Source organism: Vulpes vulpes, chromosome 12 (assembly GCF_048418805.1).
Source record: "Vulpes vulpes isolate BD-2025 chromosome 12, VulVul3, whole genome shotgun sequence".
Classification (NCBI taxonomy): domain Eukaryota; kingdom Metazoa; phylum Chordata; class Mammalia; order Carnivora; family Canidae; genus Vulpes; species Vulpes vulpes.
In genome coordinates, this window is record NC_132791.1 from 19,322,520 (window position 1) to 19,466,698 (window position 144,179).

At 43.8% G+C, this 144,179-nt stretch overlaps 1 protein-coding gene and 1 long non-coding RNA gene across 5 annotated transcripts in view; one reads left to right on the forward strand and one right to left on the reverse strand.

Annotated features, from left to right (window-relative positions):
• FOXE1 (forkhead box E1) overlaps positions 1-624 on the reverse strand; it is a 2,739-nt gene extending 2,115 nt beyond the window's left edge. The window contains exon 1 of the mRNA XM_072731980.1: positions 1-624. This exon is cut by the window's left edge and continues 2,115 nt beyond it. Coding sequence (XP_072588081.1) covers positions 1-624 — 624 coding nt within the window.
• A 47,032-nt stretch (positions 625-47,656) lies between these two features.
• Positions 47,657-116,836, forward strand: LOC112930864 (uncharacterized). 4 transcript variants are annotated; one of them, XR_011995486.1, is made up of 8 exons: positions 47,679-47,732; positions 82,082-82,239; positions 89,364-89,513; positions 90,399-90,542; positions 99,753-101,673; positions 105,858-105,951; positions 112,260-112,352; positions 115,015-115,315. It is a non-coding gene; the product is annotated as an uncharacterized lncRNA (long non-coding RNA). The 4 variants fall into 4 exon arrangements; XR_011995488.1 differs by lacking the exons at positions 89,364-89,513; positions 90,399-90,542; positions 99,753-101,673 and having other exon boundaries at positions 47,657-47,732; positions 82,133-82,239; positions 115,015-115,309; XR_011995487.1 differs by lacking the exons at positions 89,364-89,513; positions 90,399-90,542; positions 99,753-101,673; positions 115,015-115,315 and adding an exon at positions 116,722-116,836 and having other exon boundaries at positions 47,664-47,732.
• Positions 116,837-144,179: the final 27,343 nt, after the last annotated feature.

Below are 144,179 nucleotides of genomic sequence, written 5' to 3' on the forward strand. Positions count from 1 at the left end.
GACCGCGGGCGGCGCGGCGAGCGGCGGCGGGGCATAGCCCGCGTAGACGGCGCCCGGGTACGGCGGGCGCGCGGCGGGCACGGCGCCCGGGAAGATGGCGGCGGCGGCGGCCGCGGCGGCGGCGGCGGCGGCGGCGGCCGCGTCGTGCATGTAGGCCGGGTAGGTGGAGAGGTCCGAGCGCTTGAAGCGCTTGCGGCGGCGCAGGAAGCTGCCGCTCTCGAACATGTCCTCGGCGTTGGGGTCGAGCGCCCAGTAGTTGCCCTTGCCCGGGCGGCCGGCCTCGCGCGGGATCTTGAGGAAGCAGTCGTTGAGCGTCAGGTTGTGGCGGATGCTGTTCTGCCACTTCTTGGGGTTGTCGCGGTAGAAGGGGAAGCGCTCGGTGATGAACTTGTAGATGCCGCCCAGCGTGAGGCGGCGCTCCGGCGCGTGCGCGATGGCCATGGCGATGAGCGCGATGTAGCTGTAGGGCGGCTTCCCGCGCTGCAGGGGGCGCTTGCGCCGACGCCCGCCCGCGCCGCGCCCCGCGGCCTCCGCCGGGACCCCGCTCGCGGGCTCGCCGCGCTCCTCCTTCACGGCCGCCAGCGCCTCGGTCTGCGGCGGCGGCGGCCGGCTCTCGGCCGTCATGGCGCGGCCGTCCCGCGCGCCCCGGGGCGTCCCCGCCGCCCGCGGCTGTCGAGGGGCAGGGGCGGGGGCGGGTCTGCGCGCCGGGCCCTCCGCGGGGGGCTCCTCGCGGCGCGGCGTCCCCAGCAGGGCTGCGCCGGGCTCGGCGCCCTCGGCCTCCGGCCTGCGGAGGGGCGCGGGAGTGTCCCGCCCACCGACGGCTCCGCTCGCGTTCCGGAGCGCGGGGCGGGCGCCGGCAGCAGCGGGGGCCGGGCCCTGTGCGCGCTGCTGCCGGACGGTGCGCGGCCCGGCGGCGGGCCCGGGGCGGGGGCGCCTGCAGCCGGCCTGCGCTTCCCGCCGACCGAGGCCGACCGTCGAGGTCGCGCGCGCAGAGGAGGTGCGGGCGCGGGGCCCGAGGCCGGGGCCCTCAGGGCAGGAGGCGCACCCCGCGGGGGCTGCCTAGGCTGCGGCGCTGCGGCCCCGCGGCCCGGCCTGCGGAGCGCGAGCGGCGAGGGGCACGAGCGGGCGGCCGGCGGGTAGGCGGCCACTGTTCTCTCCCTCCGCGTTGGCCTCCGGCCGCCGAAACCGCGGGCGAGGCGCTCCCCTGCACACACCCGGGCCGGCTCCTCCCTCCGCCGGCTTCTCCTCCTTAAAGGCGCCAGGAAGCGTGGGGCGGCGCCCGGCCCCCTCCCCGCCCCCCGACCGCCCGCCCCCTGGGCCCGGCGCACCTCTGCAGGTGGGAGCCGCGGTGCAGGCGAGGCGGGAGCCCCGCAACGTCAGGGCGGGGAGGGCTCTGAGAGCTCTCCGGGCGGCGTCCCCTGCGCGCCGACGGGGACACTGAGGCCGGGGCAGGCCAGGGGCTGTCCCGCTGTCCCGGGAGACGCAGCGCTTCCGGACTTCACCAGCCTCTGCCGAGGGCTGGGACCCGCAGGTGAAAAGGACGGGCTCGCTTCGCTTCTTCTTCTTTTTCTCTTTTCTTTTTTTTTTTTGGTCGGGGGAGGGTGCGACAGGAGCGAGCGAGGGGGCGCCTGGTTCTTGTGGGGCAGACGACGGGGACGGGGAGAACACCGCGCAGCTGGCTGCTACTTCAGCGATGATCTGCCTGGCGCCTTGCCCGCGCAGCCCCTCATCTTGCGGGGGATGCCTAGGCCCGGTAGGGGAGGTGGAGGAGGCTTGCCCTGGCCTCGCCGCGCCTCTGCCGCTCAACGGGGCCTCACACCTGCGCCTCTGTTAGGACTGCGCTTCGCCCGCTCCCGGCGGGAGGCAGCCACCTTCTCTCTATGGGTCCCAGGTTCCTCGACTGCGCGGAGGGTTTGCGCCTTCCGCACCCAATATTTAGGGAAAACTACACCCCCCGCCCGCGTCCCCTGTCTTCGGGTGACCCAGGATCCCTCTACGTGGCGGAAGGCAGCGCGCAGCTTAAAGAGGATGAAGGCTAGGCTTCTGTCCTCGGGTGGTGACCGCCTCCTACAGTTCGCCCAGGCCACAGAGGGCTCCACGTGCCTCCCGGAGCCCCCAGGGGGCAGCCAAGCAGCCCCTTCCCGCAGAGGCTGCGGCCCAGGTGTGGGTGCTCCAGGTTGCCGGGCAGAGGGGACCCTCTTGCTGAGTTCGTTTCCAGCCATCCCATCCCGCAGGGCGGGACCCCTGGCCTCACCCGAGGCTCCCTGCGGCGGCCGCCCCGCTAGCCTGGGTTCCCTTTGTGGTCTTGCGTGGGAAGACCTTGGGCGGGTCCTTTTCTTCGAGGCACGGCCTCAGTTTTCTCCTCTGTGAATTGGGGGCAGGTGGGCGGACCTCGGAGGCCCTTTCTGTCCTTAGGAATCCGGGCCTTGGTCCCGACTCCAGGGGTTCCAGCTGCGGGGCAGCTTCCCGCCGGCTGCGGGTGTAGGGCGAGGCGGAGCGAGTCTCCAGGGCGCGGGCGGCAGGGCCTTCGGGGGTTTTAGTTGCGTCCTTCGTGGCGGCGGGCTCGCTGCAGGTTCAGCCCGGCCGAGCACTGGGGCAGCTGCCTGCGGAGGAAAGAGGCAGAGATCCTCGCTCCGCCGACCCGAGTGTGGAAGCAGTTGCACGGTTTGCATGAAGACTTCCCTCCGAGGATGGGTGCTCCAACGATTGGAGAGGGGCTTTTTCACTCGTTCAGCAAAACTCCGTTTTCGCCTTCCAAAGTAAAGACGATGCGGAAATCCGGATTTCACCCTGTTACATTTTTGCAACAGGAAAAAAGAATGTTAAAAATTTTTTTGTTGTTGTTGTTTTAGCCAGATTACATCATAGCAATCTTTCAGCACTGGATTTTGTGGTTCTCTGTATTTCCAAAGTTCTAAGATTCAGATTTTCAAATTTTTTATTTTGGATCACTATCCTAACGTGTTTCCACAAATCAAATAATCTGTAATTCTAAGAGTCTATGACCAGAAGTCTAAATTCTTTGAGTGTGATTATATTCCTATAAGCTTCTGGTCAAAATGTAAAAGCGAATTCCTCATATTTTGAGATGCTGGGACTAAGATTATATTCCTGAAAATATGATGCCACTACTGGGAACTGCAGCTTCTTTAGTTTTTAGATATTTTCATAGCTCAGAGGTATATATTACTTAATTTGAATTTCTATCTAGGAATGTCTGATTAGAAGATTTGGGTCCCATAAATCCACACCTCTCTTCTTCCTTAATTCCAGAATGTTAGTGCTGGATCCAAAGTACAAAATATTGTCAGTACTGAATCCACTATTCTGTAACTCAAAGATGTTAATTCTGATAATTCTTGTAATATTCCTGATTGTATGCTTTAATGATAGGTCCCTTGACTTTATGATTCTTTACTTTTAAAAGCTCCAGTGACTATGATTAGAAGCCTCACGTCTCAGGATTTCTTGTTCCTCAATATTTTGTGTCTGTGAACCCATTATTCTAGAATTCTGATTCCTTTTTCTAAGACTTTGCTGCTACAGAGCTACTCCTGTACATCAGAGCAAGTGTTAGTATCCTGAGGTCAAGATTTTCATGAACAAAGGATCCTAAAGATCCTATTCCGTAGATGTTTTATTCTAATAATACATTTTAAAATTCTGTACTTTGAAGATTCTATAAATCCGTGATGCAAAATTTGAATTAAATGATTTGATGAATGAAGGGGACAGTTTACCATTTGTTTGGATCAAAACTATGCAAACAGACCCCCTCCATGCAAGGGCATTTCTTTGCTTGTCTCTGGTCAAGTCCTCCCTCTTCTCTGGTGCAGTGTCCGTTAACATTTGTAGGGGTAGCACATGCCACTGAGAACCATTTGAAAGCCACAGAGTGGATTCCAGCCCTTTGGAGATTATTTCCTAGTTTAGCAGGGTGCGTTGGTGTTGATGTGGGCGGGTGCTGGGTGATTTCCATCTCCTCTGCACCTGCTTTCAGCCCTGAGCCTATGCTCAGCATACACCTTTGGAAAAACCTCAAAGGCTATTTTATGTTCAATTTTTAGGCGCAGTGGAGGAATGCTGCTCATCTGCAGAAGAGCTTGCAACTTCTCCCTACAACTACTTTCCTTAGTTTTGAAGTGCCCTCAGTTTTCAAGCGCCCTTAGAGAGTCCGTAAATATAAAGGAGGGGATCCATGGAGTTACGGGAAATTCCTTCATATCCCTTGACACAGATGCCCCTCATGCAGATGCAAAGGTAACTAGCTCCTCTCCCTAAAGGACATCTTGGAAATATAAGCTGGAAGGAAACTAGGCCCAGATTGTCAAAGGGATGCTTGAAGTCTTTCAGAGGAGGCTGCATGCTGAAAGGGAAACTGGGGTCTAGGGTGCCTTACCTCCAGCACCCACAGCTTCTCTATCTTTCCCTGGGCTCTCAGAGCCCAGTCATATTTCCTGGCCTAGGTTACTGTCCTTATCAAGTGACAAAGGAAACTTCAGGCCCCGATGCTTGCAGATCAGATCCAAGAATCTTGGGACAGCGGGAACACAATGACCTCTGTTTGGTTTACTCTGGGACAGTCAGGGTCAGCAGGCTGTCCAGTGTCTTCAGAGAGCATCAGACATGACACTGCCACCAAAGGGGTCCCGTGTCACAGGGAGCCCGGCAGAGGATAGCTGCAGGATAGCTGCAGGGGTGCGGAGTGAGAGCTCTGATTTATAGCTAGCTCATTATTGGCCCAGTGGCATTGAGCCCTCTGCTTCCCTTTTAAACCGCCACTTCACAGACAGGTAGCGACACTACCTGTCGCTCCTCTTCCAGAGAGTCGAAAGAATGGAATAGGACACATCTCTGACCCGTGATTGTTTTCTCCGCTTTTCAATTGTTTTCAAGGCGAAACTTGGACGTAGGGGGAAAAAGAGAGAGAGAGCGAGAGCGAGCTGCTGGGGGAAAGTCAAGTCGTTCTCACTCTTGGGTGGAGATAAGACGCACTCCCGGAAGAAGTAGCTGTTAATTAAAGTAAATTGTTTTCTGCAGCTTAGCCCAGGGATTTTAGACTCCGAGGCCCGTCGGGTGTGGCCTCTTTTCCGCGAGTGGCGCGGCTGGGGGACCCCCGGAGCTCGGTGCCGGCCGCGCGGCTTTGAGCTCTTTAGCCACCGGTTCGCTTGAACGCGCGAACGCAGGATTACGGCCACTCGGAGACGGATCGGGGGGACTGGGCCCAGAGGGGTGCCGCGTGCGTCCTGCCGCCGGCTGGGCTAGCCCGCCTCCAGCCTCCTCGCTCGCCCCGGGAAGCGCCTCCGCTCCCAGCCGCTGCCCCGGAATCTCCCCCCAGCCCTGCCCGCGAGTCCCCGGGGCGCGAGCTCCGCAGCCGCCGCGGTGCAGCGAGAAGGGCCGGGCGGCTCCGCGGACTTGCCGGCCCGCGCCCCGCGGGTCTGGGACAGAGCCGCGCCCCCGCCCTGGCCCCCGCCCTGGCCCCCGCCCCAGGTCAGCTCCTGCACCTGTTCTCGGGCGCTCGGCGAGCGTTCCCGGCCCGGGACCGAGGAGCGCGGCGTGCGGTCCCGGTCGGCTCACGGCCAGCGGGGCCGGGCTGGCGAGAGCTTGGCGGTGGCCTCTCCTGCGAGAGCCGAATCCCCGAATCCCCGTTCGGAGGTGGCGCCAGGGGCGAGACCCCGGGTCTTCCCAGGGTGGCGTGGGCGCACGGCGCTTAGATTCCGGCACACCGGGGATCGTCGGGGCCCCGGGTTCTTACGCTTTCCGTGCTCCGTGCGCTGCTTTGGGACCCGGAGAAGCCTGCTATGGGCACGGAAACTTACGGATGTTTATGTCGGAGATGGAGTTTCTGGTTTGCAAGACAATCTCAAAAGGGCTGATGATTACTCCCCTTTCCCCTCCAAGGGGAAATGCACTAGACAGCGTTCTAGTTCAGCCACCTGGGGCACACGGGAAGAGACAGGGACCTGCTCCCCCTCTCCAGGCCAGGCGAGGCCTAGGAAAGAGATGGAGATCCTTGAGGACTCCTGCAGTCCGGCCCTGGAGCCCATCAGGGTGACTTGCCCTAAACTCCATCCAGGTCCAGGGTGTGGGCTGAGTGTGGGGCTGGGGGTGATTAGAGCCGGGCCTCCTGCCTCAGGCAAGTGTCCTCAGGAACCCAGCACGGCTGGCTGGCTGACTGGTTGACTGGTTGCTCAGGGCTCAGAGCCCAGGGCCCAGGGTGGGAGGCAGGCCCTGGAAAACACTTGCACCATGGGGGGCATGGGTAGGCAGCCCAGCTCTCCTCTGGCCTCTTTCCTTAGGGCATTTTTAGGCCTCTGTGTATCTACCGGCCTGGGAGTGTGTGTCTCTCTGTGTCACTGGCTGTCTTTCTGCCTCTGTGTGTGAGTAGGCCTCCAGCTCTCTGTCTTCTCTTTCTGGGTACATCCATTAAGTCACTCCCAAAGAGAGTTGGCTGGTGGGAAGTGAGGGGGCTTGTACACTTCAGCTAGGGCCAGGCTGCCCACACCCATGTCTTCCCTCCCCAGGATGGTGTGGGCCATGGCAAGAAGGGGTGGAGAGATGTGCAGCCAGGAATATGCTGCACCTGGTGGGAGTCCTGGCCACATGCCTCTCAGAGCCTTCTGCTCCCTCCCTTCTGTTGAGCCTGAGGAGAGGGAACACAGGGTTACCTGTTGCCAGCCATCCCAACAAGTCTAAGACTCCAAACAGTCCTCAGCAGGGCACTCCTGCTGTCCATCTGCATAAACCAGGCCACTTGGCTGCTTAAAGATCCCCAGTGGCTCCCCTTCATTCAAGGCAAGATCAAGTGCCCCTTTCCTGGCCCTCCCTGCACAATGCAGTCCCTTCCCACCCCTCCTCTCTCCCTTGGTCTTCACTGCTCCCAGCTTCACAGTACTTCCACCAAGTGGTACCCTCAGCCTGTGGAAGCCAAATGCCCCCCCCCCCCAACCCCACCTCAGCTCAAATGTCTCCTCTTCTGGGAAGTCCTCCCTTATCTGACTGAGTAAGTAAAACACTCCCTCTCTGAGCCTGCCCCAGCATGTTTGGATTTGGGCACTTGTCATATGTTTTGTGGTGTAATGATTTGGTTATATGACTGTCTCTGTTCTTCTCTGAGAGCTCCTTAGTGGCAGGAACTGGGATTTCATCCACCTGGGCACCCAGGTCACCGGCACAGGGCCTGGCATAGGGCACGATGGGGCCCTGCTATGAGAGCCAGTTACTTAAAATCACCCAGTCCAGGGTCAAAAGTCCTATTTCTGCCTCTTCTTAGCTGTGTGACTTTGGGCCACTTACCCATTCTCAGCCTTAACTTTTCGATCTATAGAATGGGGATGATACTGATGTTATAAGAGTTGTGAAGTTTACTAATATTGCAATACTCTTCTATGTGCAGATACTGTTTTAAGCCCTTTATGTACTTTAAATAAATGAATGTATTGGGACACTAGCAAGTCTCAGACCTGTCACTAACTGGGCTTTGGGGGCAGAGCACTGGATCGCTAAGGAATGACTGGCTATAGAATGAGAGGTCTTGAGGGTGATAAGCAGGACATGAAGGAAGGTGAAATTTAGGACCTTGGGTTTGCATGCAGCCTTGGTTTCTGGCCAGACAAATCTGGCCCAACCTTTTGGTGGGAGGGTTGGGGAAGGGCTTCAGCACTGGGCTGGGTATGTTCAAAGGCATATTGTTTAGTCCTGAAGCTGTCCATGTGCTCCACCCATAGGGTAGGATTCCAGGGGCCTCGGGGCTGGTTAGGGGACCTGGGTTTGCCCTTTTGATGTGTGTTTGGACATATTCCAAGGGTAGGAAAGAGGTGAGAGACTGATGCTGGCATCCTTTGGGGGGGTCTCACCTTCTGTGGGTGATGTGTATGGCTTTCTGTCTTCCCTGAGCTCTGGCCAGGCCAAACTAGCCCCAGCTGGTGTGGCCAAATGGACAGCTAGAAGTTGGCTCTGCATCAGTGGAATAACACAGTAGTGAAGCCTCTCACAGACTTCTATTTCTTCCTTTTTCAACGTTCTAACTTCCTCATAGATGCCTACTATTTCCTGTTTGTTGCTTGTGGAATTGCCGCTGATTGTTGAGGCAGCTTTCTGGACAGGGATGATTGGCATTGGCTTTACCCAATGATTAAGATGGTCCACATTCAGGTAAGCAGCTCCACCTCCTTTTCCAGGCTCACTTTGCTGACAACCTCCTAGTACTCCTCCCTTGGGAACTGGGTTTCTGTCATTTATGGTATTGAAATAACCTAAACAGACGTAACATCAATGGAAGACTTTCACCAAGAAAAGAGCATGTCCTTCATATCACACTCTAGTTCTGTTCGGCATTTTGCCCATGATTTAGAAGACATAGGAGGCAAGCTGATTGAGCTTGTGGCTGACCACGCTGAGGTGCTGATGCTGGTAGCTGATAGATGCAAGACTCAGAATAATCACCAAGTTGGGAGACTGAGCCAAAACCAACAAAGGAGATACTTTAAAAACTGTTATGAAAACATTGTAACATTACAGGAGACAACAGGAATAAAAAGTCACCCACATGCCAGTTATCGCTCATTCACCTGCTAGGTTTTCCTATGTCTGGGTTTTTTTGTTTTTTGTTTTTTTTTAAGATTTATTTATTTATTTATTTATTTATTTATTTATTTATTTATTTATGATAGACATAGAGAGAGAGAGAGAGGCAGAGACACAGGAGGAGGGAGAAGCAGGCTCCATGCTGGGAGCCCGACGTGGGACTCGATCCCAGGACTCCAGGATCACGCCCTGGGCCAAAGGCAGGCGCTAAACCGCTGAGCTACCCAGGGATCCCTGTTCTGGGTTTTTATGTCCTTTGTGTTCTTACACATGTATGTATGTTTACATAGGTGTAATCATGGTGTATGTACAATTTTGTATTATTTTGTAACACATTTGTATTATTTTGTAAACATAACTACATGTTGCTCCTTACTTTCTATTTTTCATCTATCATTATGAGTGAAATGGTCTAGTGTTGATTTAACCCTGTCACATTCACTGGGCAATCAGGTAGTTCTCAATATCTTTGATATAGGTGATATGACTATGAATTTGTTTGTGTAAAGAACTTTTTATTTCTTTTGAAATATCCTTAAAACAAATTCATATGAATGAGATTTATGGGGACAGGAACATTTTTATGGCTTTTAATATTGCTACCAAATTGTCTCCAAGATATCTTGCACCTTACCACAATTAAGATAATTAACATATCCATCACTCCTAAAAGTTTCCTTGGGCTGCTTATCTGCTCTATCCTGCCACTATCCATAGGCCATCACTGATCTACTTATGGCACTATATTTTGCATTTAATAGAATTTTATATAAATTGTATAACACATTGTATTCTTTTTGTCCAGCTGCTTTTGCTCAGCATAATTACTTTGATTCTTGGCCAGGTTGTGATGTCAACAGTCAATTCTCTTTTTAAAAATTTCTTTGCGGGGTGCCTGGATGGCTCAGTCAGTTAAGCATCTGTTTTCTGCTCAGGTCATGATCCTAGGGTCCTGGGATTGAGCTCCACATCGGGCTTCCTGCTCAGTGAGGACTCTGCTTCACCCTCTCCCTCCTCCTCCACTCTTCTTTTTCTTTTTTTTCCCCTCCACTCTTACACACTCTCTCTCTCACTCACTTTCTCTCTCAAATAAATAAATAAATAAATAAATAAATAAATAAATAAATAGAATCTTTAAAAAATAATTTTTTTGATAAGATAGTGTTCTATTATATGGATATACTACAGTTTGTTTATTCACTTGTTGATGGACATTTGTATTGTTTCCATTTTTGGCTATTACAAACAAAACTTATGAATAGTTGTGTAGAAGTCTTTGTGTGGACATATGTTTTTATTTCTCTTGAGTAAATTTCTAAGAGAGGAATGCCGAGGTCAGATAGTAGGTGTATATTTAGATTTTTAAGAAATTGCCAAACTTTTCTCACAAAGTGGCTGTATTTCATTCATTTCTACTAGCAGTGTCTGAGAGTTTTAGTTGTTCTACCTCCTTACCAATACTCAATATGTTCAGTCTTTTAAAATTTCACCATTTTTAAGGGTGCCTGGCTGGCTCAGTGAGTGGAGCATGTGACTCTCGATCTTGGGGTTGTGAGTTTCAGCCCTGCATTGGATGTAGAGATTACTTAAAAATAAAATCTTTTAAAAAAATTTACGCTTATTAGTGAGTAGGTACTGGTATCACATTGTAGCTTTACTTTGTGTTTCCCCCATGACCAATAATAATAATATATTATTTATTGCTATGTAACAAATTACCCCCCAAATCAGCAGCTTAAAACACCAAACATTTATTATTTCACAGTTTCTATGGGTCAGGAATTTGGGTGTGCCTAGCAGAACTGACCCACCTGAGCTTCAGATTGCTTTGGAGCAATGCTGCTTGGTTATAGGAAAATTGGAGAAAAGAGGTAAAAGAACAAAGGGTTGGAAAAGTGGACAGAAGAAAAATGAATTGATTGGAAAGAATTATTGTTCAGAACAAGGTAGTGGTTCTTAAACTGATTGTCAGACTGTAGTTCTCCTACAGGTTGGAGGAGTTCGTTCTGATTATTCTGGGAAATGGAACATTTGTTGAATTAAGGTACCTATATCAGGCTTTGAAGAGGAGCTATATATTAGTTCACTTAATCATTCCTCAGAACAGTCCCATTTACATATTTAGAAATTGAGATCTGAGGAGATGCCTGGATGGTTTAATCGGTTAAGCATCTGCCTTCAGCTCAGGTTGTGATCTCAGGGTCCTGGGTTTGAGCCCTGCATGGGGCACCTCCTCCCGCTTTCCCCCCTCCTCATGCTCTCTCTCTCTTAAATAAATCAATAAAACCTTAAAAAAAAAAAAAAGAAAGAAAGAAATTGAGATCTCAGAAGTTAAGCAAAACTTGGCCAAGACTATATACCTGAGATGGGTTTGAGTTCCCTCTGTTTCTTGCCAGAGCCCGTGGCCTTTCATCACAGTTCCCTAGTATATTTATAGTGTGTTAATACACTTCCAACTCTGCCTCTCAGTGTCTTTTGCCTTCAGGGTCAATAAGATTTATCTGAGCAAGTTCTAATGGTCAGTAAGAAGTGTGGCTCCTTTCATCACTCAGGTCTCTAGTTGTGGTAGCCTAGGTGTTCCCTGTAGTTTGAGCTGTACTGCAAAACCTCCCATCTTCCCTAAGTCTAACAGGCTGGAGTAGCCTCTGTAAGTTTGACCTCACTCAGTAAGAGGGCTGTAGGTCTTTGCTCTGGCTACCTCCATGAATGATTTTTGTCCCATAATGGAAGCCCCAGGTGGCCCAGCCTGAGTATCCTCTGCCCAGTCAGCAGCCCCTGATATAACCTGTAGATACCATAAATCTTGAACGTGATGCCACTTCAAGTTTTAGCTCCAAGTAGTGGGTTTGAGAATGTCCAATCTTCTCTCCAGCCTTAGTTTCTTCAGCTATCAAATTGAAGAGGAGGATCTGGTTGGCAACCTTAGAACCCTATGGAAGAGAACATTGCAAAGTCTGCTCCAGTCACTAAAAGCACCAGGCATTTTCTATTGATGAAGTCATTCATAGGTCTTGGATTAAGACTGTGTCACAAATAAAATGCAAATCTATCTACAGATATTACTGAAGTTTTGGTCATTTTTTTGGGACATAGAATTCCTCAATGCTTACATAAAAGTATATCTGCCTTCCATGTATGTGTGCATGTTTTGAGAACTGTGGAATTTATACTTGTTAAGAAAAGGACTCTCACACTCAAAATGAATGAGAAGCACTAAGAGATTCCCTATCATCTCTCTAGCCAGATGGAGTAATACTAAACATACTTAACAACCATGATGTTTTTCAATCAGTATAAAGTTACAAGATAAGTAAATTGTAGAGCTCTGCTGTGGGACATAGTATCTACATTTAACAATGTAGTGTTATGCACTTAAAAATTTGTTAAGAGGGTAGATCTCATGTTAAATGTTCTTACACACACACATACACAGGAGTACAATAATTCTTTTGGAGGAAATGGATATATATGTTACTTTGGGGTGATAGTATCATCAGTATATCCATATAACCAAACTCACCAAAAAGTGTGCATTAAATATCTGCTATTCTTGTATATCTATTATATGTCAATAAAGCTGTTTTTTTTTAACCCAAACCAATAAGTCAGGGGTATTGATCAATCAGAACGTTGGCACTAGGGCGGGGGCCAATCAGAATGGATGCACAGCAGGCAGCATGGGTAGGGGTGGGGATAGTTGTTTGGGCTGTCGCTGCTTATCCATGGGGCATCTCAGTATTTCGGTATCTCAGTATTCAGAGATTGCATGTAGGTTTTCTACCTGCTGTATGGAAGTGGCATCTGATGCCTGGGCACCAGCTTGGACTCTTGCATCCCTCCACAGCCCACTTTCCATGGCCACGAGCCCACCTGGTAGCCGTGAACTGCACCCATCTGCCCCAAATTTGACTTTGAAATGCTGGGCAGTTTTCCACCCAGGTGGTAAATTTGTGACTCTCCAAAACTGGTTTTGGTTGAATGCATTCATCTCCTCTTTGCTACCTGTGTAGAAGTGAGCTGTGTGAAGGGAAGAAGGTAGAATTTGGAATCAAGAGTTGGTTCTGGGTTCCTATTTCAGCTCTGGTGCTTTTATGCATATGCCTCCTAGGGAGGAAATCCTCCTGGACCTCAGTTTTGTAGTCAGTTAATGGGATGGTGACATGTGTCCTGTTTCCCTCCTAGGGCTGAGCTGAGGTTTAAATGACAGGAAGGAGGGGAAGTGCTTTGCAAACTGTAAAGCACTGTGCACACATGAGCAAGTCTCTGTTCCATAGGCTGGAGGATCTGACTGTTGAGAATGTTGCTGGTCTGCTTCTGATCAAGTCAGGAGTTACAGATCTGAAGGTTCCTTGACTATCCTCAAATGTGATCATAATATAGCTTCAGCTTTTTATGGAGGGGGGAGGGTGGGCTGCAGAAAGTGTGATTTTTTTTTCCCCTTTAATTCTGCAAAACTAGAGTTGACATTGACATGGGCTGCTAGACAGTACCTAATTCATCCCCTTCATAAATGAGGTCGCTGAGGTCCAGAGAGGGCCAGTGAGTGGCCCAAAGCCACACAGTGATTAGTGGTGGAACCAGAACCTTGTCTGATGCTCAGCTCTTTGCATCACAACATATGATGTGTCATGGCAAACCACTCATTCACATTTTCATTCATTCATTAAACAGCATTACTGCATACCTACTGAATGCAGGCTCTGCGCTGACTGTTTTGGGGGTAGACAACTCAGGTGCAATTCTGCTCTCAAGTTGCTCATGACACTGGCAGAGAATACTCTTTCAGATTCCTGAGAGGGGACTAGATAAAGCGTTTTCCCCATTGTTCTGGCAACCTCTTCCGGGGGCAGGGGTAGTTTTGAGAACAGTCAAACAGCATGGTGAGGAAGCTCAGCAATGCCGACCTAACACCAGTCCACAACCAAGCATCCTCATCTGCTTGTCTTATTCATCCCCCCCCACTCCCGGCACCCCCCCCCGCCCCCCCAGCCCTTCCCCCACCGCCCCCCGCCCCCTCCCCGCCCTGGGAAGCTCACATTGCAGATGCAGATGTGTTGAGGCTCCTAGAAGGGAAGGGATATGACATCACAGAACTGGGAGGTGCTAGTGCCACTTTGTTTTTGTTTTGTTTTTAAATTTTTATTTATTTATGATAGTCACAAACAGAGAGAGAGAGAGGCAGAGACACAGGCAGAAGGAGAAGCAGGCTCCATGCACCGGGAGCCCGACGTGGGATTCGATCCCGGGTCTCCAGGATCGCGCCCTGGGCCAAAGGCAGGCGCCAAACCGCTGCGCCACCCAGGGATCCCGCTAGTGCCACTTTGAAAACAAAGTGTGACTCCAGGGCCTTGTGGATCTTGTGCACTGGGCTCCATTTAGGTAGAAAGAGCATGGTTTGGGTGCTGAAGAGACCTGGGTTCAAATCCCAGCTCTGCCATTTCCCAGCTGTGTGAGTTTGGGCAAGTTACTATTTTGAGAACTGTAGCCTGTTGTGCAAAATAGAGATAACAGGGTGGTACTTACAGGGCTCCTGTGAAGGTGAAATCAGTGCCTGGGAGTGGAGCTCCTAGCTAATGCCCAGCATGCAGTGGGCACCTGGTATGTGTTTCTCTGCTGCCCCTCCTGAGGACGGCTTGTCAGTAACTGAAGTCCCAGGTACCCCTGGCTCTCTGTACCTGAGTCCGGTGCTTCCATAAGAAAGGCCTGGAGGAGGTGCCTGAGTTGAATTATACTAAGAGCCGTTGGCAAAGGTGAGGTTTGCTGAAGGCTGAGGCCTGAAAGTTGGGGCTCTTTCTCCCCCCAGTTGCTCTCTTGGGCTCTCTCTGTCTGTCTCTCACAGGTGGGGATTCCTCAAAGCTTCCTTAGGCCCCATTTGGATGCCCAGAGCTGCTGCCATGCCTGACTGCACGGGGTGTCAGTTTTGCCTTGTTGCTGCTGCATTCCGGCTTCATATGTCAGCACCTCATGAAAATCTTCCAGGTCTCGGCTTTGAATAGCCCCTTGGCTGCCTGCGAGTGAAGAGGCTGCCTCTGTTTTGCCTGTCAAATCATCCGCTTTGTCTGTCTACGGGCAGGTAAGCCGGGTCCCCTTACATAATACCGACGGGGCCATCACTGTCAGGGCTGATTTTGTCCTGCACAGGCTGAACAAACAGCCCTTCAGACCCACCAGCAGAGGCCATGCGGAGCAGGAGCTGCTATTCTTCAGATGCGGTTTGATGACAGGCTCTAAGCAGATGGGGACTGCCCTGGTGGGGAAGGAGCCGAGCTCTGACTTGCCTCTCCCAGCGCTGCAAATCTTCCTTTCCCAGCTGAGCCAAACCTTCCAAAGGACTCCCACCTTCACTCTTTACTTTCTCTCTCTCTCTCTCTTTTTTTAGAGATTTTATTTATTCATTAGAGAGAGAGAGAGAGAGAAAGAGAGAGAGGCAAAGACACAGGCAGAGGGAGAAGCAGGCTCCGTGCAGGGAGCCTGATGTGGGACTAGATCCTGGGACTCCAGGATCATGCCCTGGGCCAAAGGCAGGCGCTAAACCCCTGAGCCACCCAGGGATCCCCAACCTTCACCTTCACTCTTGCGCTCGCTGATCCTGTGATGCAGGGATTGGGTAAAATGAGAGGGAGACCCTGATATAGGAACCCGATAACCAGCCAGATTTCTTCTTTTGCCTTCACTGCTAGGAGACCTGGAACAGATTTAGCACTGGAGGCAATAAGGAACTCATTCCTATTGCCTGGTAAAATATTTAATCAGTTTTTCTTTAATATCTATATCTATATATATAAATTAATATAGATATAGATATTTAAAGATTTTATTTATTTATTCATGAGCGACAGAGAGAGAGAGAGAGTCAGAGACACAGGCAGAGAGAGAAGCAGGCTCCATGCAGGGAGGCCGATGTGGGACTTGATCCCAGGACTCCAGAGCATGTCCTGGGCCAAAGGCAGGCGCTCAACCCTTGAGCCACCCAGGCGTCCCCTTTAATGTATATTTTTATTATGGTAAAATACACAGAACATAAAATCTACCCTTAGTGACATCTGGTACATTCACAGTGCCGGGCAACCATTGCCATTGTTTAGCTACAGAACTGTTTTCATCACCCCAGAAGGAACCTGTTTACCTATATTAAGCAGTCCTTCCTCATTCTTTCACTTTTGAGACAGCACAGGTATCCTCGTGTAGTGAGTAGGGGGGTAAACACAAATAATAAAATAAAAAAAAGAAGAGACAAGTTGTAAACTTCATTGCATTAGCTAGACACATTCACTTTTTATTTTATTTTTCCACTTTCACTCTTATTTCCTTCTCTTCTTTGTTCACTTAGGGACTGAGTTATGGCTCATTTCTGATTTGACGACATCATTCCAAATTCCCTCCTTTCTTCTCCCTGACTTTCCTCTCCTCCTTCTTCCCTTCCTTCAGACTTTCAGATATGTTGTCTATCTAACCTACTTGTTATCTCTCTCTTTCAAAAAGCTATGAACTATCATCAATCTATCTACCTAATTTATCCATCTATGTCATCTATCTGTGTCATCTATCTTCCTATTCTCCATCCATCTATCTGTGCCTCTCTTTGTAAATCTAGATCATTGGCTCTCAGCTCTGCACATTGGAATCACCTGGTAGAGTTTTAAAATCTGTTGCTTGGGTCTTGTCTCAAGCCAGTTGAAATGAAAACTTTTGGTGTGGGACCTACCTAAGCATCTGCATATTTTAAAAAAGTTCTTCCTGGTGATTCTGATGCATAGTGAAGGTTAAGAATTCTCATCTAAATTAACCTCTCTCAAAAAAAAATAAATAAATAAATAAATTAACCTCTCTCATGATACTTCTCTTTCTTTTTCTTTTTCTTTTCTTTTTTTTTTTTTTTTTTTTTTGATCCTTGGTTGGTCTATTTTTTTTTAAAACATGAATGGCAAAACAAACAAACAAAAAACATGAAAGGCTATTTACCATACGTAATGCAGTATAATCTGCCTTATAACAATATGTATAAGCAACTTCCTATGTACTGAAATAGTTTCTAAGACATTATTTTAAAGGCTGCCTAGTATTCTACTAAAGTATATATGTTACATTTATTTAATAAGCATCCTATTGGGATTTTGATTAGGATTATATCAAATCTATAAGTGAATTAGGGAAATTTTATGTGTATTTGATATATTCTTAATTTAAAATTCTGAAATTTTGAACGTAGGCAAAAACAAATATGATGTACCCCTGGGTACACATTGCCTGGCTCCAAAAACTATCAGTCCTCTTCACTTCTGTCCCATGCGTATCTCTTATTCTATAATCCATTATTTTGAAACAAACGCCAGACATTGTATAAATTGCTCTGCAAGTATTTCAGTGTATATCTCTGAAAGGCAACAAAACCCCAATACCATTGCTGTACCAAAAATTAATCAATCAATTAATTAATTAATTAACAATAATCCCTTAATATCATCAAGAGAAACTTGATGGCTTGTGATGGTTCAGATATCCAAATGTCTCATAAATATAATGGTTTTATTTTTACATTTTGTTTGAGATTAAAATTTTTTGTTGTGCTAATCACCCTTAGAATTGTTTTGATTTTAAGTCTCATTTAATATGTAAATTCCCACTCCATCTTTTATTTTTTTCCTAGGAATTTATTTGTCGAATAAACTGGATTATTGGTCTTGTAGAGTTTCCCACATTATGAACTTTATTTTTATGGTATAGTTTACCTTGTTTCTCTGTCTTCTGTGTTTCCTATACATTGGCAACTAGAGCTAAAAATTTATGTGATATTTAGCCTTCCAATTCATGGACATGTTTTATTTATTACTTTAATTTAGGTTTTCCTTAATGTCTATCAATAACATTTTCTATTTTTCTCCATAAAAGTCTTGCATGTCTTATTAAAACTATTTCTTTTTTTAAAAAAATTATTTCTAATATTTGTTTTGGGTTTTTTGGGGGGGGTAAAATTGGAAATGTTAACTTTTTTTTCTTTTTTTCCCAGCCTTATTGAAATATAATTGATATATAACATTGTGTAAGTCTCAAGTGTGCAGTGTGATGATTTGATAATACAAATATGTTATATATATTGCAAAATGTTTACCATCACTGAGTTAAATAACACATTCTTGACACAAATAATTACCATTTTTGGTTGTGTTGTTGAGAACATTAAGATTTACTCTCTTAGCGGCTTTCACAAATATAATAAAGCATTGTTAATTATGGTTACCATGCTGTATGTTAGATTCCCAGAACTTACTTCTCTGATGACTTAAAGTTTGTATCCTTTGACCAGTTTTCCTCCACCCTCTAACCCCTGGCAACCACCAATCTACTCTCTGTCAAATTCTATGAATTTGGCTTTTTTGGCTTTTTAAGATTCCATGTATAAGTGAGAGGTTACCCAGTTATTTGTTGTTATGTTATTTATTTTGTTTTTTGAATTAAGAAATGTTAAGTATACAACATTTTTTTTTAACTTTGACTTGTATCCAGCAACTGGTTAAACTCTCTTAAAACTCTAAAAATTTATTTTAAACTTCTTTGATTTTTAAATATAATCACATAATCATATAATTATACAATCATAAAATTATATAATCATATAATCTGTGAGTAACATTTTTGTTTCATATATAAATCTGTTTTAGAATATATAGAATTTAAAAAAAATTTGTCTATTCATGAGAGACACAGAGAGAAGGCAGACATATAGGCAGAGGGAGAAGCAGGCTCCCTGCAGGGAGCCCAGTATGGGTCTTGACTAGAATTCTTTTAAGATAGAGATCAAAGCAAGGATGCCCAGTATCATCTCTTCCATTCATTACTACATTGGAAGCAATAAGAAAAAAAAAAGTTCTAGGGACACCTGAGTGGCTCAGCAGTTAAGTGTCTGCCTTTGACTCAGGGCATGATCCCAGGGTCCCGGGATCGAGTCCTGCATTGGGCTTCCTGACTGGAGCTTGCTTCTCCCTCTGCCTATATCTCTGCCTTTCTCTCTCATGAATAAATAAATAAAATTTAAAAAATTTATTTTAACATTTCACAATTAAATATATTTTGCTATAGGTTTTCATTTGTTAGGAAGTTTCCCTCTATATCCAGCTTTTAGGAAATTTTGTCATAATTTGGATGTTAATTTTTCAAGTACTTTTTCTCCATTTGTTGAGATATCCATATTCTTTAATCTGCTAATATTAATCTGATTTCTAAAAATGTTGAACAACATTGCATTTTGTGAACCTTAACTGGAAAATAATGTATTATTATTTTTATGTATAGTTGGATTTAGTTTGCTAATGTTTTGTTTGGAGAGTTTCATCTAGCTCATCTATAAAGTTGGTCTGAATGATCTTTTCTTTTAGTGTTACTTTCAAACTTTCATATGAAATGATGTATAATCATAATTGGGCTATAGTTACTTATTTTCTATTAGAATTTTTTTCTTGGGGTGCTTAGGTGGCTCAGTTGATTAAGCATCTGACTCTTGATTTTGGGGCAAGTTACGATCTCAGGGTCATGGGGTCAAGCCCTGCATAGGGTTCCATGCTCAGTGGGGGAATCTGTTTGAGATTCTCTCTCTCTCCCTCTGTCCCTCCCCCTGCTTAAATAAATATTTTTTATAATAAATAAATATTTTTAAAAAATAATTATTTTTTCTTAAGATTTGATAGAATTTGCTATTTAAATATTCTGAGGTTTTTTTCCTTTGTAGAAATATTTTCAACACTTAATTCAATGTATTTGATCACACAACTACTTGATTATATATTTCTTCTTAAGTCAGTTTTTAAAATATTAGTAGATTTTATTTTTTGAAGCAGTTTTAGGCTCAAACAAAATTGAGTGAAAAGTACAGACAGTTCCTAGTATTCCCCACACACCCATTCCCTAGCCACCCCCATCATACAGTGTGGAGTCTTTTCAGATGGAGTTCCTTCTCCTCATAGTGGGAGTCTCCATGTCTTTTCATGGCTTAATGGCTCATTTCTCTTTAGCACTGAATAATATTCCATTGAATAGAAATGCCATAGTTTATCTATCCACTTACTAAAGGACATCTTGGTTGCTTCCAGTTTGGGAAATTATGGATAAAGTTGCTATAAACATTTGTGTTCAGGTTTTTATATGGACATAAGTTTCAATCCATTTAGGTAAATATGAAGGAGCATGATTCCTGGGTCATATGGTAGGAGATGCTTAGTTTTGTAAGAAACTACCGAATTGTCTTCCAAAGTGACTGTATGATTTCACATTCCCACCGGCAGTGAATAAGAGTTCCTGTTGCTCTACATCTTTGCTAGTATTTGGTTTTGTCAGTATTTTGGATTTCTACCATTCTTAATAATAGGTATGGAATGGTATCTCAATGTTGTTCTAATTTGCAATTCCCTAGTGATGTATATCACTTGCCATCTATATATATTTTGTGTGTGTGTGTGTGTGTGTGTGTGTGTGTGTGTGTTCTGTGGGAGTTGTATCTGTTCAAATCTTTTGGACATTTAAAACATGGAGTTATTTTTTTTATTTTTGAGTTTTTAAAGTTCTTTGTATCTTTTGGATAACAGTCTATTATCAGATATGTCTTTTGCAAATATTTTCTCCTAGATTGTAGCTTGTCTTCTCATTCTCTTATCAGTGTCTTTCACGGAACAGAAGTTTTGAATTTTAATGACATCCATCCAATTTACCAGTTTTTTTCCTTTCATGGATCATGCCTTTGGTGTTATATTTACGAAGTCATTACCAAACTCAAGGGCATCTAGATTTTCTCCTGTGTTATCTTATCCTCTATTTTGCATTTTGGCCTATGATCCATTTTGTTACCTTTTGTGAGGGATGTAAAGTCTGTGTCTAGATTTTTTTTTTTAACATGTGGATGTCCAGTTGTTCCAGCATAATCTGTTGAAAAGACTATTCTTTCTCCATTGAGTTGCCTTTGCTCCTTTGTCAAAGATCATCGAACTATTTGTGTGGGTCTATTTCTGGGCTGTTTATTCTATTCCACTGATATATTTGGGTTTTGTTTTGTTTTTGCCAATACCATTGTCTTGATCACTAGTTTTATAGTGAGTCCTGAAGTTAAATAGTGACAGTCCTCTGACTTTGTTATTCATTAATACTATGCTGGCAATTCTAGGCTTTTGTCTCTCTACATAAACTTTAGAATCAGTTGGTTGATATCCACAAAGTAAATTTCTGGGATTTTGATTGTGATTGTGTTGAATCTATAGATTAAGTTGGGAAAAATAGATATCTTAAAAATGCTGAGTCTTCCTAACCATGAACAGAGACTATCTCTTTGTTTAGTTCTTCTTTATTTTATTAGAGTTTTTAAATCTTCCTTATATAGAACTTATATATATTTTGTTAGATTTATGTGTGAGTCTTTCTTTTTTTATGCTAATGTAAATAGTATTGTACTTCTTTAATTTCAAATTCCAATTGTCCATTGTTGTTTACAGGAAAACAGAAAAGCACTTGACTTTTGTATATTAACCTTGTATTCTGCAAGCTTACTATAATTGCTTATCATTTCCAGGATTTTTTTTAGTCTTCTTTGGGATTTTCTACATAAGCATTTATGCCATCTGTGAACTGAGATAGTTTTATTTATTTCTTTCCAATCTGTATATCCCCCCCCCCCTTTTTTTTGTCTTATTGCACTAGCTGGAACTTCTTGTTACTGATTTTTAGTTCAATTCTATTGTGGTCTAAGAGCATACATTGTATCATTTCTATTCTTAAATTTGTAAAGATTTTTATGGCTCAGAAAGCAGTCTTTCTTGGTAATTGTTCCATATGACCCTGAGAAGAATAAGTAATGTGCTATTGTTGGGTGAAGTATTCCATAAATGCTTAGTTATCCTTATAGCTTTATGTTCATATTTTCTAGACTTCTTTTTAAAAGATTTTATTTATTTATTTGACAGAGAGAGAGAGAACAAGAGAGAAAGCCACCACACCCGTAGGCTAAGCGGCAGGGAGAGGGAGAAGCAGGCTTCCCGCTGAGCAGAGAACCAGATGTAGGGCTCAATCCCAAGACCCTGGGATCATGAACTGAGTTGAAGGCAGATGCTTAACCAACTGAGCCACCCAGGTGCCCCAAGACTCTTTTATTTCTTGATACATAATTATTCTGATACTTCTGATAGCTTTAGTTTATAATTTTTACAGTTCTGATCTATCATTTCCTTTTCATGTGTGTTACATTTCTGACTGTAAGATATTAATTTTATTTAAAATTTAATCTTTGGAAATTCCATGTGCTTTGTATTCTCTCCCTCTCTCTTCTTTTAACAAATAGAACTACTCTCCCAAGTTTCTCTGTTCCTTTCCTGTGTGAAAGTCAACTAGGTCTTACATAAAGTTATTGATTCACATTTATACTTTCAAAACTCTGTATATGTTACTTTATTGTCTTTCACATTATTTTTGTAGATAGAAATTTGAAGCTGATTGAATTGATTTTGTTCTTTGTCTTAATTTTTTCTGTCTGGATATTTTCTCCTTTTGTTACTTAGGGTTCTGTTTTCTTAGATATACTTAAATGACTTTTAAATATATTAATTGACTTTTTATAGGAAGTGATAAGCCTTTCAATTCCCAAAGAGGTCATATTTCATCTCTGAAAAGTTCTCTTTTATAGTTTTTATTATAGCTTGTCTAATTTATTTTAATCTTTTAAGAAACACCAGTTAAGTACATATTGGCTTATGCTTGTTTTCCTCTATCATTTTGCCTTTCACTAGTTTAGTCTTTTTTTTCTATTGCATTCTGAGAAAGTGGTTTCAATTTTCTACAACATTAAAAAGCAATTTTTATTTGCCTCTGATAATTCATCATTCTCCTATTATTGGACATCGTCCATGCCCTGCCTGATATTTACCTTGGCCCTCACCTCTGCACATTGGAGGCTACTTGCTATGAATACCTGACTTCTCTCTTGACCTGCATGTGTAGCAAAATGGAAGTTCCAGGAAGTTAACATTCTCAGATGCCACATCAAACAATGACAGAGGGGAAGTTGGTAGGTGTCCAAGCTTCCTTACTTGCCAGATAGGAAAACTCTGAGGTATGGTCTTCACTGTTGAGCAGAATTCTCCAGTTACCCATGTTGGAAACATGCTCAATAACTTACCCTTGGGGGATCCCTGGGTGGCTCAGCAGTTTAGTACCTGCCTTCGGCCCAGGGTGTGATCCTGGAGACCCAGGATCAAGTCCCACGTCAGGCTCCCTGCATGGAGCCTGCTTCTCCCTCTGCCTGTGTCTCTGCCTCTCTCTCTCTCTCTCTCTCTCTCTCTCTGTGTGTGTGTGTGTCTCTTATGAATAAATAATTAAAATCTTAAAAAAAAAAAAAGAAATAACTTACCCTTTATAGACTTGTTTTCTTTCCCTAATCCACCTCCTTACTCCTTTACTGATGTTCCCTGGGAAAACTTCTAATATAAACATCACAGCCTTGCCTCAGGATCTACTCCTGGGGAAATACAGCCTCAAATGTATGGTGGAGGAGGATCCCAGAGCCACATCTGATCTTGAAGGAAGGTGCTAGACCTTTGTAGCAGATTAAACATCTGCTTAAGCTAGAAAAGGTGGGCAAGGACAGGGCGAACTGGGGAACATTCATCACAGCCACCCAGAGGGGTTTTATTTTAAGTCGCACCATTTCAAAGGGATTAGCTTCTGAACCCACCTCCACATTAACCTCCTGTTTGATCTTGGCAAGTCACTGTCTCTAAGCCTCTAAGATATTTAAATTGTTTCTGATTTTTGTTCTTTTTTTAAAAATTTTTAATTTATTTATGATAGTCACAGAGAGAGAGAGAGAGTCAGAGACACAGGCAGAGGGAGAAGCAGACTCCATACACTGGGAGCCCGACGTGGGATTCGATCCAGGGTCTCCAGGATCGCGCCCTGGGCCAAAGGCAGGCGCCAAACCGCTGCGCCACCCAGGGATCCCCAGCAACCAGTTTATAGCTGAATTCTCTGAGACCATGGTGTTGATGACTGCTTTATTTTTCCTGCTTGCCCATATAAAGGATGTAGCCTTTTTGGAGTGAAAGGAGTCTTTCTGCTGGCTGTCTTTGATTTTTGTTAGGTCAGCCTCAGGTACTAATCTTATTCAAGTGCAACCACCCTTATTTTCCTTTTTTTAAACCATTAGTCTCGCTCTATGGCATCCTGTCACAGACACTAACCTTAGCCACAGCTGTCCTCATGCTCACACTATTTCATTCATGCAATTCATCTGAGGTCTTCTCAACGATTTTCAATAGGATAAGCACTGTTTCCTCCAGAATCAGATAGGAACAGACCTGTTTGGTGAACTAGAAAGCATGTTGAGCCCAGACCCAAGGTTTGTAATTTTGGATTCATCTCCTTTCCTCTCCTAGCCTCAGAGTTGAGGGAAATGAGGCTTAGAGAGAGACAGTGACTTGCCAAGATCAAATAGGAGGTTAATGTGGAGGTGGGTTCAGAAGCTAGTCCCTTTGAAATGGTGCGACTTAAAACAAAACCCCTCTGGGTGGCTGTGATGAATGTTCCCCAGTTCGCCCTGTCCTTGCCCACCTTTTCTAGCTTAAGCAGATGTTTAATCTGCTACAAAGGTCTAGCACCTTCCTTCAAGATCAGATGTCTTCCCATCACTCTGGGATCCTCCTCCACCATCCATTCTTTCTTGCTCTTTTCCTCGTACATCTCTCTGACTTGTCTCTTATCTGGTCCTGACCTATCCTCACCTCTCTCCCTCCTCTCACCTTTCACTGGGAGGCTCCTCATGAGGCACCTCTTTGGGAAAGCTATTCCTTTCCTGTAACTGGTGACTGATTCATCTATTCTCTGAACTAAGCCAGAAGCTCCTTGATGCCAGGAATGGGTCTGGGTGGCCAGTATATCTCCAGCACTTATAGCAGTGCTTGGCCCAAAGCTAGCACTGAGTAAATGTCTGCTAAATGGGCAGATGATTGAATGAATGAAAATGAATGGAAGACATTTGCTGATCATCTTGAATGGAGATTTGTTTGAAGATCAGCAGTCAAATTATTTTAAAACCCATCCTCACAGAGAGCTAGGAAAATGACATAAGAATGACAGGCAAAATGGCTTCTAAAAATACCAGAGCCTTAGGGTCTTATTTTTCACACCTGGCTTGGCCAGTTTTGTTTATTCAGAATTCTCTTATTTCCATGTAAATGACATTCCCTGATATCAATCTGGTTTTGACTCTGTGTCTTCTTGTCTTTTGGTTCAATTAAAAAAAAATTTGCTATGGTTAGTGAGTTCCTGGACTTAACCTTCAGCTATTCTTAAGAGGTACTAGAGCTTCCTGTGTCAGGGAGACTATGGAGTGCCTGACATCGATATCTAATAAAATCCTCACTGGTTAGTAGTATCTCCCTCATTTGGTAGGTAGGGAAACCAGTCCAGAGAGATTAACTTATACATGGTCACTCAGGAAATGAGCATGGAAGCTGGGATTTGAACCTGCATCAGATCCTTTCATGCTGCGATTCTTTTTTTTTTTTTTTTTTTTAAGATTTTGTTTATTTATTTGAGTGAGAGAGCATGAGGTGAGGAGGGGCAGAGGGAGAGGAAGAAGCAGACTCTCCACTGAGCAGGGAGCCTGACTCAGGGCTCCATCCCGGGACCCTGAGATCATGACCTGAGCTGAAGGCAGACGCTTAATTAACCAACTGAGCTACCAGGCACTCCTGGTGCAATTCTCGTCTCCCCAGTTTATAGAGTGGTTCTGTGTCAATCATCTCAATGGCTCCTTGAAGCCTCATGACTTCTCATGAGGGAAGAGAGTGGGGATGCCTAATCCCACCTTACATGTGTGGAAATTGAAGGAGTTAATGACAAATTTAGGACTTCAACTCAGTCCAGCAGACCCCTCACTTGGCCCTTGCTGGGGATATGACTGTGGATGATTTGTGTTCCCTCTCTAAGTCTCAGAATTCTCATCTGCAAAATGGGCATGAGGGGTTTTTGTCCTCTCCTGACACCAAATATATGGTGTCTTCTCTAGTACCACTTCTCCAACTTTCTGACACCATTGAGGTATCCTCAGATTCCTTCAGTTCTTTTTTTTTTTTTATTTTAAATTTTTATTTATTTATGATAGTCACACACAGAGAGAGAGAGAGAGGCAGAGACGCAGGCAGAGGGAGAAGCAGGCTCCATGCACCGGGAGCCCGACGTGGGACTCGATCCCGGGTCTCCAGGATCGCTCCCTGGGCCAAAGGCAGGCGCCAAACCGCTGCGCCACCCAGGGATCCCCCTTCAGTTCTTTTTTTAATTTTATTTTATTATTCTTTCAGTTCTAACACTGAGCACCCAGAGCCAGTGTCAGGCTCCACACACTGAGGGCTCAGTCCCACAGTACTGTCCTCACTTCAGAGTCCATTCCAAGTGGTGGGCCCTCCGGTTACCTGTACTTCTACAGACTTGGCTACAAAGTCAGGGATTCCTAGGTCCAATAACTCTGTCATTCCAGAGAATGCTATACTCACTACTATAGTTTATTATAAAGGATATAAATAAACAGCCAGATGAGGAGTACACAGGGTGAGATCTGTCCCCATGGATTGTGGAGTGTACCATCTCAGACCTTGGTATATTCACCAACTCAGAAGTTCTCTGAACCCATATTTTAGTTTATTTATTTTTTTTAATGAGGGTTTCATTACATATAATTGATTAAATCATTGGCTATTGGTGATTGAACTCAATCTCCAGCCTGACTCCCGGCCACCCACTCCCAGGTCAAAGATGAAAAGAAAGTTTTACCCTTCTAATCAATGACTTGGTCTTTCTGGTGACCAACCCTGTCTTCAAGCTATTGGCACACACACCCCACCACCACCACCACCCTTCACCTTCAGTGATCTCATTAGCATACACTCAGATAAAGTTGAAAGGAGCTTATAAATAACAAAAGACACTCCTATCAGGAAATTTCAAAGGTTTTAGGAGCTTAGTGCCTGGAACCTGAAATAAAGAACAAATACATATATTTATCATTGGACCTCAGAGGATGATCATGGTAAAAATCATGCCGGGAGCATGGATTGAAAAGAGGTGAGGCTGCTGGTAGACAGGATTTGTGTACAGGAAGCCCAGAACTTTCAGGTAAAGGGAGAGCTGATAATGGCGTGGATGGGGATAAGGTGCAGCCTGGGAGGGCTGGAAGGCAGCGGTCAGGGGAGTTGGTTGGACTCTCCACAGACACCCTGGTGACTCCCAGCTCCTACCTGTACTGCGTTAGCTGAGGGAGGTCAGAGCTGAGGGAAAGACCAAGTCCAAGCTGCTTGGATAAGTCCAGAGAGGGAGAAGTCCTTGGCCAGCCCTTTCTTCTCTAACCATTCTTTAGCCCTTTCTCTTTACACTTCCCTTACCAGCCCATCAAAGGCTGCTGTCTCTTCCTCTTGCCTCCAGGCCCCACCTACACACATGCACATGAGCGCACGCACACACATGTACAGAATCACATGTACACACTCCTGAGACTCATGCACTTTGTCCCAAGACCCAGCCCATCACTTCTCCCAACAGTTAGCATCAGTCTCCTGAGCAGCTCCTAGGGGCATTCATTCCTTCATTCACTCACTTAGTCTTTCTTTCCCAAGCTTTGGGTGTCCTGTATTGGCTTATTGACCTGGGTATATCATGCCTCCCTGCCCAGTAAGAGGAGCTTCCCTGTCACTTTCTGTGATGCTTTTTCAGATTCATACTCTGTCTCCAGACATTCTTCCACCTTGCTGCTCTAAGGGCCAAGGGCAGGCTGCCCCAAGATGGGCTACTATGGCACATTGGTTTATTTTATTTTATTTTATTATTTTTATTTATTTATGATAGTCACAGAGAGAGAGAGAGAGAGAGGGGCAGAGACACAGGCAGAGGGAGAAGCAGGCTCCATGCACCGGGAGCCCGACGTGGGATTCGATCCCGGGTCTCCAGGATCGTGCCCTGAGCCAAAGGCATGCGCCAAACCGCTGCGCCACCCAGGGATCCCACATTGGTTATTTTAAACAAAAGTTACTTAAGAGACTGTCTATGCAAGAAGGACATTCAGACATTTCTCTTTCTCCCTGAAAGGAGGAAATAAACCTCCCCTGTGAGAAGTACCCTCCCTGTATTAGGAGGTAAAGAGACATCCTTGTCACCAGAGATGGGAAATTTAGAGCCAAGAAGGTTGTATAAACAATGCTTGTTACTTTGGACTAATTTACTACCCAAGCCCAAATTCTGTTTAGAATTCCTTACTAGGGGATCCCTGGGTGGCGCAGCGGTTTGGCGCCTGCCTTTGACCCAGGGTGCAATCCTGGAGACCAGGGATCGAATCCCACGTCGGGCTCCCGGTGCATGGGGCCTGCTTCTCCCTCTGCCTATGCCTCTGCCTCTCTCTCTCTCTCTCTGTGTGTGACTATAATAAATAAATTAAAAAATTAAAAAAAAAAAAGAATTCCTTACTAATTGAAGCTCCCAAAGTTAAGTTTTCTTTGTCCTGTCAATTCTTCATAGGTTTATTGTCTCTTTGTCTAAAAAGTATAAAAACTACCTGTCTTGGACATTTCTTTAGGTTTCAATTTTATTATTGAGCTTCCATGCACACGTAATAAAACTTTGGTTCTTTTCTTTTGTTAATCTCATATAAATTTATTTCTTAGTCCAGCTGGAAGAACTTGAGGGTAGAAAAGAATTATCCTTTCCCTTTACTGCCCTTAGGAAGGTCTTCATTGGCATCCTGTTTCTTATCCTTAAAAACATTTTGAAATTACTATTCAAATAATGTTGAATATCAATAATATTATTAATAGTATGTGTATACTATACCTTGCCTATTGCTTGAACTTTTAGCCTTCATATCTGCATGGATACTACTATGCTTACAGAGTTGATTTTATTGGAAAGTAATGTAACAAAGTGGTTAAGAGCTTGAAATTTGGGGTTGGCATAGACCACCTGGGTTGGATCATGCTTGTATGTCTTAACAACTGTGAGACCTTGAGCGTGGTACTTACCCTCTATAAACTTCCATTGTTTTATCTGTAAAAGTGGGATCATAATACTCAGAGAATTATAAGAATTAGGTGGGATACAATGTTCACAGCAGCAATGTCCACTATAGTCAAGCTGTGGAAGGAGCCACAACGTCCTTCAACAGATGAATGGATAAAGAAGATGTGGGATATATATATATACACAATGGATATACAATGGAATATTACTCAGCCATCAGAAAGGACAAATACCCACCATTTGCTTCGACGTGGATGGAACTGGAGGGTATTATGCTGAGTGAAGTAAGTCAATCGGAGAAGGACAATCATCATATGGTTTCACTCATACATGGAATATAAGAAATACTGAAAGTGATTATAAGGGAAAGGAGGGGAACTGAGTGGGAAAAATTAGAGAGGGAAACAAACCATGAAAGACTCCTAACTCTGGGTAATGAACAAAGGGTTGCGAAAGGGGAGGTGGGTGGGGGGATGGGGTAATTGAGGGATGGGCACTAAGAAGGGGCACTTGATGGGATGAACACTGGGTGTTATACTATATGTTGGCAAATTGAATTTAAGTTAAAAGATTTTTTTAAAAATGGGATGCCTGGGTGGCTCAGCGGTTGAGCATCTGCCTTTGGCTCAGGGCATGATCCTGGAGTCCCGGGATTGAGTCTCACATCGGGCTTCCTGCATGGAGCCTGCTTCTCCCTCTGCCTGTGTCTCTGCCTCTGTGTGTGTCTCTCATGAATAAATAAATAAAATCTTAAAAAAAAAGAATTAGGTGGGATAATGTTTATAATGTGCTTAGCATTCAATACATGTTGATAATTATGTCTGTAGTCAGAGCATATACATTGCAATGACCTACTTTCTCTGCTTAACTTCATTTCAGAAAAATTTTTTATCTTGTTACTCATTGTTCATATTTATTATTTTGAAAAGCCACAAAATGTTTCGTCAAGCTTCATTAAAATTAACTTAGTCATTTCCATATTGCTTGATACTTAGGTTATTTTTGGGTTTTCTCTAATATAAATAATGCTCTGATTAATATTTTGGAACATAAAATATTTTTTTAAATAGCAAAACAAATTGAGTTGAACATATTTTTATCTCTCTCAACTCTGTGTAAAATCTTGTGATAAATGTGGGGCATTCTGATCAGATGCAGGGTCCACCAAATGTGGAGTGTCCCATTTGGATGGGGCCAGTGGCACGGCTGGTGAAAGAATTCACCAAGGCAGAACAAGAGAAGTTTATTGAATATACTGCATGGGAGCAGCAAGCAGGTAGGACAACAAGTGAAAGACTGTGAATGTCATATTCCCTTTTTTGGTACTTTTAGGAACTGTGCCTGGTTGTAATTGGTCAGTTAGGGTCTATGGTTATTTCAAGGTGGGTCGCTTAATGAGCCTGTATGCATTGCCTGTTTGCATTTAGCTCAGAGCTTGCTGTGGGCCTTTTGCATTGGTCTACAGTAAATACTCTGGATGCAAAGATGGCTCAGACTGGCTCCCTTCCTTTAGGGATCTTCTCTCTTAGTAGAAAGAAGCCTTGGACTTATCTGTCCATTATATAAAGCAGGAAATACCCAGTGCTTTCAGAGAGGGATGGATTGCAAATGCCTGAAGTGAAGGGGAGCAGTTAGTGTGGAAGAAGTATTTGCAGACCTGGAAGCTCCATGAAAAGTTCAATTCATCCATTCAGACATGCATCCACCATGCTCAGCACCTCTGCTGTAGAACTGCTCTCCTGCTCTCAGCTCACACGTTGTTGGGGGTGTAAAACTAGGACTCTAATCCTAGTAGAGAGGCCACAGAGAGATGACAGCTATTCTCAGTAGCAGGAGAACTTGTGTCAGCAGCTTGCTGTGAAGTGGAGGAAGGTTTCTGAGGCAGGCTTTGGCCTGGACTCTGAAGGAAGAGGGAGATGGAATCTTGGAGGAATTTGTAGATAGAGGCCTCATATGGGAGCCCTCTGGGATGGAGCATGCAAGGAGTGAGGATAAGTTGTTTCACTGGTGGTTTGTAATTCTTCAGAGTTCAAGTCCTGATAGAGGAGGACTTTCTAGATAAGGATGTCTTTCTTCCAGGGGACCTAAAACATCTACCAAGGATGAATGTCTGCTGATCTCCAGATCACTTTCACTCACCAAACTATGACAAAACTGGACAGTAAATGATGGCAGCACTCTCTGGGTGCCAGGAATACATTTTTAAAAGATTAATGTATTTTGGTAAAACACACACACACACACACACACACACACACACACACACCATAAAATTTATCACCTTAACAAATTTTTTTCAAGTAATCTCTACACCCAAAATGGGAGTCATGCTTACAACCCAAGATCAAGAGTCTCATGATCTACCGAGTGAGCCAGCCATGCACCCCTCACCTTCACCATTTTTTTTTTTAAGATTTTACCCATTTATTCATGACAGACACAGCCTGAGAGAGAGAGAGGCAGAGACACAGGCAAAGGGAGAAGCAGGTTCCATGCAGGGAGCCCGACGTGGGACTCGATCTCGGGTCCCCAGGACCATGCCCTGGGCCAAAGGCAGGTGCCGAACACTGAGCCACCAGGGATCCCCACCTTCACCATTTTTAACTGTACAGTACAGTAGTGTTAAGCATATTCATATTGTTGTGCAACGGATCTCCAGGGCTCTCTTCTCTTGTAACACTGAAACTCCATATCCATTAAATAATTACTCATCATTTCTCTCTCCTCCCGGCTCCTGGGAAATAGCATTATACTTTTTGTTTCTGTGAATTTGACTTATCGAGGTATCCCATATAAGTGAAATCACACAGTTTTTGTCTCTTTGTGACTGGCTTATTTCACTTAACGTAAAACCATCAGTTTCATCCTTGTTATAACATGTATCAGAATCCCCCCTGCCTCTTCCTTAGGCAACCATTAATCTTCTTCTGTCTCATAGAGTTGCCTATTCTGGATATTTCATTAGAAGTGGAATTATAAATGGAATCATACAATAAACAACCTTTTGTGAGTGGCTACTTTAACTTAGCGTAATGTAATGTTTCCAAGGTTTATCCATGTTGTAGCATGAATCAGTATTTAATTCCTTTTATTGCTGAATAATATCCTATTGTATGTGTAAAATGCCACATCTCATTGACCCATTCATTAGTTAATGGACATTTGGGTTGTTTCCACTTTTTGGCTAATACAAATAATCTGCCATGAACATCCATATACAGGTTTTTGTGTGTGCATATGTTTTTACTTCTCTTGGTTATGTACCCAGGAGTGGAATTGCTGGATCATGTGGTAACCATGTTACCATTTGAGAAAATGCCAGACTGTCAAGGTGGCTGCACCATTTTACATTCCTGCCAGCAGTGAATCCAATTTTCCCACATTCTTGCCAATTGTGTAATGTGTGTAGTGGATTGAAAGGGGCTCCCCACCCCAAAAGATATGTCCATGTCATAATCTCTTAATCCTTGTAAATTGTGAATGTGACTTTATTTGGAAAAAGAGTCTGCAGATGTAATTAAGGATCTCAAGATGACATCATCCTAGATTATCTGGGAGGGCCCTAAATCCAATGATAAACATCCTTTTAAAAAACACACAGAGGAGAGACAAAGAGAAGAGAAGGCTATGTGAACATGGGGCAAAGATTGGAGTGAGCAGCCATAAGCCAAGGCATGCTGACAGCCACCAGAAGAGGTAAAGAATGGATTTAAATTCTCCTAAAACTTCTGGGGGGAAGGTGGTGCTACCAAACCTTGGTTTTGGACTTCATGCTTCCTGAACTGTGAGATAATAAAATTTGGTTATTTTAAGCCATTCAGTTTGTGGTCTTTTGTTATGGCAGCCACAGGAAATTGATGCTTGTTATTATCTGTCTTTTTGGTTTAGCCATGTTGTCACCATTCTTATAGGTGTGAAATGGCACACTCCAACCTTCCAGCCAATCTCAGAGTATGGGGCTAGACAGAGCCACAGGACTCCAGAAGTGTCCTAATAATAGATATGGGAAACAAAATGCTATCATATATATAGCCCCAGTGTCCATGGTTCCAGAATATTTTTTCTTTTTTTTTTTTTTTTTTTTTTTGGTTCCAGAATCTTTGTCCCATATTTTCTTCCTAATTTTTGCCTCCACCCTGTGGTACTGTTACTTCTGGGCCTTGGCTCAAAGTCTCCAACCAGCAAGTAGAGGTGTCAGCATGACATCATGGGTTTGATCCAGCGAAGCCAAGATTGCTAGCTATTGTCCTGAAACACCTCTGCAGATCAATCAATCCTGGCCATCAGAAGCTCTGGTGAGAGTGGGGCAGCAGCCTGTGGACCTGACCTGTCTTAGGGAGAAGAGCCATGTGGGGTTGGGGGTTTGAGTTAGGTCCACTACACTCGCCCTGTAGGCCAGCTTAAATAGGCAGTGTCCACTCTACCTTCCCAACACCGCTCTAATCCAGGCCCTCTTTTACACCTCTCCCATTAGTCACTGGACCATTGTAATCATCTTCTTACTGGACTCCTGCTTCCAGCTTCTGCTTGCTCCAGCCTACCTCCCTTACCAGCTGTCAGAGGGCCTTTGCTAAGGCACAGCCCTGATTATGGTTCTTCCTTCCTCAGAACCCTGCACTCACTTCCCATTGCCTACATAGCAGTTTCGATTGTGTGCCTGTGTTCAAAGCCCTACTTGATCTGGATCCTTCATCTCTCTCCAAACTCATTCCCTCCCCCACTCCACCCTCATCCTTTACTCTGACCAAACAGAATGACATGCTCTTCCCTAAATGTACCCTTTGCCTTTGCTCTTATTATTTCTTGTGCTTGGAATGTCCTTCTCACAGTGTCTCATGGACTGAAATCTCTATTCTTCATGACTTGGCTCAGATGTCATCCTTCCATAGAGCCTTCTCTTTTCTCCCATTTGGAAGTGATCTTTATTGCATTCTGTGGCAATCCTTGGTTTCCTCACCTGCGGGACTAGGGCCGGTGTAGTACACATCTTTGGGGGTTAGAGTGCAGTACACTTATAGTGTATGAGATTGGTTTCCCTTAGAGTTGTGCAATTAAAACAACCTGTACAGTCCTATGTGGTCACTCTGGGCAGGGCCACTTTATTTATTCCCTGGAGTCCTGAGGTATGGGACTTCAGATTTTTCCAAGGGCTTTCCAAAGATATAGGGGCTTCCAATGTAAAAAGAAAAGAGCATATCCAAAATGAAACCTAAGTCCTAAAGAAAAATTGCTAAAATGTCCTACTTTATAATAAAAGTGTTTATACAAAATCTGTTTTTATAGTAAGGAAAATTGAATTTTAATTCGTGAGATGCAGCTTCCAAAGAAAGAGTGATTAAGGCTGGTGATGATGATGATTGATGATAGGTAACATTTATTAAGTGCTTATATGTACCATACACTATTCTAAAGTTGTACACATTTTTAATTAATTTAACCCATATGGTAGTCCTGTGATGTTGTGCTATTATCCCCATTTCAGAGATAAGGAGACTGAGGTATAGCCTGTGAATGTCTTAAAATAGCCCTGCTTGTCTGCATCATTTTCTAAATCTTAGATAGCAAGGGCTATTAATGACTCAGTGCTATGTCCAGCTCAGGACTTGGCATAGAATGGGTACTCAGGGTCTGTAAAATGAAGGAATGAATGAATAATTGAGTTGAAGGTCCTTCATAGCATCTTAAATATATCACATATGTCTTTAGTAGTTGGAGTTAGTGCCATCTTACAGACTTTCTTTTTGTTGTTCTTACCCCCACTACTAGGCTCTGATAATTTAACCACTTCAAGTGATAAGAAATGAGTTTAGATGATTGCTTTGCTAATGGATTATTGTATGGAGTCCTAGGAAAGGGAGACAGAAAACTTCTGAATGGTCACAGAAACAAGATTCAGGGAGACCTAGAGCAGCATTTTGGGTACAGCAGGTTTAGGGGTTGTCCTGCAGAAGCAGGCATCTAATGCTATTAACCAAGATATTGTATACAAATAGTGAATAAAAGAGAACTGGAGTGGCTGTATTATTATTATCAGACAAAATAAATTTTTAAAAAATTTTAATTTTTTGACAAAATTGTATGTTTTTAAGTTATACAATGTGATTTTTTAAAAATAGATTTTTATTTATTTATTCATGAAAGACACAGAGAGAGAGAGGCAGAGACAGGCAGAGGGAGAAGCAGGATCCCTGCAGGGAGCTCGATGCGGGACTTGATCCCAGGACCCTGGAACCATGACCTGAGCCAAAGGCAGATGCTCAACCGCTGAGCCACCCAGGGACCCCAATGTGATTTCTTTTTAACCATAATCAAATTAATGAATATATCTATCACCTCCCATAGTTATCCTTTTGTGTGTATGTGAGAATACTTGGGATCCAATCTCTTACAAATTTCAAGTATGAAAAAAAAATTTCAAGTATGGTATAACCTATGTTATTATTAACTATAGTCACCATACTGTACATTAGGTCTACAGAACTTCATCTTATAACTGAAAGTGTGTACCCTTTGATCAGTATCTTTCCTTTCCTCCCCTACCCCCCCACCTTAGTCCCTGGTAACCACCATTCTGTTCTTCATTATCATGAGTTCTACTTTTTGGTTTTGGTTTTTTAGATACCACATGTAAGTGAAATCATGTGATATTTGTCTTTCTATGTCTGGATTATTTCACTTTCGCATAATGTCCTTCAGGTTTATCTATGTTGTTGCAAATGTCAGGATTTCCTTCTTTTTTTTTTTTTTAAGGGTGAATCATATTCCATTGGGTTTATATACCACATTTTCTTTATCCATTCATTTGTCAGTGGATATTTAGTTTGTTTCCATATCTTGGCTATTGTAAATAGTGCCGTAGTGAACACTCTTCAAGATAGTAATTTTATTTCCTTTGGATAAATACCCAGAAGTGGAATTATTGGATCATATGGTAGTTCTGTTTTTAATTTTTTGGGGGAACACCATACTGTTTTCCATAATGGCTGTACTAGTTTACATTCCCACCAACAATTCACAACGGTTCCCCTTTCTCCACCTCCTCAGCAACTCTTGTAATCTTTTAACTTTTTGAAAATAGCCATCCTGGGGCAGCCCCGGTGGCTCAGCGGTTTGGTGCACCTTTGGCCCAGGGTGTGGTCCTGGAGACGGGGGATCGAGTCCCATATCAGGCTTCCTGCATGGAGCCTGCTTCTCCCTCTGCCTGTGTCTCTGCCTCTCTCTCTATCTCTCTCTCTCTTTCTCTCTCTCTCTCTCTGTGTCTCATGAATAAATAAATAAAATCATAAAAAAAAAAGAAGAAAATAGCTATCCTAACAGGTGTGAGGTAGTATGTCATTGTGGTTTTATTTACATTTCCCTGGTGATTAGTGATGTTGAGCATTTTTCAATGTGTCTGTTGCCCATTAGTGTGTCTCCTTTAGAAAAATGTTTCTTCAGGTCATTTGCCCCTTTAAAAAATCAGATTTTTGTTTTTTGCTGTTGGGTTGCATGACTTCCTTATATATTTTAGATATTAACTCCTTATCAGACCTATGTTTTGCAAATGTTTTCTTCCATTCCATAGGTTGCCTTTTCATTCTGTTGACTGTTTCCTTTGCTGTGCAGAAATTTAGTAGTTTGATATAGTCCCACTTGTTTATTTTTGTTTTTGTTGCGTCTGCTTTTGGAAACAAATAGATTTTAAGTCAAAAAGATTACAAGAGGGGCACCCGGGTGGCTCAATTGGTTAAGCGGCTGCCTTTGGGTCAGGTTATGATCCTGGTATCCTGGGATCAAGCCCCAGGCTGGGCTCTCTGCTCAGCAGGGATTCTGCTTCTCCCTCTGCCCCTCCCCCTGTTCCTTCTCTCTCTCCCTTGCTCACTGTCTCTCTCTCTCAAATAAATAAATAAAATCTTAAAAAAAGATTACAAGGGACAGAGGACATTATATCAACAAAAAAATTAAATCCATCAGAAAGTATTAAATTATATAATAATTATAAACATATATACACCTGAAAATAGAGTCCCAAAATATATGAAGCAAAAATTTACAGCCTTGAAGGAGAGATAGTCAGTTCTACAGTAATAGTTGGAGACAAGATTGGATTTGGTGTATTGTTCTTCTCCAACTAGTTCAGGCAATTCAGGGTTGAAGAAGTAGAGTTAATTGCAGAGCAATGAGTCACCATGGCTTTCAGAGCCAAGGTGAGGGGGGAATAAGGGCAAATTCAAAATAAGTGGATGGGATGCTGCAGCACACCTCTGAAGTTGAGAGCATGACAATTCAACTGGTGTACAATTACAGGTTTAAAAACAAATTGCTATATTCGCATCATTGGCAGTGGGCATGAGGATTGGCACGTCATCCACGGCACCTTGGAGGTTGACTGGAACTTCTTTGGCTGGTAGCTGCCCTCATTTTTTTTTTTTTAAGATTTCATTTATTTATTCATGAGAGAAACAGAGAGAGGCAGAGACACAGGCAAAGGGAGAAGCAGGCTCCATGCAGGGAGCCCAACGTAGGACTTGATCCAGGGTCTCCAGGATCAAGCCCTGGGCTGAAGGCAGCGCAAAACCGCTGAGCCATGCGAGCTGCCCTCATTTTGGAATGCTTCTGGTCTTCATGTGAGATTCATCAGCCTCTTACTGAGCGCCTACTATGTGCCAGGCACTGAAATGAAATAAGACAAGGAATGAAATACTGACATGTGCTACAATATGGCTGAACCTCCAAAACATTATGGTAAATGAAAGAAGCCAGACATCATATATTACATATTATATGATTCCATATATATGAAATGTCCAGGAAAAAGCACATTTGTAGAAATGGAAGGCAGATTAGTGGTTGCCTGGGGCTGGATAGGAATGAGATGAGAAGTGATGGGCATGAGGGGTCTTAGTGGGATGATGGAAATGTTCCAAAGCTGGACTATGGTGTTGGTTGCACAAGCTTTGTAAATTTATGTTATAAATCATTGAATTATACACTTAAAATAAATAAAGTTCTATAGTATATAAACTATACTTCAGTAAGGCTTTAAAAAAATCATGAGGTTCCTGATTTTCTTTGGGAGTGTGGACCTTCTTCAGGAAGAACGACTTGCAGGGCACACATTTGACCTTGAGGTGGAGCCAGCATGTATTAGGCAGATGGCTAGGCATTTGAGAGGAGGTGGAGGGAAGGGGAGTAGAGCTGTGTGGTTGATCCATTTTCACTATGGGAATACATACTGTACACACTGCATGTTCTATACCTCCCCCACAAGCGGTGTTCATGCTGAGCCCGGGCGGGGGGTGGGGGACCACTGGACACTGACAATGTCTGCTCTGATTGGTTTATGCTTCCCTGGTGTTTTTTTGATAGTCAGCCATAAGTGGAAGTATATGTCCACTCTACCCAGTCATAGAACACTGAGGCCCAGAGAGGGAAAGCGCTGTAATCCTGGTTCAGCCAGCAACTGGGTGAATTTGTTTTTTATTTTTTATTTTTTTTTATTTTTAATTTTTTTTTATTTATTTATGATAGTCATACAGAGAGAGAGAGAGAGGCAGAGACACAGGCAGAGGGAGAAGCAGGCTCCATGCACCGGGAGCCCGACGTGGGATTCGATCCCGGGTCTCCAGGATTGCGCCCTGGGCCAAAGGCAGGCGCCAAACCGCTGCGCCACCCAGGGATCCCCCAACTGGGTGAATTTGAACCCACATCTCCAGCACTCCACACTCCTGCTTCTTCTCAGCAGTTGTCTCTGGCCTCCTGCATAGCCGGCTCTTGAGGACCTGGGGTTGACTCATAGACTCATAGTCTTTTCTTAGATGGTAGAAATCTGGACTTAAGGACCAGCTGTGACACTGGAGAAAAAATGTTCCCTCTCTTGGGGACCTAGCATACATATTTGCAAAATGGGGACCATAGGATGAGGTGCCATGAACACTGATCTCTTGTGAATAAAGGCCTTACTCTCAGAAGCTTGATAGTTCGAACCTGCCCAGGAGCCTGGGACATCCCCTCCCCTGGGCCAGCCCCTAGAGGTGAGTCACAGGGAAGAAGAAGATAATTCCATTATGGAAGGGGGCCACCCACTGGGGCTTTATTATCCAGCATAATAGTAAAGTAATTGCCTCCATTACCCAGTGCCTCATAGGAACCTGGCACTGTGGTAGGTGCTTCCTGTGTTTTATCCTCCTTAATCCTCACAGTAAAACGGCAAAAGGTAGGTGGTATTATTTGTATTTTACAAAAGAGTAAACTGAGGCTCAAGGAGGCAAGGAAGCTAGTATACATTCCCTACCCACATCTGCCTGTTGAAACGTTACACAGGGCTTGAGATTCATCTCTGGCACCATGGCTGTCCTTGGAGTCGTCTCAATGTCTCTTGCCACTGTATCTGTCTGTCTCTCTACAGCACCTGGGTTGTGGACTGTGGGTCTTTGAGTCTAGGTCAGTTGTTCCACTAGGGCTAGGAGCTCCTGGAAGGCAGGAAGTGGGCTCTGATGGGCTGTATCTTTCCAGAGCCTGGCCTTCTGGGAATGTGGTTCAAATTGGCACCCAATCTACAAACTGGGTTAAGACCCACCGGTAAGAATAAGAAGGAGAAATACAAGGTCAGCAATAGTGAAAGTAAGTCCTAATCTTCGTACCAACTCAAACTCTGTGAAGAAGGGATAATGACCCCATTAAAAATTTCATTTCTGAAGCTTGAGCAATTTGACTGAGGTCACACTGCCAGCATGTGGAGGAACTGGATTCAACCACTGGCCTGTATGATCAAAAGCCCATACTCTTTTCACTGTTCTAGGGAAGTTGCCTGAATCTCACTTTTTGATTCTTCTTTATATTTAAAGAGCCACCCATGAGATTGTCTAATCAATATTTTGTCTTTAAATCAACTTAATTTTCTCTTTCTTCTTTTTTAAAGTAGGCTTCACCACCAGGGTGGAGCCCAGTGTGGGACTTGAACTCACAATCCTGAAATGGACATCTGAGCTGAGATCAAGAGTGGGATGCTTAACCGACTGAGCCACCCAAGGTGCCCTTCAACTTACTTTTTTTTTTTTTTTAATTTTTCTTTATTTATGATAGTCACACACACACACAGAGAGAGAGAGAGGCAGAGACATAGGCAGAGGGAGAAGCAGGCTCCATGCACCGGGAGCCCGACGTGGGATTTGATCCTGGGTCTCCAAGATCGCGCCCTGGGCCAAAGGCAGGCGCCAAACCGCTGCGCCACCCAGGGATCCCCCAACTTACTTTTTTAAACATAAATTTATTCTAAAAAGAAACTTAAGATGGAAACCTTGCTGAATTAATTAGTCATTGTAATAATTAAGTTCATCCCAATGCCTTTAAAATTTTTTTTCTGTTCTTGGTTGACCCATTCATTGTTTAGTAGCATGTTATTTAGCCTCCTCCATATATTTATGTTCTTTCCAGATTTTTTCTTGTGGTCAATTTCTAGTTTCATACCATTGTGGTCAGAAAAGATGCATGGCATGACTTCGATCTTTTTAAATTTGTTGAGGCTTGTTTAGTGGCCTAATATGTGATCTATCCTGGAGACTCTTCCATGTGCACTTGAAAAGAATGTGCATGCTGCTGTTTGGGGATGTAATGTTCTGAATATATCTGTTAGGTCCATCTGGTCCAATATATCATTCAAAGCCACTGTTTTGTTATTGATTTTCTGTCTGATCTTTCCATTGATATAAGTGGGATTTTACAGTCCTGTACTATTATTGTATTACTGCCAATTTCTTCCTTTATGTCTGTTAGTAGATGCTTTATGTATTTAGGTGCTCCCATGTTGGTGCATAAATATTTATAATTACTATGTCCTCTTGTTGGATTGTTCTCTTCATCATTATGTAGTATCCCTTGTCTCTTGTTACCCCAGGTTTCTTTTCACTTCCATCTGCATGTAAATGTTTTTTCATATCCTCACTTTCAATCTGCAGGTGTCTTTATGTCTAAAGGGAGTCTCCTGTGGGCAGCATATAGATGGGTCTCCCAGGGACTTTTGGGTGGTCTGTTCATATATTCTGGGGAATCCATGTCACACATATCCTTGTGTTTCATATTGTTCCTATGACTCATTATTTTTTTCTATTACTCCCTTTATTATTTTTTAATTTATTTTTTAAAGATATAGTTATTTATTTGAGAGAGAGAGAGAGAGAGAGAGAGAATTGGGGGAGGAGCAGAGGGAGAGAATCCTCAAGCAGACTCCCTGCCAAGTGTGGAGGGCCCGAGGTGGGGCCTGATCATACAACTCATGAGATCATGACCTGAGTTGAATGCCCAACCAACTGAGCCACTTCTGATCCCTTTTAAATTTCTTCTCTTCTCTCTTATTTACAGTCCATTTTGTCACATAGTGCTCAGAGTCCTGGAGAGCAAGTATTGGAAGGGATACTGGAGAGGCTTGTCATGTCACTGAGACTGAGAAAGCTTGTGACTTGCCCACTAGTACATGCAAATTAGTGATCATACAGTCCAGGTCCCACAGGGGCTTTTCACTCTTCACATTTCCTTGGCCAGAACTGGTACCACCTTACTACACGTGGTCACATGGTGCCACAGTTCCGCAAGGGGGCAGAAAGTGCAGACTTCTATGGAAGGAAAGAAGAACCAAATAATAGTGAGCGTTAGTAGTATCTTCTACACATTATTCCTCACACCATTCCTATGGGTGGGGTACTAAATATTATTTCTCTCCTATAAATGAGGAAACTAGAGCCCAGAGAGGTAAGTTGACCAAAGCTACACAGATGATAAATGGTGGAGCTAGGGCTTGAAGCAAGGCAGTCTGTAGAGTTCGTGTGCAAAACCCAGATCGAGCGCCTCACATCTCATCAGCAATCTATCAGTTTCCTATGGCTGCCGAAACAAATCACCATAGACTTGGTGGCTAAACAATAGGGATTTATTGCCTTAAGTTCCAGATACTAGAAGTCAGAAATAGTTTCACTTGACTAATTTCAAGGTGTCTGCAGGGCTATTTCCTTCAGGGACCTCTAGGGGAGAATCCATTTCCTTTTCTCTCCTTTTTTTTTTTTTTTTTTTTTAAGATTTTTATTTATTTATTCATGAGAGACACACACAGAGAGAGAGAGGCAGAGACACAGGCAGAGGGAGAAGCAGGCTCCATGCAGGGAGCCCAATGTGGGACTGGATCCCGGGACCCCAGGATCACACCCTGGGCTGAAGGCAGGCGCTAAACCGCTGAGCCACCCAGGGATCCCCCATTTCCTTTTCTCTTTTAGCTTCTGGAGGCAGCCTGCAGTACCTAGCTCAAGGCCCCATTCTAACCTCTTGCTTTTATTCTCACTTCTCTGTAGTCAATTTTCCTGCTGCCTCCCTCTTTATTTAAATATTATTTATTTATTTATTCATGAGAGATACAGAAAGAGAGGCAGAGACATAGGCAGAGGGAGAAGCAGGATTCCCACTGGGAGCCCGATGTGGGACTTGATCCCAGGACCCCTGGATCACCACCTAAGCCAAAGGCAGACGCTCAACCACTGAGCCACCCAGGTATCCCTGTGCTACTTCCCTCTTAAAAGGATATTTGTGATTACATTTAGAGCGCACCCAGATAGTAGAGGATATCTCCCCATCTCAAGGGGAGATAACTTCATCACACCTGTAAAGACCCTTTGCCATATAAAATAATATTCATAGGTCCCAGGGAGCAGCATGTGGACCTCATTTGGAGCCATTATTCAGACCATGTGAGCTCTTATTATCTGGATTCTGGTTGTCTTTGGTCTGTCCCTTTCTTTGCGCCCCAAATACTTTCTATTTTGCAAGATAGCAATTTGTCATAGTTTATTTCTTCTTTTGGAATTTAAGTTCCCTGAGGGCAGGAATTGGGGCTGATTCACCTTTCTCTCTACAGAGTCCAGCACATATAAATATCATGTAATTGTGGAAGTATTGAATTGAATGAGCTACACATTTTCCTTGAGGGCATCAGAAACAGCTGTGGTGAAAGAGGAGCTAGTGAATGGTGGTGTCCCAATGTACCACCCTTTTGAGGAGGAAGAGGCTGTCCCCCAGGACTCACCGTTGCTTTATCCTATGCCACTGCCTCATGCCTGTACAGGGAGGAGGTGAGAGCAAAGGGAAAAGTTGGCTGTCTTCTCACCAATGTCTTTTTTTTAAAGATTTTATTTATTTATTCATGAGAGATACAGACTGAGAGAGAGGCAGAGACACAGGTAGAGGGAGAAGTAGGCTCCCCACAGGGAGCCCGATGTGGGACCGGATCCTGGATCCCAGGATCACGACCTGAGCCGAAGGCAGGCACCCAACCTCTGAGCCACCCAGGCGTCCCTCACCAATGTCTTTGACTCACTGACTCATTCATCAGATTTTATTGCCTATATCTACACATAAGTCACATGGCCTTAGGAGTCTCTTTTTGGTGTCTTGTGGAAAGGCTTTGGGTCATACCTGTTATGTGCATGGGCAAATTCCCGATCAATGAGGTGGAATGGAAGGAGGCTCAGGTTACCTTGGCTCAAGACCTAACTTTGCTGCTGCCTTGGATAAGTCACATCTATTCCTGGAGTGTCCACGCAAATCTGTCATTGCATTTACCACATTATTAAAATATAATAATATATGGTTTCTTCATTCTCCTTCCATTCCACGAGTTACCTGAGGAGAGGACAGTGTCTATGTCATCTTTGTTTTTCCATTCATTATCTTAACACCTGGTATATCATAATCTCTTTGAAGTAGTATAATAGTATAGTAATGATGAAGACAGAAGCTATTTATGGAGAACTTTCCATATGCCAAACACTGTTTTGTGTACTTTTACATTGTAACTCATTTAATACTTTAACAATTCTATGAATTAAATAGTATTATTATCCACACTCTGCAGATGAGGAATCTGAAGCACAGAGAGGTTTAGTAACCTGCCTAAAGTCACACAATTAGTAAGTGGCAGAGCCAGGGTTTACGTTGAGGTCCTTTGCCCATAGTTCATGGTGTAAAGTACTCTGTGCAACATGGTTTACTTGAAGAGTGGGATAAAATGGGGACACCTGGGTGGCTCAGCAGTTAAGCGTCTACCTTCGGCTCAGTGTGTGATCCTGGAGTCGTGGGATCGAGTCCCACATTGGGCTCCCTGGATGGAACCTGCTTCTCTCTCTGCCTGTGTCTGTGCCTCTCTCTCTCTCTCTCTCTCGCTGTGTCTCTCATGAATAAATAAGTAAAATCTTAAAAAAAAAAGAGAATGGAGTAAAATGTGGAAATGTGGATCTTCAAGATCTGTTAAGCTCTGATTTCCAGATCAGAGCTTAAGTCTCAAAAATGCCTCTCAGACTGGAAAAAGGGACATTTACTCTGGCATGGCAATGTGGACCAGGGAAACAGGTCTACATTGGTACAGGCAGGATCTACTGCTAGTGGGAGTTTGAATCCTGACTGTGGCACTTATGGATGTGACCTTGACAAAGTTATTTTGATTCTCTTCCTTGAGTCTCAGTTTCCTCATAGGGCAAAAGGACAATTATACCTATGTGGTAGAGCTACTAGGAGAATAAAATAAAAATACAAAAAATAAAAGAGAATATCTTATGGAAAAGTGCTTGGTGCAGAGGAAGGTCTACAGAAAACAGTGGAGTTCAGGGTGTAATTGTTACTGAGTTGGATATTCTTTAGAACAGAGCTTGGTGGGCTATTTAGGTGGGCCAACTTCTCAAGGATTACTGTAAGAGATCCCCATGGTAAAAAGTGAATCCAAGGGTATCTGCTTTCTGGATTTATGGACTTTGGATGGAAATGTAGCAGCTTGCCTATGTGTATGTGTGTGTGTGTGTATGTGTGTGTGTGTGTGTGTGTGTGTGTGTGTGTGTGGTGGAGCAGTCTTGGCATCAGTTGCTGAGGATGAGGGGGGAAACATAGAGTGGAACGAATAGGAACCAGGAAGCAAGGAAATATATTCAAATTCCAGCTCTGCCGTTACCTTCTTGTGTGATTTGGCAGGTTTGGCAAGTCACTAACATCTTTGGGTTACTGGTTCTCCAATTCCAAGATGAGAGGGTGTAGAATTTAAAAATCTCTACCACCAGCCTGGAAATTCCCAAGCCAAATTCTTCAATAATGAAAATTCCTCTAGTATCCATCTCTACCAAAGGAGCAACTGTTTTTCCTTCCTGTGGGCAGTTGCTATGTATTTTTTTTTAAGATTTTATTTATTTATTCATGAGAGACAGAGAGAGGGAGGCAGAGACATAAGCAGGCTCCCTGTGGGAAACCCGATGTAGGACTTGATCCTGGACCCTGGGATCAGGCCCTGAGCTAAAGGCAGATGCTCAACCACTGAGCTACCCAGGTGCCCCAGTTGCTCTGTATTTGAATCAGGCATCTGTGGGCAGCTTTTTGTTCTGGTGGTTAGGCCCCTCCCCTCTCAAGTTAGCAAGAAGCTCCAAGAGGCCTACCTATCCCAGCCAGGTTGGCTCAGACCTCTGGACAAGAATAGCCAATCACTCAACAAACATTTATTTTATTTTTTAAAAAGTCACATAGTTAGTGAACAAAGGATTATGGGAGAAAACACAGATAAGCAAAATGAACAAAATTAAAATCTCTCATAATCCCATCACCTAGAGATGGTTACTATTAACATTTTGGCCTCTATTCTTTCAGATGCTTTTTTCTTTGTGAATTTAAATGAAAAAATTAGTTCCATGCAATATATACATAACATCTTGCAATGTGCTTTCCCCACCTAACATTATACTGTGAGTGTATATTACATATTCTACATTGTTAATGGATGCAAAGTATTCCATTGTATGGGTGTGATAGTGAACCAATCTCTTGTTCGACCTTTCAGTTGTTTCCATTCTTCACTCTGATGAATGTCAGGGCCCTTAAATATTTGAGTACAATCTTTCAGGCTTTCTTAAATTTCTCAGAAGAGGAATTGCTGGCTTGACAGATTTGAACATATTAAAAGATTCTGATACACATTTCTTTTTGCTTTCCAGAAAGTTTGTATGGAAACAAATTCACCATGAGATGAGTTTATGTATTATCACTTTAAGAGCAAATAGGAAGGGTGGTTATTTTAGTCAAGGTTTGGTGGGATCAGGGAAAGCTATGCAAATGAGGTGTCTAGGTAGAGATCTGGGTAGATAAGTAGGAGTGAGCCAAACAAAGAGAGACAGTATGTGAGAAGGCCCAGAGGCATCACACTCTGAGGACAGAAATAAGTTCCATGTGGCTCTTTGGAGGGCAGGCAAGTAACAGGAAACTAAAGATAAAAGCCAAAACTTAATGTAGGGTGACATAGATTTGATTTCAGGAAGGTTGCTCTGGTTTCAGTGTAGAGAGTGGATTGTAGGATACAAGACTGAAGATTAAAAAGTTAGGAGGCTGTTGCAATCTCCCAAGTGAGCAATACAGTGGTGGCCAAGACTGGGATAATGACAGCAGGAATGGAAAAAGACAACTAAAGGGACATTAGAGAGGTAAAAGGATAGGACTTAGTGATTACTTGGATTGTAGGAGGATGGGAAAAGGTGAGCCTTAAAAAATGGCTCTCAGGTTTATTTTCCTCTCCAGGAGGATGGAGAACCTGGGCATTGCCCTATGGTTTTGTGATAGGAAGATGGTATGTTCAGCTTGGAACTTGCTAAATGAGAGGCTCCTGTGAATCCATTCGAGGGCGGTATCCTGTAAATATGTGGATCTCTAGAACAGTGAGCTGGGCTGCAGGGGCTGCGGCAACCTGAAGTCTTGGGGAAGATGATGTCAATTCACTCCTTACCAAAGGAACAGATGGATGCCTGAAGAGAACCTCAAGGCACACCAACTCCTAAGGGATGTGTAAGGGAGGAAGAGCCTGCAACGAGCCTGGGAAAAAGCCAGGGCTAGGAAGAAAACCTTGAGCACCTGTTGTCCTGGAAGCCAAGGGAAAGGAATTTTTCAAGGACAGTGGTTGGCATACCCTGATAACAGATCTGTAACTCACACTTTCTCAAGGATTACCTCTTTTAAATCTCCCCACAGATTACTGGGGTGGGGACCTTCGTCATACAATTTTGAAAGAGGAAACTGGAGACCCAAAAGGGAATTTCCCGAGGTCCAGTAAGTCAATGGCAGACAAAATTTGAACCCAGGTCTTGACTGGTAGTGTGTGGGCCAGGAGGGAGAGCCGCGCACATGGAATTTTAGTGTGAGGGATCCCCGGGTGGCTCAGCGGTTCAGCGCCTGCCTTCGGCCCAGGGCGTGACCCTGGAGACCCCGATCGTCAGGGAGACTCCCCCTGCAGGGAGCCTGCTTCTCCCTCTGCCTGTGTCTCTGCCTCTTTCTCTCTGTGTGTCTCTCATGAATAAATAAATAAAATCTTTAAAAAAAAAATCTTAAAAGAAAAAAAGAATTGTAGTGTGAGCTTCTGAGGTGGATGACAGGAGAAATAATCCATGGCCAGGGCTCAGCGTGCACCTAACGTGTGCTGACACTCTCCAGGCCTCGCCCGCACCCCTTCTAACCTTTACAAGCACCGAGAGGTAGTAATTTTATTCCTAGTGCACAGAGGAGCTCGGGGGCCCAGAAGTCGAGTGACCTGTGGCACATCACACCCCTCCGCAGGTGTTGGGGCGCGCTGGGAACCCAGGTCCTCAACCCTCTCCAACGACGACCCCGCGACCGCGCGGCTGCGCTTTCCCGAGGAGGGAGGCGGCGGCCCGGCGGGAACAGCCGCAGGCGCCCCGGGGACCCCCGTGGGCCCCTCGCCCCCGCGCGCATGCCTGGCCGCTGAGGCGTGAGAGCCGCTGCCCCGGGCCCTCCCTCCCGCGCGCCTTGCACAACCGGCCCAGATAAGTGCTGCGTCTCTGGGCAATTATCGCCTTCCTGCCGCCACCGGGGCCGGCCGGGCGCAAAGCCAGAGGCCAGGGGACTCTCAGCCACCCAGGGAGAGCGGGAGCCGCCGCGGAGGCCCGGCACCAGCGCCCCGCAGTTGCACAACGCCCGGACGCGGGCGGCGGCGGCGGGCGGGGAAGCGGCGCGATGACGTCACGCGCAGCCCGGCGCGGGAGCCCCTCCCCCTCCCGCCCGCCCGCCCCTGGACCGAGCGTGACTGGGGAAAGCCGGGGCCGCGGGTTCGCTGCCAGGTAGTCGGCTGCGGGCGGTTCTCTTCCTCCTCCTTCGTCCTTCCTTCCTCGCCGCCGTTTCCTCCCTTTCCTCCCCGCGTCGTCTCGTGTCCCTTTCCTGCCTCCCTCCTTCCTTCCTTGCCCTCCCTCCCTCCCTCCCTTCCTCCGTCCCTTCCCCTCTCCCCCTGCTTTCTCCTCCCTCCTTTCTCCCCTTTATCATTTCTTCACTCTAAAAAAATTTTTTTTCCCCCTAAGGCCTGCTTTTAAATGGTGTCAAAAAACACAGAACACAAAAATGTACCCTCGGAAGCGCACAGGGGGTTAAGCACATTCGCACGGTTGTGCAGCCCCCAATCTCCAGAACTTTTTCGTCTTGCAGGATTGGAACGGGATCCTCCTCCTCATCCCCAGCCCCTGGGAACCACACTCTGCTCTCTTTTCCGTCATTTCTTCCTTTTGCCTTTTTATGCCTTTCTTTTTCCTCTATCTCCCCTTTTCCCTTCCCCTCCCTCCTTCCATCTTCCTCTCTTTCTTTCTCTTCTTGAAAACCCGACGGCCCTGTTGCAGGCTGCCAGCCCTCCACAGGCCGAGCCAGGGGTTGGGCCAAGAGGCCTGTCAGCGAGGCTGTTAGGGGGCTGGTGAGTCATCATTCCTCCCCCGTGTGTCAGGGCCAGTGGGCGGCCCCTGGAAACCTCACCTGGCTCTTCCCTGGTAGGCAAACATGTCCAGCAAGGAACTTTTGCCAGGAAGAGTTAATTAGAGAGAGGCCCTGATTCCAGCAGAGTCTAGGGTCAGGCTGGGAGCCCCTCTCTCCTCTGGGCCTTCCCCAACCCTGGGGCTCCCCTTCTAGACAGTGTAAGACGGCCTCGATGATGCTGATGGTGATGGTGATGATAACTTGGGCTGACACAAAACTTTACAGTATACAAAGCATTTCCATAGACATGATCTCATTCTTGTTCTCACAACAGTCTTGGGAGGTAAGCTTTATTATTCCCGTTTTACAGGTGAGGAAACTGAGCCTCAGAAAGGTGAAGGGATTTGCCTATGGCCATGGAGCTGGTAAGCTGTAGAATTGGCAAGGCAGGGACCCAGATTTGTATCACAAAAGCAGAAAAAAGGTGGCTAGGTTAGAGTTTAAAACATTGCTCTCTTCTGCGTTCCCATACCATCTTGCTTAGACCTCTTGAGTGCAGACCTCACCTGATGGAGGCACAATAGGGGGCAGCCACTGAAGGAGTGCTGGAGGTGTTTGATGGCATGCAAGGCAAATGTAAAAGAGCTGATTTTCCAGGTAGTTAGGAGACTTTTAAAAGTCTAATTGGGTTGCCACTAAGCAGTCCCTGAGTTATTGAGAGAATAGAGGACCTGTAAGTGTGGATGGAGTTGGCAGTTCTCCCACCTTTTCTGGTAGACTCTCTGGCTCACCAGAGTACATTGTTTCAATTCCTTTGTCATATGTTGGTATGGAAATAATTTTTAGTGTCATGGGAAATTGTGGTAGTTTATTAATGTTCACCAGTATCCATTTCTCTTCTACTTTTTAAGAAAGGATTTTATTTATTATTTGACGGAGTGAGTGCAACAGAGAGGGAGAGGGAGAAGTGGGCACCCCGTGGAGCAGGGAGCCTGATGTGGAGCTCTGGCCTGGAGTCCTGGGATCATGACCTGAGCCCAAGGCAGATGCTTAACCAACTGAGCCACCCAAGCGCCCCTCCATTTCTCCTCTACTTGTGGGTACATGGAGGCATATGCTCCCCTGGCCCTTTGAAGTAAAGCAGTACCCTCTAGGTTAGAACATTCAATGCTCTATATTCAATATTGAATAAATATTCAATAAATATTGAATATATTTATTCTTTATTCTCTCTTCTCCGGCTGCATTGAGGCTGCACTTTGGAATGTTGGAGCTTTTTGGCCTGAGTCTCAGAGAGGTTACCATGAATGTACTCCCCTATCAACTGTTACAGATATGTAGAGTAAGAAATAAATCCTGGTGGCATTAGGTCGCTCAGATTTAGGCTGCTTGTTACTGTGGCTTAATCTAGCTTATTCTGACCAACACATTTTCATAGAGGAATCAATATATATTGCATGCCTAGTCAATTTATAAAACATAACTTTCATCTTTTGAAACAAGATGTAAATATTTTAAAGACAAAAATATTAAAACTGCATAATCTCGGAGGTAATATAAACTTGATTTATATTTTCTTCCCTAAATGTCTCTTTTTCACTTTATAAAATGTTTTTAGGAGTTTCATTGAGATATAGTTTAGGGACTCCTGACTGGTTCACTGGGTAGAACATGCAGCTCTTAATCTCAGGGTTGTGACCTCAAACTCCATGCAGAGAATGGAGCCTACTTAAAACAACAACAACAACAAAAAACCAAACATATAATTTATTTTTTTAAATTTTATTATTTATGATAGTCACAGAGAGAGAGAGAGAGAGAGAGGCAGAGACATAGGCAGAGGGAGAAGCAGGCTCCATGCACCGGGAGCCTGATGTGGGATTCGATCCTGGGTCTCCAGGATCGTGCCCTGGGCCAAAGGCAGGCGCCAAACCGCTGCGCCACCCAAGGATCCCCCAAACATATAATTTAAATGCAATAAACCCTACTTATTTAAAGTGTGTAATTTGATAAGTTTTGGCATTATGTATATACCTGAGAAACAATTACTGCAATTATGGTAGTGAATATATCCCTTACCTATAAAACTTCCCTTGTGTCTCCTTTCCCTGTCCCTTCCCACCAACCTAACCCTATCACCTAGTCACCAGGCAACCATTGACCTACTTTTGTCACAGTAGCTTAATTTCCATTTCCTAAAATTTTATATAAATGGAATCATACAGTATGTACTCATTTCTGTCTGGCTTTTCATCACTCAGTATAATTCTTTTGAGATTATTCCAGCTGCATGTGCCAATAACTTATTCTTTATATTGCTGAGCAGTATTCAATTGTATGGAAATATCACAATATATCCATTCCTGTCTTTTTTTTTTTTTTTAAAGATTTTATTTATTTATTCATGACAGACACAGAGAGAGAGAGAGAGGCAGAGACACAGGCAGAGGGAGAAGCAGGCTCCATGCAGGGAGCCCCATGTGGGACTCGATCCTGGGTCTCCAGGATCACACCCTGAGCCAAAGGCAGACGCTAAACCACTGAGCCACCCAGGGATCCCCCAACCCATTCCTGTCTTGATGGACTTTAGTTGTTTCTGGTTTTTGAATTACAGGAAAATGACTATAAATATCTGTGCATGAGTCTTTGTGTGGACGTGTGCTTTCATTGTCTGGAGGAACCTAGGAAAGATGTGATTGAATCATTGAACTTTCTAAGAAACCACCAAACCGGGGCACCTCGGTGGTACAATTGGTTAAGCATCTGACTGTTGGTTTTAGTTCAGGTTGCATTCTCAGGTTGTGAGATTCAGCCTCGTGTCGGGCTCCGTATTCAGCATGGAGTCTGGTTAAGATGTTCTCTTCTTCTCCCTCTACTGTGTGCGTGTGTACATAGTCCTTCTTTCTCAAATAAATAAGTAAATCTTTAAGAAAAAAAAAGAAACCACCAAACTTTTTTCCAAAGTAATAGTAACATACATTCCCACCAATGATCTATGGTAGAGAGTTCTAGATCTTCCACATCTTTGCCAATAATTTATATGGTTAGTCCCTTTAGTCTTTTTTATTTTAATCATTTTAGTAAGTGTGCAGTATATGTCATTGTTTTTAAAAGTTGTGATAAAATGCACATGCATAGGGACATCTGGGTGACTTAGTGGTTGAACATCTGCCTTTGGCTCATGGTGGATCCGAAGGTCCTGGGATCGAGTCCCACATCGGGCTCCCCAAAGGGAATCTGCTTCTCTCGCTGCCTATGTCTCTCTCGGCCCCTCTCTCTGTGTCTCTCGTGGATAAATAAATAAAATATTTAAAAAATGCACAAGCAAAAATTTGCCATTTTAACAGTGTAGAGTGTGCAATTCAATGGCATTTAGTACATTCACAATATTGTGAGCCATCACCACAACAGTTACAGAATATTTTTATCACCCCAGAAGGAAGCCCCATACTTTTTTTTAAAGGCTAATTTTTAAAAGAATTTATTTATTCATGAGAGACACAGAGAGAGAGAGAGGCAGAGACACAGAGAGAGATAAGGCAGAGACACAGGCAGAGGGAGAAGCAGGCTCCATGCAGGGAGCCCGATGCGGGACTCGATCCTGGGACTCAATCCTGGGACTCGATCCCAGGACTCCAGGACCACGCCCTGGGCCAAAGGCAGGCACTAAACTGCTGAGCCATCCACAGATCCCTCATCCCCATACTTTTTAAGAAGTCACTCACCATTCTCCCTTCTCCAGCCTCTGGCAGTCAGTGATCCATATTCTCTCTCTATGGATTTGCCTATTCTGGATATTTCATAATGGAATGTGGAATAAATGGAATTATACAACACGTAGTTCTTTATAACTAGCTTTTTAAACTTAGCATAATGTTTTTGAGGTTCATGATGTTGTAGCATGTATCGGTATTTCATTCTTTTTTTGTGTCCAAATAATATTCCATTGTGGGATCCCTGGGTGGCGCAGCGGTTTAGCGCCTGCCTTTGGCCCAGGGCGCGATCCTGGAGACCTGGGATCGAATCCCACGTTGGGCTCCCGGTGCATGGAGCCTGCTTCTCCCTCTGCCTGTGTCTCTGCCTCTCTCTCTCTCTCTCTGTGTGACTATCATAAGTAAATACAAATTAAAAACAAAAACAAATAATATTCCATTGTATGACTATATCAATTTTGTTTATCCATTCATCAGGTGATGGACATTTGGGTGGTTTCTGCCTTTTGGGGTATTGTGAATAGTGCTACTATGAACATTTGTGTATATTTAAAAAATATATTGTAGGAGTATTTTGCATGAGATCTGTCTTAACCAAATTTTTAAATGTACAATAAATCACTTTTGACTGTAGGTATCTTGTAGAGGTTTTTGTTTGAACACCTGTATTCAGTTATTTTGGATATACACCTAGGAGTGGAATTACTGGATCATATTGGTAATTTTATGTTTAATTTTTTTGAGGGACCACCAAACTGTTTTCTGTGGTGGCTACATCATTTTACATCCCCACCAGCAGGGCAGGAAGGTTTCAATTTCTCCAGATCCTTGTCAACACTTATTATTTTCCATTGTTTGGATAGTAGCCATCCTAACAGGTGTGAGGTAGAATCTCATTGTGTTGCCTTTGTCTTTGAAAGATAATTCACTATGTGTAGAAGTCTAGCTTGATGGTTATTTCTTTTGTGGATAAAAGATTTTACTCTACTGTCTTCTACCTTTCATTGCATTCAACGATAAATTTGTTGTCATTTCTTATTTTCCACTGTGAATAATGTGTCTCAGGTTGCTTTCAAGATTTTCTCTTTATCATTTGGTTTGAGCAATTTGTTTATGATGTGTCTTGGTGTAGTTTTTATATTTCTTCTGTTTGCGATTTATTTGGTTTCTTGGATCTGTGTGCATTTATAGTTTTCAACATAATTGGAAAATTTTTTATCATGATTTAGAAAACAGATTTATTGAGGTATAGTTCACATACTATATAATTAACCCATGTCAAGTGTATAGTTAAATGTATATTGTTATATATATATATATGGATGATGGACATCCATCACCACAATCAACTGTAGAGCATTTCATTCTCCTAAAGAGAAACCCTCCTCTTTTTAGCTGTTGTTTTCCAATGTACCCTCCCCTACCGTCTACTCTTGTTCTCTATAGATTTGTCTATTTTAGATATTTTATATCAATAGAATCATACAATATGTGGTCCTTGGCCATTATTCCTTTAGTGTTTTTTTTTTTTCCCTGTTCCCTCCTCCCATTCTCCTTTAGGACTCTAATTTTTTAAAAAAGTTATTTTGAAAACTGTATTTCAGTATAGTTGGTTTCCTTTATAATTCTTTGTTTTATTTTATGCATTTAAATACATTATTCTAAAATACACATAGGCTTCACTGGACTGCTGCGGGGGGGGGTGGTCCTTGGCACAAACATGTTAAATAGAGTATCCCTATTTTGAGTAATGTTATGGTTGACTGTTTTTCAAACTGATTTTTTTTTAAAAAAAAGCTATGCCTCAGGATAGTAATAGAGGCTGCAATGGAGATATTCTTTGCTCACATAAGCATGGAAACACTCAGGGAAATATTTGACATCTTTTTCTGTTGGATTTATCAGAGCCTTTTATTTGCTAAAATGCTTGAGGGTATCTGAGAGGAAATATGCATGGGCAGCATTTTCCAAGTCAGTATAGCACGTAGTATATACTTTTTTCAGTTTGTTATTAAAAAAAAATTTAGGAGTGCCTGAGTGGCTCAGTTGGTAAAGCATCTGACTCTTGATTTTGACTCGGGTCACGATCTCAGGGTAATAGGACCTCAAGGTAATGCATTCAGTGTGATGGATTTCTTTTCTTGCTGACACTCACAGGCTATTTGCAACATTACTATGGGACTGATCTGTTAAGGGAAAGATTCTTTTGAATCTGTCATGCCTTTACTACTTGTGCACGGCATGACTCAGTTCTTCCACAGTCTTTTTCCATTTGAACTTCTGAAAGTTTGTTTCTTACAGGCCTGTGCTATCATTTTATCTTCAGTTAACACCTTGAGATTAGGTGATGGTTAATTGTATGTGTGAACTTAGCGAGGCCTAGGGTGCCAGATATTTGGTCAGACATTTCTCTGATGTTTCTATGAGGGTGTTTTTGGATAAGATTAACATTTAAATATATAAACTGAGTAAAGCAGGTTTCCCTCCCTCATGTGGGTAGGCCTCGTGCAATCAGTTGAAGGCCTGCATAGAATATAAAGGCCAATACTTTCCTGAGTAAGAGAGGTTTCCTTCTGCCTGATTGTTTTTGAACTGGGATGTTGGCTTTTTTTTGTGGGTCTCAAGCGTGTTGGGCTTTAGACCAGAACCATCAAACCTCCTGGTTCTCAGGGCTTTGGACTTGGATTGGAAATACATCATTAGATTTCCTGGGTTGCCAGCTTGCTAACTTATCCTGTGGATCTCTGGAGAATCCTGACAAATATAGGCACTGATATCATGTGGCAATAGTTAGGGGTAAAGTATAATTTTTTAGTATTTAAGTATGTCCTATGCAATATCTAGGATATATGTATACTAAAAAAGTATTTGTTGTTTATCTGAAATTCAAATTTAACTGTGAGTCCTGGGTTTTCTCTGGTAACCCTACCTCTAGATGATGCAGATATGATTTTATTTTTAATTTTGGGTACCTGAGGGCCTGGAGGAGGATAGATGGGGCAAGTGGGTTGGGTTAGGTAGGGCCTCCTTGCTTTCTATTGTCGATTCCAAACCTGTTTCTTCCCCTTCTTCCCTCAAAACTCAGCTCCTCTGAAGTATACATTAATGCACTCTTTATCCTCATTCATTAGTATCTTTAGCACTGAGATACTGTTTTCCTGTCTGTTCTTTTTGCTGACATCATTCCTGGTGACTTCAGCATCCACATGGATGAGCCATCCAACATGTTGGCCTCTTAGGCCCGTGTCTTTGTTTCATCTTCTCCTCTGTGATCTCCTCCTTTGTGATGATGCTGAAAAATTTTTAATGCTTGATTAGTTCTAGGGAAACATTCAGCAGGACGTGGGTATGAGGGATGAGAAAATAAAGAAATCAAAGATATCCAAGGTTTTAGGTCTGATAATATGTGTGAATGGGTAATATGTATAGGACTAGGGAAGGAGGAGGGAATAAGAGGTTTAAAGGTAGGAAGAACCAAACGTTTGATTTGGTACAAGTTAAGTCTGAGACACCTAGTAGTCATCCAAGTGTAGATACTCAATATGAGTTTGGATATTTATGAGTCAAAGTCCAAGAGGTAGGCAGAGTGGAAGATACTAGTTTGGGAGACACTGCTGTATAGAGTGTATCCAAAGCTTTGGACCAGAGGAGATCAGCAGAAGATTTAGAGAAGGGGATCTGTGGTCAAGACTTGGAGCACTCTGACATTTGGTCCCAGCCAACATCAACTCATGAATTACTGCAGTGGCTTCTTAATCAGTCTCCCTATCTTTATCCTGTTCCCCTACTCTGTATTGTCCACTCAGAAGCCAGAGTTATTATTTAAAAGTATAAATCAGATCATGCCAACTCTTCTGCTTAAGACCCTTAAATGGTTTTTCAAAGCACCAAGAATAGGGTCTAAACTCCTTATCCTGGTCTACAAAGCTCTGTGTGACCCAGCTTCTGTTTATCTCTCCAGCATCTTTTTTTGAACCAGTCTCTTCCTCATCAGTTACAATGGCCTTCTTTCCATCCCTTGAACACAAATTATATTTCCTGCCTTAAGGTTTGTATATTAGCTGTTCCCTCTGCCTTGAACTCTCTCCAGATCATTTCACAGCTTTCCCTGACACATAGTCAATCAAAAGGAGTCACACAGATAATCTGAATCACATCATCTTGCTTTAATTATCTGTGTAGCACTTACCTCTAACTAATATTTTCTTATTTGTTAAACATCCTGCTAGAACAAAAGCCCTGTAAGAACAGGGATCGGGGCAGCCCCAGTGGCTTAGTGGTTTAGCGCTGCCTTCAGCCCATGGCGTGATCCTGGAGACTCGGGATCGAGTCCCGCGTTGGGCTCCCTGCTTGGAATAGAGCCTGCTTCTCCCTCTGCCTCTCTCTCTCTCTCTCTCTCTCTCTCTCTCTCTGTCTCTAATAAATAAATAAAATCTTAAAAAAAAAAAAAAGAACAGGGATCTTGTTTGTCTTATCTACAGCTGTACTGCTAGTACGAGGCCAGTATCTGGTACATAGTAACATTCAATAAATAATTATAAAGGAACAAATGGATGAATGAATAAACATGCTCCCATACAACAGTCACGTGCTCTGTAACCAGTATTAAGACTTGCAAATCTTTAATTGAGGTCTACTGGGAGGTTTGTAGTCTAATGAGGCTTTTTCACATGTGAAGTTCTTCCAGACTGGTGTTACCTCCCCATCTCATTCCTGTCCCTCTGACAGACTTGACCAATCGATCAGCACACTTTCTTCTGATGGTTCTGGTCAAGGTTCCACAATATTTTGCAACTTCAGGCACCATCATTAGTCCATCAGAGCTGGCAGAGAGGATAAAATCCATTTGTTATTCCAACTAGGTTGTGGTCTAAACCGCTTTATAGTAGAGTTGTATCTGTAGCTTGGCTTTGGGAGGTTGGACACAGTTGGCTAAGATAAGGTGATGGTATGAATTTAGATCTATTTGTTCTGTTCCCTGGTCTCAAGTACTGATATCAATTCTTTGGCAGGACCCCTGAGCTGGTGCTTGTGCTGTGTCATGAAGAAACTTTCAGTGCTGGGTGGTGTTGGTTAATTGGAGTATCCTGTAGAAAGTCATGGTGTGAGTCTGTCCTAGGGAAGCCTATAAGTAATATTTAAGCATTTCTTTTGGGGGCTTAAAGTGGGTAGAGCCATGCATAGCCCCTTAATGTCATGATTCGTGACCTGAAGAGGGAGCCTTTGGAGAATGCATTTTTAGAACCAAGCAAGGAATTAGATACTGAAAAGGGAACCTGATACCCTTGTGTACACAGTCTGGGGAGATGCAGTCCTCTGCTGGAGCAGGTTTAGGGTTGAAGTTGGTGAGTATGGATTTGGATATGTTGAGATTGAGGTATCTGTTGTGTATATGCTGGTCTTAAATCCCAGGGGAAGGTTTGGACTGGGGTTAGAGATTTGGAGGTCATCAACATCTATCTGGCATTGGAAGCTGTGATGGGGGATGAGATCAATTGGTCGGTGTGGCCATAATGGAGTCATGATCCTTGATGACAACTTGGAGCTCCGATCTTCATGAAACTCTGACATATATCCGTATGACCAAACTAAAGTCCCTGATTAATGTTTCTTTTTTTTTTTTTTTAAAGATTTTATTTATTTATTCATGAGTGACAGAGCGAGAGAGGGGCAGAGACACAGGCAGAGGGAGAAGCAGGCTCCATGCAGGGAGCTAAACCGCTGCGCCACCGGGGCTACCCCCTAATTAATGTTTCTAATGAGAACCAACGATCATTGGTGTGGCCTCAAATGGGTGAATTAACAAGTAAATGAATGAACAAACCACTACTGTATAGCAACATGTTCATGGTCTTCAATCTCAGCCAGGCTCTTAGTACCACTTATCAGTCCTTTTACTTATCCTTCCATTTCTCCGAACAACTATTCATATCCCATTTTTAGTTTCCCATATTCCTTTCTGTATGTCCTACTTTATGGAACAATTGAGACATCAAGTGTGACCTTCCTGGTCTTCCCCCACTTTTCTGCCCTCAAATTCAATATCACTCCCTTTATCTCATTCTCAGAATGTCCTTACTCTTTTAAGACCAGTCTATCCATGTACACTCTGGACCTCACTCTTCCCTTCCAGCTCTAAGACCTTGTTCCAACAATTGTCTCCTTCTTGCCTTTCAGCTGATTTATTAATATTATCCAAATTTCTTGAAGAGTAGTTAGTACTCACTATTCCTACTTCCTCACTGTCTTTACTCCTGAGCTCACTGCACTCTGTCTCCTGCCCCACCTAGGTTTCCCTAAGGACACCAGGAACCCCTATTAGCCAAGCCCATTAGAAGCTTTTCAGTCCAAATCTAATTTAACTCCCCCCTGCCGTGCCACCCTGTATTTGACATCTGAGGAGTCTTTCCTTTTGGTACTACTACTCTGGTACACACAACACTGAATTTTCCTGATTCTTCTCTTACTTGTCTCCTTTGTTGCCTCCTTCTTTCTTGACCTTTTAAAAAAATATTACTGTTCTTCAGGATCCATCTTTGTCTTATAGCCATTGTCATTCTATAGACTTTCTTTGGACAGTCTTATCCACTCCTGTGGTTTTAGCTGCTGCTTATATGCTGAGGAGACATGGAGGTACCATGGCAAGAATATCCAATGGCTACAAATTGATTTAGGAGAGCAATTCTGGGGCCACCTGGGTGGCTCAGTCAGTTAAGCATCTGCCTTTGGCTCAGATCATGATCCCAGGGTCCTGGGATCGAGCTCCACATTGGGCTTCTTGCTCAGGGGAGAGCCAGCTTCTCCCGCTGCCTGCCGCTCCCTCTGCCTGTGCTCTCTTTTTTCTTTCTCTGCCAAATAAATAAGTAAATAAATAAACAAAATTTTAAAAATCTTAAAAAAAAAAGGAGAGCAATTCTGAACTCCATGATTAAGAAGTGAAGGATCTGGATTCAGGGCAACTCTAGTTATTATTCCATTCCCATTGTATTGTGCATTAGATCTGATTGCAGCTTTCTGTAAATTACGTGTTTTTGCATGTCTGTTGAAGATGTCCACCTAGTGATGACCTGTAATTCCTTACAATCTTGAGATGCCTTTCTCTCTATTCCCTAGTTGATATTTAGGATTTTAATAATCTAAGAGTTCTTATCTGGTGTATTCATGATGGACATGGGGAGGGTACCAAGTTACTGAGCTGATTGTTGCATACTCCTAAGAACTCGCATGTGAAGGTAGAAGGTTGCTGGGGGGGGGGGGCGGGGGGAATCCCTGGGTGGTTCAGTGGTTTAGTGCCTGCCTTTGGCCCAGAGCATGATCCTGGAGTCCTGGGATCGAGTCCCACATCAGGCTCCCTGCATGGAGCCTGTTTCTCCCTCTTCTCCCTCTGCCTGTGTCTCTGCCTCTCTCTCTCTCTCTCTCTCTCTCTCTCTCTCTCTCTCTCTCATAAATAAATAAAATCTTAAAAAAAAAAAGAAGGTTGCTTGGGCTACTGTCTAATAGAGGTGAAGGATGCACCACTTAAGATCTTCTCAGCCTCACCACTTCTTATTCACAGTGCTGCTGTGGTTACCACGTTTATGTGGATGCTGCCTTCCTGTGAGCTCACTGCGATAGTGTTTTACCCAAGCCCATATTGCATGACTCTCTCCTCCACCCTGGGACTTCCCTGGTGACTCTCCTGTAAAGCCCATGTGATGCCCGTAGATGTGCAACCCAGAAACACGGGGGGAAATTAGCACTCTGTGGGAGAAACTTCAATCTCTGGGAAAGGGAGCTGGTGGATAAATTCTTCCCCCTTTCCACCTGCAGGCAGTCCTGAGACTAGGGTAGACGAACACATCCTGGCTTGCCTGAGACTTTCCTGGATTTAGCACTGAAAGTCTCATGTCTTGGGAAGTCCTATGCAGCTCAGTCCTACAAAAATCAGGATAATTGGTTACTCTACCTGAAACGAAGATTGTCTGGGGGCATTTCCCTGAGGTTGAAAATGAGGCTTTTTTAGTAGCAGCTATCTTGTATTGGTCTCTTCTTTCTGCTTCACTCGCCTTAACCTGCACTGCTGCTCTCTAATAAAAGAGTAGCTCATAAGCACCCTGACTCATGCTCTGCTTTCTGGGGAACCCAGGCAAACTGAAAGAGGTAGCTTGACTTACTCTGATGACAGCCATAGGAGTCATGGCTGTGGGAAAAGGGTTGTGAATTACTGCAAAGAGGAAGGAGTTTCTCTGAAATTCATCTAAGTTTCACTGGCACCTGTGCATGGCCTCATCTTCCAGCCATGTGAGCTGTGTCCTTTTTGGCCCTTATCTACCACCACACTCCAGTTGCACTTTATCTCCCAGCCACATTGTGCCGTATGTTGTTCCCTATACGTGCCATGCTGCTTCAGACTCTGGGCTCTGCTCGTGCCTGGAATGCCCTCCCTACCTTCTTGTGAGTGACACCCCCCTTCCAAAGCCTGCTGGCCAAGGCTGGGGAGAGCTCCCTCCTCTCTATGTGGTACATATCTCTTTTTTAAAAAAATTTTATTTATTCATGAGAGGCAGAGAGAGAGAGAGAGAGAGAGAGAGAGAGAGAGAGAGAGGCAGAGACACAGGCAGAGGAAGAAGCAGGTTCCATGCAGGGAGCCCGACGTGGGACTCGATCCCGGGACTCCAGGATCACGCCCTGAGCCAAAGGCAGATGCTCAACCGCTGAGCCACCCAGGGATCCCCAACCTGGTACATATCTTTACTGCTCTTTCACATATTGTTTTCTGTTTTCTCTGTTCATTCACTAGAACATGAATTCCTTAAATGCAGGGATTTTATCCTATTCAATTCCATATCCCAGCACTTGTCATATTCCTTGCTCAATATGGATTTGTTAAATGAGTGAATAAATTTTCCCAGCAACTCTGTGCAGTCACTTGTGGTGGTCAGTTGTAACAAAATAAAATTGAGGCTTGGAGAAGGCAGGAGTAATGAGGTAGGTTAGAGAGGTCAAAGTCTCTCTTCACGGTACTAGTCTCTCTAGACAAAATATTCCTGGCTTTTCCAAGCACTGTAAGCAGAGGGGCAGCCAGGAACTCAGAAACACACATAGAGTGAGATTCCCGTGGTCTAGAAGGACACGGAGGTCCTTCTAGGTCTAGTACAATCCTTACCAAGCTTACCTCTTACTTGGAAGGCAAGCTCCCAGTTCCACTGTCACCCTGACAGCCTCTCTGTGACACTGCTACAGCTCTCTACCTGTCCTGGTTTTCAGCTCTCCCTTTGTTTTAATCTTGGAAATGCCCTTACTTTCCTTGACATTTCCTGTATCTTTAAAATGACTAAAACAAATATTACTCAGCATTTCTGGGTGTTTTGTTGTAGGGAGCTTCCAGGATATTTACTCTGCTACTTTGCCAGGAGCCCCTCGTTTCATCACCTTCACCACTCCTGCTCCATCTTGATATGCTTCTCCACAATGAAGGACAGTTGTGTAGAGAAACCTAAAATGTTACCTCTTGACCCTAAAGTTCTGCTAAAGCCATTATGGAAAGGATTGACCTTGGGGCTGAAAGATTTTATAGTTGGAGCTTTCCACATTTGGAAGGCTGCTATGCAACATCCCATGAGGGTGTGGACAGGTCTGGGGAGGAGAGCTTCACACCCAACTGGGGTCCTCTTCCCAAGGCCAGCCCCAGTCCCTTGACTCTCTACTGCCCACACAATTAATCCCAATCTTCTCGGCCTGACCGTAAGGTCTTTTGCCTGTTGACATCTCCAGTCTCACCTCCCCTTTCAACCAGTTATACGATCCTCCTGATATTACTTGGACACAACCTATCCTTCCTGCCTCCAGATGTTGTCTCATGCTGTCTCCCTCCCATAGTACCCTTTCCCCGGGTTTTGCCTCTCAGATTTCCCCTGCCCTCCAAGGATCAGGTCCAAGATCACCTCCCAGGAAGGTTGGGGACTCTGATTATCTCCCAGTTCTCCCCAGCCCAATTCTGGCCCTTCTTATGGCTTGTTGGCCATACCTTACAGTGGTGAGTCCATATCTATACAGTTCTGGGGGAAGCCACCTTTGGCCTGCCAGTGCTCAGCACAACACCTTGCTCATGGAAGGTGCTCAGTGCATTTGTGTGGAATGATGAGAACAGGTTGTGGGGGCCTGGCTGCCACAGAGAGGTGTGAGGAGCCTACCAAAAGCAGCATACTCCTGGTCACTGGGAGATGACCATCTCATGGACCCTGAACTTGATGGAAGATGACTGTTGAGGCTGCTTTCCATTTTCTCATTTAGCACTGAGGTTGAATGTTCAAAGGCAAAGGTCTGAGTGGAGGAGAGTTTAAGGCTCTTACTTTCCATGTCCTGAGAGGAGACAAATGCTACATCCTGAAGGTCCCTCAGCTACCATCACTCTATGACCCAGACCATGTAGCATCCCTTAGTATCACCTCACTCAGCACCTCTGAGCAAATGGTTGGGAAGTCAGCTGATGGTGGAGGAATTTTAAGAGTAATTTTGAGTATGTGGAATTTTTGCCTTATATGCTTAGGTTAGCCTCTAGCTCCCATGCCAAGTTTGTCTCTACCTTAGCACCAGCACCTAGTATAGGACTTAGTGAGAAGTGCTGTTGTATAAATGAATGACTCCTCTGACATTGGAATAAGGAGGACCCTTGATGATTGTTAGACCAATCACATTTTATGGAGAAATTATCATAATAAACATTTATCAAAAGCTGTCTCTATACTAGAACCCATGCTGAATATTTTACATACATTATCTAATTTTATACTTTCAACAAGAATGTGAGCTGGAAGTTATCGTCCCTATTTTTAAATTAATTAATTAATTAATTTAAGAGAGAGAGAGAGAGATTGAAAGAAAGAGCATACATATATGAGCAAGGGGGAAGGGCAGAGGGAGAGAGAGAGAGAGAGAAACAGACTCCTGGCTGAGCAGGGAGCCAGACACAAAGGGCTTCATCTCAGGACCTGGAGATCATGACCTGAGCTGAGGCAGATATTCAACTGACTGAGCCACCTAGGCGCCCCCCTATTTCTTTTTTTTTTTTTAATTAAAAAATATCTACTAAGAGCTAGCATTGTTTCTTTCATCAGGTAGTTGTCTTGGATAATCTACTCAAGGGTGATCACATAGTCTGACTTAATGAAGCCTGTATCCTTGTGTACTGATGGAAACTGGCAGCACATACTGAGGCCCATATTTCTGGATCAGTTGGTGCCAGTTTGAGCAGACACAGCAAGAGTGAGAACTCTGGCTGTAGTTTTGCAGATGACTCCAGTAGAGCTGCTGGTGACCCATCTTGCTTTCAGGGGTGCAACAAGATGAAAAGTTGTCCAGCTGATGACTTGCAGAATCCGCTGTGTTCACAGCCCACTCACCCTATGGTATACTGCTTGTCATTGCATCTGAAGGAAATAGAGATGCATGGAAAGGCAGAAACTTGACCTGGTCACCTAGCCTCTCAGGCAGGACAGCCTCTTTATCCAGAGGTGCCTTCATTCCTAGGCCTTCCAAGACACCTGGCTGCAAGGACACCATGAGGAGAAAAAAAACATTTCAAGTGCATTTTAAGAACCACCTTCATTCTCTTGCCCTGTACGGAAGGAGCATGTACTCAAAGACCCAGCCAGGAAGAAAGATTTGATCTGGGCAGGATCCATTTCCCATGGCGACGCCTTCTTGAGTAGAAGCTCTGGTATGAAGTAAGACTTGTTTAAAGCAGTTAAAAGCAGCCATCCCCATTGTGTCAAGTGGTGACAGTATAATCCTCCTTAATAATTTTGTTCCCTCTCCAAACTCCCCTCCATTATGCACCCTTAAAATGTGACTTCAGATGCCTCTTTAGGTTTCTAGTCCTATAAGTGCAGGGGGATTTGGCGAGAGGGGAAGAGGTAAAAAGACTGTCTCTCTTGCACTCAGATCACTCAATGATGCATCGCTTGAAACACATCCCCCCATTGTTTTAGCTAGAGCTGTTTGTCTTAAAGTTTTTTTTAAATGCAAATTTAAATTATGTACAAAGAGTAGAGATATTAGTGTGTTAAACCTCCACATCTCCACCACCTAAGTTTAATAATATCAACATATATGGCTGATCTTGCTTCATTTATACCAAATCTACTCCTATCCCCTTACCACTGGATTATTATTATTATTATTATTTTAAGATTCTATTTATTCATGAGAGAGACACAGAGAGAGGCAGAGATATAGGCAGAGAGAGAAGCAAGCTCCATGCAGGGAACCTGATGCGGGACTTGATCCTGCGACTCCAGGATCACACCCTGGGCTGAAGGTAGACGCTCAACTGCTGAGCCACCTAGGTGTCCCACCACTGGATTATTTTATTTTATTTTATTTTATTTTTTTCCCACTGGATTATTTTAAAGGAAATCCCAGATGCATCTGGAATATATGCATCTTTTATCTCTAAAAATAAAGATGCTTTTTTTCCCTTAATGTCAGGAACATGACAGGGATGTCCATTCTCACCACTGTTATTCAACATATTGGAAGTCCTAGCCTCAACAATCAGACAACAAAAAGAAATAAAAGGCATCCAAGTCAGCAAAGAAGTCACTTTCACTCTGCAGATGACATGATACTCTGTAGAAAACCCAAAAGACTCTACCAAAAAATTGCTAAAACTAATACAGGAATTCAGCAAAGTTGTAGGATATAAAATCAATGCACAGAAGTTTGTTGCATTTCTATACACCAACAATGAAGCAGCAGAAAGAGAAATCAAGAAATTGATCCCAGTTACAATTGCACCAAAAACCATAAGATACCTAAGAATAAACCTAATCGAAGAAGTAAAATATCTGTACTCTGAGAACTATAGAACACTTACGAAAGAAACTGAGGAAGACACAAAGAAATGGAAGAACATTCTATGGTTATGGATAGGAAGAACAAATATTGTTAAAATGTTTACAATACCTAAAGCAATCTACATATTTAGTGCAATTCCTATAAAAGTAATACCAGCATTTTTCACAGAGCTGGAACAAACAATTATAAAATTTGCATGGAACCAAAAGAGACCCTGAATAACCAAAGTAATGTTGAAAAAGAAAACCGAAGCTGGAGTCATCACAGTTCTGGACTTCAAGCTATATTACAAAACTGTAATAATCAAGACAGTATGGTACTGGCACAAAAACACATTGATCAGTGGAGCAGAATAGAGAACCCAGAAATGGACCCTCAGCTCTATGGTTGGCTAATCTTCAATAAAGCAGGAAAGAATATCCAATGGGAAAAAGTCTTTTCAACAAATGGTGTTGGGAAAATTGGATAGCCACATGCACAAAAATGAAACAACCATTTTCTAATACTATACACAAAAATGAATTAAAAATGGATTAGATTAAAGACCTAAGTTCAAAATGACTGAAAGACCTAAATGATGGAATCTATCAAAATCCTAGAGGAGAACACAGGCAGCAATCTCTTTGACCTTGGCCACAGCAACTTCATGCTAGACATGTCTCCAAAGGCAAGGGAAACAAAAGCAAAAATGAACTATTGGGACTTCATCAAGATAAAAAGCTTTTGCACAGCAAAGGAAACAATTAACAGAACTAAAAGGCAACCTACAGAATGAGAGAAGATATTTGTAAATGACATAGCAGATAAAGGGCTAGTATCCAAAATCTATCAAGAATTCATCAAGCTTGGGCAGCCCAGGTGGCTCAGTGGTTTAGCGCTGCCTTCAGCCCAGGACCTGATCCTAGAGACTTGGGATCGAGTCCCACGTCAGGCTCCCTGCATGGAGCCTGCTTCTCCCTCTGCCTGTGTCTCTGCCTCTCTCTCTCTCTCTGAATAAATAAATAAATAAATAAATAAATAAATAAATAAATCTTTAAAAAACAAAACAAAACAAAAACAAAAACAAAACCACAATGAGATACCACCTCATACTGGTCAGAATTGCCAAAATTAACAACTCAGGAAACGAGATGTTGGCAAGAATGCAGAGAAAGGGAAACCATCTTACACTGTTGGTGGGAATGCAAACTGGTGCAGCCACTGTGGAAAACGATATGGAGGCTCCTCAAAAAATTAAAAATAGAACTACCGGGCAGCCCTGGTGGCAGCATTTTGGCGCCGCCTGCGGCCCAGGGCGTGATCCTGGAGACCCTGGATCGGGTCCCACTTCGGGCTCTCTGCATGGAGCCTGCTTCTCCCTCTGCCTGTGTCTCTGCCTCTCTCTCTCTCTCTCTCTCTCTCTCTCTCTTTCTGTTTGTCTCTATGAATAAATAAAAAAAATCTTTAAAAAATAATAAAAATAAAAATAGAACTACCCTATGGCCCAGCAATTACACTACTAGGTATTTTTCCAAAGGGGCGCATGCACCCCAGTGTTTATAACAGCAATGTCCACAATAGCCAAAATATGGAAAGGGTCCCAATATTCATTGGCAGATGAATGGATAAAGAAGATGTACGTACACACACACGAATATTACTCGTCTATCAGAAAGAATGAAATCTTGTCATTTGCAATGACATGGGTGAAACTAGAGTGTATTATGCTTTTTTTTGTTTTTGTTTTTTAATTTCATTTAAATTCAATTAATTAACAATGTATTTTTATTTCAAGGGTAGAGGTTAGTGATTCATTAGTCTTATAAAACTCATTAGAGTGTATTATGCTAAGTAAAATAAGTCAGTCAGAGAAAGACAAATACCATATGATTTCACTCATATGTGGAATTTATGAAACAAAACAAATGAACATAGGGGAAGGGAAGGAAAAATAAAATAACAGAGAGGCAAACCATAAGAGATTCTTGATGATAGGGAACAGAGAGTTATTGGAGGGGAGGAGAGTGGGGAAACGGGGTAACTGGATGATGGGCATTTAAGGAAGGCACTTGATGTAGTAAGCACTGGGTGTATTATTTTTTTTTAATAAATTTATTTTTTATTGGTGTTCAATTTACCAACATACAGAATAACACCCAGTGCTCATCCCGTCAAGTGCCCCCCTCAGTGCACGTCACCCATTCACCCCCACCCCGTGCCCTCCTCCCCTCCACCCCCCCTAGTTCGTTTCCCAGAGTTAGGAGTCTTTATGTTCTGTCTCCCTTTCTGATATTTCCCACACATTTCTTCTCCCTTCCCTTATATTCCCTTTCACTATTATTTATATTCCCCAAATGAATGAGAACATATAATGTTTGTCCTTCTCCGATTGACTTACTTCACTCAGCATAATACCCTCCAGTTCCATCCACGTTGAAGCAAATGGTGGGTATTTGTCGTTTCTAATGGCTGAGTAATATTCCATCGTATACATAGACCACATCTTCTTTATCCATTCATCTTTCGATGGACACCGAGGCTCCTTCCACAATTTGGCTATTGTGGACATTGCTGCTATAAACATTGTGGTGCAGGTGTCCCGGCGTTTCATTGCATCTGTATCTTTGGGGTAAATCCCCAACAGAGCACTGGGTGTATTAATATGCAACTGATGAATCACTAAATTCTGTCCCTCAAACTAATAATACACCATATGTTAACTAACTTGAATTTAAATTTAAAAAGATAAAGATGCTTTATTTTTTATTTATTTTTTTAGAAGATTTCATTTATTTATTCATGAAAGACACAAAAAGAGGCAGAGACATAGACAGAGGGAGAAGCAGGCTCCTTGCAGGGAGCCCGATACAGGACTCGATCCCAAGATCCCGGGATCACTCCCTGAGCTGAAGGCAGATGCTCAACTGCTGAGCCACCCAGGCAACCTTAATTTTTATTTTTTTAAAAAAGATTTTAATTAATTAATTAATTTATTTATTTATTTATTTAAGATAGAGAGTACATGCATGTGCACACATGAGGTGCACGGGGTGGGGGGGTGGAGAGTAAGAGGGAAAGAATCTCAAGTAGACTCTGAGCTGAGCATGGAGTCCAAGGCAGGCCTCAATCCCAGAACCCCAAGATCATGACTTGAGCTGATCAAGAGCTGGACCTCTAACCAACTGAGCCACCCAGGTGCCCCAGATTAAGATGCTTTAAAAAATTATGTACAATATTCTATCACATAAAAAATGATTTCTTAATATCAAATAAACAGTGTTCAAAAATATGTAGACAAATACATATACGTATCTAGAAATTATCTACATGTTGACTCTTCTAAGTCTCTTTTAATCAATAGATTCTCCTGCTTAATTAAAAAAAATATTTTGAAGAAACTTGGTTGTTTGCCTTATAGATTTTTCCATGTCTTGTATTTTGCTGATTACATCCCCAGAGATCATTTAACATGTTCCTCTGTTCTCTGGGATGAAATCCAGAAGTTCTCTCAGGTTCAGGTTTCATTTGGCGGCAAGGAAGTTTCAGAGTTGGCGCTGTGTACTTCTTGTTGCCTCTGCACTAGGAGCCTCATAATGGCTGGTTTTCTCTTGTCTTGGCTTATTAAGAAGATATCAATTAGTGGGTCGAGGTGCTTTCAGCCCAATCTGTTCATTATATTGTTCTTCACTTGCCTTTTGCCTAATGATTTTAGCAGTCCTTGATGATCATTGCCTCATTGCCTCATGCTATTATTTCATCAGGAATTTCAGATATTCTCTTTATTATAACATAATAATAATTAGCATAATAATATTCGAATGCTAATATCCTTTCACATTTACTAGCTGTAATTCTTCTATAATGAAGAGTTTGATCTCATTAATATTTGGTTACTCCAAAGTACGGTTCATAAAGGAAAGGCAGGGTAGATGCTTAATTCTTTTCCTTTATTTACTTGTTTATGGAATTATGAGTTTATTCTCAAGCATCCTCCGATATGTTGGTTATATATTGCTGCATATTAATTACCCCCAAACTTAGTGGTTTAAAATAACAATTTTATTATGTCCCATAATTTTGAGGGTCTGGAATTTGGGCCAAGATTAACTGATCAATTTTTTTTTTCCTGGTCAATTTTTTTGTTCCATATGGTATCAACTGAGGTTACTTGGGGGTAATCAGCTTGTGGATGGGCTGGTCGGGGGGATCTGAGACAGCTTTGCTGTATATGTGATGCCTTAGAGGGAATGGCTAGAAGGTTGGGCTTTGCTGGAACTGTCACCCAAGGTACCTACGCATGGCTTCTCTGGGATGGCAGTCACAGGGCTTCTTATCTGAAGCTCTTATCAGGGCTCTCAGAGAGTGTTCAAGGAGACCCAGATAGAAGCTTTTTCTGACCTACCTTCAGAAGGCATGCAGTATCATTTCTGCCATATTCTGTAATTACAAGTGAATCCCGGAACAGTCCAGATTCAAAGAGAGGGTACTATATAAGTACATGAATACTAGGAGGCACAGTTCGTTGGGACCCTCTTACAGTTGCATGGCACACAGAAGCAAAGGCTCCCCCTAGCCTCTTTGAATGCACTTATCTCCTTTTCAGGGGTCTGGCCATCCTTTTAATTTTGACTGCAAGCTGGCTGCAGGAGCACAGCCTTCCTTGTTCCATGTGTCCACAATCTCCTTCAAGGCCAGCAGAATGTGGACAGCCCCATTGTGAGTGAGTCCACAGTGAGTTATCAAATTCCTGAAGTGTTAGAGTGACCATTGCCACCTTCTGCTAACCACTGCCACATCGTGTCTCGTGGGCTCTGGCTTAAGCTGAACACCTTCACTGGAAACATCTTGAAGAAGTTGGCTTTGACTTGCTTGAAGACTTGAGCCAAGGTTCTGTTCTGGAAGTGTGGTCCTTTCCTGATACAAAGAAGCCATCCAACAGTAGTCACAGTGATTTCATGGGCAAGACTAAGGTGCTATGGCCATGCATCTGAAATGATTGCTTTTAATGGCTATAAAATATTTCATCCAGTGGGTGCAACATGCTTTACCAAACCATTTCACTTTTATGTTTGTATTTTTTTTTATTATTTGTGAGTAATACTATATGGTTTTGTGCATTAAGTCTGTTTATTCTGTTAAATTCTTAATAAGCTAGATTTCTAAGAACAGAATTATTTTTTTGGCTCAAAATGTATTTTATCAATTTGCTTTCCAAAGAAGCAAACGGCTTATGTCCAAACAGCAGTGTATGTATATATTGGCTTTTCTGTAATCTCAACAGCTTTGAGAGGTATCATTTTAAAATATTTTTGCTAATTTAGTAGGTGTAAAAGTGAACTTAAGGTTGCTTTGAATTTCTTTTTTTCCCCTTTACTCTTCTAAGTTGTCAGTTCTTTCCTCTTGTACCAGTATTATAGAGGGTTAGTTTGTTTAATGTGTATCAGTTTGGTACTGGTTACTAAAGGGAAACAGGTTATTTAGCACTGGAAACAGTGCTTCCAGTACAGTTTGTATTAAAGATGTTCTTTTAACCATTTAAAAAAATTCAAAACATTTAGGTTCTAAATCTTCTCAGAGATGAGCAGAAGTAACATTTTTCTTCTTGAATTCTGCAGCTACAGGAAATTGACAAGCAGGCGCAATACCTAATTATATTTGAAATAACCCAGAGAAAATGAAAAAAAAACCACCCCAAAACATTTAGAAATAATCTTTTACATATGTAAAACAACTTAGAGGTTATAAATGGCTTTCACATTCATTATCTCATTTGAGTTTTATGTTCATCCCTGAAGGTAGACTGAGAGGACTTATTATGATCATTTAACAGATGAGAACATTGAGGCTTAGGGAAGTTAAGTACATAGTGACCCAACTAGTTAACTATGGCAGATCTGACTAGGATCCAGGCTTTCTGACTCCAAAAGAGTTTGTTCTTGCATTTATTTAAAAAGTCATTAATGATGAATTATCACATCTCAGGCAATAAGCTGGGAGATGGGATGCAGTTGTATAAAAAGAACCTGTCCTCCTGGAGTTTATAGTTCCAATAGGAGAGAAGAGCAATCACCATGTAAACTAGGAAAGGACAGGAGACCTAGACTACCCAGAGAACACTCAGCCGAGCTTAGGGTCAGGGGATAGAAATTAAGGCAGGTGGGACGCCTGGATGGCTTAGTGGTTGAGCGTCTGCCTTTGGCTCAGGGCATGATCCTGGGGTCCTGGGATCGAGTCCCACGTCGGGCTCCCTGCAGGGAGCCTGCTTCTCCCTCTGCTTATGTCTCTGCCTCTCTCTATGTGTCTCTCATGAATAAAGAAAGAAAATATTTTAAAAGAAAAAAGAATTAAGCAGGCTTCTTAGAAGAAGTCAAGATTAATGAGTTTCCTAGGCTATGAGGGTTGGGGCAAGACTGATCTAGTTCAAAGGAAGTAACTGATTGATCCAGAGGTGAGGGTGTGTACAGAGGTAGGCATGACAAACCTTGGTTGGATATGGGAAGTGAGGGCAAGAGATTCACTGAGGATAGGCTCAGGTTTCTGGCCTGAGTGCCTGAGAGGATGGAGATACCACTTACCAGGAAGGGTAGAGGGGGAAGAGCAAGTTGGGGGCATATGCTCATGTGCATCCATGTGGTGTGTGGTGATTGTCTAGCTCTGAAAATCTTCAGGTAAATAAATAAGAACCTTTCTTTTCCCTAGAGAAAGCTATAGTCCAATGTGACACAAATAAATAATTCTGACATAAAGTGAGCCATGCTATGTGGTAGACATGTGCAAGAGGTTCTAAGGGCACAGAGGAGGGCAGAACGAAATTGTGGGATAGGAAAAGAAGTGTTGAGGAGATTTCTCAGAGGAGGTGATATGTGGAGTACACAAGAGGGAACCCAGTAACAGAAGTGTGAAGGAATTGGGAGTTCTGTGTGGCAGGGTATAGAGTGTAAATGGAAGTTTTCTTGGAGCTGGAGGCTATAGGGCTGAGAGGTATGATGGGCTAGGATTCAAGAAATCTGTTTTCAATCACTAGAATGTAGCTGCATCCACTAGAATGTAAGTTATCCAGGGGCAGTCAGTGAATGGTGTCTGACACATAGCAGGCACTTGGAATATTTCTTGGATGAATGAGTTGGTGATAATGAAACCTTTCCTTTATTTTCCATATTGTTGGGGGATTTCCCAACACCATCTAATTTTCTTTTGATGATACACATTTCATAATAAGTCTTAACATACAACTTATATACTGAAAGCAGATTTTATTCATATGTTTAACCTTTTTAAAGGTAACCACTATTTTTTTTTAATGAAAAACAATGTACAAGTGGTTTTGTGGGTCCGTATGAGTTACATATTATGTAAGAATTGTGAAGTGCATGGACCATTTCGAAAATATAAGTAGATGTTAAAGCATTTTAGTAGATGCTGTTTTCATTATCATTAAAAAGTTGGGAAAGATCAGATAACTAAAATTATTTTGAAAAATTTTTAGATATTACTAGACTCCGTTATATCCTGGAGCCAGCAATCTAAAAGCTTGGTGGGTTTAGCAAGTATTTTCAAATGTCATTATTGTTGGGGTGATGAATAATACTTAACAACCAACAAGAGGTTATCAAATGTTAGAGATGGAGAATTCCTTTGACTTCTGGTCCATCTTTTCATTGCATAGGTGAAAAACAGGCCCAGAGAGGGAAAGAGACTTGTCTAAGATCACACAGCAAAATTAGTGCAGAGCCAAGAATAATGTCAAGATATTTGACTCTTAGTCCATCACCTTTTCTATTATTCTATGCTGTAGTGGTTATTGTTTTTGTCTATCTAGAACTCTTTCTTCCACTTCAGGAAAGTGACTTCCCTCTGGCCATAGCGGTGAGCATGTACTAGGCCAATCATTTTATGTATGTCACTCTTTCTGGCATTAGTCATTGGGTCAAGGGATGAACATGTGACCCAAGTTTTACCAATCATAATTGTTCCCCAAAATTTGTAGAAAGAAAAGGACCTTTTCCTCTGTGGTTATGAAGTTGTGAAGATATGAGCTCAGAGCTGGGTGGCTGGTCCTATGTCACATGGAAAGAATGAGAACAAAAGGAAAACAGAAAGAAAGAAGAGGCAGTCTAGATGGAATTTGAATTACATATTCTAGTCACCAAGGTGTATTCATCCCATTTTTTTTTAGCTCTTTGTTTTTAAACCAATGATAAATCTTAACAATAACCACCCATTTTTTTTTTCTTTTTTTGTTTAAGTAAGTTGGATTTCAGTTCCTGTTCCTTGCAGCCAAAGAGTCTAGCCCAGGATTTCTCAACAGCAGCAGTACTGACATTTTGGAACAGATCATTCTGTGTTGGGAGGGGCTGCTCTGTGCACTGTACGATGGTTACCAGCAGCCTTGGCCTTTACCCCACTAGATGCCAGTAGCACCCCACCCCAATTGTGACAAGGGAAAAACAATGTCTGTGACAACCAGACATTGTCAGATGTCCCCTGGGGGATGGGGCAAAATTGCTCCTGGCTGAGAACCACTGGTGTAGTTTTATTTAAACAAACAAACAACAACAAAAACAAATTAGATAGGGAAAACTGATATTCAGTGAAGTGTCGGACTTTTTTCAAGGTGGCAAAGACAGGACTACCACATGAGCAGAAAAGATCCAGGAAGTGATACTACAAAGATGTTGGAACATGCAGATATTGGCTCTCAGAGCTGTTGGAATAATAACAAACTCTACAAAATGATTTGGGATTTTACCCATGACACAGGCGGTAACTCTTAAGAATTCTCACGCATTTCACGATATGGTGAGACAAAGCAATGCCAGTTTTATTTCTGTTGTCTTAGATTTTTCTGGCGAATGACTTGGAGATCTGGGTTCAGTAAACTTTGGGTGTCTCCAGAAAGCTTACCACATACCCTTCTGAAGGAGATATCCAGGAAGTCAAACCATGTTACAATTAAAATATGATTCATTGCACAATGATGTCTATGTGAGATCAATAGAATACCATGAAGAATCAGCTTCATTTTTCTTAGTTTTTGAGATACTACTCTTTAGAAGAGGCATGGTGAGGGAAAGAGGACTAGCACAGGAATCAAGAGGTCTAGATGTGAGCTTGTGAGACTCTACCACTAATGCTGTGTGACATTGTGCATGTATCTACCTCTCTCTGGGCCTCAGTTTCCTTTTCTAATGAGGGGTTGGATCAGACAAACACTGAGGAGATTTCTAGCATTTATTTCCAGTGATTCTTATAGGCAGATTCTACGTCATATTTATTTTGGCATTTCTATCCCCAACCCAAAACCCAGCGCAGCACCAGAAACAAAATAGTACTAAGCAAATGCTTTTTAATTCAGTTAACTGAATTACTTAGGAGATAAATGCCAGTAACATCACAGTTTCTACAGAGGCATAGAATTAGAAAGGATCTTAGAATTGAAAGGGGTTCCTGGGCAGCTCCGGTGGTGCGGGGCTTTAGCGCCGCCTGCAGCCTGGGGTGTGATCCTTGAGACCCGGGATTGAGTCCCGCATCGGGCTCCCTGCATGGAGCCTGCTTCTCCCTCTGCCTGTGTCTCTGCCTCTCTCTCTGTCTCCGTGTCTCTCATGAATAAATAAATAAAATCTTTAAAAAAAAAGGGGGGGGAGGGTTTCCTAAGGTTATTCAGTCAAATTTCCCAACCAAAGCTGGAACCATCACCTTATTTCCCACCGATAAACATATACTTTTTGCTTAATACTTGGGATGACAGGGAGCTCAGTAACCATGAGGCAGCCAATTCCACTTTTGGATAGATCTAGATATTAGAAAATTCTTTTTTTTTTAAGATTTTATTTATTCATGAGAGACACAGAGAGAGAGAGACAGAGACAGAGACATAGGGAGAGGGAGAAGCAGGCTCCATGCAGGGAGCCCTATATGGGACTCAATCCCAGGACTCCAGGATCATGCCCTGGGCCAAAGGCAAGACGCTCAACTGCTGAGCCACCCAGGTGTCCCAGAAAATTCTTTTTTTCTGGAACCTAAATTAGCCTTGTCATAGCTGTCACTTGCTTCTAGTTTTACTTTTTTAAGTTAATTTTCATTTTAATTCAAGCATATGTGCGTATAACTTGAAGTCAAATAATACTACAAGTCTTATTTATAATGAAAAATAACTCTCTTCTTTATCCTTTCTCATTCCACAGGGCTGCTCCTTCCAGACGACTGCTTTCCATTCCTTTAGCTGTTTCTTTGGCCTTTTTATACCTCATTTCTGACTGATATGCTTATACTGTCATTTTTTGATTTATAAATCTTAGATATTATCTATTGATTCCTTATTTTTGTAGAAGAGGATTTAGCCCTCTTACCTAACTTCTTCCAACTTTCTTTCCCTTCATTCTTTCACTATACTCTTACAATGTTTGGTTCAGTTGGTATTCAGTGTTTTTATTAGTATGACTACATAAATATTGTTTAATGCTAATTCAAGTAAAATACTGTGTTTTTCTTCTTATACTTTTTGTTTTTCCTGGACTTAATAATTGCTTTGATTAGGTTTCTATGTACTTTTCTCTAATTATTCTCAATTTTTAAAAAGATTTTTATTAATTTATTCATGAGAGAGGCAGAGACATAGACAGAAGGAAGAATAGGCTCCCTGTGGGAAGCCCAATGTGGGCCTTGATCCCAGGACCCCGGAATCACGACTGGAGCCAAAGACAGGCACTCAACCACTGAGTCACCCAGGTGCCCGTATTCTCAAATGTTTCAGCTAAACTGTAAAACACTTGTTAATACATCATTTTTTAAAAGTTTTTATTTTTATCAAAGTTATACATTATATATATGTTTATATGTAGTTGTATACAAAGAGTCAAATAATTCCATAAGATTTGACAGTGAAAAACCCTTGAATTGGTGCCACAATATATATTTCAGAAAGTACTTTTACCTAATCCTGAACAACAGCTGTGGCTGTAGGTTGTTGTGTTTTGGTAACAAATTAAGAAAATGAGGCTCAGAGAGGGGTAATGATCTGCTTAAGGTTACACATTAAGTACCCAGAAGAGCCGAGTCTTTAATGCAGTCCATCATTTTCCCAACTACACTTGGAAACATTTTGAGTCCAGACTGGTCAATGGCAGAATGTGCTCTAAAGATAAGGGGCATGAGATATGACTCTTGGGATGTGACTCATTTTTAATACATTGGAAGAAATAATTTCTGTGCAAATCAGGACTCAGCAACTGGCAGGACAGAGTGGGGTTGGCAGCCATCCGAAGCTTCAGTGTGAAAGTCGAGAATGTCTCCACACCCTATAATCCCACAAATAGGGTCTCTATTTTTCAAGATTCCTAAACAGTGTTACACAAACCCTCCAGGGGCTTAAACTTGACACACAGACAGGTAAGCAGGGGCAGGTATGTAATCTCCTCACACATCCTGTAGCCACCTCCCTAGCTGGTAGAGAACAGTATTGCCTTAATCCCCGTGAGGCAGATCTCTTCTTGCTCCTGTTGGAAACCTAAAGGGAAGGATGAGAAATGGCCCCAGGCCTGACATCAAATCATTCTCATTTTGCAGAAGTGAGCTCTACAATGTAGAAAGAAAGCTACATTCAGAAACAACCAGAACAGTCCCTGCACAATTAGGACTGTGGAGAGGGCCCCTTTTGACACATGACTGCCCCAGGGGTTGACTGAGACTGACTCCTAGTCCCTCAGAGGTGGGAGATGCCTGGCTCCAGTTGTTTTTATCAGAAATAAGGTGGGGGAAGATTTGTCTCCTTACATCTTAGAGGAGTGCTGCTTACATCTAAGGGAAGAGGGATGTGACACTTCCCTGTGCAGCCCCCAAGTATTCCGACCCTCTTTCTCAGCCTTAATTTCCCAAACCTTTGGAGCAGCACTGAGAGTGAATCAGGAGTTACTTTGAGAATGGACAGACTGTCTGCTGTGAGGACTCACACCCAGAACACCTGGGAGCAGGTGTGTGGCACCCAGGACAGGGGCAAGCAGCCTGGTCTAGACAGGGGAACAGGGAAGCAACAGAGGCTCCCAAGCCTTTTCCCTGACTCTGGAGTCCATGGTTTCATGTGGATTGGAAAAAGCTAGTGGTAGAGACCACAGAGCCTTGGAGTTAGAAGAAATCTTTGTGACCTGCTATTTGAGAGAGCAGAATGAGAGGCTTGGGAGGTGGAGGTCCCTGCCCCTCGACATCCAGCAGATTGGTGCCAGAGGTTCTAATAGCAGTAACAGAGGGCTCAAGGTATGCCAAGCTTGGCAAACCTGCATCCATTACTCATTTAATCATCCTGATAACTCTGTGAGGGGGGTGCCACTATTTTTCCTGTTTTTGAGATAAGCAAAATGAAGCTCAGATTGGTGAATTTGCCAAAGACATGGGGCTAGAAGGGGGCAGGATCAGGATCCCAGGCCTGTGCTCATGGACTCGTGAGCTCCACATACTTCGCATAGGAATTGAAGTATTGCATTTACCTCTGTCACAGTGTTCATATGTCACTCAACACTACTTTATGGAAGAATCTGAGACTCTGAGGAGGAGTCGGGAGGCCTTGGGTCCCAGCCACCTGCCTGACTTGCTGACTGGCTACACTTGCTGTGTAACTTGGGACACGTATCTTCCTTTCCCTCTCTGACCCTCAGTTTTTTCATCTTGGGGGTAATGTGATGAAAGTGCATTCTGTGCTACAAACAGGGATGGTCACGTGTTGTGGACATATTTCTGTCCAGCCCTCAATGGCAAAGGGGAAAAAGGCCACCAGAGGAGATTCTGGGTGGTGACACAGGGCTTGGCCTCCCAAGAGGCTGGGCTGTTTCTAGCCCACCAGTCAGGCCAACACAATACCTCTGCTTTTGTTTGACTTGGCTTCTTGTACCTTGTTTAGTCTGCAGAGCAGGGAGCTTATCCTGCTGCCTTTGTCACAGGCCATTAGTACACACATAATCCCCAGGGGTTTACTGCTGGCTGCTTTCTCTAGGAATTCGGGGAGGGCCAAAGAGGGAGCCCAGCTCTTAGGAGCCATCACCTTGCTTCCCTCCCCCGACCCCCTCTCCTTCAGAGCAGTCTCTGCTGAGAACCCATGGCATTGTGTGTTCCTGGGCTGCTATTCTGGCTGTGTGACCTTGGGCCAGTCTGTCCCCCTCTCTGGGTTCTTGTTCGCCCATACGTGCAAGCAGAAAGCTGGCTCAGATGCCCTGAAGGGACTTCAACCCCGTGAGGATAGGAAATACATTCCTAAGTGGTTTCTCCCCCTGGAGGCCTCCCTTGTCCCTCTACTGTCCCCTCCCCCAATTCTGAAGCAATTTGTAGCACCTCCCAGGCTTTCGCTGATCCTATCCCTGCCCTAAGCCTGGGGCCAATCTCTCTCTCATTCAACCTCCTGCTTGTAAATTGGGGATAATAATAGTACCCAATAACTCACCCTGCTGCTATGGGGATTAACTAATTAGTGGTTATTAAGGGATGGAGGAACACAGCCCTGTGCTGTTCCCATTAAGGACACTTTTCCTCCTCTGAGTTCCTGCTACTGTCTGCACAATTTCAGGGAGTTAGTTGGAAAACCCCGAGAGTCCTGACTTCCAGGACCCTACTGTGTAGGTGGAGAAACTGAGGCCAAGGAGGAAAAGGAGTAGTCTAGGACTATGGTCATTTTGCAGCAGAGAGGGGACCCAAACGTCTGTCTCACACTCTCCACCCCACGTAGCAGTCATGGTCCTTGTCTATGGTGGTGGGCCCTGAGCCAGGATGGAAGATGCATCCAAAGACTCCTGCACTCAGGCCTGGTTCACAGGGGTTCCACAGCTTGGTGTCAGGAAACAAAATTTGGCTTCATCAGACCTAGGTGCCAGCCCTGGCATCTTGGCTCACTGAGTGACCCTGGGCATGTCACCCTTGCTTACTACTTAACTATCACTTTCTTCCTCTGCAAATATGGGTAATGACACCTCCCTCAAAGGTTGCTGTGAGGATTAGCCCAGAGTAGGTATTCAGGAAACAGTAGGTGTTATGCTATTATGTTGTTGTTTTTGACTGCCACGATGGCCAAAACTCACCTGCAGAGCTGTTGGCTATTCTTTAGGAGTAAATACTCACTAAGTGCCCCTGCAGACTAACCCTGGCTGATGGCTCCCATGTGCAGCACCCCATGTCAGCAAAAGAGATGTTATTACCCCATTTGACAGAACTGCACAGAGGCTTAGAGAGGGAAATGACTTGCCAAAGCCATGTTTGCTTTAGAAGTGACATGATTTCTTTTTAAGTTTCTTCTCTTTCCTCGCCATCTTTCATGTCCCTGCACCTTTAAATTCTTGCCCATTTCTCTCTTCTTTTTCTGGAAAGAAATGTGAGTAATGCCTGGCTCACCACAGGAGCAGCCCATGCCCCTCATTGTCCCTCCTGCCCCACCTTCATTAGCATACCTAAACTCATCTCAGAGGACACCTGGCCAGCTCAGTCAAGAGAGCATGTGACTCTTGACCTTAAGGTTATGAGTTCAAGCCCCATGTTGGACATAGAATTTACTTAATTAAAAAAAATAATAAAAACCGCATTTTGGAAGTTGGATATTTGCTGGAAGCCATGTGGGGGCGCAGGAAGCTATTGGGTCTTAACCAGGCTCAGTGTGGGAAGATAAGACTGAATTACACCTGCCTCAGCACTGGGTATGGTCTTTCTATAATATTGATGATATTGATACTAGCTCCCATTGCTAAGAACTCATGAAGAGCCAGGCATGGTGCTAAGCATTCATTGTTTCTTCATTGCAACCCCTGGGCTCTGTATCGCATACTACTAGCTCCATTTTACATTTGAAGAAATGGAAGTTCAGAGAGAGGAAATGACTTGCTCAAGGTCACACAGCTGGTAAGTGGCTGTGATTTAAACCCAAGTCTTGCCTCTAAGGCACATAACCAGATTCTATATCCCTCTGAACTTCTTCATCCTCTCTGGGACCTGGGACTGACCCAGGCCCAAATCTGAATTGTCCCTGGTCACCTCCATCCTCCTGGTTATTGCGATTGTCCTCTCACCTGAGTGACAGACAGACATGTGTATGTATATAAGCAGTCTGTTTGCCTGTGAAATGGAAATAATACTAATGAGCACCTTACAGGGAGGGTATCAAAGGTAAAATGTGAGCATAGCACTTATCAAGATGCCTGGCATATGGAGAACACATCATCAGTGGCAGTAGTTACTATTATTGACATGACCTTGACCTCTTGTAAGATTCATGGAATAAGGAAGTTCATATGGTTAATACGAAAGAGAAGCCAGAAGAGGTACTATGCTAATAGGATAGAATGTTCTGTCTCTGATGACCTTTTGAGGCTGTAGCCAGGACAGCAGCACACTAAAAAGAATGGGTCATTGTCCCTGGGGCTTGCCCTGGGGCAGAGAGAGCACATATAGTCTGTGGAGGCCCCAGAAGGAAAGCCCGTAGGGAGGAACTGCTAGAGGGAGGCTGGTGTTTAAATGCCCATAGAAGGGAAAAGCTTTCTTGAGTGGTCCTTGAGTGGTGTTGAGCTCCCCTGAACTGGAGGTATATGAGCAGAAGCTGCAGGCTAACTGGTGCTGGTGTGGTAGAGGGCATGTTAGTGGCTATATCCTGATTTCTAAGGTCTCAGGACAGGGAAGTTACAAGAAGGTTGATTCTGGCTCAGCATGAACAAAAGAGTTTTCTGGCAGGGCTCTCTATACAGGTGGATTGTGCTGCTTCGGGGAATGACAGTGAGGTTCAAATCCTAGGGAGCACTGAAGCAGAAGCTGGATAAACACTTGACAGGAATGTTGTTGAAAGGATTAATGCATTAGATAGCAGTTTGGATTAGATGGCCCCTCAGTGAGAGGTGACATGGCAATTGGAGAAAAAACCAGGGGCTGGAGTCTAACCTCAGGTCCAGTCTAGGCTCCAATATTTGCCAGCTGGGTGACATTGATCAAGAGTCTTTCCCTGTCTGAGCTTTGGTTCCCTTTCCTGTAAAATGAGAATTATAATCTCTCTCCTGCTTACCTCCCAGGATTTAGTGAAGGGTCAGAGACACACAAACTATAAAAAAACTTTGTGAGCTCAGATGCTACTGGGAAGTATTATCCTGGCCCTGTCAAAGGTCAGGAGGGGAGTAGAGAGAAAGGAGAGAGAGAAGAAAGGAGGATATATCTGGCATTGTGCTGGGTGCTGGATTGGAGAAGAAAGGAATTTATAGTAGATGGTTTCCCCCTCTTAGAGGTGCAGCAATAGTTTGAGTTTCTAAAACAGTGCTGTATATTAGAACTTTCTGCAGTGATGAAAATGCTCTATTTGCACTGTTTAAACAATAGCCACTAGTTACAAGTGACTACTGGACCCTTGAAAAGTGGCTAGTATAACTAAAGAACTAAATTTTAAATGTTTACATTTGATAGCCACATATGGCTAGGGCTACCATATTGAACAGCTCAGCTCTAGAGAAAGTAACAGGAATCTCGCTCCTTCCCACCATCCCTTCCCTTGCTTCCTAAGCAGCTGCTCTGGCCCCACACTGGCTGGGTACTACAGAGGTCACCAAAATGAACAAGACATGGTCCCTGTCCTTGGAGTGCTCTCAGCTCATTCTGGGAGATGGATAGATTTGCATTTGGATAGGAATTATAATCCATGGTGAGGCATATGACTCTACAGCTGTGTGGGGATAAAAGGAAGGAGCCACCACTCACTCAGCTGGGGCTCCAGGGGCTGCATGTGAAGGATGAACTGAGACTGTCTAGGCAGGAAAATGCCTTTCTGGTGAGGGGGCAGCATAGGCAAAGTCTTGAGGGCAAGAAAAAGCATAGAGTATTTGGAGAGTGAAGGTTAGCCCAAAAATGGAGGAGGGCCAGTAGCAGGAATCCAATCCCAGGTTCCCGGTTCCAGTCACTCAAGGAATGCCTGCCAAGCTGACAGGGAGAGGCCACCAGGGGCAGCCCTGACATGGGGGCTGGCTCTCAGTCCCATTCAGGACAAGGGAAGGGGATGGCTTTGCAGGTCTCCTCCCTCTGCCCCTTACTTGTCTCCCTGCCTTACCTTCATGGAAGGACTCAGGGCCCTTATGTCCTCCTTTGGTATACCCTTGAGAGTCCTCCTTCTATGAGTACACCTTCTTGTCTCAGCTTTCCTCTGAAAACTTGCTAATGACTCAGGCTTTGGCATTACTGGGCTGGGCGGTCTTTTTGTTTCACAGGTCCTGGGTTCACAGCTGTACTGACTTCCCAATTGGCATTCCTGCCTCCAGCCCCACCTCACTCCAGTCCAATCCCCACATCAGCTGAGAGAACCTTCCCCAAAGTGACTACAAGAGCAATTACTGGAAGACCTGGCTAAAAATTGGTTCTGGACAAGGTATGTACATATTTTCACTGACTACTACCTCCTTGCAGGGAGAAAATATCCTGCCTAAGGATTTGGTGTGGCCCAAGTTTAAGAAAAGCTTTGGTCAGCATAGCCATTGGATGTTGTGCAATGCACATGGTTGGTAGCCTGCACAGTGCCCTCTCACCTTTTGCTCTCTCCTACCAGAACCCTAACAAGATTGGGATAGCCCCCTCATACACAGCCACAGCCATCTGCTTCTGGGGCCCTCTGACCCACCCCCAGCTTTATTTTTTTTAATATTTTTATTTATTTATTCATAAGAGACACACAGAGAGAGGCACAGACAGAGGGAGAGGGAGAGGGAGAAGCAGGCTCCCTGCAGGTAGCCCAACATGGGACTCGATCCTGGGTCTCCAGGATCATGCCCTGGGCTGAAGGCGGCGCCAAACCGCTGAGCCACCGGGGCCACCCTCACCCCCAGCTTTAGAGATGTGTGTGATAGATCTGAAGAAAATTCCATTTTGCTTGTTGTTGTCTCTGTCCTAATCCATTGGTTGAGGAAAGGAATGAGATCCAAGTTTGGCCAATATAGCACAGGAGATACCTGCTGGAAACTTCAGGAGAAAGTTTCCTTGCCTTATCCCTGAGAAAGAGCTATAGTAAAAGCTGGTCCTTCTACTTCCTCAGGTTGATGTCATGTGGATATTTCATATGGATGTGATATCTGAAATCACTCTGGTCATTTCCTTTCTAGGTAGAGTGGGGATCTTAAAAGAACCTTGAAGACACCATTAAACCCCTGAGTCAATGCACCCTAGAGGTTATCCCACCAATAGACTTTGTTTTGTGAGATAATACATTTCTGTTATTTGCAACAGAAAGCTTTTTAACCAATACAGTGAGGTCAGAGACATTGATCAGGGCTCTTGTAGTTTCAAGTGATAGAAAACTCCAACTGGCTTGAGAATAAAGGGGACATGATACTGTTTGCATAATATTAAAGATGGATCTTCACATTGGCGGAGGAATCTATGCAAATTATGTGGATTTAGGAAAATATTTTTCTTAGAGTAGTTTAGATCCCATACTGACTTCAAGAATTATTATTTAGCTTTGGAATAGTGTGTGTGTGTGTGTGTGTGTGTGTGTATGTGTGTGTATGTGTGTGTGTGTGAGAGAGAGAGAGAGAGGGAGAACATGTGCATACACTCATTCATGTGTGGGAAGAATGAATAGCCTTATCCCATACTGATGGAGACACATTGATGAGCACTGTCCTTGGAGTGCCCAAGCCCTTCCTTCGCATCCTGCCCCCTGTGTTGTTCTGCCTGCTGGGGCCCTGTGTGGTTATCTTAGACTCAGATTTTGGGAGGGATACTACTGGAGAGTTACTGTATACTATGGACCATCTTGACTTTGGGTTAGTCCCATTCCTGTGATAAGGATTGAGCTTTTCCTAACTGGAAAAGTGGAGGCTCCTCTGATGAAGGACTGACAGAGGAGTTCCTGTCTCAGAGAACGGAATGGGAAGTGGTCTTCAAGGGAAGAAACATGAGGAGACCCCTCTGTGCAGGGTTGCTATTTCTTTGTTTTGGACTCTTAGAACTCATTTGGAATCCAGTTTCATGGTTGCAATTCCCTTGTTCTCTCTGGCCTTCAGAAGAGGCCATTAGGCATATAAAACCTGTGGGTGGGTTGTGGGGTGTTGAGGATGGGCTGGGGACAGACAGGTGGCCTTTTCAACAGCTCTCACGCCATGAGGCCCTGTAGAGTAGCAGCTGTATCATATGGCACATGACCAGTGAAAAGCAATTAGGAGGTCAAAAAGGAGCTGAGAGTGGTGGGCAAATTGAGATCCTTTGAGATCCATTCCTTAGTCTCCAGTAGGTCCTCCATATATTTTCCTCTCAGGCTCCAGTATCAGAATTAGAGTGGATTGAGGGTGGGCCCAAGATCTAAGAGGACACACCTCCCCACCCAGCAGCCCCTCTGCCCTCTTGAGTCCTTTCAGAGCCACCCTCCAGGAATGGGGTCCCCTATTATCCTCAGAGTCTGAGCTGGGGGCCCAGGTGCCCACAGACTGGGTTATCTGTCCTCTACAAGGAACAGTGATGACTGTTACCTCTTCCCTTGTGCTGGGAGGCTTAGGGACTTAGTGTAGCTGTTAAAGAATAAAACTATTTAAGTGGTGAGCATTACATTTTGATCCACCAGCCTATCTGTCTCCAAAACTCTCTTTTTAGACACTATCAAGCAAAGGCTGCCAAGTGTTATTTATTTTTTCCTCCAAAAGGCTGCTACAGTTCCATGGTTAAATATGATACAAGAAGCCATTTTCTTCTGTGTTGTTGGGTTCTATTCTAACTCTCCTCACTGGGGCCATCAACTTAGAAGGTCTCTGGGTACAAGAGGAGGGGGCTGCTCTTTAGCCTGGCATTTAATACTTTTTTTCATGAATTGGTCCTAATTGTCCTTTTCAGACTTAGCTCCAGCTACTCCCCAGCACGTACTCTATTTTTTAAAAACAACAAAGTTGTCTCTATTTTTAAATCCAGAGACCCAAAATATCCCCCTTCCCATTCTGTTCCTGTCACCTAAAATACCCTATGTTTCCTTCATTGCAATCTTCCCTCTACATGTCTAAAGTCTACCTTGCTTTTATTATTTTTTAAAAAATTATTTATTTAAATTTGATTTAATTAACATATAGTATGCTGTTAGTTTCAGGGATAGAAATTAGTGATTCATCACTTGCATTTAACACCCAGTGCTCAATGCCCATCACCCAGTTACCCCATCTCCCCCACCTCCCCTCCAGCAACCCTTAGTTTGTTTCCTAGAGTTCAGCATCTCCTATGGTTTGCCTCCCCATTTTCATCTTATTTTTCCTTCCCTTCTACGTTCATCTGTTTTGTTTCTTAAATTCCACATAATGAATGAAATCATGTGGTATTTGTCTTTCTCTGACTTATTTCACTTAGCATAATAGCCTCTAGTTCCATGTATGCCCTTGCAAATGACAAGATTTCATTTTTTTTTTTTTGAATGAAATCACATCTTCTTTATCCATTCATCTGTCAATGGACATCTGGGTTCTTTCCATATTTTGGCTATTGTGGTCATCACTGCTATAAACATTGGGGTGCATGTGCCCCTTCAAATCACTATGTTTGTATCCTTTGAATAAATACCTTGTAGTGCAACTGCTGGGTTGTAGCATAGCTCTATTTTTAACTTTTTGAGGAACCTCTGTACTGTTTCCAGAGTGGCTGCACCAGTTTGCATTCCCACCAACAATGGGAGACAACAATGGGAGAGTTCCCCTTTCTTTGCATCCTCACCAATATCTCTTGTTTCCTGAGTTGTTAATTTTGGCCATTCTGACCAGTGTGAGGTGATATCTCATTGTGGTTTTGATTTGTATTTCCCTGATAATGAGTAATGTTGGGCATTTTTTCATGTGTCTGTTGACCATGGGTATGTTTTCTTTAGAGAAATGTCTGTTCATATCTTCTTCCCATTTCTTGACTAGATTTTTTGTTTTTTTGAGCGTTGATCTTGATGAATTCTTGATAGATTTTGGATACTAACTAACCTTTTACCTGCTATGTCATTGCAAATATCTTCTCCCATTCTGTCGGTTGCCTTTTAGTTTTGTTAATTGTTTCCTTTGCTGTGCAAAAGCTTTTTATCTTGATGAAGTCCCAATAGTTCATTTTTGCTTTTGTTTCCTTTGCCTTTGGAGCTGGGTCTAGCAAGAATTGTGGCTGAGGTCAAAGAGATTGCTGCCTGTGTTCTCCTCTAGGATTTTGATGGATTCTTGTCTTACATGTAGGTCTTCCATCTGTATGGTGTAAGAAAATGGTCCAGTTTTATTTTTGTGCATGTGACTGTCCAATTTTCCCAACACAATTTGTTGAAGAGACTGTCGTTTTTCTGTTGGATATTCTTTCCTGCTTTGTCAAAGATTATTTGACCAAGTCTACCTGGATTTTAAAGCCCAGGACAAATACCACCTGTCCCACAAAGCGCTGCCAGAGTCGTGACTGAAGTCATCAGAGAAACCTATGTTCAAATTTCAGCTCCACTACCACTAAACAGGTGACTTCAGACAAGCAGCAGCATCTCCCTGAATTTCATTATCTTTGTCTGAAAAGCAGAGATAATAACTCTCACCTTAAAGCATTGCTAAGAGGAATGGACACAATGTAGGTAAAGTGCCTGGCATATAGCAGGTATTTACTGACAGGAGCTTCTCTCTCTGACTTGCTGGGATAGTGGTTTGCTCAGGGGAATTCTTGGTTCATAATCTGTAGGGGTTCCCTCCACACTCTGCCTTGAAGGATTATGGCCAAGTATGCCTCAGACTAGCCTGGAATACTTGTCCCTGCTCTTTTATGGGTAGAAGCCTCAGGACTCACACACTGGCCCTTCTGCTCCAGTGTGCATGGTAGAGGTGCCAGCTGTAGACTCACTCAGCTTTTCTCCACCACTCCCCTTCTCTGGGCTTTTATAGAAATGAGGTAGCTGGCCCATGGGCTGTGTAAATTCTTAGGAGGGAGTAATCTCATCCAGCTTGGGAAGGCTTCCTAGAGCTCTCCATAGTGAAGATGTATCAAATGAAGTAAACATGGTAAGCAAAGGCAGAGAAGGCTTGAGGCCTGTCTAGGAAAAGGCAGGGAGTTAAATATGGCTGGAATATTGAATATATGATGGGAAATGGTGAGAGTGAGGCTGGGCAGTTAGGGTAGTGCCAGTTTGGAGGTCTTAATTTTACCCTAGACAACGGGAGCTACTGAAGGTGTTTGTATGATGGAATGGCAGTGCCCACGATGCATTTTGGAAGAGCACTTTGGGGGCAGCATGGATATGTTAGAGGAAGCAAGACTCAATGCAAGGGGTTCATGCAACAGTCAGGATCTAGGGAAGAAGGGCCTAGAGAAACCAGATTTGAGAAAGCAAGATGAAGTGAGAGTTTCCCTCTAAGGGCATGGACTCCTTTGTGCCTGCCTTCCTCTTTGAGTTTCCCAGTTTCACAGACTCACATAGCAGCTGAGCCTCTCGTCTGGGAGCCAGGGGTGGGACTATTTCTCTTCCTCTCTATTCTGGCCTCACCTTGGTCCCAGTGATACCCTTGGTTGCTCCTTTGCTGATATTGTTAACCCTTTCTATACTGAACACAGCTTTTCTACTTTAATCTTATCTGAAGTAGCTCTAGCCTCCTAACAGTTCTCTCTGCCTCCATTCTTACCCCCACATTCTAATATCCATGCAAGCAGTCAGAGGTGTCCTGTAAAATACAAGTCAATAATGTCACTTCTGGGACTTGGGTGGCTCAACTGGTTGAGCATCCAACTCTTGATTTCAGCTCAGGTCATGATCTTGGGGTATCAAGATTGAGCCTGGTGTTGGGCTCTGCGCTGGGCATGAAGTCTGCTTAAGATTCTCTCTCTCCAAAAAAAAAAAAAAAAGATTCTCTCTCTCCCTCTCTCTCTGCCCCTCTCCCCACCTCTCTCTCTTCTAAAAAACAGAAACAAAAAACAATCACTGCTATGCCCAGAATTCCCTGGTGGCTCTTCACACAAAGTAAAAACTACATCCTTACAATGGCCCTCTCTGCTCTGACTCCCTCCTTGCCATTCTCCTGAAATCATTCACTCCTACTCACCTACCCCAGGCTTCTCACAGAACCTCTGACATGCGTGGCATTCTCCTGCCCCAGGGACTTTGCACTTGTTCTTCCTTCTGCCTGAAACACTCTTCCCTATGGGTGCCCTTGACTCTTCCTTCCCCTCATTCATGTATTTGCCCAGATACTACTTTCTCTGATCATCCTATTTAAAGTTATAACCACTCCCCTTCTTGCTTGCACTTCTGATCTGTTTCCTTGCTTTTGGTCTTTCCATACACAAGTCACATTCTAACAATTGTCTTATTTGCAGTGTTTATTTTCTGTCTCCCTCTACCACAAAGAAAGTGATCTCAAGAAGGATTTCATCTGGGCAGCCCCAGTGGCTCAGCGGTTTAGCGCCGTCTGCAGCCCAGGGTGTGATCCTGGAGACCTTGGATCAAGTCCCACGTCAGGCTCCCTGCATGAAGCCTGCTTCTCCCTCTGCCTGTGTCTCTGCCTCTCTCTCTCTCTCTCTCCTGTGTATTCTCATGAATAAATAAATAAAATATATTTAAAAAAAGAAGGATTTCATCTGTTTAGTTTTCTGCATAGCCTCCAGTGTCCAGAACAGTGCCCTCCTAGTAGGGCGCTCAACAAATTGAATGAATGAATGAATGAGAGTGAAGGCTCTCTGCTGGAGTCCTGAGAGCCACTGTGAGCTGTCCCTGGTACTGCCCTGCCCTGGCCCCTCCCTGTCCTTTAGGCAGCTCTGCTCTGGCCTCAGCTTATGTGGTCAGTCACAGTTCTGCTGGAACTGTCCCTCCTCACTCCTCAGCTACTGAGTCAGCCAGGTAGAGGGCAGAGGAGGAAGCCGCAGGACATCAAATGAAGGGTTTGAAGGCCCACGAACTCAACTCTCAAGGGCCCTCAGGAACAAGTCCAAATTCCTTGGCATGTGTTATAAGGCTCCTGCCTTGCTCTCCTACCCATCCCTGTACTACTTCCTCCTGCGGCCTTGTTCTCAGTCTCTTTCGGTTCTTTGTTTTTGAACAGTGCATTCTGTTCTATTTCTTGAACACCTGTGGCTCCAAAGTTCATGCTGTCCTCTCCCTCTGATTCCTTGTTTGGCTAACTCTCAGTCAGCCTTCAGATTTTATCTCAAAGGTTACCTTCCCTAGTAGGCCTTCCTTGATTCCCAGACAAGCTTCACACCCCCTTGGGGCTCTGACCTCCCCTTTGGCGACAGTTGTTATGCTTGTAATTATTCTTAGTTGCTTTATTCCCCGGTAGACTGTGAGGCTGTGAGGGATGGCTCCAGGTCTCTTTGGCTTCCCTCTGTTCCTTTGGAGCATGGCACACAGAAAGGGTTCCCTAAAGGCCATAGAGGGAAAGGGAAGCCAGACGAGGCAGTCCAGAAAGAACATAGGGTGTGGGATCCAAATGACCTGGGTCCCCATCCCAGCTCTGTCATATACAGTCTGTGTGACCACGGGTAAGTGACAACTCCTCTCTGAGCCTTCATTTCTCATCTCTAAAACAGAGATAATACAGCTGCATCATAGCTGTTGGAGCAACAACATGTGATGCTGAGCAAATACTTGGTACTTAGAAGGTACTGACTATATGGCATCTACACTGGTGATGAAATTATGAAACTCTTGTAATAATCTCTCACTTTTCAGCTTCTGTGGTAAGTACTCCCAAGCCAACTGTCTTATTTCATTTTTAGAATAGTTTGTGGAGGAGGGATACTGAAAGTGGAGAGGGTAAGCCACTTGCTCAGGGTCACCCAGCATCCTAGGACTGGGCTGAGATTGGGCCAGGCAGCAAGACTCTGGAGCCCCAACACTCTATGCTTTGTATTTTGGTTACTTGGATACACATCTTCCAGATTGTCAAGGGCAAACATTGTGTCCAATTTACTATGAAATCCTTAATTCACAGTGCAATGTGACAGAGAGCACGTAGTTAGTGACTATTTGTTGAGTAAGTAAGCACATGAGTTTTCCATGACTCTCTCTATTCACCCAGCTCTCTCTGGCTGCTCAAGTCAGAGCAGGACCCCTGGACTATCTCCCAATGGTCCTTTGGGCAGGGCCAAAGCAGGCTCCAGAGAGGCAGTGTGCCCTTTGAGGAAGTGGCCATGGACATCACTGGAGCATGTCCCTGGCTCCGCTGAGAGACAAGTCAAGTGTCCCCTGGAGCCCTGACCACCCCTCTTTCTCAGTACCTGCTTGGGTATCCACTCACCTGTGATGTCTAGGTCAGGAGAAGTGCTGGAGAGAGTGTTGTATGCAGCCAAGCACCCTAGGATCCCCATGCTTGGCTTCACCCAGGGGTTCTGGGGCTTGGATGCCATCTCTGAGTTCTGGGGCAGCTAGGACAGCCTCCTGAGAGACATTTCAGGCTTGGATCCTTCAGGCACATGAAGTACTGGTCCAAAGACTCTTCTCCTGGTCACTCTCTGGTGGAATTTGATTTACTGGAGACTCTGAAGTGAGAACCTAGAGTGTTTTTCTCATTTTGTTAATTGTGAGTACTCCCTGCCTTATGTCTATTTCCTTTTGAATCTAAGGCACATAGAACAATGAGAAAAACCCAAAGGAAAGAGTTGGAGAACCTGGATTTTGTCTCAACTTTGGTTCCCACTGTGTGTATCCTGGGAAAGGTGCTTCCCCTTGCTGGAACTTAGCTTCTGAGGTTGAGACATACGTTACTGGTAAGAAAATTCAAAGATACCCCTTCCTTCCCAACCACAGATAAGCAGGCAGCTAATGAGAATATAAGGACCACTGAATTCTGAATCAGGAGACTTCTGTGACCTTTGGCAAGTGGCCTAACCTTATGGAGACTTGGTTTTCCCATCCATAAAATGAGGATAGCATATACTTTCCAGCCTACCTCCTAGGTGGTTGGGGGCTCTGGAGATTGTCATAAATGTCGAAGTGCCTACTAAGTATGAGGGAAGTGACAGTGATCCCAGCTTTAAGTATCTACACTTAAAATCATTAAATCAATTAATATTTCTCAAGCACCTACCACATTCACAGCAATTTGCTGAATGCTAAGACACATCAAGGGTTTAGAACTTGAGGCTTCTGAGCCTTTTGCTTTCTAAAAATCCCAAATATAATAATCCTTAGATATCATTGCTGTAATCACCCAGAAAAAGTTTCCAGAGGGCTAAAGAAAGTCAGAGAACATGTGGAGGCGATGTCAAACAAGGCAGAGGGGCAAAGTCAGCCATTACAAAGGGCCCACTGGATGCTTGGTACTATGTATGTGTGATGTCCTTCAGTCTTCAAGACCATTTCCAAAAGACAGGTGGGCAGTAGCATAGTCCACAGGGAAGGAGACTAAAGTATGGGAAGCTGGATATGGATCCAGACCCTGCAGGTTCCCTAGCTCTGATGTTTTTTGATGGATTGACTGACTTGTTCACCCCTGTTTTCTTTTACTCCACGAATGCTTGTGCTGATGTTTGAACAGAGGGATTTGACTTTTGTCTGAGCCTCACTCTTTTGCTTCCTCCTCACTCGACTCCTCAAGCTGACTGGGTCTTTCCTGTCTCACAAGGAGATACGTCAGAGATCAGCCTGGGTGCAGGCTCCAGGAGTCTGGTCAGCATCAGGAAGTGAAGGGAAGGAGCCTGCCAAGGAAAGGGGGTTGTCAAGGGTGGGCTTTGACCCCACCCTCAATAATATCGCTTTATGTTTCTCAAGATCCTTGCTAATGTGATCAGGGAATTTGTACTGCTGAATGAAGCTTCTGTTTAGAAATGAGAAGATTTTTGTGGTGAAGAAAATGCTGGGTGTCATTATGGTAGAGTCCTTGCCCATAAGGGGTAGGGCATGTAGTGGGAAGTGCATAAGACTGGAGTTCAGTCCCAGTTTGATAGCCTACTAACCATATGACCTTGGACAAGTTACTTTGTCTCTTGGAACCTCATTGTCTCATCTGTGGAGGGACCGGTGTACGGGTGGTTATGTAATTTTACATATAAAGACTTGGATTAGCTGGTGCAGAGAAAAGGCTCCATAAATGTTGGCTGTTATCTGTAAGTGGAATGAGAATTCCATGTGGCTACTGTCACGTGAGGCAAGAGATAATTACAATTTACACTGTCCAAACTTCAACTCTACTTTGGGGTCAAAAGTTGACAATAATCTCTGGTGATTTAGTAGAAGATTTATTTTTTGGGTAGCAAGTTACTCATTCATATTCCTTCCATGCTATAAGGGCCTAGAGATGTCATGAAGCTATAGGATCATAAATTCTAAAGATAATGATGATAATACTACTACTACTGAGCAGTCATCGAGCACTTATTTATGCCAGGCACTGCACTAGGCATCACATGTACATTTTCTCATTTAACTGCATCATCCTCATTAAATAGGTATTAGCATTATTCCCATTTTCAGGTGAGGAAGCCAAGGAACAGAAAATAAGCAACTTACTGTGTTGTCTCAGCAGCAAACAGAGTCAAACAGGCTAGTTCAAACAGACTCAATGAAAAGACTACTTATAGGGGAGTAACAGCATTAAGGGGATACACCAGAGATGTTGAGAAACCCAGAGCTAGCCACAGTGGCAAGGGTCAAAGAGAGGGTATGGAGTCACCAGTGTCCAGGGAGGGCTGGGGCTGCAGGGGAGGATTGCCCCACAGGAGCCATAGTCTTGAAGAGCTGCAGCTATTACCCAACAGTAGGTGCCCAAACATGGGCGCACAGTGGGACTACACTGTGGTCACTCTCTCCTCTCATCCTCTATCTCAGGCCGATGCGTCCTATGGCCAAACCCACCTGGAAGCCAGCAGCACGGGAACCTGAGAAATGTGGTCTACAGGGTCAGCATCTCAGGACAGAGAGCAGGATAGAAAAGGACTGGGACAGGATCGAGGGATAGGAATGGTGCATGTGAAAAACAGCACATTTGCCTGAAGACTCTTTGTTAATAAGATGCAAAGCTTGGTCTAAATGCTTAACAGGACCTGGCAGGTCACATGAGGACAAGAGGGGACTATAGTGATCATGTCACTCTGCCCCATCGTGAGAGGCCCTCTACTGTTCAATTCCAGCTCCTTGTTGCCATCTGGGAGGTAGACCCAGTGTTGCCAAAGCTTCTTATTTTTAAGAGAAGCTGAAAATGTGGATTTCAATATAATGCCTTTCATTCTTAACTATTGGCAAATAATTCTAGCTTAAAATCGTACTAATAAGTGGACAAAGGAACTGTGGTCCATCCATACAATGGAATATTACCCATCAGTAAAAAGACATACACTATCAAGTCATGACAAGACATGAGGGAAATAAGTTCATATTGCTGACCGAAAGAAGCCAGTCTGAGAAGGCTACATACTGTAGGATTCCAAGCATATAGTATTCTAGAAAATTTTATAGACAATGAAAAGACCAGTGGTTGCCAGGGGTTTGGGAGAAGAGGAGAGTATGAATAGATGAAACACAGGAGATTTTTTTTAGGGCAATGAAATTATTCCTATGCTACTATAATGGTGAATATGCAAGTGACATTATGCATTTATCACAACCCGTGGAATTGACCAACACAAAGACTGAGCCCTAATATAAATTATGGGCTTTAATTCATAATAATAGGAATATGTTAGTTCATTAGTTGCAACAAAAGTACCTTATTAACACACCATGTTAATCGTAGAAAAAGCTATCAATGTGGAGGTAGGGAGAAGAGGCATATGGGACTCAATTCCACTCAATTTTCTGTAAACCTAAAACTGCTTTAAAAGTGAGGGCTGTTGGGGATCCCTGGTTGGCTCAGTGGTTTAGCACCTGCCTTCAGCCTAGGGCATGATCCTGGAGTCTCAGGATCGAGTCCCACATCAGGCTCCTGCATGGAGCCTGCTTCTCCCTCTGCCTGTGTCTCTGCCTGTCTCTCTCTGTCTCTCATGAATAAATATAAACAACAACAACAACAACAAAGTGAGGGCTGTTTAAAAAAATACTGAAAGTGCCTTGTGGGCCAAATACAACACGTCCACTGCATCTGGCTACTAGTTTGTGACTTCTCACCTAATCCAACACACTCATCTTTACAGATAGGAAAACTAAAGACTAGGAGAGGGGAGTGGCCCTGCCTGTCTACAAAACAAAGTGAGAATGAAGCTTCTCATCTCAAGATGCTGGGGATCTTCCCAACAAAGGGAGAACACCCCATCCCGCCTCCAGAGGTCTGCTTCTTCTCTTGGAAGAAGAGGCTCTGTCTAGGCTAGCTGAGCTGAAATGCCCCAGCAGGTAATGAGAGCCTCCAAGAGCCCAGATGCTCTTAGCGTCCATGTTTATTTAGCCAGAGACTAGGCTCCCTCCCAGCTTGGCCTGGATCAGACTCACTGAATTGGATGCAGAAAGGAGTGGATGCTTGTGACCCTTGTATGTGCCTTAGAGCAGGACAAGACTCAGAAGACAGGAGCTGCCATCTACAGGGCCCAAGTCTGGAGCTCAGGGACCATGATGATGTTATGATAACATCAGACAGTTGAGGAGGATTAGATGATTTTTCAGCCCCTTTATATATTCTTTTCTAATTCTTTTCTTCCCATCAGGGGTACAAAGCAGGTAGGATAGAGGTCATAATTCTGGTTTTATGGATGAGTAAACAGATGAAAGAGAGGTTAAGTGAGTGCCTTACATTGACATAGTCAGTGAGTGGCAGAGCTGGCATTTGAATCCAGACCTTCTTTTAAATATTAAGAATTACCTTTGCCTAGAGACAAAAAGAACTGTTCATAAACACTACTTCATATGGTAAATGTGTTTCTTATGGAAGGAGAAGTTAGTTTTCTGGAACTACATGTATATGAGAGTTTAACAAATAATTAAAAGTCATAGATGATGGGAGCCAGGTTTCTCACTTTGGAGAGGAAGCCACACATGAATATACGGAAGACTAGATTGAACCCTGTTGGGAATAGACTAGAGTTGGAGGTATCAGTATGGATTTATGTCTATTTTAATATATATACAAGATGGATAGAAAGACAAATATAGCTTTGCATGTACTTATGAGTTAGTAATTTCCTTGCTCTGTCTGCTGAGGGAGCAGTGACACCCCAGTAGCCATGAGCACACTCAGAGTCTAGATCTTGGTTACCAGATGCCATTCTCCAATAAAAGGAGCCAAGTTCCCCTGGAGAAATGGCCAGTTCTAGTACTGAGTCAGGGAAAATACAAGATGATCCTAAAGCCTAAGGTAGTGCCAGAAAGTAAGGAAATATTAAAAAAAAAAAAGACCAGACATATCAAAAGGACATGAGTCAACCCAAAATAGCCTCCAGTGGCTAAAGTAAATACACATAATATGGATTATAACTAAAAAAGATACAAAAATAAATATCCATGAGTCCATATAGGCAGAAAGCAAGCAAGCCATCCAGCAAGCAAGCAAGCAAGTCAACCAAATCTTCTTTTTAAAATAGCTCCAAATAATAAATATAGAAGGAATGAGGGAAATAGAAAATCACCTTTAGAACCCCACAATAATAATTGCAAGATCCACTGATGATAAAATTGGTGGGCACAACCTTAAGGAGAAACAGGATATTTGTACAGCCTCAAGGGGACCTCTCCCCAAATGTAGTTTCGACACAGGTCCACAAAATCTTTGATATTTCTCCCTTGGGAGGAGAGACTGAATTCCTGAGCCATTGAACTTTGAGTGTAGTGTAAGCTGAACTTGGTCACCTTCTTTTCTGAGCAGAGTATGGAAAGAGGAAAGTAGTAATGTATAGTGCAGAATCCTGACAGGCACTACCTTACCAACTGATCAAATTAACCTCACGAGTAATGACATTGTTTATGTCATACCTCTGTTATGATGCAAGGAGGAGAGAACTTCACCTGTATGACAATCTTCTGAAAATGCATTAGCTCTGTCATGTCATGAGAAAACATCAGACAAACCCAAGCTGAGGATATTCTACAAAATATCTGAGCAGTGCTCTCCAAAAATGTCAAGATAATGAAAAGAAAAAAAAAAGGAGACTGAAAAACTGTCACATATTGGAGGTGCGTAAGGAGGCATGGTGCCTGAATATAATGTGTGACCAATTCCAATTGGATTTTGGAACCAAAAAGAAGGACCTAAGTGGAAAAATTGGCAAAATTTCAGTGAAGTCTATAGTTTAATGAACAGTTAATTTCTTAGCTTTGATAATTGTACAATAGTTACATAAGATGTTAATATCAGGAGAAGTTGGATGAAAGGCACATGGGAACCCTCTGTTCTTTCTTGTGAAGTTCTTCTGTAAAAAGTTTTCCAAAATAAAAAAAGTTATAAAACAGAATAAGATAAATATAAATAAAATATATTTGTTGTACAAAGATGTTATACAAAGGAAATCTCAAAACCAATGAGAGCTCACCCCTACTGTATAGTTTTAACATATTAACTGTCAAAATTAAGCCACTTCAGGTCTCAGATCTGATTTACTTGACATTATTCCATATTGATCCTTCTAACAGCCAGGAAGATGAAGTCAGATACTTACTGTGACGCCCATTGTACTGAGATACAGATAATAGAACCGAGACACAGATAATAGTACCCACCTTCTCATTGAATATATGGGAGAACTCTGGCCCAGAGAAAGGGTAGGTTTTGCCCCTGGTCTTATAGGTTAGGGGGCCAGACAGGACTAGAGCTTCTATCTGCACATCCTTAAAACTATCTTGGCTGCTATTTCAGGGCATCTGCAGACAAAGCTTAGATTTGGACTATTTGGGAAGGCAAAGAAAAGCAAAGGAGAATAATTCTCATCTTGCCCCCACCCCCTTCTCACCTTTGAGTTAAGCAATAAAGCTGAAAAGATCCTTCAACAAACAAATCCTTTCTCATTATAGAATCCACAGGCACATCAGCTCTTAGGAAACCTGAAAGGCAAGCTCCTTAGGAAGGAGGTCTGTTCGTACATGCCTGCCCATGTGCCCTCTTCCCTGTTCACTCTCAAGGAGGCAGAATGTCTGCTGTGGGAGCAACAGCTCACTGGACACTCAGGTTCCCTAGACCCCCACAGCCGGGCAGTTGGGGCTGATGGGAGCAGTAGGCTTCTAGGAAGGCACACTGGCCAAGGCACAGTCTACACTTACCTATTCCAGAGTTGAATTTCGTCAGTGTTGGAAAATGCTCTGAAGTGTTCATTGCTGATGGGAAAAGGCATTTATGGGGGCAGGCCCATGTGGGCAAACAAATGAATATTGTCCCCATGCTAGAGGATGAGTCCTTTTTTCTTCAACAAATAAACAAACAAAGCGAAGCCTCATTGTCCCTTTCAAGCTGTGAGAAAACTGGATTCGTAGGAAATGGTTTTGCTCCTGAAATTGGGGCCAGGAACTTTGGGCAAGGTTTTGGGTACACGAAGAGGTGGGATTGCCTTCATGAAGGAAAATATTTGGTTATGTTGTAGAAAGGCAGAGAAAAGACCCCACTCAGGCCATCTTATCTGAGAGATGGAGAATGCTTTCTCCATTTGCATAAACAAAATATTAAAGTTTTTTGTTTGAGAAGCCTATACCTCAGAGGAAAGGAATGCAATCATTCCGGTAATTAACAATTTCCCCCACAACTGTGGTTTACATCATGCGGGATCTTCTCATTTTCATCCTCTTGGGTCCCAGAAAATAATGTTTCTTCTTCAGGGCCCCATGGTGGAGAGATGGTATTGACAAAAAGACTTTGCATACTTATGATGTCGGAGGCCAAAGTTTCAACTCCTAGCTGATCAGCTTTTAAGATAAAGAAATACGGTATAATTCAGTGAAAGATTCTGTTACTGTCACAACAATCTGGGCTTGAATCCTGTTCCTTCTTGGTAGCTGTGTGACTGATCTCCATAGCATTGGCTAACCTCTCAGTATCTTTGTTTTTTTCCTCTTTAAATTGGCATAATAACTCCTCCTTAATGGCACTGGTGGGGAACCCCTCCCATCTCCCACCCCAAAACCAGAGAGTTCCATCATATAGGAGCCACTCAGAAGACATTCTTTGTGAATATCTCTTGACTATCTTCTCTCTAATTTACTCTTAAGTAGTCTTGTTTTCCAGGGATATGTGTTTATCGATGATTCCCTTTTATTTCCCTCAAATAAGCAAGAACTTATCTTTGCCTGTTCATATATATATATATATATATATATATATATATATATATATATATATAAAACTGCCATATGGAGCTATGGAATTTAATTTTAATAATAGCTTTCAAAACATAAAAGATTAACCACAGCACCAGATTAACCACAACTTTCTACTCTGAGCAGAAGCCAATCACAGTATAACCATCTCTACCTCTTCTTTGTAGGAATCACAACCATTGGGGGTCCCTGGGTGGCGCAGCGGTTTAGCGCCTGCCTTTGGCCCAGGGCGCAATCCTGGAGACCCAGGATCGAATCCCACATCGGGCTCCCGGTGCATGGAGCCTGCTTCTCCCTCTGCCTTTGTCTCTGCCTCTCTCTCTTTCTCTCTGTGACTATCATAAATAAATAAATTTTAAAAAAAATTAAAAAAAAAAAAAAAGGAATCACAACCATTTTAAGTTGCTAATTAATTGTGACATGAATTGTTCAATGATGACTTGTCTTCCTGGAATGTAAGCTTTATGCAGGTAGGGTTAGAAGGGACAGTGTCTGTCATCTTTATTGCCATATCACTCATACAAGGTAGGGGTTAGCACGTGTATGTACACGTGTGTGTATGTGAGATCCAATAAGTATTTGCATGAACAAATGAATTAATGAATAATAAACTTTGGAACAAAACCAATCAACAAAAGGAAGATATATTGGAAGGAAAATATTTCACACAATATTATGGAAGATGACACAGTGCACTGGCTTTTACTTAAGTTTTGACTGAATTGCTTATGACAGTTTAGCTATAAACCATGAGCGATGACTACAGGCATATCACTAAAATTGATGGCTTCAAATCCCAAGTCTGTCACTTCCTAGCTGTGTGGCTTTAGACAACTAAATCCTTTTATACCTCTGGGCTTTCATTTTTCCAGCCATAAAATGAAAAATAATATTTATCTCAGGGTTTTGCTGTGAGCATTACAGGTAATGTAAATGATGCTTTCACAAAGTGCCTGCCACGTAGGACCTGTTTGGTAAAGACAGCACTTTTGAGAGGTAGTATAGTATAGTGGTTAAGAACATAGCTTTTGGGGTTATAGTGCCTGGGTTCAAATCCTGATTGTGTTATTTACTAGTTGTGTGACTACACAAGCTACCTATGTATTTGTGACACTTTTCTTCTCATCTGCAATATGGAGATGATGATGATACCTATCCTTATGGTCACTGTAAGATTTAAATAAATTAATATAGATAAAATGCTTAGAGCAGTGTTTGGGTTTTGACTGTGTGTACACACACACATATGTATGTTAAACATAAGTGTTGCTGTTATTCTTTGATAGCAAATGTTTATCCTTTGAAGAATTAGTCATTTTCAGAAGCAGTGTTTGGTTAAAAAAAAAGTTTTCTTTATTTATTCATTTAGTCACATTGCTGTTATTCTTTGATAGCAAATGTTTATCCTTTGAAGAATTAGTCATTTTCAGAACCAGTTTTTGGTTAAAAAAAAAAAGTTTTCTTTATTTATTCATTTAGTCACATTTCTTTAGCCCTAAATGTCAGTAGCCAGGAAATCAAGCATGATTTGGACACTACCTTTGCTCTTGAGGAGTCTCTGGCCAGATTGAGGGCATAGCTAAGTACAACGGCAGTTACAAGAAAGGACAGAAAAAGCCTTGGAGCAGGAGGCAGGAGGGTTGAATTCTATTTCCACTCTGCTTTGAACTTGCTGTGTGGCTTTGGACAAGTCCAGTTCCCTCTGGCCCTTTGTCCCTTTGTGTTGGAGGAGTTAATTTTTTTTTTTCTTCTTCAAGATTTTATTTATTTGAGAGAGAGCACAAGCAGGGAGAGTGGGAGAGGAAGAAGCTGAGCAGGGAGCCTGATGTGGGACTCAATCCCAGGACCCTGGAGTCATGACTTGAGCCGAAGGCAGATGCTTCACCCACTGAGCTACCCAGGTGCCCTAACAATCTAATTTATTTTTATTTATTTATTTATTTATTTATTTATTTATTTATTTATTTATTTATTTTATTGGAGTTCAATTTGCCAACATATAGCATATCACCCAGTGCTCATCCCGTCAAGTGCCCCCCTCAGTGCCCGTCACCCAGTCACCCCATCCCTGCGCCCACCTCCCTTTCTACCACCCCTTGTTCGTTTCCCAGAGTTAGGAGTCTCTCATGATCTGTCACCCTCACTGATATTTCCCACTCATTTTCTCTCCTTTCCCCTTTAATCCCTTTCACTATTTTTTATATTCCCCAAATGAATGAGACCATATAATGATTGTCCTTCTCCGATTGACTTACTTCACTCAGCATAATACCCTCCAGTTCCATCCACGTTGAAGCAAATGGTGGGTATTCGTCATTCCTAATGGCTAATATTCCATCATATACATAGACCACATCTTCTTTATCCATTCATCTTTTGATGGGCATCGAGGCTCCTTCCACAGTTTGGCTGTTGTGGACATGGCTGCTATAAACATTGAGGTGCAGGTGTCCCGGTGTTTCACTGCATCTGTATCTTTAGGGTAAATCCCCAGCAGTGCAATTGCTGAGTCGTAGGGTAGTTCTATTTTTTAACTCTTTGAGGAACCTCCACACAGTTTTCCAGAGTGGCTGCACCATTGCACATTCCTACCAACAGTGCAAGAGGGTTCCCCTTTCTAAATTTGATGTGCTCTGTGGAAGCCTCCTGCTTTGTGGTCTCCAGATCTTAGGGAGTTTTTTTTCCCCCCAACAATATGGTGCTACTTCTAGCACTATCCTTTGAAACCTGTGCGGCCTCTACAGGAAGGTGTGTGAATTCCACCTTCTGAGAGGTTTCCAGACTACCACCCCCACTAGCCAGCCTTAAGTAAAGGCCTTTCTTGGCCCTGAGGAAGGAGTCAGAAATCTGCTCCCTGCCTCCTTGGCTGTTCAAAGAGCGCTTGCCACCATCTGGGCCTCAGAATCCCATGTGTACAGTAAAGAGGCTCTGCTCAGAGGTCTCCAGGGTTCCCTCAGCAGCTCCATCCCATGCTGTCAGGTTGTTAGGACAATAGGAGGGGATATTTTCTAGCCCAGCATTTTATAAACTGTTTAGGGAAACTTTACATTTTGTGAGATATTAATAGCATTCAGTAGAACAAAAGGTGGTGGTGAAAAGGGGGTTGTTCTGGACTTCAGTATTTAGTTAAATTTAAATAAGAATCCTCAGGATGTTTAACATGTTAATTATACCTTGAATTTCCTCAAATAAAAATGCAGTAGACAGGTAAAAGTAGGCTCACAAAGTGGCTGAGAGCACCAGCTAGGTATTGAATCCTAGTTCTGCTACTTCCTAGCTGTGTGACCATGGAGAAGTTCACTAGCTTCTTTGACCTGCAGCTTTAGCACTGTTATGGGGCTGAAATGCAGCATTTCATGCAAAGTGCTGTGCCTGAAATACAAACACTCAGTACATGCGAGATCATTATAATATTGTCCATGTGGCTCTTTTGTGGAGGATTAGTTATAAGCATCTCTTAGGGTGCTGTTATTCCATGAGCACAGTGTGGGAAAATACTGATTGTTCTGCTTGTTTTGAGCACTATGCTGATTCGTCACCGTGACATTGGAAGATTCCTGTGAACACCTGCCCACCTCTTTATCCACTTGTGCTGATCACAGTGTCTTGGGGCATGATGGACATAGAGCTTGGACACTGAGCACAGTGGTCTGAAAACTCAGATGAGCCCAGAGAAGGGTGAGTAGGCTGGTGTGGTGGCAGCAGGGGCATCTGAGAGGTAATTGTAAAGGATGGTGCTGGAGAGGTGGGCTTGGGGAATGTTGTAGGAGGCCCCAAGGCCAGGATAAAGAATTGAGGCTTTACCCTGTGGTGACAGGGGATTGTGCTGGAGGTCTTTGGGCATGGGTGCTTGCTCCACAGTCACAGAGGTACTGCATCCTGCTCTGCGTTGTCTCACTTTCTCTGCCCTGGGCCTCCAGGGCACTTCTTGGAGGGCAACAGCATGAGCGGCTGAACCAGGAGGCAAGAGACACAGATAAGAGCATTGGCCTCCTCTCAGCCCTGGGTTCCCAGGACACAGCATTTTGCCTCTCCATGTCTCAACTTACACTTTTGTGAAATGGGAAGAATCACCATTCCTGAGCAGCCTAACCCACAGAGCTATAGTAAGGGTTCAGTGAAATAAAATATTTCAACAAGCACCTTTGGTTGAGATCCCATTACATACCAGGCCCTGTGTTCAGGCTGGAAGAAGACAGAGAAGAACAATATTGATCTCTGCTCTGGAAAAGCTCACAATGTGCTGGCTACTATAAGTGGTATAGTCAAGTCAAACCCATGAAAGGGCCCTTCATCCATTGTGGAGGCTGGGAAGTTAACGAGAGGAGGGAGGCATTCAGGAAGGTTCTCCAGAGGGGGTGATGGCTCAGCTGAGTCCAGGTATCTGTGATAGTCAATGGATGAAGAAAGAAGAAGTTAAGGCTCCAGGGAGAGGAACAAAGGTATGAAAAAAGATATGGAGGAATGAAATGCCATGGTCTACATGGGCAAATAAGTAGCAAGTGGTATTATCAGGGCACTACATTTGAGCTATGGAAAAAGACTTAATGGACACTACTGGCAGGAGCAATGCTTCCATTTAAACAGTGAATATAGGGGATCCCTGGGTGGCTCAGCAGGTTGGCGCCTGCCTTTGGCCCAGGGCGCGGTCCTGGAGTCCCGGGATCAAGTCCCACGTCGGGCTCCTGGCATGGAGCCTGCTTTTCCCTCTGCTTGTGTCTCTGCCTCTCTCTCTCTCTCTATGTCTATCGTGAATAAATAAATAAAAAATCTTTTAAAAAATAAACGGTGAATATAGTCTAAAGCTAAAGAAGCACAGCTCTAGCTGGAGAATTTGGGGAATTAGCTAGTATAAAGCTTTGTTTGTGCCGCCTGAAATTGTCCCATTGTCCCATGGGTCTCTATCCAGGTTATATCAGTGATGTTGGGCAGACTACAGGCCTTGAATGCCAGGCTGAGGGGTTTGCTCTGTAGCCTGCAGTCTAATGGAAGAATTAGCCATAAAAGCCAGGGGATTTAGAATGGAATCCTTGGCATTCTTTGCATGTGCAGGGCTGGCTAGGCAAGGAGGCTCCCAGAAGAAAAATAGAGAGACCTTTGCCCTCCACCTGCACTTAGGCAAAAAGTAGAATTAGGGTAAGGTTGGCTGAGTGATCTGGCTATTGTGCCCGCCCTTTAGGCTTCAGCATCCAATCTCCCATAGTGCAGGGGGCTTAAGGCATGCCGCTCAGGAGGCTAGATGGTAAGCCCTAGCCGCTGCCCAGGCTTTGGGGAGCTATTGCACGCAAATAAGCCTGAGCCATGGAATTAGTTCTGTTGTTACCCAGAGAAAGGAACTTGGCTGTCCTTCCTCAACTGGGAACACATGCTATCCAGCCTGCTGCCATTGGTGGGAGTGTCTCTCAGTCTGCTCCAGGAGCCCCCCTGAGCCTCCAAGCCTGACAGATGAAATCTTCCATCTTGATGGACTCTGGGGTGGAAAGAAGCAAGGGCTGGGAGGCACAGGGCCAGACTCTGGCCCTAACCTACTGTGTGACCATTTTAATGCAGATACAAGCATTAAATAAGAAAATGTGTGTGGGAGGGCTTTGCAGTGGATGAGGTATCATTATCTTTATTAAAAGAGGCAAAAAGAGCAGAAAAGGACAATGAATGGAAATGTAAAAGCTGTCCTACCATTTGATCATCTTAAATTATTCCATAGTTTTATGGCATAATAAGGGTATTTTGGCTATGCTTTAAAAATTAACTATATCTTAAAGGCACATATTGAAATATTTATGGACAAAACTATATAATGTCTGAAGTATGCCTCAAAATAAGGAAAGGGTGCTGTGGGTGTGGGTAGGAATCAAACAAGATTGGCCAAAGTTGGTTGCTAAAGCTAGGTGATAGGTACATGGGGGTTCATTATGTTATTCTATCTATTTTTCTATATTTAAATTTTCCCATAGTAGAAAGTTAAAGAGCGTGGCATTTAGAGTCAAACTGATCTGTCTTCACCACTTAATAGCTGACCCAGGGAAAGTCACATCACCTCTCTGATCTCTCTACTCATCTAGCAACAAGTGTACTAGTAATATTACCTGCTTCATAGGGTTCTCACAGAGACCACATGTGATAATGGATGCAAAGTGTTTACCCACATTCCTGGCACACAGTAGGCATGTAGTAAACCATGATTCCCTTCCCCTCTAGAGATCTTCATCAAACATCATCTGTCACCCTCCTGCCCTGCTGGGTGTAGCCAGACTCCCTGGGCCAGGATCTGTCTCCATAGGTGGTGGAAGATGATCATGCCCCCAGGCTTTCTTCAGTGGTTGTTGAGCAGTCAGCATGCTGAGCTCAGTTATGGGAGGCAAAGGGAGCTAAGGTGGTGTCCCCACCCCCTCAGGGAGGAAGGGAAATGGCTGAGGGTAATGCATTTGGATTGAGCATTTTCTCTATACTGGCCACAGAGTATGGGTATGGGTCATACCACCCATATGAGGTCAGGACTTTCACTCAGAGAGGTTAAGAAACTTACAAGCAGTGGCACAGCTAGTAGGTGAAGAGGAAAGAAGGATGAAAGAAACAGTAGATAAGCATATAGGACGATAGAAATAAAGTGACTCCAGAGGAATGGCAAGGAGATGGGAATCGTGTGAAAGAAGGAAAGGATAATGGGGAGAAAGAGGCACCAAAGGGAATGGAGTGGGGAGAAAGTACGGAAGGGGAGCAGTAATGGCCAGTCCTTCTCCTTTTCCTCCAGGTCCCTCAGCTGATGAAATGACTCCAATACTGTCAGCCTCTGGACACGAAGGGTGGGAGATGGGAAGCCAAACCTGTCCTCCCCTGGGGTCCCATTTTTCCCCAGTAACCTGATGCTGGTCAGCACTGCAGGGCGGACAGCGCCCGGGGCCCCTCCCCTGCTGGGCTGGCATCACCCTCACTCTTGGATCTCTTCCTCCTGCTAGGTCTGAGCTCTGCTATTAGCCCCACCTCAACAACTCTCCTTTAAGAGACTCTTCTTAGTGGGTTTAGAACCTGGGAATCTGAAAGACCAGCAGGATGGGGGTGAGGTATGGTCTTTCACCAACCAGCCCTGGGTGGGTACCGGGGGCTTCCCAAGAAGTGTGAGAGAAAGACCGTTCCCACAAAGGCTCAGTGTGCTTGGAGATTTAAGACAGTTGGGCATGAGGTCCTTGTAGAGCAATAGGAGGCATCTGCACTGAGTAAAACCTATAGAGACTTGTTCTTGGAGCCTCACTGAAACCCAACCTGTTCACTCATCAGCTGTGTGACCTTGGGGAATCTAATCTCTTCACTTCTCTAGGCCTTGGTTTCTACATCTGTAAGGTGCAGATTACACTCTCTGCCCTGCCTGGCTCTCAAGAGCCATTTGAGTGTATGTAAAATAATGAATGTAAAAGTACTTTGTGAACTTTGGCGCCCTGCATACACATGAGCTGTCATTTCTGGGTGCCAGCCTGGGTGATGCTGAACTGTGTTTCTCTGTCAGGCTGCAGTTTTTATCCAGGGATTACACAGGAACTTACACATGAGGATAGTTCCTTGATCTTCTTGAAGTCACTCTTGATATTTTATCTCTTGCTTTGTTCAGTGTATGAAGACACATTTGCTCAGTTGTTCTTAATATGTAATATGAGGGAAAGATGTGTATTTTTTTGAAGAACACATGGGGTCTTTTTTATCAGAAAATGAAAATTATAAAATCCATCTAGATTCTCTTTTAGCCACAGCTACCAGGAAGCTCAGAGTAAAACTCAAGTTTAGTAATAACAATGTAGGTGGTTATTATGCAATTTTCTTTTTCTCCTTTTAACTTGATTTTAGTTTTTTTTTTTTTTTACTGCTTTCAGGCTGAGTTGATGCCACGCTGATCCAAAGACAAGAACCATGCTGACAAGCCTGAGCACTTCATTCCAGCCATCAAGAGTGACACTGAACAGAGAGGTAGGAAATACTTTATATCTGTAGTTTCCTCAGGCTGCTGTAACCAAGTACCACAAACTTGGTAGCTCAAGACTATAGACATTTATTCTCTGATAGTTCTGGAGGCCAGATGTCCCAAATCAAGGTGTTGGCTTGGCTACAGTTCCTCTGAACGATGTACAAATGTGTTCCTCGCCTCTTCCAACTTCTGGTGGCTGCCAGCATTCCTTGGCTTGTGTCTGCATCACTCCAATCTTGGCCTCTGTCTTCACATAACCTTTTCCTCTCTGTTTTCTGCTCCTCTGTTTGTGTAAAACTCCCTCTGGCTCTCTTTTATGTGCATGTGATTGCATATAGGGCCTCCATGGATAATCCAGGGTAAGCACCTCCTCTCAAGATCCTTAACTTAATCATATCTTTTGCCAAATAAGGTAGTGTTCACAGGTTCCAGAAATTAGGACACAGACATATCTTTGGGTCTGCCATTCAACCTACCACTGCATCTGAGAACCCTAAATACATAGACTCTTCCACTGTCTCTTGTTCATTGTATTATTTAATGGTTAGGAGCAATATTTCTGGGAATCTGACCTATGGGCTCCCATTCTAGCTCAGTTATTTACTGTGGGATGTTGGGCAAATTCCTTCATATTTCAGCACCTGAGTTTCCTGTCTGAAAAATTGAAAGTAGTATCTCCTTTGTAGGGTTGTAACAAAATACTCTGTATACATAGTACATAGTATAGTACCTGGCACATAGTAAGTACTCAACAAATGTTAACTATTATTAGAGATGGTGGTTTTAGCATATGACTACAAATTCTTTCTTATTCCTTCCTTCAAGGGGTGGAGCTTGATTCTCCTCTCTTGGGTACTGACAGGACCTAGTGCCTCATTTCTAATGAACAAAATAAAGTGGAAATGACCATGTGTGATTTCAGAGACTAGGTCATAAAAGATGCTACAGCTTACTATTTGTTCTCTCTCAAATCACTTACTCTGGGGAAACCAGCTTGCAGGTCTCCAGACAACAGCCAGGAGTGAGTGAATTAGGAATATGATCCTCCAGTCCCAGTCAAGCCTTTGGATACCTGCAGCTCTGGCCAATACCTTGATTGTAATCTCATGACAGACTCTGAGCCAGACCACTCAGCTAAGCTGCTCTTAGATCTCTGACCCACAGAAGCTGTGAGATAACAAATGTTGTTTTTAAGCCACCGAGCTTTAACATAATTTCTCACACAGTAACAGCTAACTAATTATTATTTATCTTTAAACATCAATTATCTATTGGTTGCCAAACAAGGGGAATTACAAGGATGGGGGAATACCTGCCCTTATGGGGCATTTAGTCTGGTAAAATGTAAAGCAACATTTGGAATGAAGTATGAGACAGTGCCAATGTATTGTATAACAAAGACAAGGTCGAAAAAATCCTTATTTATTCTGTAAAGGGGGCTGCTGATCTGGTGGGGCCCATCTAGAGCACTAGAATATAGGCTAACGTTCAGAATCCAACCAGTCTTAGAGTCTGTATATAACAGCATCTGGGGGGATTTTATGAAGGAAAAACTTTAGTCATTCTTCAGAATTGCACACTAGAGCTAAATATACACCTACTCTATGATCCAGCCATTCTGCTCTTGAATATATACCACAAGGAAATGTAGTTCACTATATATTCATGGCAGCATTATTCTTAATACCCCTAAACTAGAAACAACCTACTATCCATAAACAAATTACAATATATTCACACAATGGAATGCTTCCCAGCAATAAAAAAGAACAAACTGCTAATATATGCAGCAACATGAATACATCTCAAAGACGTTAGGTTGAGCAAAAGAAGTCAGACTTCAAAGGAACATATACCTTTATACCAAGATCAAGATCTAGGACATTTGTAATACTTCACTGTATTCACAAAAAATACCTCAATTAAAAAATTTTTAAGATAGGGGCACCTAGGTGGCTCAGTCGGTTAAGCATTTGCCTTTGGCTCAGATCATGATCCTGCCTCTGGCTCCCTGCTCAGCAGAGAGTCTGCTTTTCCCTCTCCCCCGTTTGTGCTCTCTCTCCCTGTGCCAAATAAATAAATAAATAAATTCTTTAAAAAATTTTAAGATAAAATGAACCACTAAAAAAGAATAGGTGTATTATTAAGCAAGAATTACATATTTTAAATATATTTATGCCTAAGTGTATATACAACATACTATAAATTGATGGCTGTGACAAACATCTAGCTTCTTGTTGGAGGCTTAGCTATTTGACTAAAGCACCACTTCTTAAGCGGGGTATACTGGAGTACTGAAAAAATGAAAACTCAGTTTCAGCTGCAGTAAGCCCTGATGTGGTTGGAAGACTGGACTGGAGGGATTATGCACTACCCTCACTGTGAGTGAATAAGCACAAGTAGCAAGGGGTCATTCTGACAAAGAATGACACACAGACCTCTGCTTTGTGGGTATGTAAGGGAATAAGCCTGAGCAGCCATCAGTTCTAGTAAATCGTGTCATAGTGTTGAGGGGCAAGCAAGCAAGCAAGCCCTGCAAACCTGGGAGTACGGTATAATCCCTTCAGGCATGCCTCCAGAAACCTTAGTATTTGACAGTGTGTCCCAATCTCCAAAGATCAAGAACAACTCAACTAAGGAAGGGCCTCCATTCAGGTCTGTTCTGGGCCTGTCTTGTCCCATGTCCACTTATCTTCCTCTGAACTCCTGTTCTATGCCACCTGCGGGAGGGTAATACTTTCTTGTCCCAGGCAGTTTATTAACATTTGAAGAACATCTCTGGGCATGTTGTAAGACATTACTCAAAGTTCAAGGGCAAGCCTCTGTTAATTGATTCCTAGAGAAGTCTGTGTCCTCTGTTGCCTCTTTAAGATCCCAGCCCCTTGCCTTCTGTGTCCATCTGGGGATTACGTTCCGTGCCTACTATTGAAGCCGGGCTTCATTGTGTGACTTGCTTTGGCCAGTGGATGTTTGCAAATGTGGTGCAAACAGAGACTTCATAAGCACTTGCACAATGGCGCTCGCCTTTTCTCTTTTTGCTGGGAACCTGAGTCCACCACGTAAACAAGTCCGGGTTAGCCTCCTGGAGGATAAGATCATGTTAAGAGAGATTCTAGCCATCCCAACTGTCCCAGATATCCCAGCTGAGGCTTTGCACATGTGAGTGAGGCTGGCCTAGACCAGAAGAACCATCCACCCAATATACAGATTTGTAAGAAATAATCAGTGATATTTTTGTTTTGTTTTATTTTAAGCTACTATGTTTTGGGGTGGTTTGTTATGCAGTACAAGCTGACAGATACAGAAAGGATGATGCCATTTAGTAAGCTCCTAAATTGGCTAGCCAACTGAAGAAGAGGTGGTGGTCTGGAAGGGAGACATTCCTGAGAAAAGAGACAGAATCCACAAAGGCACAGAGAGGTATGAAACGTAGTGGCACATGTGGACACCTCATGCCCTGGTCTCATTGGAGAACAAGGATAGAGGTGGGAAATAATGAAGAATATAGCTAAAGAAGTAGGGGAGGTGGTGGCTAGGCCAGAAAGAGCCTTCTATACCAGGTTAAGGAATTTCCTGGAGTCCTGAAGTCTGTGGGGAAACCATTTAAGCAATAAAGAACATAAATAGATTTGCATCCTAAAAATTTTTTTAAGATAATGTAAAAAAATTTTTTTTTTACTAATTAGTATTTACTATATTCTAGATGCTTTCAATATGCATGGCAAAAAGTACCCAGGTACAGGGTGGAGAGTGGTTTGGAGGTGGTCAGGAAGTAACAGGCAGACCAGTGAGGTGGCTACTGCAGGGATTTGGGGAAAGCAGATAAAAGCCTGAACTGAGGGAATGGCCACCAGGGATGGTTGAGGACAGGGCAGACAGGCGAGGTGTTCTGGAGACAGGACTACCTAGTGACTGCATCAGAGGAGTGAGGAAGGAGGAGGAGTCTGGGATGACTGTTGAGAGTCTGGCTTAGGAGGCTATGGAGAATTTTGGAATCAGTGGCACTGGGGATTCTTGGTTTCATAAACCCAGCTCCCAAGAGCTGAAAAGAGCTTGATGACTAACTAATCCAATCCATTCTACCTCACTTACCACTTACCATGGACAATGCCCAAGCTGACTGTAGGTAGTCTAGGGCCAAACCGTTTTTTCTATGATTGGGGAATGACTTTTATTGCATTAAAAACTAGCACAGGGGCACCTGGGTGGCTCAGTGGTTGAGCGTCTGACTTTGGCTCAGGTCATGATCTCAGGGTGCTGAGTTCCACATCAGGTTCCCTGCAGGGAGCCTGCTTCTCCCTCTGCCTCTCTCTCTGTGTCTCTCATGAATAAATAAATAAATATATTAAAAAAAGAACTAGCACATAAGACCCCTAATTTCACAGATATTATTGCCTTAGCAAAAGGCCAAAGAAGTTTCAATTTAAAAAGTTAAGTTGATAAAAAGGAAAACATTGCCAGTAATGATACAGATCTACACAGATGTGGCTGAAATTAGGCATGAGTGAAGTTTAGGACACTCTGCATCACTGAGAGTACACATCTTTTCCACAGGATCCCAGAGAGTGCCTATCTCTTCAAGTGGCCAGGTGGGACTGACCGGTCTGATCTGGCTTCAGCCCTTGGGAGCTGAACATCTCTATCTTCAATTGCCTTCAAAGCTGAATGTAGCCTGTTCAGGTTAACAATTAGATGGTGGGGCAGCCCAGGTGGCTCAGCAGTTTAGCGCCACCTTCAGCCCAGGGTGTGATCCTGGAGACCCAGGATCAAGTCCCACGACGGGTTCCCTGCATGGAGCCTGCTTCTCTCTCTGCCTGTGTCTCTGCCTATCCTGTGTCTCTCATGAATAAATAAATAAAATCTTAAAAAAAAAAAACAATTAGATGGTGGCCGTAAGAAAATAGAGAAAATGAACACGCCAGTTCCTCAGAGGCCTTCAGGAGCCTCTGGCTCAGGGAGATGAACTTGTCCTCACCCGCCTGCCTGCCGTCGGCAACCTACCTGCCTTTTGTACAGATGTTTGCTTTGTCCCAAGAAAAGACTCCTGCACTCAGGCTAAAGCCCTGTGTGTGGATGCGAGGACCTTGTCTTGGCGGACACTGTAAGGGATGGCACCCATCATGCCCCTGGAAGCCCCAAGCTATCCACTGTGCAGGTAAAGGGCAATGCCAGGCACCTGTGAGGGTGCAGGCTCTGGCTTGGCAGACGGGCAGATGAGCTCTTCAGCCCAGCAGCCTGCCTTAGCTACCGGGTGGTGGATTCCGGCCTGGACACAGCCTTTCCCTGTGGGCTGGGCCTCCCTTTGTGCACGTCCGCAACACAATGTGCATAATCCTGCAGACCTGCCCAGCAGAGGCGGGCGGGCAGGAGCCCGCTTGGCTTCCTGTCTTGCTGAATGGCTTGAATGGGCGCTGGGCCTACTCTTAATCCCCCAGCGGCTGACTGTCCCGGCAGGGGGGCAGGGGAGGAGGGAGTGGAGGGTAGCAGCTCTCACGTCTCTAGGCCGGAGGCTGGCAGGGCCCTGCCCCAAGAATTTTGCCTACCTTTCTGGGGCAAAACAGGGGACCAGCAATGATCCTGCTTGCTGGCACCCTCTTGGGACCCTCTGCCCTTCTCCCAGCACTGTCCTTGGCCAGAATTGGGTATACTAGGGTTAAAAGCAGGGAGTTAATGGTTGAGGAGAAGAGCTTTGAGATCCCAGCACATCAGAACTGAAGCACCCCTAGGAATTCCATTCCTCCTCCCCATTTTACTGATAGGGTAACTGAGGCCCATATGGATAAGGGGTATGTCTGAAGTCACATAATGAGTAAATGGCAGATGTAAAATAAGAACCAAAGGCTCCTGATTTCAGTCAAGTGGCCTTTCCAGTAGTCTAGTAATGTTTCCCAAACTGTCCTGGAGCACCCCCAACTTCTGGGGGCGGGGAGGGGGGAGGTATTTAGTGCTCCTGACCAGGAGAACTGCATGGTCAGATATACCAGGAAACGCTGTACATGCGAAAGCATGTCAGGAAGCAGAGTCTCTGAGAAGTCCTGCAGTATGTAAACTTGGAACTCTTTCCAAACTTACTTGGCGGTGCAGTTCTTTGTTCACAAGGCATCTTTTCTCACATAGAATAGTACTCTGCAGCAACCAGCCTGCAAATCCTGCACTAGTCCCTGCTGTCAACTCTTCAGAAGTGATTATGAACATGGTGAGGATATTTCTGTTTAACCTCCCTGGAGTTTATCCCACACGGAGGCCTAATGGACAGCATCTCATTTTAGATTCAGAGGCAACCGATGTTTATCGAATTTCTTATTACCAGGTGCCTTCCTCCTCGCTGGTCTCTGTCAGCCCTGTTGGATGGCTCATAGAACCTCAACTTTGCAATCATGGAAACGGAGGCACGTGGTACTGAGTAAGTTGCTTAAAGTCACTCAGCTGACAGCAAAATAGGATTTCAGGTGAAGGTCTGTGTGGTCCTGTGTGTGATAGGCAGGGCAGGGATTCCATTCCCATCTGCACTGATCTTGAAAATCTGTGCATTTGACCTTCGGCCAATAATCCCCCTCTCCCGTTTTCATAATTTTTTATAATAAGCAAAAAACATTCCTAGGAATAAAAGAAAAAAAGCCTGGTTTTGTTCCTCATTGTGCCACCCTAGACAAGACCAACAAGACCCCAATTCTTGATGCACTGTGACCTTGGACAAGACCTCGTCTTCTCCCCAGGTCTCATCTCCTCCTCCTTACAATGGGAGGATTGGACAAGGCACTTGGTCCCTCTGGGTCTCTCCTGCTCAGCATTCTGTAATCCCATGATTCTGGTCCTCAGACCCAGACACAGATCATCCTGTGGGGTCAGTCCAGGAACAAAGTGACACGAGGCTAGGCTCATCGGTGGCACAGGGACAGACCAGTGCCTGCATGAGAAAGCAGGGCAAGTGCCAACTCCCTCCTGGCCTCTTATCAGGGCCATGGGAAACTGTCACCCAGAGCTCAGGGATGGAGTCAGCCTTGCATGGTGCTGGTTCTCAGTAGCATGACTTGTGACACCCTCACAGGCAATGACCTCCTTAGTGGGTGGTGGAGAAACTTGTAGGACTGGTGAGGGTGGGAGCCAGGAGAGGGGCAGGCAGGTAGGAAGGAGGCAATGTGGCATTCTAGACCTGACTTGGATTTACTTTTTATGGGCTGCATTTGTCATTATTTAGCCAGAAGATCCTCTCTCGCACTCTTTTTTTTTTTTTTTTTAAGATTTTATTTATTTATTCATGAGAGAGACAGACAGACAGAGATACAGGCAGAGGGAGAAGCAGGCTCCATGCAGGGACTCGATCCAGGGTCTCCAGGGTCACACCCTGGGCTGAAGGCGGTGCTAAACCGCTGAGCCACCCGGGCTGCCCGGTCCACTCTCTTTTTAAAAGAAGGTGATTGGCTTAGTTTGGCAAATTCTAAGGCAAAGATTCAAGTAGAAGTAGTTTATTTGGGAGAGGATCCCAGGAAATGCTGCCAGGGAGCATGGAAGTAAAGCAGGGCAGGGAGAGAACACAATGAATGGCATGTTATCATGCAAGTGACCCCTGTTGGGCAACTGGATCTGGACCATGCTGGGGAACCAGTGTGGTACATGTTTTCAGCCTCGGTGTTAAGCCACCTTAACACCAAGGCAAGGCAGCTGGAGTATATATCTCCAACTTGGATGTCAGGGTGTCAGCCACTGGTTAAGGATTGTTTCCAGGGAAGGGGCTGTCAATTCCCAGCATGTTTCACCTGCCCTGGGAAGGACCAACAGGGAGAGCTCCAGGCAGAGTGGCAGGTGCTGAGGGCCCCAAGTGTCTGCCACAGAGGGTTGTGAGCCAGAAGCTGAGATGCCTACACTTGAGGAGGGGTCTAAGCTCCTCTGCAAACTGTGGGGGGCTGTGGTGGGGTAGGAAGGCTGGGTAAGTCATTGCCCTCTCGGAGCTTCAGGTTTCTCATCGAGCAGATAGGAATGGAATCCCTACCTTGCCTATCACACACAGGACCAAATCCTAAATTACAAAAAGATGATGAGTATATACTCATCCATCTCCAATCCATTCTCCCTGCCTGCGTGCCCCAATACCACATACCACTTCTCATTCACTTCAGCTAGGATTGTCAGCATTTTGGTCCTCTCGGCACCTGAACAGCCCTCCTGCCCATCCTGGCCATCAACACCTATCCCCATTAGGATAGGAAAGGACTTTAGATTCTGAAATTACGATATTCAGGTTCAAGAGGGAGCAGAGTTATATGGGCCTGGGAAACAAGAGGTCTGGGTGAAAATCTCAGTTCATTCATTTATTCACTTAATATTTATTGAGGACCTACCACACCCACAGGTTGATGGTAGTTGGTAAAGAAGACACTGTTCCCAAAGGAACTCTGTGTCCTTGGGTAGGTAGTCCCCTTGCCTTCCATTGGCTTGTCTCCTCACCTATGAAATGGGCCAGGTGGACCCTGAGGTCCCTTCCAATCCTGTTATATTTTGCTTTAACCACAGCACCCCCAATCTCCATGAGATCTGCAGCCTGGTATCCAGGAGGCATGTAGGAGGCCAGGGTCCAGTTGTGCCTGGAGACCGTAGGCAGGGGCAGGAAAAGATCCACGATGAGCCCTCCAGTGAGACTGTCACCGAGCCGGGGCTTTGCTTGCTATGAGCGCTGCGTAAGCTCTGCAAACAGCGGCTGAAGATGGTGGATTTGGGCAGCATTAAGCTGTATTAAGTCGAGCTGTTTCTACAAAGCGTATGTTTTAGGATAAACCTGGCACCAAAGGCACACTAAGAGGATGTAACACCTGTAAGAAGTGGCTTCATGCCATTCCCAGCATCTAGCACAGAGAACTGTTCCCCTTCTCCACCCACAAGACTCCCTGAAGAGAAACTGGCGGAGCATCCCCATCCTCTTTCTTCTAAGAGCACTTCCCTGGTGCCCTAGATACATGACTGATAAGCCAATCAGAGGACTCCATCCTCCTGGCTACTGTGATTGAGGTGATGATCATGTGACCCAAGCCGGGCAATTTAGGGTCCTTTCTTGGGATTTTTTTTTTTAGCTGATGAGAATGAATCCTTTCCCGATGGGTGATGGAGATGTGAGCCTGGAGTTGTTGGGAGCCATATCCTCATCCACAGGGAAGCCTGCCTGTGGAAGGAAGGAATGAAGCCAACAGTTAGAGATGAAAAGCTGAGAAGAGAGTGTCTTTGGGTTTAAGCTCCTGGTCCCAGACCTCCCTCCCTAAGGCCAGCTCCACCCCTGCCCTTCTTGGTTACTTAAACCAATAAAACGCCTTCTTAAGCTTTATTAAGAAATAAAACTTTTTTACTTGAGTTTTATTTCTATCACCCCAAAACAAAGAGAACCCAAATGAGAACAATACCTTCCATTCATTGAGCTTACTGTGCACTAGGAACATTTCACTGCATCACCCAACATAATCCTGTACATGGATGACCACATGGGCCATGATTATTACGACCATTTTATAGCTGAGGAAGCTGTGAGGCAGGAGGTTGAGGGACTTACCTAAGATCACTCAGCTGTCAACAAGTGGCCAAGTAAGGATTTGAAACCAGTGCTGGCTAACACAGGAAGCCATGTGCTTGCTTCCTTGGCCAGAGTGCTTATTCACAGTGTGTCCCCTGAAACCCCTCTGATTCCCACCCTCTGGGTGACTGCCTTCAAGACAGACACAACTTCCATGACTTGGCCTTTTATGTCTTGGCTTCTGGGTTGCATTTGCATTGCAATAAAAGTTGCCCCATAGGAATTTTTCAACCATGTGGGCTTATGATGGCTCTTAGCTGCTTAGCAGGTTAGAGTCAGTCTCTACATTTGACCTCTTCTCATACCTTCACTGACTGAGCAAAAAAAATTTTTTTACATCCTTTGGAATGTGAGATATTTCTGGTCTTGTCAAATCCTAGCCTTAAAAACTTCAACCAGTGTTATCTCCAAAAGCTCTGAGAGGTGAAATGATTTCCCTAGGTCACCCAGTTTCTCAGGCAGAGCAGAATTTGGGCCCAATTCTTGGTTTAACTTATTCCCTTTATGACAGATTTCTGGGTCCCTATAGCTCTCAGGGTTTCAAGCCTTCTGTCACCAGACCCCTGTATCCAGTCACAGATGACACTGATATTGGAGCTAGCACTGGTAGAGAGTGGTGCAGAGAACCTTACCTTTCTGCTTTTACCCAGCCAGATCTTGAGTTTCCCTCATTAAAACATTCCAAGGGATCTGGAGATAAGGCTGTGGGCAGGGAGGTGGGGTAGAGTAATTGCCCTACCCTCCAATGACAGAGGGTTCCCCCAAAGCCAGTGTAGACTGGTGGGGGCATGGGAGAGCTCAGGGCTGACCTTGGCACTGTCAGTGAATCACCAGGCAACCTTGAATACGATCATCACCACCTACTCCGCTTCTAAGAAAAAAATAATAACAACCCCTCTTAATTGAGCAGTTCTGTACGTGCAGACACTCATAATCACCCAATGGAGTAGGTCCTATAGTCACCTCACCTGGCAGATGGGGAGCCTGAGGCACAAAGCTGTGAAATCACACGACCAAGGCATGACATACCAGCAAGCGGCAGAACTGGGATTTGAGCCCCGGCAGTCTGGTTCCAGAGTCCATTCTATTAACTACCTCACTATAGCATCTCCTCCTCCCCACTTTTTTTGGCTAAAACAACAAAATTATTATTGCAGAGTCCTGGAAGTTAGAAGTACAAAATCAATATCATCTTTCTTTTGAATTATCCATCAAGGTGTTCTTTGCAGTCCATTCCCGATTTAATGAAGAGGATGAAGAGCGCACAAGACAACATGATTCCGAGGCTGAAATTACTAATTTTGTATTAAACTAAAACTAGAGTAAACTTATCTAATCGCACTTAAAAGGCAGCCCACATGGCTTGTTAATTTTTATTTTTATTTTTTTTTAAGATTTTATTTATTTATTCATGAGAGACACAGAGAGAGAGAGAGTGAGAGAGCCAGAGACACAGGCAGAGGGAGAAGCAGGCCCCATGCAAGGACCCCAATGTGGGACTCGACCCCAGGACTCCAGGATCATGCCCCGGGCGCAAGGCAGGCACTAAACCACTGAGCCACTCAGGGATCCCAGCTTATTAATTTTTAAAAGGGAAGAAAAACCCTGTTCTTTGCCATTCGCGTGGATTGGGTGAGCATTATCCCAGCAGGGTCTTTCTAGCTCTGTACAGTTTGTACAACCAGCTTCAATGTCTGTGAACTCAAAGGCTCCTCTGGTCAGGCAAAGAGTTTGTCTCCCATTTTACTGATGAGGAACCTGGGGGAAACACTTGCTAAGTGTGTACGTGTGCACACGTGTTTGTGAGTGTGTGCCCATACGCTTGCCTCTGTGTGTGTGTGTGTGTGTTTCGGTGTGCATATGCAAGAAGGGCCGTGAGTGCCCCTGCAGGCCTGGATCCCCGCCGTGAGAGGAGCTAGTCAGTTTCGATGCTTGGAGGGGAGGGTTCCGGCCCACTGCCCGTGTATGGAGTCACTCAGACTTAGCTAAGTACACAGCAGCCAGGAGCCTGTGTTGCAGCCGCTGAAATCAGAGGGCAGCACAAAAATGTAGGTGTAGCTCCCACCCTCCTCCCCCCCTTTCCCCTCTTCTCCTGCCTCCCACAGGGCGGAACTGCCTGGAATAGGCCTGGCCCAGCCTACGAGTCTATACACGCAGCATCCAGGAACCACGGCAGGGCGGCTCTGGGGCACATGTGAAAACATGCGCCCTGCTCCACATGCATGCATGTACATGCAGATGTGCACATATGGCTTTCTAGGAGGTATACTTGGGAAAGCTGCAGGGCTCTGGGTTCTGGGCTGGCTCAGCCTTTGACTCTTGGGTGTCCTCTAACTCTTCCCTTCTCTAAGCTTTGACTCTCCATCTGTCAAATGGGCATGATGATGTCTACCTCCCAGAGCTGTTACAGGTATCCAAAATAAGACGACAGGATCTGAGAACCCTAGGTCTGAGGGAGCCCTGCAAGGCAATTAGCCTAATGCTTGCATTTCACAGACTGGGATACTGGGCCCCAGAGAGGGAGAGGGAATCGCCCAGATCACAAAGCAAGTCACACGGCCTCCTGACTCTTGGGTCCAATGCACCAATCCCAAGGCTTGGCCATGAAAAGAGCAAAAGTGCTGTCCAAGGTGAGTTCTTGCTCCTACATCTGAACATCCATGGAGATGTGATTTTGAGATCAAAATACTTTGTAAATACCACTTACTAACACAAACCCACATGTACTTTACTGGGGGTGGGGGACGTCCTCCTTTGTGAGATGTTAGCTCAGACAGGCAAACAAAAGACTATGAATCTCAGTTTGCTTAACATCTTTGATTTGCTTTATGGCTGCAAGTTCCTACTAAGCTTTTACATATTTGCTGGGCTCTTGGTTGACCCTATTATCAATCCAGCTTTTCCTAAAAGATAAATTCTAACATAGATGGAGAGTCAGAGGAGCCAGGTTTTAGGGCCACTGGGAGTGTTTGCCCAACTCCCTGACCCTCCACTTAGCCATTTGTAAACTGCCAGACTTGCATTCATCTGGTGTGTTTTCCCTGCCCGCGCCTGCCTTGGCCCCTGGGCCCACCCAAACTCCACTTCCTCACCCAGACTCTTACTTTGCCCTCTGTACGTGGCTGTCCATATACATGCCTACCTGTCTGTCAGGGCAGATATTCCTTGGGGCAGGAACTGAAACCCCAGGGCTCCTCAGGATCCCGTCTCCAGTTGCTGCTCAGGAAACGTGTGTCCAGTGGAAGGGTTCTTAGGTGAATTTGGAGTTCCAGCATGCAGGTCACAGAGGAAGAACCTAAAGAGAGTAGGTAAGGCATTGGGAAAGTCAAGATTCCTTTCTCCATTGCTTCTGCCACAGCCTGTGTACTATTCCAGACAAAGTGACAGGACTTCCTGAGTGACTGAGATTCTCTTAATAATTATATCCATTTATTCAGCACATGCCACGTGCCAAATACTTCATGTAAGTGTTAGCTCTCATCCGAACATCAGCTTGAAACCCATTTTCAAGATTGGGACCTGAGGTTCAGAAACCTCCATTTATTTTATTCAAGGTGAGGAGCTAGGATTTGACCTCAGGTCTGTCTGGTTCCCAAGGCCACACTCACTCTGATAACACAGGCATCTTCTAGAACACTGATACTCTCAGGAAACTTGGGGCTAAGGGGTTTCCCTCTGCAAGACTTTTTCCTTATTGTAGACAAAGGGAGGGTGGGACCCTGTCTCCTTATGGACTCCTCTTCATCTCCCTGATCTCGGTTTTCCCAGGGGTGCAGTGAGGAAAGGGGTCAGATCCACCCAAATTTACTGGTAATTCCGATAAGCCATTCTACATTTGTTACTTGGGCTTTTAGCAGTGAAGACGAGGAGGAAGTGGCCAGGGAGAGAACCGAGTTATAACTGGGGTTCTCAGAATGGGACACAGAGGGATACAGGCTGCCTGGGTTGGTGATAATTCACTTCACTGGTCCCCATGGAACCATGGAAGCCAGGAATGTTTGACACCTCCATGAGCAGTGGAATCATGGGGATACTTGTTAAAATGAAGATTCCTGGGTCCTGCTGTTGGAGAAATCAAGGCAATAGATTTGGGGCAGAGGCAGGGTTGTGCATTTTTAACAAGTGCTCCAGATGATTCTGGGACAGAAGTTCAGAGCCACTGCCTGAGAGATCTGGGTTCTAGGATTTTTCTAAGTTTGAACACTAGGGCCCAGGAGAGCTTATATGGGGAGAATACTACTGTGAGTTACAGCCCCTGATCCGTTTGACATAGTCACACATGATAAAATATTTTTATATCCTACCTTGACCCAACTAAGATTTTAAATGATATAGGGAAAAATATAGTCAGAATCTAAAAATTGAAAGTTTATTAGTACTTTCATGTGTATACCTATAAGAAATGCGTGTTTCTACTGAAAGATATTTATAAGAATGTTCATAGCAACATTGTTTAAGATAATTATACATAGGTAACAACCTAAGTGTCTTGCACAGTAGGATGGATAAATAAATTGCAATGTCTTTGTACCATGGACAACTGTGTAGAGAGAAGGAAACTAGACACAAAAGAATACATATTGTATGATTCATTTATAAGAACTGCAAAAACTTATGCATGGAAAGTGAATCATGGATGATACCTCTGAGGGGTATTGATGGGGAGAGGCAGGATGTCTTCTGTGCTCTGGTAATGTTCTATATGTTGATCCATAGGCAGAGACATAGGTATATGTATTTTTTTCTTTTAAAGATTTATTTCTTTATTTTAGAGAGACAGAGACAGAGAGAGAGCATGTGCATGTGGTGAGTGAGGAAGGGCAGAGGGAGAGGGAGAAGCAGACACCCTGATGAGCAGGGAGCCTTCCTTGGGGCTCAATATCAGGACCCTGAGATCAGGACCTGAGCTGAAATCAAGAATTGGATGCTTAACTGACTGTGCCACGCAGGTGCCCCTACATATTTGTATTTGTAAAAATTCATCAAGCTATACAAATAATCTGTAGTCACTTTACTGTGTATCATATTTCAATTTTTAAAAAATGTTAAGAAAAATAATAGGAAGTAGTGGAAATCTCAGCATTCTCCAAAATGCTACCAGTTGCTGAAAGACACCTCCACCCTGTAAATCCATACACTTGGAAACAAAAGCACACTGGTAAATGTCGGATCTCTTCGATATTGCCAAAGCAGTGCTTGGAGGGAAGTTTGTAGCTTGAGCTAGCCTTGCTATTGAAAGATAAAAATTTTTAAAAGAAGGAGTGAGATCACTGAACTTTTGATCCAAGAAGCTATAAAAAGAATGAAATAAACCCAGAGGAAGTAGAAGGATGAAATTAGAAATGAGTGAAAAAGAAACAACCAAAGCAAACAATACACGAGTACAGATGGTCAACACAGAAGCCAATTCTTTGAAAAACTGGTAATATAAACTAACTTCTGGACTAATTAAGGGAAATCATAAGATACAAACAACATCGGGACACCTGGGTGGCTCAATGCTTGAGCATCTGCCTTCGGCTCAGGTTGTGATCCTGGGGTCCTGAGATGGAGTCCTGCAGAGAGCCTGCTTCTCCCTCTGCCTGTGTCTCTGCCTCTTTCTGTTTCTTATGAATCAATAAATAAAATCTTTAAAAAATGCAAACAACATCAAGAACAAAAATAAGGGTAGGAGTTGCAGGAGGAATCTGACTATAGACACAGAAATTTAAAACTGTATGAGAAAGTTAAGTAGTGAGGAAACCATAGTAGCATGTGACTTATGGATCATAGGCAATACTCTATTGTAAGTTCCACACACCTTTCCCTTTAGTGCTATTCCTTATAAACTCCACTGTCAGTTTTTCTAATTCTGTTGCCAACAATAGCATTGCAAAACCAAACTAGGAACAAATGCTTGGTTACTATAAGATGCAGCAGAGAGGTCACTCATGTGTGGAGTGAAGCTCTTTGATCAATGTTGACTGGTATTTTCATTTACGCTATAAGTAAGACAAAATGAGATAATGAAGACATACAATGGAACTTCACATATTCATCAGTAACAAGATACCTTGTCTGCTAAGCAGGTAATAGTTTTCAAGTACTGGAAGAGTTTCCTCATATTTCGGTGCTATTCATAATATAAAGAAAACCTGTGAGCATGGCAGACTAAGTTTAGTCTGAATTATTAATATTTTCTCCACCACTTTTCAGAAGTCCAGGGTCTAAATGCTTGACCATTGACAAAACATTAAGCCAAGTTCTGATTTGTAGCATTTGCCCATTTCTGTGATGCAAGTACTCCCATCACTGCCAGTTTCAAGCTGCTGGCATGGTGCCATTGAATGTGGAGTTGAGAAGAGATGCACATGATTCTGTAGTATTATCACCACACAGGTACAGTAAACAGCCTCAAAGGCACAGGTAATAGTAAGATCAAGCCAAGTAATTAGGATGTGATGAATTTTGCTTATTACCTTTGCTTCAAATATTATTTATCAGATTATAAGCTTATGGCATTTATTTTTATTAATGGCTGTGTCTAAGCACCAACATGCAAGATTCCTGGCAATTTAACAGTCATCCCTTTACCAACTAGCACACACTGGCTCCAGCTGCATGTCCCTGTCCTGCTTCAAGGTCCAAATACCACTTCCTCTTTGATGCTTTCCCTGATCGCTTTAGGCAGAGGCCAGCTCTCCCTCCGCTGTGCTCTGTGAGGGCAGACACCACATCTGACCTGCCTCTGTTCCTCGGGGCCTGTCACTGAGCAGGATTTGTTGTTTAGAAAGCATGTGCCAAAGCCATGGTTGAACCAGCCCTTTCCACCCCCAGCCCCACATGGCTTCTGTGACATGGCCCTCCCAGTGCATGCTCATCAGCTTTTCTACTCTGCCCTTTCAGATACTCCTGCAGGCTATGTGGAAACTGTAGGGACAGGTTCTCAACAGCAGAGCCACCCACTTGGCCTCAGTTTCCCTGCCTGTAAAGTACGAAGGAAAGAGAGGATGGAAAGAATAAAAGCACAGTGATATTCCTTGCACTCTCTTTTACTTAGGGAAATACAGCTGTGAGCACTTGGAAGTGGTCTATACATGCAACTTAGTGTCTTGTCTCATTGACATCGTAAGCAATTTCCCATGTTCCTGTATAGTTTTCCACTTTTTGTGGAAATTTTCCACTTTTTGTGGATGTTAAATGTTATGTTATTTGATTAGAATCCACTTTATCTTTCCTTTATTTTGAGACATTTATATAGTTCTTGGTTTTTCTGGAATCAGTTTTACCTTACCCTTACCAGCATCGAGTGTTTTCAGTTCAGAAAATCCATACTATCTTAAACATCATAGATTTTATTGTTGTTTAATGTCCTTCTGTTTTAATCCCTAGTGCTATTGGACATTTTTCTGTCAACTCTTCTACTAGCTGTCTCTGCACTATTAAATAGAGAGCACAGATCACAATGCAACTTGATTCTTAGTGGTGTTGAGTCATTACCAACACCGAGGCCTTCTGGAATGTGTAGGCTTTTGACCCCAGACTGTGATTTTGAGTGAATACAGCTGTCATTTATACTCTTTCGGACATTTCTCCTGTCAGGCTGTTAAATACTGCTTTTTTGCTAGGGTCAGTGGGCCAACTTCTTGAGGCTTTGTTTGCTTCTACTCTGAGAAACCAGACACAATAATGAAGTTTGTTAGAACTGCCTACAAGAAAATACATTGGGCATTAGAGCCTGGTTGCTTCATTATGAGGAAAGTATATGGGTTTATGTCATCCGGTATGTCCACCCAGAGGCCTTATAAGTTTGTATCCTAACTCTTGGATGGTGTCAGGGTGTCTGAGAATGTTGGATCAGTGATACTGAGAAAAGGGAGTGATGGCATTTGGCTTTATAAAAATTGAGCTGGTAAAACAAATGTGGATAAAATACTTTTATGTAAAATAAATAAATAAATAAATAAATAAATAAATAAATAAATAAAATACTTTTATGTGTGTGTTGAGCTTGACAAGTTATGAAGCCCTCTAGAGATGTTGTAGATCCTCACAGTACCATTATGGGGTAGACATGGTTTTTCTACTTTATGAAAACAAGGATGCTCAGACCTGACAAGATTGTACATCTTACCCAATATTCCTCAGCTAGTGTGTGGCAGGGTTGGCCATGGAACTGGGGCTCTGGACCATTGCTTCCTAGCTAGATGCGAGGTCTGCGTGACTGGAGCTTCTGTGTGTCTGGCTCCTTCACATGTTTGCTCATGTTCAGAATGCAGGATGTGGGGTAATTGCCTTTAAGTACAATAAAGGAGAAACAAACGGGTGAGCTCACAAGGTCTTTTGTTTGAGATGGGACCTGTTTATCTAACTGACTCTCCCCAAATCATTAATAACATCTTTGTAGCCAGGAGACGGGCCACCCTGTATCTGAGACACATGCGTCTCTCTTTGGGGTTCATAAAGTCATGGTTCAACCATTCTGGTGCCTTGTGTTGGACAAATTCAAGAAGAGAGGAGTGACTATAGTGGGTAAGGGGCCACTAATACCATTCTGAAGATGGTAGGGGCTCTGAGTTTTCTGAAGGCAGGGTGGTCTGTAAGATTCTGGGGCACATGAAGGATTCCCTATGGGTGACCCTCCATAGAAAAGGCATTAGTCCCAGTGTAGTGAGTAATGTGGTACAGAAGAGGATGCTCAGGCTTTGGCAGACCAGATGGACTTCACTCAGGCAGACGAGGGCTGGAATTTTGGCTGCCATCCGTGTGACTCAGGGCAAGCCACTCAACCTCTCTGGACCCAGTCTCCATATACCTAACTGTGGTGCCTTCCAAAGGTCTTTCCAATGTGTAACACTGGTTCTCATTTTGTTTTCTTTGTTTTGAATGCCCAGCCTTCCTTGGGCTGATGTCAGTGTTCTACCTACATCCACTCAGATCCCCTTACCATTTTGGAGTCTATCTTTGGCCACATTTACGTTTCTTTGTCAGAGGGCAGACCTCAGGGCTGCTGGAATCAGCTTTGCCTGCACACAGGCAGTGCCTGGGAGATTGCCCACTCCCATCCCCTTTTTTAGTAACTGAGTATACAAGGGTATAAATGCTCCAGTTCCCTCGCCCCTGTCTAGGATGACTCTGAGGGGTGTAACATTCCCCAGAATTCACTTGTGGGCTAAGCCAAAGTTATCATGAAGTAATTTTTCTGATAAGGTACTTTGCTGGGCCTCCTTTGCTTTCTGATCCTACATCCCACTTCCTTACTTGTTTGACTGGGAGCACTCCCTAATAAATAAATCACTTGCACAGGAATCCTCCTCCCCAAGTAGCTTCTGGGGAACCTGATTTAAGCCATGGGGTTGCTGCTGCTTTGGCCATGAGACAGACCCGTGCAGGCTCAGAGAGACTCCCAGACAGCTTAGCTGACAATCACGTAAAAGGAAACTGCTAAAAATTTAAGGTTTCAATAAAGCATAAAACAAAAATTTTTAAAAAGCTCTTGAAAATGATTTACATTTGTCCTCTTTTAAAGGATTTTTCATAAACATGGTTTCGTTTGAACCTCATTACATGGCTGGTAGAGGACGAACTTAATGATCTCCTTTTTCAGATGAATAAATTGAGGCCCAACTTGACAACATGATTTGCCTAAAGTTACCCTGGTGGCACACATGGCAGGACCAGGTCCAGGAAATCAGGTTTTCTGAGACCTTGTGTGTGGCACAGAGATTTGTTTTGATAGTGTGATTGATGACAGTGAAGTGTTTTCCGTGTATTTCTATTTGTTAACATCTTTATTCACCCTTTATTAATGTTCTCAGAGTTAGCCCACTCCATTATTCTTAGAAAGAAGGATCCTTTTATATAATTTTTTTCATTATAGAAATTATACATTCTCATCATATAAAATCTGGGACATACAGAAAAGAAAAAAGAGCAATATGAAATGAAAACAATTCTCATCATCCTCACAGAGTTTTTTCTAGTTTTCTAGCTTTTTCTTCTAGTCCTTTTTTCTGTGCATAGTTATTTCCTTGCAGGTTAAACACTTAGAATAATTATTCCTAATGGAACACCTGTAGTTACCAATGTACAGTCACCTTTATTGATCTATAAGTGACACTTTCTTTTTTTTTTTTCTAATCCCCATGCTTTTCTTTTACAAGATGAACTTGGTCCATCTTGTGCAGGAGAGACAGGCAGTGCTCAAAAAAGTGATGGGGACCTGTCCAAAAGACATGGGAATCAGCTTACAGAGGCTCCCCTCAGCCAAATCTGGGATAATTTGAGAATCAAAATAATTAAGAAAATAAACCATTGAAAATAGGGATCTATGAATCGGCAGTGATAATAAATAAATTAGTAATAAATGGAGAACTACTTAGGAAAGAAGAAAGGGCTCTTCTTCCAATAAAATGCCAGCCAGTCAACATGAAGGGAGTTTGAGGGCTGGAGGATGGTTTTGCAGCCACAAAGCTTTGCTTGACTAAGAATCATCAGTCTGAAAGGAGCTCTTCAAGGTGAGATGAAAGGCTGCTAGTTAGTGACGTGAAGACGTATGAAGATATAAACTACACTTCAGGATGAGTGGGCAGCTCCCAGGGGACCTCTCTGTAGTCATCATTAGACCATCTAATTTGTTCTCAGTGAAAATTGACAGATGGCTTTCAATTCTGCTGTGTGTGTGCCTGCTTGTTTGCTGCAGTGTCTTCAGATGGGAGAGGAGGGATCTAGAGTGTTGGGTGTGTTCAGTTGTCCTGCAGCAACGGGGCCAAATCTCCTTTTGGCGGTCCCTGCTCATTCAGATGCCACTCTTCCCCATCACAATGTCAAACTTGTTGCCCTGTTGTTTTATCTGGAATGGTAGGTAAAAGGAAAGAAGACACCTCATCTTGGATCATGGCAAACATTTATTAGAAGTCTCCAAGCTGGTTTCTAGTCCCACTTTGGAGAGAATGAAGCCTAAGTCAGGGAGGCAAATATTTGAGAGTTACATGTGGGCCTAGGGAATGTTTACCCAATCCGGGTAAGAATCATTTGTCACTAAAACACTCCCACACCCTATCCCCATCACCTCCGTGTCACCCTGCAGAAGGTCAAGTGGCCTTATGCACGAGGCTCATTCTCTGCATTCCTCATGAAGAGGGACAGAGGGGTGGGTGAAATCACTGCTGTCACAAGCCATTGGTCAGGAGGGGATTAGAAGCAGAGACCCACAGTTGCAGGGGTAGTTCAAATACCCCATACCTTTTCTCCTACAGCCAAAAAACAGAGGACTGGGGCTTGCATCCATTTGGGACAGAACTTGAGAAAAACAAACAGGTAGACTGAAGTCTAGACATCATTAAGACGAATGGCTTCGGGTGACATTTATTTACATAGTATATTATGGTTTATCATATTCATTTCTCCTTAGCCTGCTCAAGAGAAAAGAGGTCTCTCCTTAAGGCCAAGTTTCAGGGCAGCTGTGGTGGCGCAGTAGTTTAGCGCCGCCTGCAGCCTAGGGTGTGATCCTGGAGACCCTGGATCGAGTCCCACGTCACACTCTCTGCATAGTGCCTGCTTCTCCCTCTGCCTGTGTCTCTCTCTGCCTCTCTCTCTCTTCTCTCTCTCTCTCTGTGTCTCTATAAATAAATAAATAAATCTTAAAAAAATAAATCTCTAAAAAAAAAAAAAAAGGCCAAGTTCCAGCCCCAGCTCAGCTACTGACTTGTTAGGTACTCTTGGGCAGGTGACTTGCCTTTTGTGGGTCTCAAATACCTTATCTGTAAAATTAGGAATGGAGTAGGTAATGCCTAAGTTGGCACCTGATTCTTCTTTTATAACCCACATGATGACTCTGAGATAGATATGAAAAAAAAACATTGTCCCCATTTTACAGATAAAAAACTGAGGCTCACCGAGTGGAAGAGTTCCTGCCAAAGTTGCAGTGTACATAAATGGCTTTCAATTCTCTAACTCCTGTGTTCTTTCTATTACATTAATGAGGCTGGTGCATAGTTGCTATTGGAATTTTTGTACTTAGGACAAAAGGCATTTGTGGGTGAAGGAACAGCATGGGCAGAGGCCCAGAATCCTGTCTTGGTAGCCCAGGCACATTGGCCTTCCCTTAATGCTCTTTTCAGGGGTTTAAAAATTTGGCTGATTGATGTTTTGTAACCTTGGTTTTCCATCAACACTGAAGGAAGATACCATGGCAGACAGTCAGAAATAACTCTGGAATGACAAGAATGCAGCCATCTCTCTTAGGTATGTCAGCAAGAGATGCACGGGGGCTGATTCCAAGCGGAGGAAGGCTGAGCTGAGGAACACTCCTACCAGGCCACGTGAGTAGCAGTGACGTTAGTCTACAAGACAGGGACTCCCTAGGAAGCCACATACCAGTCTCTGCTGGGAGCTTCACCCACGTCAACTCATCAGAACCTCAAGCAGTCCCAGAGGTGGGAAACATCATCATCCCCATTTTACAGAGGAGAAAACCAAGGCCCTCTGAGGTTGGGGAGCTTGCCCAGAAAGTCTCCAGGTACCTGTTGGAACTGGGAAGGAATTTGAACCAGGTCTGTCTGTCTGCAAGAATATGGTCTGTTTTCATAACCTCATAACACAGATTACCTTTCACATTACTTGGGGATAATTGCAAGATTCTGTAGTCACACACACACACACACACACGATTAAATGGTCATTTATAGCCAATAATAGTGGATGCCTCTGTGGAGGAAAACTGGTGGCTTGTGGGCATGGAAAGAAGGGAGATTTCCTTCTCACCATAAATCCTTTACCCTTTTAAAATTTGGTAACATATGCAGGTCTTATCAATTCAAAATGAATTTAAATTTAACAAAAGGTTACCTAGTATATTGGTTTCCTGTGGCTGCTGTCACAGATTCCACAGCCTTGGGCTTCAAACAGCAAAAATGTCTTTCCTCACAGTTTTGGAGGCCAAAAGTCTGAAATCAAGGTGTTTCAGGGCCGCACTCCTATCCAAGACTCTTGGGAGAAACCGTTCCTTGCTTCTTCTTGCTTCTGGCGGCCTCAGGTATTCCTTTACTTGTGGCACATCACTCCAGTCTCTATGGTCACATTGCTTCTTTCTTCTCTTTTTCTCTGAGTGTCTTTCTTATTAGGTTATGTGTGATCGTGTGTAGGGCTACCCAGTAACCCACGATAAGTTCTTCTCAAGATCCTTAACTTATTCACATCTTTTGCCATGTAAAGACATATCCAGTCCTTTACTGTATGAGGTGATGCTCACAGGTAGCAGGGATTAGGATGTAGGCATATCTTTTGGGGGCCACCATTCAACCCATTAGCACTAGGAATTAGTAGGTGAATCTCCACCCCTTCCTGTCTGATGTTGTTTCCCACTCAGTGTGTCTCTCTGGATAAGACACTGGTATCTAAACATGGCAGCTGTAGATCTGAAGCTTGTCTAGTTTCTGTGGCCTTCTTGGAGAGTTATGTGCACAAGCTTGGAAGTCAGCCTGGGTGGGTTCTAATCTCAGCTCCTCCATTTGTCACCTGGGGAACTTTAGGAAAACCAATATGCCCATTTTGCCAGATTAACATTCCTAAAGTACAATTCTAATACATATAGTGGCATTATGTCTCTTCCTTTAGGCCTCAATGGCTCCCCGGTACCCACCAGATAAACTACATACCGCTTGCCCTGGAGTTCAAGGCCTCCTAATGATTCCCCTGCTCGGGCCCTAAGCCCTGGGCATATTTATCTCAGGATACTATGGACTTGCCTTGCTCTTTCCTACTTCTTACCCATGCTCATCCCCTGCCTAGAATTCCTTTTCTCCTCGTGTCCATGTGTTAAAACCCCTCTCATCCTTCAAGGCCTAATCAAATGCCACTTCCTCTACAATGTCTTTGTGTTCATCTGGGGAGAATCTCTTGCTGCATCTCTTGCACCATAGACACACCTGGCTTGGCTTTACATGGCCTCATGGCCCCTAGTGAACTGTCACTCCTTGCAGGCAGGAAATGTGGGTCTCAGGCACTGCAGGGGGTGGAGAACAAGACCTGTCAGGAGGGATGTGTTCAGTGCTGTTTGTTGAGTTTATACAAAAACAACAGAAACTGTACTAGAAGGTCCATCGGTGATTGTGTGTTCAAAATCCTTAGTTTTATGGATAAGGAAACTGAGCCTCAGTCTCAGTTGGTAAATCACATACCTTCAGCCTACGTTTGCAAGACAACTTGAGTGATTAGAACAACAGATTGAAAGTGTCCATTTGGGGCCCTATTGGCCTGGGCTTGGGAAAATATATTTCTTTGTAATGATGTCAAATGGCAAAGGGTGTGCCTTTTATGGTGTTGTTCACCTGTTTCAAAGAGACAAATGTGAGCAGTTTGGTTCCTTTCTTACTGTTCCCTGGCTGTTACCAGCACATCCCAACCCTAGTCTCTCACATGGCCTGGTTAGAATGTTCTTTTGACTTCACTCTATTGTTTTTCTAACCCGCCTTTACTCAGAGTAAAGCCTGACCTGCCCTGCAGATCCAGAGTTTCGGAGCTGTTTTTGAGAGCGCAATTTTCCCAGAGAAAACACAGGAGACAAATGAAAGCTGCCCCGCGCAGCAAATCCTTCTAGTTGTGTGAAACCCCAGAAAGTAAAGCAGTCTTCATCATCACGTCTTTGTCATCTGGCAGCGTGTAAAAAGGGTGAAGCAGAAAGGCACACCAGAACACCTGTGGCCATTATGAAAGCCAAAGCCACCTCCCGCCCTGCGCATTTTTTATTCTCAATGTGCAGTATCTGTCAGCCTGAGATGAAAACCCAGCAACAGAGGACCCAGAACCTGGGCTCAGACGAGCTGACGGAGGAATTAGGAGGATTTTGCAATAAAGCCCATTAATTCTATCGGATTGAAATATCTCCTAATTCCGCACAGCCGAGGACAGCTGTGCTTTATTTATCTCACATTTTACATGGCGTTTTATGCCTGCTTGGAATCAAGGGTGCAGGTCTGCGCAGAAAGGTGGAAGGGCCAGAGAGATGGGGTTCTGGAGTTATCACTTACCAGCCAGAAGGGGCTTGGCCACATCACTTAGGCTCCAAGCCTCAACTACCTTAGATTATGTCTTTTACCATGAGCTCACACCATAAGGTCATGTGCAATTGTTTATGTATCACCAGGTTGGAAGAAAAGGAAAAGCAAAACTTGATGGTTGAAGGAAGGCTGTTCCTCTCAATTTTCACTGTTAGAATAGGGGAGAGTTCACTGGTCCTTCCTGACCTTGGCCATTTGACTTACATCTGACCTAGGGAAGGCCTGGAGGGTCTCAGCACTTGGAGTGGGAAGAGCTTGGCGGGGGACCGAAGTGGACTTAGCTAGGGAGAGGAGACACTGCCAAGGTCAAGATGCTACTTCACTGTGCTCCGAGTCATCATCTAAGACAGCCCTGCATTCCTCTGCATTCTATGAGGAACATCTTAATTACTCCTTCTGGATCCCCCAAGAATTGAAACCACCAACATCTCTTGGAAGGCAGAGTCTCATCTTAAAATGTTCTCTTTGTTTATACATTCATCAAGTATAAAAACAAATGCTAATATTCTTGCTATAATGTTAAATCAATAGAGACAACAGAGTGGGATTTCAATGATGCTAAAAACTGATTATGCAAAGAACAGACTTGATGAAAATGTTAATAGTGGCTGTATTTGAGAGAATAGATAATGGGCTTTTTTCAGCTTTTGTAAATGTATTTTTTTTCAACTTAAAAGGTTCTTCAATAACTCTTATTATAAAAAAGGATTCTGTTCAGAAATATTTTAATATGCCCCAAAGGGAAAGTTCATTTTTATATTTTCATGAAAATTACATATATAAATTCAATAAAAGTTAATGATGGCATGCTATAATACTGAAAATTTTGGAAGATGTTTTATTAATATTCATAGGGATACTGAGTCTGAGTCACTCAGTAAATGCAATATAGTAAAAAGTATATTACAATAAATTTTTTACATAAAAAAATGATCAAAAACTATTCAGTTTCTGAGTACACTCAATAACAAGGAATATTTGATACATTTAAGAGCACAGTGGAAGCACCTGGGCGGCTCAGCCTGTTAGGCGGCAGACTCTTGATTTTGGCTCAGGTCATGATGTCAGGCTCTGAGCTGGGTATGGAGACTGCTTGAGATTCTCTCCCCCTCTCCCTCCTGTGTGTGCTCTAAAACAAACAAACAAACAAAAAAAACGCAGCACAAAAATTTGGGCAGCCTCCTTTTTCCCCTTTCCTTTCCTTCTTTCTTCTTTACAATAGCCTTTTTTTTTTTTTTCTATTTACTCTGTTGTAATAGAATTGAACCTGTATTGGGATCCCTGGGTGGCTCAGCGGTTGAGAGTGCCTGCCTTCTGCCCAGGGCATGATCCTGGAGTCCCAGGATCAAGTCCCATATGGGGCTCCCTCCATGGAGCCTGCTTCTCTCTCTGCCTATGTCCCTGCCTCTCTCTGTGTGTGTCTGTCATGAATAAATAAATAAATAAAATTTTTAAAAAAGAATTGAACCTGTATTGATGTAGCTTCCAAAACACTGTCAGCCTTGTTGAAGATTGTAAATTGGAATTATTGGAGGAATGTATTAATGTTTTAAAATACTGTGATTGTTACTAGTACATGCATGCAATAGAAATGTATTGCAACACTATGCAAAGTCAAGTTCTGTGGAACTGTTGTTGGCAAGAGCTCTTGGATGTTACCTTTGTAAAGGGTCCGGGGGCTGGAGATTCTGCATATACTTATGTTAAAGTATTCCACAGGCCTCATCCTTGCACAACTTCTTGGAGCCTCAAGTATACTAATTTTAATTGTGACTCTCAAGAACAGTGGGCAATAAGTGGCATTTGCCCAGAATTTTTTTTTTTTTAATCTCCCAAATAGGACACTTCACATTGGGATGTGCAGTGTCATAGGCATGCAAGGACTTCATCTTCTCAGTTAATCTTGAGCCCAGGAAGCTGAGTTTGCCAACCTCTATTGCCACAAGAGGGGTGTTTTATGAATTTGAGGTACACGTGCAGATCACAATAAACCACTTACGGAGCCATGTCATGTGTCACGGAGGCCCAGTTCCCACTGTCATGCAGTGTCTCGTTTGGAGTCATTCCTTTGCGGAAGCTTGGTTCTGATGAGACAGCAGAAGACCAGAAGGGACTTGTGAGCTTCATCCCAGGTTCCGTGCTTTGACCTCCTTTATAAAGTGGCTTAGGAATGACATGCAACCCTGCAACTCACCCCCTTCCACCCCCGCCACACACAGCTGCACACCCTTGGCTGGCATGCGAAGCGTGCTTAGAAAGGGGAAGAAAAACCCAAACCACAAAACCCCACATTCCTTTTGAGGGCTGTATGTGTACACACCCTAGACCTTTGACCCTCTTTCCTTGCTGAACAGGGGTTTTCGAGGCTTGGAGTCAGAAGTCCTGGATGGTTAAGATACAGCTTTACCACATCCTAGTCTAATGGCTTGGCATTTACCCTCTGGAGGCTCTGTTTGTTCATCTGTCAAATGGAGCCAATGAGCCCTGGGTCCTGTCTAACCTTCCAGGACTGTGAAAAGGATAAAACGGAATAAAAATGCTACAAAAAGCTGGAAGTGTGAGGCTTGGTTAGACCACTATAAATAAAAACAGTTCACTTGCTGTTTCTGAGGTGGTGGGGAGAGTGAAAAAAAATGGGAAAGGCTGGACGCCCAAATGAATGCCAGACTACTAAACTCCTCCCAGCCTTCCCTAGTCCTTTCCCACTTACCTGGTCAGTCTGCTCACCAAATACAAGGCTTCCATGCGCTCTGAATTTAGACAACAAAAATGGGAAAAAACAAGACACATGAGGTAAAGTGTGTCTAGACCACCCACAGCCTCTTTATTCCAATTCTGACAAAATTTTTACACCACTGAAAAATGACCTCAAATGAGCACTTTCTTTAAAAATAATATGTAATAATGTAAAGGCTGGAAGTATCTGCAACAGCCTAAAAGCTTATGAAAAAACAAGAAGATTCCAGTAACAACATCTCTAAAGACCGACAACCGAGGCCAGAATCTGGGAAAGTTTGCCACTAATTGTAAGGCAGATGGAACTGGATGAAGTCTACCAAAATGGCAGAAAGAGTAGGAAGATCTGAAATTGCAAGGATCAATCAAGTAGATTCCAAGTGGTTGTTTAGATCTTTTCATTACAAAACAGCAACAACAACAACAAAGTACTGAAGGGAAAAAAATACACATATTTTATATAGACTATTTCCATCATTTTGGAGTGGTGAACACCTTTCCAGGAATGACTCAAAGACAGGGACCATGAAGGAAAACATTGCTTTATTTTACTATGGATAATTTAAAATTTTCACGCATGAGAAAACCATAAACACCTCCTGTGTTGCTGGTGGGATTTTAAAAATATACAGCCACTTTGGAAAACAGTCTGGCAGTTCCTCAGATGTTAAATATAGAATTACCACATGACCCAGAAATTCCACTCCTAGGTGTAGACCCAAGAGAAATGAAAATACACATCTACACAAAAACTTGTACATGAATGTTCATAGCAGAATTCTTCATAATGGCCCCAAAGCAGGGACAACCCACATCTCTGTCAGGAGATAAATGCATAAACAAAATCTGGTGTACCCAAACAACCGAATATTATTCAGCCATGAAGTAATGACACATGCTACAACATAGATTAATCCTGAGGGAAAAAACCAGTCACAAAAGATCACATGTTGTATGTGTATTTTGTGTTCATGTATTTATATGAAATGTCCAGAATAGGCAACTCCTATTATTCTATCCAGAATAGAAACAGAAATGGATTAGAGGTACCAGGATTAGAGGTCACAGGTACAGGTCTGTGGGATAATTCTGGGCAATGACTACCAGTGAGTTCGAGGTTCTTTCTGGGTGCTGAAAATATTCTGGAATTAGATGATGGTGATGGTTTCGTTAACTGTAAATGTACTAAAAATCATTAGATTGTATACTTTAGAAGGGTGAATTTTATGGCATGTGAATTATTTCTCCATAAAGCAATTGTTTAAAAAATATAAACAGTTACTACAAAAAAACATAAAATGGCAAAGCTAATGACAAAAATTGTAATATTTCACTAGATGGTTAATAGGTGTAATACACAAGGAATTTTTACATAAAAATTTGAAAATAGGGGACCCCTGGGTGGCTCAGTGGTTTGGCACCTGCCTTTGGCCCAGGGAGCAATCCTGGAGTCCCCGGATCAAGTCCCACGTCGGGCTCCCGGCATGGAGCCTGCTTCTCCCTCCTCCTGCGTCTCTGCTTCTCTCTGTGTGTGTGTATCTATCATAAACAAATAAATAAATAAATCTTTAAAAATTTTTGAAAATAAATAAGCCATTTTAAAAAATTGGCAAAGGCCAAGATCTTTAAAAATTTTTGAAAATAAATAAGCCATTTTAAAAAATTGGCAAAGGCCAAGATACCCATTTCATAGGAGAAGCAGCACCAAAGGCCAATAAGCATTTTTATGTTTATGCTTATTTTGAAGTCCCTGTGGTTATTAGACCTGCTACTAGAGGTTATCAGTGTGTTAATAATGAAGCACACATTTTACCATGTCATATTCTGTGAAGAGGTCCTCAAGATTTACCAGAGCAGCAGTGTATGTACAAAACGGGTTAAAAGTGCCTGAATTAATGAAACAGGTAAAATAAAGTATGGCATATCCATATAAAGAAATACTATGTAACCATTATAATTGATATTGTAGGTGAGGATATAGAGCAATTGGAACTCTCATACACTGCAGGCAAGAGTGTAAGTTGGGGTAACCATTTTGGAGACTCTTTGGTATTTTCTGCTGATGCTGAGCATTTGCACACCCTATGACAGAGCATTTATGCACACCTAAGCATGTATGCAACAGAAATATGTATGTTCACCAACGACATCTAAAGAATTTATAGCAGCTGTAATAGCCAAAACCTGGAAACAACCCATGTGTCTATCAACAATAGATTGAATAAATAAATTGTGATACATTTATTCAAAGGAATACTCTATGGTAGTAAGTGTGAATAAACTATTGCCAAATGCAACAACATGAATGAATCTCATTTCTCTACCGTTGAGTGAAGGAATATAGACATAAAAATAAACCCATATAATTCCATAATATAAATTTCAAAAACCAGGCAAAAACTCAGAAATTAGAAGACAAGGTAGTGGGACACCTGGGAGGCTCGGTGGATGAGCATCTGCCTTTGGCTCAGAGCATGATCCTAGGGTCCCAGGATCGAGTCCTGCAGCAGACTTCCTGCATGGAGCCTGCTTCTCCCTCTGCCTATGTCTCTGCCTCTCTCTCTCTGTGTCTCTCATGAATAAATAAAATCTTAAAAAAAAAAAAAAAAAGAAGACAAGGTAGTGGTTTCTTTTAGGGGAGAGGAGACAGTACCTAGGAGAGGATCCAAAAGGTTTTGGGAGGTGCTGTGTAATTATCTATTATTTTATATTGGTGCAGCATATAAAAACAGATCCCATTTGTAAAAACACTTTGAGACTTACATTTATAATTTTGCACATTTCTGGGTTTTTTGTTTTACTTAAATCAAATGTCTGCTTCAAAATGACAGGAAAATTTTAATGAACATGGAAGGATGTTCATATTATTATATTGAAAATACAGGTTGATAGAAGTGCAAACTGTGTATATTTAATATGCTTCCCTTTCTTTCTCTTAAGGATCATAAATGCTTGTAAATACATAACATATTTTTAGGAGAATATACAAGTAAATGATGGGAGTAATTGCTTCTGGAGAGGGAGACTGGGAGAGAGATTTATTTTTTACACTATGTTCTTTTCTACCTTTTGTAACAAAAGGTTTTAACTATGTGCCTGTGTTACTAAGTCAATGCGAAAGCAAGAAAGCAGATTACAAACTATATCATCTCATTTTGTGAAAATAAGGGTCTGGCACTATCAGTATCAACATGATAACCATGGTTACCTCTGGGTAATGGGATTATGGATGACTTTTCTTTCCTTTAAAAAAAAAAACAACATTATCTGTATTTTCCCAGTCTTCTAGTGTGAACAGCTGTTTCTTTTGAGAATGAGAAAAGTCATAACTATTTCTTGCAACTCAGTTTTAATCAATATTAGCGAAGTATAATTTCTTTATGGGGAGTGCACTGATTTTAGGCGTACAGTTCAATGCATTTTACAAAAGCATGTGCACCTATGTCCTTACCACTTAACACAAGACCATCTCCACCCCCAGAAAGTCCCTTCATGTTTCCTGGTAGTCAACCTTTACCTGTCCCAAGGAAGTAGCTGTGGATCTGATTTCTGTCACCACAGTTTTCTCTTCCCTAGAAGTTCCTAGGAAGGGGATTATACTGTAGGGATTCGTCTTCTTTCGTCCCACTTAATGCTTTTGGGATTGATCTCTGTTTTGTGTATATCAGTAATTCGTTATTATTGTAATTAATTAATTAATTAATTAATTATAATAATAATAATTTTTTTAACAAAGCGTAACATCTTCAGGGCTTGCTGCTTTCTGCCCTGTGGCACGAGAGAGGCGCCATCGGCGGGAACACAGCCGTCCGCAGCGTCTCCAACAGGTGCGCTGCAGGCCGGGGTGACCTTGGAGCCCTCAGATCCTGGGAGGAGAGACAGCAGCCCCTCCCCCACCAGGCCCGCTCTGCACCCGCACCCCCGCCCCCCGCGGCAGCCGCGGTCTCAGGTGAGAGCCACCCAGCTCCTTGCCATTGTTCTGCAAGTGACAGCCTCCGGGGCAAATGGAAAGCCGTCAGCCTGAGAGCTGTCAACTGCACACAAGAATGCCTTTCTTTGCCAGGCTGGGTGGTCTCCGAGGCTTCCGCAGCAGCCTGCACAAAAGATGCTAAGCGCGGTGCGCGCGCCGCAGAAACACCCTTCGCCGCCCGCCCGCCGGCGCTCCCGGTGAGGCCGGGACGAGCCCTGCGAGCCTTCCCTGGACCGCGCGCAGCGCATCAAAGCCAGCGCCCCGCGAGGGCACCCAGGGGTCCTTCAGTCCAGGCCCCCGGCCCGCCCCCCACCTGCATGTTTCACCAGGGGTATTTGTCCCAGAATCTTAGTCACAGGCACCCAGCAGGGACCTCAGAGATCACCTGGTCCGATCTGCCCCCTCCCCCCCCGCCGCCCCCATCCCGGCTTCAAAAGTGGGTCCGGACACAGGTGACCCGGCACAAGAGCACAAGGTCGGGGCGAGGACAAGTAGCCGTGTGCCTAGAGCCTTCCTCGGTGGGGTGCTCTTTCCACGACTCTAAGCTGCTTTTGTTCATAAGTGACCCCTCAAATAGTACAGGGTGAAATGTAATGTCTAATTTTCTAATTAAAAAAAAAGGAGACCGGGTGCGCAGAACCGCGTACTTGGGGCTCCCCCGCAGCCTTTGCGTACAGGCTTCCTTGCGCTCGAGGCCGGGTCGGTTTATGGAATAGTCTGGTGCCCTCTACTGGTCACTAGACGCAACAGCGGCTACCTCTTCCCGGGCGCCTTCCGCGAGCATCATAGTCCTTTTTTTTTAATTTTTAAATTTTTAGAGTTCAATTTGCCAACACATAGCATAACACCCAGTGCTCATCTCGCCAAGTGCCCCCCTCAGTGCCCATCACCCAGTCACCCCAACCCCCCCGCCCTCCTCCCCTTCCACTACCCCTTGTTCGTTTCCCAGAGTTAGGTGTCTCTCATGTTTTGTCACCCTCACTGATATTTTCACTCATTTTCTCTCCTTTCCCTTTATTCCCTTTAGCTAATTTTTATATTCCCCAAATGAATGAGACCATATAATGTTTGTCCTTTTCCGATTGACTTATTTCACTCAGCATAACAGGTCCATCCATGTCAAAGCAAAAGGCAGCACCATTATTCCTGATTTGCAAGCTAAAGAGGGGGTGTGTAGAGAAGTCCGTTTTATCCCACTTTATAGATGAGGAAGTTGAGGCTCACAGAGATTACATAAGCCGCTCAACCTGGCTGAGCCTAGATTCAAACCCATTCCTGTGGAACTCCAGCTTCCTTCCTCTTCGTGTCAACACCACTCATCACCATCCTGACACTGTGCAGCACTTTCCCTTAACGCAGAATTTATAAATACCTCAAAATGTCCCATGAAGCAGGGGCTAACGCCCCTGTTTAGCACACGGAGAGGCCTAGGCTGGGACATCAGTGACTTGCCCAGGGCCACAGGTCTGGCAAATGCCATGAACCTGCTCTGGGCGCCAGGCTGCTGCCTAAGAGGGATGCTGCCCACAGGGTCTGGGAGGGAACTTCCTTCCTGGACAGCCTTCATCCAGGAGAGGAATGGGGAGACTGAGGTGTCCCCGCGCAGGCCCTATGTGGGAAGGAGACTCCAGAGGACTGAGATCAAATACGTTTTCTACTCATGGGGAACTCACATCACAATCCATTGAATTCAACAGATGCTGTACAACTGAGTCCACTGTGTGTGTGTGTGTGTGTGTGTGTGAATGAGTATATGCGTGGATGCATGCATGAATGAATGAAGTGGCCTGGAAACCAGAGGCTTAGCGGCCCTGCAGGTCAGCAGTGGTTGGGCCACCGTGCTATAAAACAATCGATTTCCATGGACTTTGGCAGAGTGTATTTCCAGCAGTCAATGAGGTTCACAGGGAGAGACGGCTGCCTCTGGGGCTGTGAGCCCACCCCAGGGATACAGGCAGAGTTAAGAAGCCCCAAGCAGAGATGTGGTAGAGAGATTTTAAGCTTGCATGATGTTTTCGGAACATAGGCATCAACACTTAGGAATGAGAAGATTTCACATAAAATCCCAGATTTTTAGCTTTTCTTTAATAAAGTGGAAGGCGTGGCCTCACTGGGTCTGCTGCACCTCCATGGGCTGTCCTCTCAGTGATGAGGATGGTTGGCGAGGCCATTTCTCATTGCACAAGTGCTGTCATTTTCCTTCTTGTAAAAATAAAAACAAACTTTTTTTCCTTATCAGGTTTTCATCGGGAAAGGAAAAATAAGAGACCAAGTCATTTATTTTAGGAAACATAGGGCACAACATATTTATCTGTGGAAGTGAGGACATTTTTTTTTAAAGATTTTATTTATTTATTCATGAGAGACACAGAGAGAGGCAGAGACATAGGTAGAGGGAGAAGCAGGCTCCCTGCAGGGAGCCCAATGTGGGACTCTAAGCCAAAGGCAGGCGCTCAACCCCTGAGCCACCCAGGTGCCCTGAAGTGAGGACATTTTTATACATTTAAAAGGCAGGGGCTCAACGTGCTTCCTTTGTTCTCATTACCAGCCTGGACCCCACGACAGCCTGAATCAGCCACACTATAGGGTCTTTGGTACCTTCTTTTGTCGGGACCTTGGGTCAGACTCTCACTGTTGCCACTTCTGTCTTCTACTCCTGAGAGATGCAGGGCCACTGAAGCAGGCCATGAGGGTAGTCCTGGGTATGGTGGTCTGAGTAGGAAGAAATCCTGCCCGGTGAGACCACTATGACTCGCCAGTTAAGTGAGAGCACAAGGGCCCAGCAGACCACACCTATGCCCTCTGCCCCGGGAAGCCCTTTGGAGATGTGGCACCTTGATCAAAAATCTTCTGAAATGGCCTCCGTCCCAGTACTTTTCTTTCTGTGATAGGATTTCTTAGTCTTCCCAGCCTGGCCACATGGAGGGCTCTCTGATTCTGTGGGTGTTGTTCAGAAGTAGGTACAAGCTCCAGATGTGCTCTGAGCAGCTGAAAACAGCAGGACAGACATCGCCTGCAAGTCAGATGCTCTACTTTTGTTCTTCTCTCTTGCACTCACATTATCCCTTCTTACCAGTCATGTCACATGCTGGCTTACACCACAGTTTGTGGGATACCAAGACCTTCAGACTGTTTTCTCAGGAATGCTTCTCAAGAGAGAGTTCTACCTAAACTGAAAATCACAGACACAAGAGGTTGGACATGGCTCTGGAGGTCAGCTCAGGCCACCTCCCACATACACAGAGAAGACCACATCCTCAAACACCCTGATAGAATGTTTGAACTGAAATGAGGAGGTTACACTTCTCACACTTGATTTTATTTATTTATTTATTTATTTATTTATTTATTTATTTATTTATTTATTTATTTTAACTATTTTATTTATTTATAAATAGAGAGAGAGACAGAGAGAGGCAGAGACACAGGCAGAGGGAGAAGCAGGCTCCATGCAGGGAGCCCAATGTGGGACTCGATCCCGGGTCTCCAGGATCAGGCCCTGGACTAAAGGTGGCGCTAAACTGCTGAGCCACCTGGGCTGCCCCCACACTTGATTTTATGTTTGACCCATTGCTCTGTTCTTCCAAGAACAAATCTTGATTTTGTAAAAAATCACGACTACTCAATGAGGATACTCACTAATCCCAGTTGTAACTGAGACAACTGACACCCAGAGACGTTGAGTAACTTGTTCAGGGTCATAAGCTAATAAGTGGCAGAGCTGGGCTCAACTAGACACAAATAATCGTTGAGCAGAGGAGTAGCATGGTCAAAGCTGTACTTTAGGGAGATGAAAGTGTAAGGCCCAGTGAGACATGCATCAGAAAGAGTCAGCCCGGAAGCTGGTAGACCAGTTAGAGGCTATTGAGGCAAGAGATGATAGGAGATAAGCTAGACCAGTAGCCGTGGGACCAGATGGATGGAAACAGCCAGTTTCCAAATACTATAAACACTGTAAAAACAAGTACACCTGGTGATAAATAGTTCATCTATTTAACAGAATTATAACTATTAGAAGGAGTCCTTGCTAAATAAAATAGAAGTGGTTTGTGGTTTGAAGCTGCAATCACGCTTGTTATAAAGGTAATTGAAAGGAAAACCCCAATTGGGGGTAATAAGAAAACAGGAAACCACAAGCCTATAACCCCATTATGTGGATTGGAGTTCATCCATGTACTAGGTGAACCCTGGACCACATTCAGCCTCCCCTGGCCCTACGCAAGACACTCAACAACAACTCTCAGACCAGGTTTCAGGCAGAGACAGTTCTGTACGTTTCAAGCCACCTGGTTAGCTGCATGGGGTCTTGCAAGGACCCGGTTTCAGCTCTGCATTAACTCAGGCAGAACAAGCCATAGTGGAGGAAGTAAGAGGAAGACTTGTTCTAATCTAGAGCCGTACAGTTCAGTGGTGGAGCATTCATGCCGGGGCTGGTCTATGCCTGCTTGAGCCCAGCTCTGTCACATGTTAGCTTATGACCTTGAATAAGTTACTTAACATCTCTGAGTCTTAGTTGTCTTATCTGTGAATTGAGATTAGTGAGTATACTCATTGGAGAGCTATGAAAATTAGAGAATTGATACATTTAAAAGGCTTAAACACCTAGTATACAGTAAGCACCACATAAATTTTACTGTTGTTATTGCTGCTATTATTATTATTATTACAATGAATAATGGCCAAAGCTGGACAACAATGGGATGGAGGAGGGTATTCTGTTACCTATGTAAGCAGAGCTGAGACGGTTGTAGGATTCAGCTTCAGACCTTGAGTTTCAGTGCTGGTGAGGCAACCAACTAGGCTTATTGAGCATTATTCATTCATTCTTTTCTTTTTTTTTTTTTTTTTTAAGTAGGCTCCATACCCAGTGTGGAGTCCAACATGGGGCTAGAACTCATGACCCTGAGATCAAGACCCGGGCTGAAATGAAATGCCGGGACACCTGCACCCCGATGTTTCTAGCAGCAATGTCCACAATAGCCAAACTGGAAGGAGCCTCGGTGTCCATCGAAAGATGATGGATAAAGAAGATGTGGTCTATGTATACAATGGAATATTCCTCAGCCATTAGAAACGACAAATACCCACCATTTGCTTCGACATGGATAGAACTGGAGGGTATTATGCTGAGTGAAATGAGTCAATCAGAGAAGGACAAACATTATATGGTCTCATTCATTTGGGGAATATAAAAAATAGTGTAAGGGAATAAAGGGGAAAGGAGAAAAAATGAGTGGGAAATATCAGAAAGGGAGACAGGACATGAAAGATTCCTAACTCTGGGAAACGAACTAGGGGTGGTGGAAGGGGAGGTAGGCGGGGGGGGGGAGGTGGGGGTGACTGGGTGACAGGCACTGAGGGGGGCACTTGACAGGATGAGCACTGGGTGTTATTCTCTATGTTGGCAAATTGAACACCAATAAAAAATAAATTTATAAAAAAAAAAAGACCCGAGCTGAGATCAAGGGTTGAATGTCTAACCGACTGAGCCCCCCAAGTGCCCCATTCTTCATTCTATGTATTTAATTCCACAAATATGTACTGAACAGCTGTTCTGTACCTGACACCATGGTAGGTCCTGGAGATACTGGGATGAATCACAGTCCCAACTCTCAAGGACCTGATAATCTAGGAAGGATGGGAGGTAGGAATTACCTCTCATGGTAAGTACCACAATGCCAGCACATATGAGGCTCATAGACAGGAAAGGGGGTCAGGGCAGGCTTCCTGGAAGAGGCAGGAAGAAGCAAGATCTCTCAGACCATATTATGAGGATCTGGGGAATGCAGAATAGGGATGATCGGCCCTTGGTGGTCCATGATTAACAGAAGATTTGGGCTTCCAGCGCTGATAGTCATTTTCCCCAGGCCCTGTACTAAGAGGAATCATTTGAAACTTCCCACTCCTTATTGCTTCTGGAAAGAAAATTCTTGTGAGTCTCTCAGATGTTTTCTAAATTTTTCTGCACACACATTTTATTGATCAAGGTTTCAATATGATGGTTTTGCCTCAATCCCCTTATCTTTTGGTTGAGGGAGGTTGAAATTGAAGTTTCTCCGGGAAGAAGGTCAATCATAACCAAAAGAGACCGCATCTACTGGATCACTGAATCAATACAGCTTCAGCCGACAGGATTGGGCTAATTTCTGTGTTGCTGCATCCCTGTCCCAGACGGTTCCCTGCCTCGGTGTGCTCCTCGTCACAGATGTTCTTCTATTGTGAATTTATGCCAACGATGTTCAAAGTGACCACATTAAGGGGTAAAGCCCTGGGGAGTCAGGGGAAAAAATGAAAAAGAAAGCCACACACATGTACTATTTACTCGATAATAAAGACAAACATGTTCACATCCTGTCATCTCAGGCATGAATAACTCCAGTAACGCTCTTAGCGAGGAGGCCCTGTTGGGAAACCCTGCCAAGTTTCTCCTTCCCCTTCCTGGCTTCCATTCTTGCCTGCCTGCTCTTTTTCAGGCTCCGGTTAGGGCTTTCAATTCTTTCTGTTCTTTGTTAATTACCCCTCTTTCAGCGGGATCACGGTTGGTCTGGGAGAGGAGAGGTACAAAGCAGCAAGACAGAGGAGTCACAGGTTTTTCCAGAGACTGTGAGTGGGGAGAGGCAAGAGCACATCCGTCGGTCTCTTCTCCTTGCCTGTTTTCCTTTTGTGCCCCCACCAAGATGAGTCATGCTGCTGTGCTCTGGGCAAACCCCACAGCCTCTGTGACCGTGTGGGATGTACAGATCGGGGCACGCACTCTTCCTTCCTTGAAAGGAGGAGTCTCATCTTAGCTTGGTTGAGGATCAGCTAACAATTCAGACCCAACTTACCTGAAACTTGCTAACAAAAGGTAAGGAGGCCAAGGAGGGAGTTACTGGTCAAAGGAATCCAATTGGTTGTCAAGAGTTACAAAATACCTGTATGGCCACTGAA